We start from the raw sequence: 144,179 nt of genomic DNA, 5'->3' as shown, positions 1-144,179 counted from the left end.
CTTATAGATGCCTCGGCGGAGGAAATCCCCGGGAATCTCAAATCACGGGGCGTAATTGATGTAAGGGAGATCAGTGTACGCAAGAACAAGTGAACAGCCAGAAACGTGGTACTCACCTTAGGTACTCCTACACGCCCACATAAAATAAAGATCGATAGGGAGATATTACTTCTATTGAGTGTGGGGTTGCCACTTTTCCAGAACGTTCTTTTGCGAACACGAGCTCGCAATCGCGAGGAACTAATGCAAGGTTCAGAGTGGCTCGTTGCCAGGCATACCTGATAGAGAGATTGCGGCGGCACGCGAAACGCATCCGCCGTAACGAATCGCTCCTGCAAGAGAGATATGATTATGAAGTGTTTCCTTCTCAGTCAGCAAAATTTTGTAGAGCATAGGCACGGCCACAAAGGTCTGGAGGACAATTCTATCTCCGAAGGATGCGCCCGCACAAAACAATCCTCTTGCGGCATTGACCATCGTTGAGAGTGCAGAAGAAAACACACTAGTGACAGTCAAGTATTAGATGGGTCGTTGAGCACCCTCACCGCATCCCCATCCTTCATCCTCCTCTATCCTCCATCCGTCCGTCTTTTCTTTGTGGTTTGTTTTGTTTTGCGTTGTTGTTGTTGTTTTTTTTTTGCTATAGTCGTGACGACGCCCACTTCTGTGTAGCCTACAACGGCGAGCCTATCCTGCCATTAACCCCCCCCCCCCCACCCCCCCCACACACACTAGTGACAGATTTGAACGTTGTACCAACGACACCTGCGGCTGCCTCGAGGACTTCGCTACACAGCAGTTTTGTCCAGAGCTTGACAGCCGAAATTCACCCACAATGACCCTGTCCACCGGAGGTTATGGAGTGCTACTTCACTCTAATCGAGCTCAAGACACAGTTGAAATTTGCGAATGTGGTCTCATCCCCGGGACCAGACAAAACCACTTATGCCGCACTGCGAAACCTTGACGGCTGATCACTCCAAGCTCTCCTTCATGTTTATAATACGTTTTGGCAACACTGATCCCAACCATCTACCTGGAAGGAGGCATTAGTTTTTCCCGTCCTGAAACCAACCAAGCCCGCAAATGCGCTCTCCTCTTTTCGCCCTGTGAGCCCGATAAGCTGCGTGGGAAAACTGATTGAGAGAATGGTTCTGAATCGTCACGACTAGTGCCTCGAAAAGCAAGCTGCATTCCATTACGAACTGGCTGGCTTTCCTAGCCACCGAAGCTCTATGAATCCAGTTCTGGACCTCGTTTCTACAGTCGAACATGCCGTGCACATCGGCGGATCGTTGTATAAGTTTTCCTAGATAGCAAGCGCTTATGACACAGTCTCGCACATTTGTGTGCTGCACGCCTTGCGCTTTTTTGGAGTATCTAGACGACTCTTCAGCTGGTTCCACCATTTCCTTACGGACCGAACTGTCGCCGTCCGCACACTCCGCAGCCAAAGCCCTATGCGTCCTGTTCACCAGGGCGTACCCCAAGGAAGCATTCAGAGTCCTACACCCATTAATGTAGTAATAGCAGGAATAAAGTCGATAATTCCTCGCAAAGTAGCATTCTATGTGTATGCCGACGCCATTGCATTTTGGGCAGCAGGTAAGTCACAACCAGCCATTCAGCGCCGTTTGCAGATAGCCTTAAATAATCTATACTCCACGCGGCCTGGGATGAACCTTTCGCCCGAAAAGTGCATCCTGCTTCCTTTCATGATAAATTTCTCTCTTTAGGCTGGTGCAAAGAAGCTCGAGCCTTACGTTCCCATCGCTTCCTTGGTGTGGTGATGGACTCGGACCTGGGCTGAGCTCACCACATTAAGCACCTGAAAACAAAAGCGCAGCATTGGGTTCCTGCAATTCAACATCTTTCTGGCTTAGGATGGGGCTCTGGTGAGCGCTTCCTTCTAGCTGTTCACGTGGCTTTGGTAATGGCGACTGTGCTTTACAGCCTTCCGCTATTGCATAGGATTTTCACAACGTCAGCAAATACCATTCGGACCTTGCTTGCGCAAAGCCTTCGTCGCTACTTTGGAGTTCCAAGAATGGCTGAAACTGGTGAACTGCCGGTGGAGGTTCTCCGTGACCGTGAATCGGCTAGACACGTCGTACGTTTGCGTGGATGCTCCGCAGGAAAAGTCGATACCGTCCTGAAAGTGATTTCCATCGCGTAGCGCAGAGGATACGCCAGGCTTTCACTGGCTTCATAGGTAAGGACGTCACACCGCCGGACGCCCCCTGGTCTATGCCTGTGCCACCCACCTTCCTACGTGTTCCGGACGTCCAGGAACGAAGACATCAGGTTCCCCTCAAATAGTTCGAGGCCCTTTGTATGCTCTGGTTGACGCGAAGTCTTCTACCTCTGCCGCAGCATACACCGATGGCGCATCTCGTTATCCCATCCGAAGGCGTAGTGGAAGGGCGTCGTCTTTCGCCTCATTCACATCAAACTTCATCCACAGCTGCGGAACATGTATCCCATTCCAAATGTACTCCATACTTTAATTTCTGCAGCACATCGTTGACGTTACCCTATGGGTCGTGTTGACCGAGTCTACATTCCCGGTGCAAGCAATTGCAAATTCTGGAATCGGAGGCTCATCTGCACTGTTGGCGATGGATGTCCTAATGGCATTGAATCTTGTCTATGCAGCAGGCCACATGCTGGTTATCCAACAGGTTCCAGCCCATTGCGGTGTCGAAGGGAATAAACAGGCCGACAGCGCCACAGAAGCAGCCCTCTCGTCTCGGAGGCGGACGCGCAGTGCGCTGCTAAGAGGTGATCGTCGTTCCGTACTTCGAACGCCTCAGGACTCCTCTGACTTCCCGTCAATAGACCGATTACATTCTCCCCGCAGCCATGCTGACCAAGCTGAGCCAGGACTCGCATTCCGCATACATTGGCATATCTCACGTCAAGTCGCCGCATTAGTTCATCAAATGCGCCTCTATGTGGCTTTTACAACGCAGTGGCGTCAGCGCTTGAGACAAGTTGACTTCCCTATCGCTGTCACCGCAGTGGTGTAGTAGATCTACTGCACGATCTTCTCCACTGCCCACACTACCACCCTTCCCGATCCGTACTCTCCGGTTCCGTTAACGAGCTGGACTCTCGCCCCCATATCTCTCACAAAACTGCTTGATCGCGGGCCACTTTCAGCCGATCAACGCTCTGCCCTCAAAGCTCTCTTCACCTTTCTGGGTACCTCATTATTTAATTCCCCGCATCACCACCAGCAGTGGGGTGGAGTATGACCCCTGGCTATGAAACTTCCCATTCATCATCTCACAATAAAGTTGTTCTTGTTTGTAGTGCATATTTTGTTTATCATTAATGCTACCATTATTATGGGACAGAGGATCCTGCAATGGAATCGCAGTGGGCAATTTTTTAACTTAGGCGATTTGAGCGATTGTCTCCGCAACTACTAATAATAGAGAATAGGAATACTCTAGAGAATGTACTTGGCGTGCCGTCAATGGAATTCTCCTACACCCGTGACCGCCCGGGCACAGCCATCCGTTCGTCATGGACAGTGTTAGTGGACGAATTTCTACCTCCTAACTACAGCGGAGCTGCTCCGTTTGTTGCCAACGCTGTGCAGTCACTTGCGATAACAAACCGGGGAACGAGCCGATGGAGGGAACGATGTCCAGCGCAGGAAGAGAGGTAAGTCGTCTAATTGCGTTGAGTACGCGCGAATCTTCGAGATACGTGCATAATTGAGTAGTGCTATGGGAATCGCGATGTGAACGCCATATAAAACGAGAATAATATCTTATCTCTGAGTTTACCTGCGACACCCTCCAACCCTTTGCTTTCCACCAACACAGATGAAGGTTTTTCTCGGCTATGATGTGTTGAAGTGGCGTTTGTATTATGCTTTGCGAGGTTAAATTGTTAGACATCGTAAGTACACTGTAAAAAATTGCCGTAAATTTTATGGTCAAAATCTATTTTTTGCCGTAAAAAGAACAGGTATGCTACCGTAATTGGAAATACGGTCCAAGTAGTGTAATTAATACAGCACCAATGAAATATGCCGTTATTATGACTGTTATCACCGTAAATAAGACGGTAGTGTGCCGTAACCCTGATTACGGTCAAATGGCTGTAGATATTACGGTAGTCTGCCACACTTTCACATTGGATTCCAGTATCTGACATTGTGCTACGCTTGCTGGGAACAGTGAATTTTAATAAATGGCTGACTGCTGTACATGTATATACATGCATATGGTGGCACAGTGTTGGTATGCATTGTATTTCATTAGATGCTACCAGTTGAAGTCGGTCTGGTGAGCAACTGGAAGTGAGGTGGTGCAAGTTCGAACTGGACCAGTTTACATGTTTTGGGGAAGTTTCGGTTTCAGTGCCATGACATGTTAATATGAAGATGCAAGGCGAAGTTAAAGTACTTTTATTAGTAAAAAAAATCAGATTTCAATTTTTGGCAAACTTCATTAGCGATAACGAATGTTATTTTGGAATTCTTATATTTGTATTTTGTGCGTTCCTGCTCCTGTGATGAATGATGCGTTCACTGTGCAACGGTCGCTTGCTTAGCGGTTTGCCTGTACAGCGCTTTTTTGCTCGTTATTAGAGTGATGTGTGACAGAGGCGTTGGTTTTATAATCGAAAGGATTTGTCTGTAAGTTACGACAGTGCGACAGTACAATGAGCGCCAGCGGCCGGGCGGGCGGGTGTTATAGGATTACAGCTGGACTACAACTGTGGAGACCGGCCGCTTTATCGTGAGTACCATGCTTAAGTGCTTTTCCCTTGTGCACCATTTAGAAATATTACTTCTACTAGAACCTCATCTCTTTGTTCCGCGTCACGTTCGTGGCACCTGTAAGTGAATGCCGTTTTACGAGTAACATGTACGATGAAGGAACGAATAACCGAGAGACACGGGACACGAAGACAAGCACAAGAGTTCTCATGTACGAGTAGCTAGTTACCAGCAACTTTACCAGTTGCAAGTTACCAGTTAGTAGTTACCAGCAACTTTTTTCATTCTGACACGTACTTTCGGCTTATTGCACACGAAAAGGGAACTGATCCTGTGTACTATTTCCAGTCACCGTTACTTGAAGTTGCTGCCGGCTAAAAGAAACTGAGCAAGCTCCGTGCACATATGCCCACTGATGTAGTCTGGAGGTAAATTATCTCGCTGATGTGTTAGATTTACTTCTTTGCATACTTCAGTGCTCCAAGATACTGAATGCTAAACCGCTCTGCTGTAAATTTTGTATTCTAGGTGAAAAGATCTAAGAACATGCTTATAGGACATATCATGTGCTTCATATGCGTATGACTTGTCAATGTGGTGTTACTTGAATGATGTCGTGATTGTTGAACATGTTTAACGTGTTCTTGACCCTGCATAATTTGTTTGGTTCCAATCTGTTCCAGCAGAGATGGTCACTTCTGGGCACACCATCCTTCCTGGCCAAGTCGTGTGGAAAGGCATCCAAGACACGCTTGGCCTTGGATCACTTTCTCGTGACACTGGGTATTTCAGTTTTTATCATCAATCAGTTTTGCATCACTTTATCGTTTCAATCCTTCACTCTGCAGCAGCACATTTCAACTAGAAACTGATATTATTCCGGTTTATTTCAAATAACCGTTTGCACTGCTGTTCTTTAGTGACTGTAACACATGCTTGTTGTGTTCATAACTTAAACGTCACCAATGTCTCGAAAGGTAGAACATAAGGAGCCGGCGTCCCTTATAACTTCACATGGAATTAAGGTATTTTGTTGGGTTGGTATGGCTGCTTGTCCACCCTTGAACATTAGCATTCCTTTGCGATTGAAATTGCGCCTTCTTACCCACTTAGAATTTGCGGCAATAAGTGCATAGCATGGCGGATAATGTTCGGTGCCCCTCTCCTTATTTTTTGTCGGAAACAAAGTCGTTGAGTAAAGCTACTGCTGGCTGGCTAGTACGTGTAGCTCCCTATCTTAATATATTGAAAGCTGGGTGACTCACGCCGGATGAGACAGGGTGGTCCGGTCGACCTCTTAATTTTTTTCTTTCAAACATATTTTAAAGCCTTGTCCCTAGGAGGTATATGTCTGAAAGTAGTTGAAAATAATTGGTGGTTATTTTTTAATGCACTATCACTCAGATGTGGGCATTTCGACCATTGCGCTTTCTATGCAGTTTGACGCCACGTATCTTCATAACTATTTGACATATTTAGCTGAATTTGTTATCCGTGTATTGTCTGGGATGGGTAACACTGCATACGAAGTTCTGCAGATTCTAAGAAGCTGTATCTTTGAGGAGTAACAAATCGCAAAGTTGCCTCATTTGTAAAATATGGTACGTTTTGGAAACCTCACAACTCGTCCCCCGTTTGTGATACCGGACAATAATCCGCATCATTGTGTTCGTCTCGAAATGCCATTTCTTCGCATAACAAGTACATTGTATTGTGAATTACGGCAACGGCCCCAACAGTCTTTTTATGAAGGGTGTCTACGAAAAATGCGTAAATACGACAGCGCGTATCCCATATATTCCCACTCGTGACATCGTTCATTTTACTCACAAACGTTCTTCGAGAAGTCTCAAAACAGCATATAAAAAATTTGCTTCAGGGATGGTCGAAGTTATGTTCGTAACTCAATGTCATTCACAAAGTAGTTTCGACCATCTCTGAAGCAATTTTTTATGTGCTGTTTTGAGTCGTCATGAAGAACGTTTGCGTGTTTACGAGTGGGAATATATGGGATGTGCGATGTCGAGTATACGCATTTTCCGTAGATACCATTCACAAAAAGACCGTTGGGGGTGCAATTCGCGATACGATGTACTCGCTATGCGGAGAAAGGTCATTTCGAAACGAACAAAATGATGTAGATCATTTTCGAGCATCACAAGTGAGGGCCGAGTTGTGAGGTTCTCAAAACGTATCATATTTTACAAATGAGGCAACTTTGCGATTTTTGATCTCCTCAGAAGCAAACCTTAGGATTCTCAGAGCATAGGATGCAGTGCTACCCACCCGACACAACACTTGAAAACAAATTCAGCTGAATATGTCAAATACATATGAAGAGACGTGGCGTTGAACTACGTACGAAGTGCAATGGTCGAAATGCCCACATCTGAATGATAGTTCATTAAAAAATAACCACCAATTATTTTCAACTACTTTCAGCGCCACTATGCTTCCTACGGACGAGGCTGTAATATATGTTTGAAAGAAAAAATTGGAGAGGTTGACCAGACCACCCTGCCTGATCCTGCGTGAAATCAGCCAGCTTCTGTTTCTCCCTAGCAGTAAGAAAGTGTGGTGCCCTCTGTACGCTGGTGCGCCGCGATGCTGTGCTCTGCTCTCCATAGTATTTATTCATCCAGAATGCAAGAAGCATTACAAAGTTGTTTATTTGCTATGATTATAGTCTAAAAACTGAGTGGTACAGAAAGCCCACTTTGATCACAAAATGTTATACTGGTGCAACATAATTGCAGTATGCTGTTTTAAAATGATTAGTGGGTAGAATGGATGCGAGGCAAACGGGGAGGTAGCTCTAATCATGATTTGTGTGCGGAACAAAGAAATCAGTGTTAGATTCAACATGGAAATTGTGTGCTTTCTCTCCCCTTTTTTTTCGGTGATGCGTAGTACAGGTGCGGGACGTGCATGTGTCAGTATGAAGGACATTAGGGTGCAGCGAATTTATGTGGTACATATTTTATAACAAAACACATACATCACCCGTGGCACTAGTCATCAAAAGTAAAAATTTGTACTTGCTTCACTGATGGCATTGCTGATTCTTTCATTTAAAACATATTTTGTGATTGGAACTACCTGTTGAATTGATGGGCATGTATTTCCTCGAATAATCTCAGTGACATTTGTGATTATACGAGTGAAGCGTGCTTATTTCATAACCAAACATATTCTTCGTTTCAACAATTTTAGGCCACATCTATAATGACAAACACTGTAAGATCATTGCGTCTTCACAGAGTCACTCCACATGAAATCATCAATATCTAACAATATTTAAATCGATATATTGACTATCCCAGTATGAGTGAAGGTTTTTATGACCAGTATAAGACCTTAAGATATTTCTTCGCTTGTATTGGAAAGTATTCAGCCAGCACCATAAAGGTGTCTTTACTAGTGCCACCATACTGAATGTGTAATGTGCAGAGGTGTGTGCATGTGGACCTGCATTCGAATGGTAGTAACTGTCGTACTACATATCCTGCATATTTTCTTTCTTACAGGAGTATACTGCGCATCAGCCCTTCAGGGGCAGCAAGCTGAAGAACAGACCCAGAACCTATGAAGAAGTTCTGGGGATTGTTTCGAAAACAGCACAAGTGTAAGGGAACGTTTTACTTGGTAACCAGATACACTTAATATACTTTGCAACTCTAAGATGTTTTTTTTTTTATCGCTGCAGATTCAACAGACGTCACAGATTTTTCACCATTTCTCTGTATGTACAATAAATGCTCGGTCCTCTACTCTGTGACTTGTGTCACACACTACTGCATGACTTGCAATTCCATTAAAGGAAGACAAACACAATTACACATCCTTCGGTGCTGTTCCCAGATTTGTGGGAATTAATGCACTCCGTACTTCAAACAAAAGCCGACTCTCTCAGGTGACCGTGAAAATTACGGGAAAGAGCCGGCAACATAGCTACCATTAAAATCCCTGTAAATTTTACGGCTGCATGTTTTGTAAGACACCGCAATTTTCACGGGAAAAAAACAGCATTCTGGTTACATCAAAATTACTGTAAATTTAACGGCAGTACCTCTTCCGAAGTGGCCGAAATTTTAACGGGAAAAGTCCGGCAACATAGCTGCCATTAAAATATACGTAAATTTTACCGTAGTTTTTTTACAGTGTAGGCATGGATTTCCGAAGACAACTGTAATCCAAAGATCAATACACACAGTAAACCGTCACCTTCATATTGCTCTGCGAACCAACCGGAACCAAAAATGGCAAAAACGAAACCACCCGCCATTCCATGGTCTGGCCTGTCGAATTTCGTGATAATAAAGTGACGAACGAACGACAGCACACCAGCAACTGATGTAGTACACTGTAAACTGAAAAACTCCCTTTTGGGTGTATTTGGGGTGTAAATAGGGTGTAGACTTGTATATACTCCTTTTTTACTCCCTTATTACACCTTCTAAAAAAAGGAACACCCTTTGAAGGGTGTTAAATGGGTGTTAGAGCTTTCGAACACCTTCTGCACAGCCCGTTTACACCTTTTTGGTGTGAAAAAGGTGTACGAAGTAATAATGATACACATCCACACTATTGTTGGGCTTAATTTTTTGTTCATAACTTCGAAGCCTGTCTGAAGCCATCACAAACACTTTACTCTTTGTCAATCAAAGTAAGGGAATTAATACACTGAAGAAGAACGTATTATAGTAAATGTGATTAGCAGACTGGCAATTAATATCACTGCAAATGTCCACAATACACAAGCGAAAATTCGGCAAAATACTTGGCAAAACATGCACAAAGATATATAGATGCAATACAGAAATCAACTCCGGTACGGCACCTTGCGTGACCACCAGCGCATCAGTAATATAAATTAATGAATAAGAAACAGCCAGTAACAATCACACTAACATTCGCTTTTAACTTTGCTATCCATCAAGTTCGGATGGGGTATAGTAACGAGAAAATTGTTTGAATGAGGTCCGGGGGCATGAATATAGAAGAAATGTGCACTAACCCCTGTATATATTTATATGCATTTTTCACTGGTGCTATACAGTGCATTCCCATGGTCCAAAACAATGTCGGTATCATTGACTGAGAGCTGAGCATACTCATGAAAGAAGTGTGTAAAATGTGAAAGTCCGCGATCTTCTCATCAGCAGATATAATGTCTACAATGCAGATAAAACAGAAAATATGGTGAAGCGGTTGAAAGCGATAAAAAGTAAGGCTCAGGACTGTTGGGGAGACGACGTATGCACAATAGCCCAACAGCTGACAATGTCCATGCAATAGGTCGCATAATACTGAAGGTTGAGGAAATCTCTACAGATCCGGTAAAACACAATACAGTGCCTGGTGCCCTCAGTTCGGCGATCAAAGAGGCTATATACAGAACAGAAAGCACAATAAGTGAGCGATCAGAGGAGGGCTTGTCGGGGGTTTATCACATAACTGTTCCCTTTTCGATGCACCTTCAGCAGGTCTGACATGTAGTCGAGCGGTGAATCAGCTACGAATGTATCTGTGCTCTGATCAACGACAAAGACGTGCAAACGTTTGTCAAACTCTAATGTTACCAGCTTGCGCAAAAGCAGGAGGATACGACGGCTCACGGAGTATATGCCACAGACTTCTTGAAATTCTGGCAGCTCATCACCAATCACCTGTGATGTTACGATGCAGTCTGTGACGTATGTCCTGCCACTGAGCTCCATACTCTTCATGGAGACTATCTGGTCTTCATTGATGCCGTGGCTAGTGAGGTACAGCTGCAGCGCTTCAGGTGCATGCTCATACAGCAGTGGCTTGCAACACTTAGTTGACATGATGCCATCAGGAGCCTGCTGTGTCCACGTGTACATCTGATAGAGTTGGTGCCTGTTAGCAAGCGAAGACGACAGATTCTTGAAATTTTTAATTTTTCGTGTCACGTCCTTGAAGTATTGATGCTTTCCTTCGAATCGCATTGACCACACTCCAACAAGTGGCCCATACTTGGAGATGAAAGTAGGATAGTGGAGCAGGTAGTGCATCTTACATGGGACTCGGACTTCAGGAAAGAGCAAATTAAACTCTTGCCGAAAAAACTCAATTCGACGATGGAGGTAAGGCACGTACTCAGATGGCAAGTCTCTGCACATGATGATGTCGACAATTTCTCTGAAGATCAAGTAGAGTTTCCAGACACTGTTTTCTGAAGGTATACATTCTCCAATGTACAGGGCCACATTCCGGAAAAGACAGAATTTTTGGGATGCACTTCCTTTTAGTGTACCTTTGGTCGTCAGTGCAGCACGGTGTACAATCTCGGGTTTGTTTTTCCTGTCACACGGGTCATAAGGAAACTTCTCAATGCAGTCATTCAGAGTGTCCAGAGAGAAATATCTGTCTGACACAAGCTTAGTCAGAACATGTTTGAGAAGAAAAGGTATAACGCCTTCATGAACATCATGCATCACGTCGGGAGGCAGATGTTCAGTAGGTTCAAATCCCTCAAGTTCCATTGCACATGACGCCTTTACTCCATACAACGACAAAGCTGGCAGCCCGTTTTCAAGCATGTTCACGTGGTAGCGCTGTCCTTCCGGAGAACGCATGACGAAGTCTTGTTCTTTGTGCTTGATGGAAATTTCATGGTGCAGAGCCATGCAGAATCGACATATACGGCCATGACTGAAGTTGGTGGCAAATCCTCCAAGGCGATGACTTGACAAATTGTCCCCTGTGACACACAGCACTGACCCGGTGTACTTCACTGAATTGACAACAATGCCTTCTGTTTCCAACTGTCGTACGTCCTCAAGAAGTGGTTGTAGAATGCGGCGCAGTCCATACTGTTCCACTAATTTGCCCTTTACAATTAATGCCAGATGCATGTGTTGGAGACGAGACCGCAGCTCAGGGGGCACGTTAAGGACGGAATAATACACAACCATCAATTTGTGTTTGCCACGCTTTGCACCCAAGGGATCACATGGTTCGAACTCATCGGTATAAAGCTGTATACACAGCTTCTTTTTGTCACCTTGAAAGTATTTATGATTTTGGAATGCTGTGCCATCAAACACTGTGGTCAAGCGTCCCTCTCTTCCTTGTTGTTCACATATGTCTGGAACCTGTGGGCACTCCAGGTACATCTTCAATACTCTTAGTAGGCTGATGTAGTGGAAAGAAATAGTCTTCCCGTCTGGTTTGTTTTCCAAGCAAATTGTTGACGGCTGAACGAATGGCAGTGTACCCTTCCAGTACTGTTCCCGACCGTATTTTGTCTGCAACATGGGTAGTTGCTTCACAGTGTTTTCAAGTGTTCCTCCATCGGGCGTATCTGAAGCTTGCTGGGCCAACTCCTCTAGGTACAAAGTTATGTCATTTGCCACTTCGTTCAAGGTTGATTCAGGCAACCTCATCTCTTCTTTCCATTTTAGAAGCAGTAGCGCAAAACGCTTCGTAGAGTCTGGTGTGGTCTGAGACAATTCTTCTCTTGCCTCAGGGCTCCTTGAGGGACTGACTGCTTCTCCTTCATCTATGTTCAGCTGTGCATCCTGTGCATCAGCCATGGGCTGACCACCTTCTTCGCCACCTTCATTTTCAGTGCCTTGCTCACTGGATGCTCGTGAATCAAAGTGTCCCAGCAAATCCTCATGTTTTGCAGTGACATGTTGTCGGTATCTGAAATATGACTGATATGTCTTGACACATCCCTGCAGGCCACACACCCAGTTCTTCTCATGACTATGTGATGAGCACAGGTGCCTGAAGAGAGCCCTAAGGGCGAACACCTTCCATTGGCAGCGTGGGCAAGATATCTGGCCGGCATTTGGCATCTGTAACACGACAGCAGTGCACATTAATTACTTTTTCATATTGTTTATATTACCGTTCATATTACAAGCAAGAGCAGTATCGCAAACTTAGTAATCGCAAAATCAGTATATAAGACTGGATGCTAGAAATTTAGGCCTGTGCAATGTTCTACTGGATGCAACGTCCCGAAGGCAGTTCAGCAAATAGTATACAGGGTGTCTTTTTTTAATTATTGGAAACACTACCCTTCACGAATAGAAGAATAAAGGCAAAACGAGCGCTACTTTCCAGGTACTTGAGTAAAACAGGTGCTACATAATTAGTAACACCTGTTTCCTACTCAAGCAGTGCAAATATAGACTCCAGTTTTCTTCTATCGCCGGCCTTGTGAAGCGCTGGGTTTCCAATAAAAAAAAAGATAGAAAAGAAACACTGTATATGGGCTTGTTGGTGGGCTATTACCCAATAGGGTAGAAACAACCGTTTGGCGCATTCTGCTAACATGTGGGAGGCGTGCATAGGTGCTGTTTGAGTGGTTTATCGATAAAGTCGGCGCAAAAGGGGGTCATAATTCCTTAGCAGTCATAATAATGCAGAAGACAACGCTAATTAACGCCTTAAGACCCTTAATTAAGAGACTTCATTAAGACCCTCTACAGGGTGTGCAAGGTGTGCAGGTTAAATTTCGGGATGGGGGGTGACGTATCGCTGCAGTGTGTCGTCCCACAGCTTGATAAAGACGTTGCTTGTTGCTACTCTATGGCAGAGCGTTTAGGGATGAGGGAATACGTGCCTTGCTGTAGTGGAGGCCCGTGCTCAGCTGTATTGAGCCCACATCACATCCGCAATACAGCGAACTGCAACGAGGAAAGGGCTTTCACCTTTCACCACACACCATGTGCGACTTAGCTTTGATGGTTACACCTCGTGGGTTACACTTTGCCATTGACAAAGCCATAGTCAAAGCTGAAGCCTGCGTCAGCCATCGGCTTCCAGAAAACCGAATTTGCGAAACGGCAAACGTGATTACGAGATGAAATGAGCCCTAATGTCTTTAACATGAGCTTATATTTATTCTTGAATCGCGAACAAAACGATAAGAAGCCAAAATGCAGTAAACTACAGTAGCCAGAGTCGCGCCATCCATGCCAATCCAATCCCTCATCCGGGCACTTTACTTCGCGTTGGCGGGAGCGTACGACGCAACGACGTGCGGAAGGTGCTGTTGAGACGCCAAGTAAGTTTCTCGGCACGGTGGGGAACGCATATTTATAGTGTTGTGCACACTTCCAGCACTGACATTTCGGTACGTAATGGCCCGAGTGGCCTGCCTCGTGGAAGTCAGTGGTACGGACGTAAGACGGAAGCTTCAGTTGGACGCCGTTGGAAACTGCCACAGCACGACACTGCATGAACTGAAACTTGCGGTACAAGAATGCAGGCTCCTCAGCGACAGAATTTCAATCTCGGAAGCTGTATTCAAGGTAGTACTCTTATTTCTGCTGCCACCGTTCAATGCCCCGCTTTTGCTGTGCTATGCCTATTGTTTCGAAGTTACTGTGCGGAATAACAGCAGTTTCGGAAGGTTCCCAATGCGTTGACCAGCTCACCTAATCAGTTGGAAAGGCAGTTGGCAGGCGTGGCAGTTGCAAAGTTGGTGCATTGTACGGCGGTTTGGATCTTGAACTCGTTCCCCATGAGCGTCTGTCGATGAGGCCACGTTTGTACAGTAGTAGTCTGATAGGTTATCCCAGTGAACGCATGTACTAATATTGTGGGAACAATTTGGATCTGTACTTGCAGATGTATGATAAAGATTTCGCGTGCTTCATCACCCTTGCTGACGAGGATGAAATTCCTCATTTGGCAACTCTGCAACTGTCATCTCGCCACTCTGAGCCAACAGCAAAGGTGCCTTTCTAGAGCAAAATAAATTTGTAGCTTGTGCTTGGTCATAACTGCATGTTACTCGTTCCAGGACCCAACATTGGGTAGCAAGAGTTCACCAGTGATGGCCGATGACATGTCACCAGTACTGTTATGTGATTCACCAATGCTACTAAACGACAGTTCACTCTTTAATCTCACAGAGCCTGAACCAAGCACAAGTAATGGAGTGATGAGGACAACGTAAGTGACACAATCACGGCATGAGTGGGGCAGCACTGGACATTAGATTACCATTTTTCATACCATGGTTGACACTGCTTTGCACATCATATGTGTAAAGAGAGGCTGCAATTGGTTCTGTTTCCATGTTATTGTACCAGGGTACAGTTGCAAATTTGACCAATGTATTTCCTAGCATTTGTTGTCCGCGCACAAATGTAATGTAATATAATATGATAATTAATTTCATCACAAAAATGTGACAGGAGCAGCAACAAAAGGTCACGTCGTGTGACTTGATGAGGTCACTGTCTCACGCAGTGTCAGGGCATCTATCCAATGTTGAGGGCAACTCGTTACTGAACTCATTACTGCCATTTTAAAGGCCAGTGACTTTTCAACGAACTCGTTCCTTTTCTGGGTAAATTATAATGACTTCAAGTTACCTTATTCTCCCTTGTTCCAAATTTCAGTGAAAAAGCATGCGATGCACAGCGTTTCATTCGTGCTTTGCCTTTCTATGCTTACCGCAGACTTGTCCGGTCTCTCTTTGTGTGGAGGGCTCAGGTTCTCCAAACTATGTTTTTATTTTTCACACCAACCTTGTTTACAAGCAATCGATGTCAGCCCGTACTGCAGGATGCACGCAGTTGTTGGGGTCTTTAATGAACAGTATGTGAGTTTCTGAGGTTGGAATGCATTCTGATATCTTGGCTGTAATGTAACAAAAATGTAATGTTTTTTTCCCTCAATTTGTCGTTAGACAGTCGCGTTCTCTTGCCACATAATTTCTGCAGCGGCTTTATACCATATTGCAAAGTAGACTTTAATGTTGTTAAAAAAAACATGAGTTGAATCGAAACACGCTGTGCATGCCATGGCTGTATCCGTGATGCGATATTTACGGTTATGACATAAAATATTGAGTACGGAATAACCTGAATGTAACTCGCCACTTTTACAAAGTAACTGAAACTTCCAGTTCTTTTTCATGACCATTAACTGTATTAGTAACTTAGTTACATTTTAAGGTTGCTATCTTAACTTGTAACGAGTCCCTTTTGAGCAGTAACTTCCTGAACACTGAATCTATTCATTGTGTGTGACTCGTGGCACACTTATCTGTAATCTTCAGTCTTCATTAGAGCCGAATACTAAACCTGGGTGCTATGCTGGAGTCACCTTCACTTCACTTGCGTGGTTCTTGTGACTGGGCTGCATCAATACTGCCAGACAGGGTGTCGAACCGAAACGTTTTTCGTTCCGGTTGCATCATAAACGATCCGGTACCGGTTCTGCTCCGGAGCAAAAACATAACGGTTCATACCGGTTTTTAACCGGTTCCGCTTCTGCTGGGAATATTCATCCCCACAAAAAAAAATCAATGTTACAAAATGTAAACCCGTTTATTCCGCATACATGGTATTTAATATTAATAGACAGCTGTGAAATTGGTAGCTCCTGGTTCCGGTAGCTTAGTGTCTGTTCAAATGGGCTTTCTCCTTTCTTGAAGCGCATGCTACAAACGGACTTGTTTGTCGTGATGTCATACGTAAAGTTCTTTCTTGTTCGGTTGGAGCGATCGCGTCCCATCCGAATGTCTCTTGCTACTGTCTAGCCAGCAAGCACCACCGCACGAGTACGACGCAAATCGAGGAACACCTTCACTCACAAACGCGCTCGAAGGCTCCGTTTTATTTTCTTTGTGTCCTGTCCACAAAAGAGTTGCCATTTCGCACGGGCTTGCCCTCGCGTATACGTAAATGTATTCAACTTAGCTGCTTTCAAACAAGGGACGCGTTGCGCGACATTACCGATAAAGAAGCCGTTATGCAGACCCCCTTGGGTCGCTGTTTAGTTCAGGAGAGTTTGGGGGGATCAAATTAGAACGAACACTACGGCACATTGCTAGAGAGTCACATGTACCTCTAAGTCTGTGTGCGTGCGCGAACAATAAACCATTACAAAGGGAGCCTAAGGGTCATAGTATACCGACATACATTCCACCGTAACCGTAACCCTCGTATAGTATCCGTGACATGACTTCAGAGCACACGACGTCTGTTTCATTCACCTATCCGTAGTCCAAACCGGCGAAGTTTTTTCTTGGACTGAAACCGTTAAATATATTTTTCGGTTTCCCTCCTGAGCGAAAAAAACGTATACGGTTTTGATTCCGTTCCGGTTCGCACCAAAATAGCGTGTTTTTTTTTTTTTTCGGTTCCGGTTTTCGGTTCGCTCCGACACCTTGCTGCCAGACGAGAGAGATGATAGCTTGACAGCTGTACCTTTTAGAATTAGCATGTTTGTTTCTGTTGTTCCTTCTTCCCTATTTTGGAAGCACAATTACACAGGGTTCATGCCATGTTCAAGATTTTTCTGTGGCCATCAGTATCTTTGTAAAGGGTGCAAAGGTAACGTGACCGACCACGACGGTCCTGTGAATGTTGCGCTCACGTGCGTCTATCTTTTTGTGGAGAAATAAGGAAACAAGCCTTGTCTGCTGGCTAGCAGCTAAAAGGCGTGGAGCACATGACCTTAGTGGTGCATCAATCCCCTCCCACACTAAATCACCGTGCTCATTCCTCTTGATAAGGGGTAGTACAGATTGCCAATTTGCATTGGGTGACATCAGGGGCGCTCCCACCCATTTATTTACATGATGAATGTTCTGAATATCAGGCTTGATTGCTTATTTGCCAACAGTAAATAAAATAAGGGAATCCCTCATCTGTGCAAGTTTTGCAGGACAGCCATCGTCTCTGATATTGCACCTACACTTTCTGCAAAAAATCCTAACCAGCGTGGAAATGCCTCAAATATGGCCTGACATTGGTGTACTATTTGTGCTTCCAAACAAAGGAAAAGCTAAACAGATGTCAGTTCTGATTGCACTCTGCCTGCCAAATAAATAGGGGGCCTGTGTTTGGAGCTAGCAGATGACACACAATTGTTGTACCACCATCTCTCACCTGATGGTGTTGCTGCAGTCCGGCCATTAAAGCCACAATGGTGGAATGAAGTCGACACCAGCAGAAAACCTTAGTTAGGAATTTCGCTCTGACATGGTCTTAAGATTACTGAAAACTGTGTCGCAGGCAATACTTCACCATATTGTAATGCTTCAGTAATTTATTGCATTGATTATTCACTGAGTCATGTGCATGCAATTGCACATATGCTCTTGCAGAAGTGACTGGGAAAACCGTGATGGACAGGGTTATGTGCTTCCAGACTTCGGTGTGCTTCATGCTGCAATGGTTGCAGTATCAAGCAACCAGCCCCTGAAATCCTCTCTTGAGATCAAAATTGTGGATCTTTTGTATCAGTCAATTGTTAGGGCCACACTGTAAGTACACCTATGTGTGCAGCTTTTTGAGTTACATTCATAATGTGCCTAGTGTGAGCTTAGCACCGGGAAGATATCTGACAGTTTTGTTCCACAATTTTGCAATGCAGCTACCCTTCACGCACTTTCTATTACAAAGCAACCAACATGCTGGTGGAGAAGTATCCTCAACTTGCAGATGTCATCGGTGATGGCTGCGTAAGTGCCACTGTCAGTTCATTAGGTACTCCATTAGAAGTAGGTTTGTGGAGTTATTCTGCTCGTAGCATTCTGTTTCTAGTGTCTTGAGGGAACAGCGATAACGTGCACATTTTGATATTGCATTTAGAAGTTCACAAATAGTTCGTTTTTTTTTTTTTTACAGAACCATAGTTCATCGATTTTATCAAAAGTTTCATATACTTGAGCAGCACAGTCAAACTTGTTGAAAAGTGCTTTAAAAGTGCCTGTCATGTTCTCTACCACCCCAAGGCAAACATCATTCTATTGCCTGTGTCTGGTTGCGCAAAACCACAAAGTTACTTGATAGACAGAATGATGGTTATTGAATGAATAACTCAAAATTAATAGGAGTGATGCAGCTCACCTCTTCTGCTACGGCAATCTGCTTACGGCTTGCTTTGTAAATCCTTGAGGGAGCAACTGCCGTCGTAAGTTGTCCAGAGGAGTGACTGGGACACACGGTTTGTGGGTAAAATTTCACAGCTGTTAAAGTGCTCTGCTTGAATGGCAATTCTCCTGCCTTGAAGCACGTTAGGCTGGACTCATTATTTGAAGGCCTATACAACAGCTGTTGTGGGGCACTCAGGACTTGAAGGCATGTGATGGCTGTGAGGGTTGTTATTGCATCATGAATAGCAACCCGTCATGATGAGGTAGCTGTGAAGGCACTCCAGGGGCGGATTCAATGGTCTCTCTTGGGGGGGGGGGGGTCTTAAGGAGCTTTGCGGCACAGTATCAGCCACATGGGGAACATAGCCGTAGGGGGATCGCCCCCCCCCCCCATTAAATCCGCCCCTGAGGCACTCATGAGTTCAAATGTCGTGAGATTGCGGCCTGTTTTGCTTTCGTGTGTTAAGGGCTTACGAGGGAATCTGAGTAAGGGCATCTTAGAAATAAGGGCCAGTGAGGGCTCGAAGTCATGAGGGCATAACAATTAGGGCGGGTGAGGCCACGCCAAAATGCTCACCATGCATCAACCAGTTGTCCTATTTATGGAATTACTGCGCACAGTATTTGAACGTACATATCTTTCAACTGTGTTGTGTTCCTATACTGTACTTCTAGAGCTCTTGGATCGTGGCTCTCAGGAACAAATTTAAAAATGAATGGAGGAAGCTTCAGAATAACGAGGAGGTCCAGCAGAAGCGCTTGAAGTTCGGAAACCGTAGGTACACTGGTGGTGAGGAGCGTGCGCAATCCCCACATCTACAGAGGACCACGCGTCAGGTATAAGTAGGACCCTTCTTTTTCCACGATTCTGCAATAATTTGCAGAATTGCCTGTCTGCCACAAGAATTTCTTGGTTTGGCTTGGTTTATTGCACAATCCGAATAAAATGAAGTCGTCGACCGACAATGCGGACTTCCAGGAGCCACAAAATTGGTTCGAATTATTGGGCAGTCCGAATTACTAGCTGGAGGTCAAACCTCGCTTCCGAAAAAAGGTTTGCAAAGAATAGTTAAAGCAGTGTGAAAACACATGTATTCCCGTTTGTTTCGCAGCCCAGAAATGAGAACTAATGTTGCAGTGTAGTCACGTTGATGCCACACTGCCGAAATACGACCTTCAAAGCGCATCAATGACCGTTGTTTCTGGACTATATTCAGTACAGCTATGCACGCAATGAGCCTGGCTGATGTTGCAGATTCCGAGAAACCTCGTGTAGACAACAAAGCACATATGGGGAGATGAAGCATGAAGTCCCACGGCACGCTTTTGGGATCACGTGCAGTCCGAGTGTTTCTTGGAAGGGATCAGATTAGGGGAGCCCACGTGACCGTAACTTCCGCTCATCCTTTCAGTGGAAGTTCCGGTGACATGGGCTGTTCCTCATCCGACTGCTTCTGATGCAACCTGAAGCTGACGTAGCTTGTTGATTTGTTGATGTTCGTGCGGGAGATGTGCCATGTTTGAGGTAATTTGATGTCAGGGAGGTGGAAAGTCGTCAAAAAAAAAAAAAAGCAGCTCGCACCGAAATTTGGCTGAAACTTAAAAAAATGGGAAATTATTGTAAGTCAAAATACATTGGTTGTATTGGGCTTGTGATAAAGCCACTGTGTTTGTCCGGAATATTGGAAAGTCCGAATTATCGGTCAGCGACTATACATGGTGGGGGCCCATTAGGAAAACCTTCCAAAGTTGCGAAGTTCAATAACAGATGGACCAACTTTAACCAATTATGACATTTCTAGTCATCATAATTTTGTGCTTTTTGTTCAGATACCCAGAGCATGTAAGCATGGTGGGATGCCACCTTTACAGGGCTCTCTGCAGCTGGTCCATCATACCTTTTATGCAATGTCTCAGCTGTGTATTGTTTTAAATTTTTTTATAATCTTTCTGAATGAACTTCAATGAATTTCAACTGCTCAGTCCGTGCATGAACATCGGGGATCACAGCGACGGGCGGGCAAATGTTAAAAATTAAAATCCAGCATCAAGTTCTCCAGCTTCAGCGCGAAGGCTTTGTGCTATCCGAAAGGATCATACAATGCGGTATCGGGGGGGAAATAGAGGACTTGGATTTCACCCTACAGTTAACATAGCAGAGGCTGAAAGAGGGCAAGAGGAGGAAAAAAAGTCAGTGCCAGACGCCAAAGTCAGTGGCATTTCATGCTTGGGGTAACAGGGAGAGGAGACTTGCACGCTTGTTAGTTGTGTCCATATTGTAACATGACAAGACAACCCCCAATTACGTTAACTTTAATTTTGAAAGCAGAGCAAAACAAAAAAGGGCACTACTTTTCTGCCACCTGAGTTGCAGGCAGTTACTCATCACTGTTAGCACCTGCATGTGGCAGTACAAAAGATTGCAGTCTCCTTTTATTGTTCTGCATGCTAATGCATAACTAGACCAGGCGCAAACGACCCTGTAAAGGTGGGTTCCCGCAGTGTTTACATGATCCCGGTGAAGCCAGCTTTAGAATGATTGCGAGCATATTCAAAAAAAGACAATCAGTTCATAAAAACCGTTCCCAGGTCGCCACTACTCAATCAAGAATATGAGCTTATAGTAACAATAATGACTAAGCAGTGACAATAAGGTTCAGTTGTGCATATCATGAATAAATGATGTCAGCACATTCACTGCAGAACAGTACCACACACAGGAAAAAAGGCAGCTGCACTATTGTGTTCCAACAGCTGTCACGGCTGCTGTATAGTGGGCTTCCTGCGATGCTAGTATATGCGGCAGTGCAGTCCACTTAACAGATGGAATTCTCAGTGTCGCAATTTGACTCAAAGACTGGATTTTTTTTTCTTTTTTCAAACTGATATTTGCACATGTCTGTAATTTGTTCATTACTGGTTTGTTTGTAGAAGGCAATTTCACAATATTGCTGTTGAAACGCCCAAGAATTGCTCTTGCTACAGGAGGTCGCACAACCCGGCCCTAGTCATGAGGATGGTACGAGCCTTGACAGACACGAGGAATGGCTCAGAAACGAGGACGAAAAGAGGAGCCCAGATGAAGGGCAAATTAAAGTGAGAATGGCCATTACGCACAGATCAAGATGTGCTGATTTGGCTGTAATGCCAGTCGAGGAATCATTGCAGAAGTACCCTTATATTAGGGACGCACAGCGGGTAAGATTTCTCACGAACAGTTTAGGTGGCAGCATAACTGTTTCATATACGGCTTTCAGTTCTTCAATGACTTTCAAACCCTGACTGGGCGGCAGATATTGGATGTTGTTCGGCACGGTACGGAAGAGATTATTAGGCTTGCAGTGACAGGGGTAATACAGACAAGTAACAGCTTGCTTCAGACAATCCATCCAATTCCCCATTTGCAAGGAATTGCTCCACGACGAAAGAAGCGTAAGTGTCGTTACTGGTTAAATGCTTGAATGAATCTATTCATCTCAGTCTCAGAAATCAGTCCTCACTGGGCATGTCTGTATGTTTTGAATTACACAAATACCTTGTAAATTGCAATGTATCGTGTATTATAATGATCGTAGTTACACATCGGTGATGGTGTTGAAATATGGTGATATCTCTATTGCCAATGGCAGTGTGCTTGTAGGGCAATTGCAGTCTGTCCACCAATTTGCATGTAAATTGCTGAACGGTGCTTCCCAAACCTTCTTAAGTCAGAAATTGGATAAGTTTAAATTTATGCAAATTCTACACAAGTCACCTTTAGAGAGTATTTTAATGCTTACTGCTTTCATTGTAGCACATAGCTGTTCTAATGGTGATGCACAGTTGAGCATGGGTCTCGTTCAAGTTGTCAGACTTCAAAGATGGGCAATTTGGCGCTTTTCCGTCAGCATGTGGTGCACATCCACTTTCACAGCATTTGTCTTGCTTTTGAAAACTGTTTGGCTGAACAACTGGTAGACATAATGGGACTCCTCCTCTTACAGACCTGCTTGCGCTGACTTCCTACCGCATTATATGCCGCTTCTTGCGTGAGACCAATGCTATGGCGCAGCTTTTCGTGCACAACCAAGTGAGTTCCATTGCCTTTTTATTTTCCACTTGGTCATCATTTAGACCAAGAAGTTTTAGGGTATAATGCTATTTTTCCTGAATTGAGGCTTGCCTTCTGGGTTAAACGTGATTTTTGCCAGGGGAAGTTTTTATCTGAGCAGGACATCTCAAGGCAGCAACATATACACAAATATGCATAAATATTCATATTCATGTATTGAGTATTGTATATTCATTGTGTATTCATGTTCATATTCATGTATCACAGATATGCATAAATATTCCACAAAATATTGCAGTTCATTACTTCTAAGACTCCCAGATAAACGATACAATGAATTAATTTCTACAGTAAAGACCAATGTCACACTAAACCGAGTCTGAGGATAACTTGTCGACCTGAATTTACACGAGTGTTTGACGTGAAGTTACTGGCCTGAGCTTGACCCAGCAAGCTTAAAAAAAATTAATAAAACCTCAAAATGTCATCAACAAAAAATCATAAAATGTTTGGACTCAACTTTTTCATGTCTGTGGATGAATTTGAGGGTGGGGATAACTAATGGGTGATACTTTCATTTCAAAATTTATTCAGTCATTTGTGTTTTCATTTCCATTTTGGGAAAAATGAGAACCAGCCCAAAAGTTAGGCCATATAAATCGTCGTGTTTGTGTTTGCACTGATATGCTATTTTATTAACTGACATGAGTATAAGCATGTGAGGACAAGGTGTTGGGAAAGACCCTTTGTTTTCATTCTCAGTGGCAGTTATACAGATGATGACCATTTTAGCAGGCCAGTTGTCTAACGTGCAGTGATGGCAAATGCAATGTATCTTCCACTTCAGGCTAAAGACATGCCGGCAACCCCATGCATCCGCTACACAGGGGACACGCTAGAGGATGCCCTACATATGCACTTGTATGTGGAGAAGCAAGAGGTCCTGAGGATCATCGACTCAGAAGACGGGATGGCAGCAATATTTTCAGCATACTGGCTTTTCCATGCGAAGTATGATGAAAAAGTGTCCAACATCATGACATTCATTGAGGCACACTGGCTCAAGCTCAACACAACAAAACCCAAGGCATGCGTCATCAAACTTATCAACAAGTCAGTGACTGCTGGTTAGGCTGTGTTCTCGTTCAAGCCAGATAGTCTTTTCTTCTTTTTTTTTTTTTCTGTAAGCTTCAGCAATTGCTCATTGCCCATTTCTGACAGCAACATGGAACGTGAAACCTCAACCAATTCTAGTCTCTGTATTGCATTTTTTCCTTGCTTTTTAGGCGAGTTGCTATTTAGAGGCGAGCAGATTTTTTTATAATGTAGGAACATTGTGCAATATGTTTTTCTGTATTTCCGATAGATTTTGCACATGGCACAGCATTTTTACATTGTTTTTCAGCAGAGGCACTGCCATATTTAAAGCTACTCTTGCAGATGTGTACAAGGTCGCTCCACGCAAAAGTTTGCATGTGTTTGTGATAGTGTGAGCTGCTAACATAAAGTGTGTGCTGCCTCCTCTTCAAGGCTTATCAGGTCTCATTGTTTTGAACCTGGGTAAGCGTTATCTGCCGTGCCTTTGCTAAGGTAACCTATTTTCACAGGGACAGTGATCGTACTTCTATAGCCACCTACAAACACTTGCCTTTGCACATAACTGACAGACCTCGGGGTAGGAACCACTGTCATTCTGAGCAGAGTTTGACCACTAAATGAGTGCCCGCCTCATAAAGAACCAGAGATTGGGTGTAAAGTATCAGTTGTTCTAACAGTGTATTTCTTCATGCAGGCAAAACCTTCAAGGATGGTAGCAGTAATAACTAACAATACAGCGTAGCACTTCATTAATAGTTCTTGACCTTTTAAATACCATGGTAAAATCAAACCTTGAGCCTGAAGAAGGCACCGACGCACAAACTACCACATGATAGTTGGTCAGAGTCAGGCTGCAAAGTTCATTCAGGTCATAATATACAGAGACAGTTGCACAGTGTCACAAAAATGGTGATAGATCGTGAAGGATAGATGGTGAAAGGAAGGATAGAGGGTGATGGAAGGAGAATGGTGAAGGAACGTTACAAGTCTGGCTGTGAGCAGGTTCCTTGTAGAAGTCTGTGTCTATGTGTTGTCTTCAGAGTCAAAGTTTACATTTTGTCATGAATATTCTACTCACTGCAGTTTTATCGACATTAACAGCAGCCTCTGCCCAGTATGGCGTAGTTCCTGCGCTGAGGTCCCTTAGTTGTTTTGCTTTTACACTAGTCATTTCAGGGGCTGAACTATTTTATTAAAATGTATTAACAACGCAAAAACGGAGATTCTATCCAATAACATAGCGTATTCTACCATGTGTAGTGTTCCCATTAAGTAATGGCTGTTTCATGACGATGCGTGAAGTTTTTGCCTATGCCTCTGTTGCCATGTCTGGTGTATACCTACATGTCAGAAATTGTTTGCAGAGCTGGTGCATACAGAATCGAATAGTGCTTATGAATATATGTAGCACTTGCATTGTTCGTCATTGGGCTGTGAATAAAGTATGCACTCTCATTCTTGTTGCAGGTGCACTTTTCCAAAGCTATGGCCAGGGCCGGCATCCACTCTTGGCGCTTGCACAAACAAGCAGAGGTTTGCGCGCCTCATGCAGTGTCCAAGCAAATGGCAATTTTGTGCCTGCCCAGGTCAGCTGTCCAAGCTGTGGACGCCAGCTCTGGCTGTGACTGAATTATTGCATCCGTTGCATCTGGCAGATCTCGGAAGTTTGTAAGCATGCATTCGTGCTTGTCATTCAGCTGTGGTCACATATTTTCACACATGGACACTGCAAACACCCTTTCTGAAAGGGTGTAGAGCAAGCTGAAGGTGTAGCATTACACCTAAAAGGGAGTCAGTTAGGATACCATCCTATTACACCAATATTGGTGTGGAAATACACCAATACACAAAGGGTGTATTTTCTTCAGAGGGTGTTGCTATACACCTTAAAGGGAGTCAGTTAAGATACCATGCAATTACACCCAAAAGGGAGTTTTTCAGTTTACAGTGTAGAGTTAGATAGGAAGTGATGAATTTAGGAAAACCAGCACGTCAAGTTTAGCGGAATGAAGCACCAACGGAAAGCAACGCCGTCCATGACCAACGGATGGCAGCCCCCTTGTGTTCACGCTTTTTTGAGCGAGGACGACCCCCCTGAGAGGAGTAACCTTGCCTTCGGGTGCCTCACAGGTTTTTTAACTTTTTATTAGAAAGGTCAAGTCTGCGAACATTTGCGAGCATCAGCGAATCTGGCTTGAAATTCGATAGTTCGGCACCACGCAAACCAGCGGGTTACCGGCGACTGCGAACTTAAAGTTCCTAGATCTTAAAGTCCCTAACTTAAATCCGCAAAAGTTCGCTAGATCACTAGTTGATACAGACAAAAGCGTCGACACTTCTTTTGTTTTTAGTTGTATCCCGCATAGGGAGGAGGGGCGGAGAGCGCATTTTAAATTCCGTGAGGAGTGCTGTGACAAATGAAGGAGTTTAGCGTTTCAAATTTCGTAGAAATCGTGCGAAGAATTCCAGGATTTTTGTGGGAATAGTGTGTTATGACAACAGCCCTTCAAAGAATCGAAAGCAGTTCGTTTTTTTTTTTCATGATGTTACGAGTGTAATTAACCAAATTAGCTTGATCAGTGCATAACGCGAATCCAAACGGCTGTCATGTCCCGCATAACCCTCCTGAGTGTATCACAAGTGGTTTCCAATTTTTAGGGGATCTATACTATATTTAAGAATTAATTTACATCGTCTCGTTAGACACCCTGTAGAGTGGACTGTAGAGGGAAACCCACGTGGAAGTGACCGCTTCCCACGCACTAGACGCATTGGGGTCTCATCTGATAACCGATGGGCGCATAATATTAGCCTTCCGGTTAGATGTGTTAGAAGGCCCGAAACTTGCTGGCTTGACAAACAGACGCGCCTCCGCATGGGGATATACTGGTTTGCTGCTTACTGCAGGGCACATCGATATATTTTTCTCTAACTTGTCCAGTGGTAACTGAAACGGAATTCCGTCGTCCTCTGTCATCACAGCCAGTAGCAAAGAAGGGGGAAGTAACCGCAGGAAAGTGGGAAGTTGGAATCAACCAGGGTGGGGTATAAAACAGAAAGAAGCACACAGCGGGACCAGCGAAACCGCGTAATTTTCCTAACTAAAGCGCTCTAACTTAGACTCTATACTAGAATGATGTATTTTACATGACTTGAGCGATGCACAAGCCCAGTTTCTCGACAGAATATAAGAAAGACATTCACTGCGTGCAACAAAAAACAGCAGCATTTGTCTGATATCGCACGGATGTCAGATAGATATCAAGCGACGACGATGCCGTATTGTGAATACCAAGTTTTTTTTTATTTTTTTTTAAATATACATTCTGTCAGTTTGACTCGGCTTCGTCACTGGTCGGACATGCCGGTCAAGATTTCTTATTGATGTGGCCCCGCAGAAAGAGATGCATTGTATCTGCGGCGGCGCCGTTTATCTCGCGAATAGCAGATATCGCCTCGTCGTCTGAAAGCACTTGACCCCGGTGTTGATTGAAATCGCCAGGCGAATTTCTTCATTCTATGCTACACTCTTAGGGCTGCGTGCCCAAAACAAATCTTCCCGTAGGTTGTACCACGTGGCTGAATGAGTAACTGAACGTGATTTCGGATGATGCATCTGGTAATCCCAGGGAAAGCGCCCATGTTCAGTACACGTTCTCCACAGGAGTCACTGGGGAAGCTCAAGGTTACCATCTCCAGATACTTTGCACCAAATTGGCAACTTTTTTTACTCTTGTGGCGGGTTATTGTACATGAAGCGATAAATTCGGGTGGCTCGACTACCACGGATCTCCATTTTTATATTGGTTGGCGCCGTAGAGGAGTCTTCGCCCAGAAATGTTCGCAGAAGGTAGAGGCATTTTCATGTTAGGTGGCGCTAAATACCTGAAGTTGCGAAAGTGAGGTGCCTTTAAATGCTTCTCCTTGGAAAACGGTTAAATATATTTTAGGTACGTAAAGTCAGAGGCATATAAAGCAACGCTGTTTCGTTCTGTATGAAGAAACTCCCTCGTACCATATTATCGTACTATAAGTACTCCACATTTTCGCCAATGTTCTCCAAGAAATTCCCAGGATATAAAAGAAAGCGAAGAAAGCATTGTGAATTATGCCGAATTTAAGAAATTGCTAGCTGTATTGTAAATTGCTGTATTGCTATAGCCGAAAAAATCGATGTGGGCGATTTATTTCGATTTATGGCACCTGTAGCACCACAACGCTTAACAGATCAGTATTACATCTCATACATCGTGCCTAAGGTGTCCCATAGACTTCATGGGGGTCAATTTAAGTGCTGGTGGCAACAAATAAACGCAGTTTAGATACCTGCGGCGTAATCCACTTAGTATTGCATCTGAACTGACATCTGCAAGCTGCAGAATCTTTTCCATGGTGCTGCTCCACAATACATAAATATAATAATAATATTGAGAAGAGCTCCATAAACTTGTGCTTTCACGAAGATGATTTTGGGATTCCAGCGACATGGAACTTCTTCGGGGCCTCACACGGAAAGGGACCGTGTGACGGGACTGGAGGCGAGCGACAGCGTCTTGCGGCAAAGGCTATCCTTCCAAAGTCATTCTAACAGTAAACTTTAACTCCTCGGTACCTTCTCTTGCGAGCTGTCGAATACCTACAAAACATATTGATAATGTCGGCACCTTGTACTGATGTGTCATGGGAGCAGATCGTGTTGAAAGCACGATACGAAATCACCAAAGCTATTCCAGGCACAAATGATGTTTATTACTTCGAGCCGCTTTCCACGAGAAAAGTGAAGATCCGTGTGATGTCACTGTCTGCACCGGCCAAAGTGTACAACGTTAGGACGAAGGAACGTTAGGGCGTTTATCCCACCCGATGAAGCTCCTCAATCATTGTGATGAAATAAAGTTGTCGTTGTAATGTAGTCTCGTTTACTTTTTCTTCTTCCTAACTTCTTCGTAAAGTCTTCGAGCTTCGTAAAGTTCGTGGGACACCTGGAACACTATATATGCTACGCATTGTTGATTTGTTAAGCGTTGTGGTGCTACAGGTGCCATGAATCGTCATGTGGAACGGAAAAGTTACGACTGAAATGCTAAAAAATTGTAAAACATCATTGCTACGAAACAATAAAAAGTTCCTTTTCATATGCTCAAGTGGATACACTCATCATCATTTTAACTTTGACACAATTCTCGCATCGCATTGGCCACGTCGATTTTTTTGGCTAGCAATAGAGCTAATTTCTCAAATTCGGAATAATTCAAAATGCTTTCGTCACCACCCTTTCATAGCCTGGGAAATATTTGTTTTCACTTGTTCAACAGGTGACAAGCTCCATGTCTACCAAATTTTATGTCGCGATGTGCAGGCAGTCACTCAGAAAAAAATCCCAAGCACACCGCGAAACTGTGGAACTATGGCCTATAGTACGGTATGAAAGACAGATCAACATGGGAGTTTCTTCGTCCAGAATGAAAGAGCTGTCCTCGAAGGTCAGTCTGACGTTTACAGATCTAACGTATCTTTACCCGTTTTCTGAGGAGAAGGCTTTAAAGGCAGCTCGCTTTTACGACAACTCTAGTACCCGTATTCACCAACTTCCTTAAACCGTTGGTTTAGTGACGTCGGGTTTAAATAGATCACGTGAGACTTTCGTTCGCCAATTCTGGAGCAGCACCCCATACTCTACCACATGCTACTGTGAAGCTTATGGCACCGCCCATAGCGAGCTTCCTGCATAGCGCATGCGTATTTCACCAGGGTCTGTCAGAAGCGACGGTGACATGTAGGCCTAATCCCCGGTTCACGAAGAATTTTTCATCAAATCTTGGATAAGTTTTGATTGGCATAGTTACTAGAAGCGCCCAGGAGACGGATTTGATCATAATGGGACGAATATTTGCCTCAAATGTTCCATTTCGATCATCCACCCAAGCTACTTAAACTGGTGGTTTAAGCCCCATGCATTTGAGTGGGACGTATATTAAACTAGGGGAGGGGCTAGGCTATCGGTCTAAGTACGTTGCAACTAATATGAACATTTTTGTGTGTTCAAAAGAGAATTGTAGATTGGTTGAGGTGGGTGATCCGCACGCTCTCTCTGTCCCTTGGATTAGTATATGGATTTTGTCCAGTGGCACATGTCGATGTCACTCTCTCTGAACACACTTTGACGGTGGTTTTTACGTTTGTCATGCAAAAGTTCGTAATAGCACCTTCTAAAAACAGCTGCTGAATTTCGTGCCACCGGGCAAGCGTTACGTCGTTTGCTTTGCTAACCGTGTATTTGAAACGATTCTGCTTATTTTTTAGGGCCCTTGAGGGGCCCTTGAATCCTTCCCCGTAAAGCCGCTCATTTTCCAGAGATATATCGACGACATTTTTGTTGTGTGGCCAGGTGACAACCCTTCTTTGATGTCTTTCTTTGAACACTTCAACTCCTTGCATAGCACTACCCAATTCACCTGCAACCATTCCAATGTTTCAATCAATTTTCTTGATTTTACTCTCTCCATTCGGTCTGGAAAGCTAGTCACCGACATTTATAAGAAACCAACCGACAGACGTCAGTATCTTCATTTTAATAGTTATCACCCCTATGTCCAGAAAAGAAATATCCCTTTTGGGCTATTCACACGACTCAAGCGCATATGTTCCAATACCGACGATTTCCACAGACGCGCACACGAAATGTCCGTGGATTTCAAGAAGAGTAACTATCCTAGCAATCTAATTGAAAATGCTTTCACTAAATCATGCTCGCTGGACAGAGAGGCAGTTCTTTCCAGCCAACCTAACGAGGAACACAGAAACATTACTATCGTGACCTCCTACAACAAAGCCCTTCGTAACACGGAAACAATTTTTCAGTGCCATATTAACATTCTAGACAGTGACGAAAAACTGAAAGAAGTATTTCCTTCTGCCACCGTTGTTCCATTCCGCAGGTCAAGGAATATCCTTACTTCTTCGCGTTTGCGCTGTACTACAAGACCTGGTTCGGGTCCCTGCAATGGCATACGCTGCCAAACTACTTGTACGTGCACCTCGGTCTCCAGTACCATAAGTAACTACACCTTTCAAATGAAACAATCATTGCACTGTAGCTCCTTTAACATTTGTTATTTAATAACATGTACGAAATGCAATGTTCGGTACATTGGTGAAACCTCCAACACCATGCGTCGGAGCTCTTACGCTCATAAATCCGACATTGTCAATAATCGCCCCACCCCCGTTGCCACACATTTTAATCTTCCCGGGCACGACATGGGTACACACCTGTCTATTGCAATTCTCGAATCTGGACGATTTATGGCACCTGCAGCACCACAACGCTTAACAGATCAACAATGGGTAGTATATATAGTATTTCAGGTGTCCCACGAACTTCACGAAGCTCAATTTCAGTAACAAATTGTCGCAAATGGTCGCTGTATAAATACCAGCGCATGCTTTTCATTTCTTCAAGCCCTATTCCGCGAGAATATTGAAGGTCCGTATAACGTCACTTGCTACACCAGCCAAGGTGTACAACGTCAGGACGAAGGAACTTTAGGGAGTTTCATCGCCTTCGGATAAAACTTGTCAATAATTATAATGAAATGATGTTGTCGTTGTAATGTAGTCTAGATTTGGTTTTCTTCTTTTGTGATATAATTTTTCCAGGAGGGCATTTTTTCGTGGGCCTATATACAGAGGCACCAGATAAAAGATACGCTTTGAGTGAAGTAATTATCGGACGACGAGGGCGATAACGTGACATCAGCATTTAGGAAGAAGAAAAAGTAAACGAGACTACATTGGGCAACGACAACTTTATTGTATCACAATGATTAAGGAGCTTCATCGGGTGCGATAAACGCCCTAAGGTTCCTTCGTCCTGACGTTGTACACCTTGGGCGGTGCAGACAGTGACATCACACGGATCTTCACTTTTCTCGTGGAAAGCGGCTCGAAGTAATAAACATCATGTGTGCCTGGAATAACTTTGGTGATTTCGTATCGTGCTTTCAACGCGATCAGCTCCCATGACACATGAGCACAACGGGCTGACATTTGCAATATGTTTTATAACTATTCTTCAGCTCACAATAAAAGGGATAGCCTTTGCCGCAAGTCGCTGCCGCTCGCCTCCAATCCCGTCACACGGTCCCTTTCCGTGTGAGGTCCCGAAGAAATTGACCTCCATCAAGTCCGTGGGGCACATTAAACATGATCTATTTATTTATTTACAATACCCCAAAGGCTCTTGCGAGCATTGCATGGGGGAGTGGGGTTGTACAGATATGAGCATAACAAACATAAGAAAAAACATTAGGTATAATACATGCACTTGACAAATAATGGTGCGAGAAGAAACGAATCAATTGATTACTTGTGAATGGTTAACTGGTAGATGATATCTTCCTATGAAACGTGGTGTGATCAGTGAGCTCCGCAACATAAAAGGGAAGATCATTCAGTTAATAGCAGTCTTACAAAAAAAAAATGCAAAGATGTCAGTGGTGCAGACGAAACGAGTTACCTTGTACAAATGGGTGAAGCGGGAAAAGATGTGGAAGAACGAGTGATAGGGGAAATGCTAGGTGGAATGGTATGAGTGAACTTGTGAAACAGAGACAACCTTGGAATGTATCGACGTCTTCCTAGGCTAGGGAGTTGAAGTTGTTGTTTAATTACCGAGACTGAAAAATTACGTGAGTAATCACCAACGATGAAACGGGCTGCTCTATTCTGGATGGCTTCAAGAGTGGAGGATAAGTATTGTTGAGGAGGGTCCCACAAAGCTGAGGCATACCCCAGTTTTGAACGTACTAGTGATAAGTACCGTAATTTCACGCGTTTAGCCGCGGCTTTTGCGCGATTTTTTTTCTCACGGGCGCTCTGCGGCTTATCCACCGGTGCGGCTTATCTGATGACTTTTTTTTCCTGGTATTTTCCCCATACGCCGGTTTTAACGAAAGGGCCGACACTGTCTGTGGAACAGCACTGCCCTGCTGATGCACGAACAGTGCGTAACAGGAACGGGTCCACATTCGAGTAGATTAATTTTCCTGGTGCATTCCCCAAAGCAGCTTTAACAAAAGTGGTGACAGTGATTCACGTCTTCTGGAAGACCACTGACCCATCAATCAATGAAAAACGCCCAACAAGTGCACAATCCGATCTTGGTAGAACTCTAGAGCTGACCCCGGAGTATGGACCACAGGGTTTATGGCCTTCTCTATGGTCTCCTTTGTCGCACAAATCAGTCGTCTCGTATAGCCCGCGGCTTATCTGCGAGCGCGGCTTATCTGCCAGAAAATTTTCAAACGTTTCCTAAAAACGCGTCCTGCGGCTTATCTGCAGTGCGGCTTATACTCGTGAAATTACGGTATGCTAGTTTCCTAGCTTTCCTGGGGTGCGAATTTCAGGTTACGTCGAATATAGCCAAGAGTCCGGTTAGCATTGCCAGCAATGAATTCAATGTGCTTGTTCCAAGTTAGGTCTTGGGAGAGATGAATGCCAAGATACTTGTCAGAGCTTACTTTAGTAAGAGCAATGTCGTTTAATGAGTATGGATATGGAGAAAAACGGCCGTAATTGCGACGGGCAAAAGTAATAACATTACATGTGTTAAGGTTAAGAGGCATCTGCCAGGTTAAACACCACGAGTGAACTAGTGAGAGGTCATGCTGTAGAGCAACCTGATCAGAAAAGGAAGAAATCTTGCGGTAGATAACACGGTCATCGGCAAATAGCCGTGTGGTGGAAGAAATATTATTAGGGAGGACGTTAATATAGATAAGAAAGAGAAGGGGACCATGCACCGATCCCTGAGGGATACCAGATGTTACAGCAAAATAATCGGAACGATGATCATTGCATATTACGAAGGAAGAGCGATTCGTGAGGAAGTCTTGTACCCAATAATAGGTTTTACAGTCAATATTAGTAGCACGAAGTTTCTGTAAGAGGGAATTATGAGGCACTTTGTCGAAAGCCTTACGGAAATCTAGAAATACGGCGTCAGTTTGTGCAGAGATACGTCAGCGTTAGAAAAGAGATCGCGAAGAAAAGATGCAAGCTGAGTTTCGCAGGAACGGTCCCTACGGAAACCGCCGTTGAAGTGGATAAAAGAAGTCATTCTTCTCAAGAAATTTCGCAACATGTGAATAAATAATGTGTTCTAGTAGTTTACAGCAGATACTTGTTAGCGATATGGGTCGGTAGTTATTAGCTAATTGGGTGTCGCCGGACTTAAACACTGGGACGATCTTCCCTACTTTCCAGTCATACGGTAGCATTGAATTATGCACGTACTGTGAAAAGATGTATGCCAGAATCATACTAGGGTTTGCCTGGCCATGATTAGTACTTTGCCCGGATCTGGCCCGGAGGGTGTGGATGATTTCAGTGACTCGATTAGCTTGCAGATGCCTTGGGAAGTGATACATTCCAATGGCACGCCCCTTCTTGAGGTATGTACGTAGTATGGTCCTTATGGCTCAGAGTGAAGACACAGGAAAAATGTGCAGCAAATAGTGAAGCACACTCGTTCGAGGGTATTGGATTCTCACCAGAGTCGAACAGACGGATGGCGTTGTCCTTAACAGGAGATATCTCATTCCAGAATCTCCTTGGGTTGTGAATAAGGAGCGAAGGTAAATCCTGGAGGAAGTATTTGTTTTTGACGTTTTTAGTGCACATTTGTAAGAACGAGCGCACTCGTGATATTCGTTCCAGTGGTCAAGATGAGTTGAGGCCTTGGCCTTTTTAAATAATGGCTTCTTTTTGTTACGAATGACTTTTAGTTCTTTCCTGAACCAAGGAGCCCTTTGGTGAGTTATTATGTGTAACTTAGGAACATGCAAGTCGACAAGCCGGTTAAGGGTGTCGCGAAAAAGACACCAGTTTTCATCAACAGATGGCTTGTGAAAACACAAAACAAAGTCATGAAATGTTCGTAGACCGGCGTTAATCGCGTCAAAATTGGCGCGCTTATAGTATCGAATAGTTTTGGCGAGTATGTTATTATGGTGGATGGATGAGGCGGACGGTAACATGAAATGTACTATCTTATGGTCACTTAACCCATCAAAAAAAGAGAGGGAGGTAACGTCCTCTGGATGCGAGGCAAAAACAAGGTCAACTATGGATTCAGTTGAAACAGTACTTCTAGTTGGTACAGATACAAGTTGCTCTAAATTAAAAGTTAACGAAAGGTCGATAAAAGCTCTAGCCTCCGGAGATGAGGGGGCACTCAGGTTAGTCCAATCTATATGCGGGTAATTGAAATCACCAAGCAGAAGAACGTGACTTTTTGGATGCTTATTGTTGACGAATGCTAAAATGTCATGCAAATATTGGACAAACAAAGCAGAGCAATTGGGTGGGCGGTAACACACACCAATGACAAAGTCAGGGTAGGTATGGGACAGCGACGCCCAGCATGATTCAATTTCAGTATCAACATGAATAGAGGTAGCGAACAAGTGCTTTTTAACGTCGATCAGTACACCATCTCCTTTCTTTACTTTCCTATAACATCTAAACACATGATAGTCGCCAAAGCAATTGTTCATCTCTATATCGTGTATATCACGTGGCAACTAGGTGTCTGTTAAGATGACGATATCCGAGGAACAGTTGTACAAAACAATACATAAAGCGTCAAGTTTTGGGATAACACTCCTAATGTTAATAAAAACCACGGAAAGCGACCTACTATTAACAACAGGTGATACACTACTCACATCTTGTAGCTACGCCGGTAGTTCTTTAACATGGAATTCATCGTGATGGTTCATGATGTATGATATTTATTATTGATTTTTCAAAGCGTGGTGGTGCTACAGGTGGAACGGAAACGTGACTACTGAAATGATAACACATTTCAAAACATTGTTGCTGAAAACAAGAAAAAGTACCCTCCCCAATTTTTGTACATCCTGAAATGGACACATTCGCCATCATTCTAGCCTGACAGAATGCTCGTACCCGTTGGCCACATCGATTTTATCGGCTAGCAATACAGCAGATTTCTTAAATACGGCAAGACTCACAATGGTTTCTTCGCTTTTTTTATCCTGGGAAATATTTTTTCAGGTGTTCGTCAAGTGACCAGCTCCATGTCTGCCAAATTTCATGTCGCTATGTGCAGGCAGCGAATCAGAAGAAAATAGCAAGCATACTGTGAAAATGTGGAGTACTTATAGTACGATAATATAGTACGAGGAAGTTTCTTCATACAGAACCAAATAGCGATGCTTTACATACCTCTGACTTTACGTACCTAATATATATTTAACCGTTTTCCAAGGAGACGCATTTAAAGGCACCTCGTTTTTACGACAACTTCAGATGTTTAGTGCCACCTAACGTGAAAATGCCTCCAAATTCGGCGAATATATTTTATGGGCGATGGCTTCTCTGCGGCGCAAACCAATAAAAACAAAAACAAAACAAAAAATCGATATCCGTGGTGGTCGAGGCACCCGAATTTATCGCTTCATGTCGAATAACCCAGCCAAGGGCAAAAAAGCAGCCAATTTGGTGCAAAGTATCCAGAGATGGTAACGTTGAACTTCCACAGTGACTCCTGGAATTACGAGATGCATCACCCGAAATCACGTTTGAGCTGCGTTCCAATACACCGGTTAGTCGACTGCCTAGCGGTCTAACCGGAAGTGCCGCCATGTTAAGTCTCGTTCCAAATCTCGCCAAGTCCGCTATTCAGTCGGCTACCGCCTAGTGCGCGTCGATGCAGTCTAGTTATACGCCTGACCATCTGAGAGCCGGGATGGCTGACAGCGGGAAACGCTAGTACCTGCTGCGCTTGCGCCGTGCGCATTTCTTGCGTGAGCAATGAGATGGCGCCACAGGCGCCTCGGCTAGGCAAGTCTGCTCCAATAGTGACAAGCAAAGGGGTCTACTCAGCTGCCTAGTCAGGCGGCTTCGCGGGCGCGAGGTATTGCAACGCAGCCTTGGTTACTCATGCAACCACGTGGTACAACCTGGTCGCGTTACTACAACCTACGCGGGGATTTTTTTAGGAACGCACCACTAAGAGTGTCGCGTAGGATGAGAAATTTGCCTGGCCATGTCAACACCTGGGTTAAGTGCTTTCAGACGACGAGGCGATATCTGCTATTGGTAAGATAAACGGCACCGCCGCAGCGATAACGCATCTCTTTCTGATGGCGACGTCAGTGACAAATCGTGACCGGCATTTCCGAACGATGACGAAGCCTAGTCAAACTGAGAGGATATTAAAAAAGTAAAAAAAAAAAAAACTTGGGGTATTCTCAACATGGGCAGCGTCGTCGTTTGATATCTATCTCACATCCGTGCGATATCAGACGAATGCTGCAGTTTTTCGTTGCGCGCAGTGAATGTCTTTCTTAGATTCTGTTGAGAAACTGAGTTTGTGCATCGCTCAAGTCATGCAATATAATTCATTCTAGTATACAGTCTGAGTTAGAGCGCTTTAGTTTGGAAAATTCCGCGGTTTCGCTGGTCTCGCTGTACGCTACTTTCTGTATTATACACCACCGTGGTTGATTCCAACTTCCTAGTTTCCTGCAGTCACTTTCCCTTTCTTTGCAGCTGGCTGTGATGACAGAGCACGACGGAATTCCGTTTCAGTTACCACCGGGCAAGTGGGAGGAAAATATATCGATGTGCCCTTCCGTAAGCAGCAAACCAATATATCACCATGCGGAGGCACGTCTGTTCTTCAAGCCAACAAGTTTTGGGCGTTTTAGCACTTCTAACCGGAGGCTCATATTATGCCCCATTCGTTATCAGATGAGTCCCCAATATGTCTAGTAAGTGGGAGGCGGTCACTTCCATGTGGATTTCCCTCTACAGTCCATTCTACAGAGTGTCTAACGAGAGGATGTAAATTAATGCTTAAAAATAGTATACATCCCCTAAAAATTTGAAAGCACTTGTGATACACTCACGAGGGTTTTGCGGGACATGACAGCCGTTTACATTACACTCGTAATATCATGAAAGAAAGGAACTGATTTCGATCATTTGAAGGGCTGTTGTCATAACACACTATTTCCACAAAAATCCTGTAATTATTCGCACGATCTCTACGAAATTTGAAACGCGAAACTCCTTCATTCGCCACAGCACTCCTCACGGAATTTAAAATACTCGCTCCGCCCCTCCCTCCTGTGCGAGATACAACTAAAAACAAAAGAAGTGTCAACGCTTTTGTCTGTATCTGCTAGCGATCTAGCGTACTTTTACGGATTTAAGTTAGGGACTTTAAGATCTAGGAACTTTAAGTTCGCTGTCGAAACCCGCTGGTTCACGTGGTTCGCCGATTTATCTAATTTCAAGCCAGTTTCCTAATTTCATTGCCGCTTGCACAGGTTCGCAGACTTGACCTTTTTAGTGAAAAGTTAGAAACCTGTGATGCACCTGAAGGCAAATTTGATCCTCCCAGAGGGGTCGTACCCCCCAATAAAGCGTGATCACAAGAGAGCTACCATCCGTTGCCTTCCGTTGTCAGCTTTATTTCGCTAAACTTGACGTGCTCGTTTTCCTAAATTCATCTCGTGATATCTAAATTCGGCGCATTATGTGCGTGTCTCATACCGATTTGTTAAATAAATAAGCAGTGAACATTTTCCCACTACATCACTTGCTTGTATGCTGTCGTTCGTTCTTCACTTTATTATCGCGAAACTCGGCAGGCCAGGGCATGGAATGGCGGGTTGTTTCGTTTTTGCCATTTTCGATTCCCGTTGGTCGGCAGAGCAGCACGAAGATGACAGTTTACTGTGTGTATTCATCGTTGGATTACTCTTGTCTTCGGAAATACATGCCTACTTTGATTGCCACTCTCAGAAAAAAGCGAGTCAAAAGGGTGTCAAACGATGCTCGGACACCCTCGGGAACAAAGAAAGCGTTGCAGCGACATCCTTTCTCGGCCGTATTTAATGCGGGGTGTTTCATGCACTCCCTTTATGTAGGGGTGTTAGCCTCACACCCCAATGTTTATGGCGAGGTTCTTCCAGACTACACAACAGTACAGACTCGTACTTTTATGTATTTGTTAAGTTTACCGAGACACACCTCTAAATAATTAAAGAAGAGATGAACAGGCCTGTGTCTGGCATGGCTAAAGTAGTAGAATCACTGCAGATGACATTTGCATTTCGCAAGTCCGGCTGTACGAACAAAAGCCGTTGTTGGCAGATATCCTTGGAAAGTACCCAACATTACATAATGAGGAACAGGTAGTGCAGTTTCACAAGCTAGCTGGTGCCTACATCTTGTTTCCTTGTGCTCATAAAGATGCTTGCTTCTACAATGCAGTCTATTTTTGTATATAGTTGTAATTGACACCGGGATCACTCGTTTCACTCGAGAGAAAATGTTAGTGGAAATACTCTATAAGGAAACAGCAGGTCAACTGAAAGGGATATCTGTTCTCTAACGCTAAGTGCCTTCAAGTTACTGGAGATGCAGTTCGAGTTGAGGATAAACCGTCACCATTACGAAAGTGTTTCGCTCCTTTGTACTCTAGGAGCAGGTTGTAAAGTTCTGGGTCGCATAGTACTGCAATCTCAATGAATGCTTCTGAGGAGTGTTCTGCTTCGGTAGTTCTATGGGACTATACCTGGATTCTTGAGCAACACCGAGAGGCTCTGCGCCTGTTGTTCGTGTTTTGGGACGAGGGCAGTATTGTTTTTGTAACGCGGTGCAGTATTTGCACACAAAAAATGACAAACAAACAAACAAAAGAAGTCAAATGAAGGAACACCACTTAATGACAGGGTGAGGAAGAGTGCTTTCTGTTCTTTGCGATGTGCTTGGTAGGGCAGTCAAGGAAACACCTGCAGGAACGGTGTCAGGGGGACACCCTTAGCAGGGGAGTAGCCCAAACACCGCAAAGGGAGTCATATGTGTGACAAGCGTGAACACCTCCAAGGAAGCTTCCCATATTCCCTTTTTTCTGAGAGTGTGCAATGTCTTACGATTTATTGATTTCGGTCTTAACGAATAATACAAACGCCACTTCAACACGTCATAGGCGGTAAAAATCTCGTGTTGGTGGAAAACAAAGTGTTGGCGGTGTCGCAGGTAAACTCATAGATAAGATATTGCCACGTATCACCTTTGAAGCGTCCACACGGAAAAATAACAACGGACGGCGAGGCGTCGTGCGACGGGCTGAGATCCACGACACGCTGCGGTGATTAGCGAGCGATGCTTCTAGAAGTATCTGTTCCTTCGCTCGCATCAATCTCTGGGACGGGCCGACGACCTTGGAGAAGCTTCTGTATTTCCTCCTCTCCACCGACGCGTGCTTTCTACAATGTTCACCTGTGTGTAATAAAGCTAGTGAGCTCTCAGTCGGAGCATTATTCACCTTAGTTCTGTTTAAGAGCTATCACTCTGGTGTTAACCAACTGAGCAGCTGAATAATGTGTTCGCCGATTATTCGCCTATTATTCGCCGTCTCGCTCATCTCTTTTCATCCGTGACATTATCATTCACGTTTGATATGACGTTTACCTTGCGATTCCAATGGCACTACTGTATTTTATTTATTTGTTTGTTCAGAGGGCTCTACAGCGCCGTGAGGCATTACAGCAGAGGAGTTGAGGTAGTACAATAGTGATACTACTTGCATCATCCTCAGCAGATCAAACACACAATATTGCACACACAAAAAAAAACAAGAAAAATAAAGAGTAACAACAAAAACTAAGAATCAGTGCATAAGACACCTAATCTTAACCATAAATAATGAGTTATTGGCAGCATTAAGAGCTTCTTGGGGCAGAGAATTCCACTCTGGGATGGTGGAACAGAAGAAGGATTGCCTTAAAACGCTCGTTGAAAAACGGAGTGGTTCAATCTTTTTAGAGTGGTCCATCCTGGACGATGCATCGATGCATACACAGGTGGCAGAAGAAATTCATCCTTATTTAGACCAGTGTTTTCGCTATGAATATCGTACAGCAATTTCAACCGATTATATCGCCTTCTATTTTTTAAGTTGTCCCATCCTAAGTCAGCAATAAGTTCATGAGAGCGGATAAGAAAAGAATAATTACCCGACACGAACCTCGCTGCCATATTCTGTACTCCCTGAATCCTTTTCTGTAAATATTCCTGCTGAGGATCCCGCACCACCGAAGCATATTCCAATATGGGGAGAACATATGATTTGAAAACAGTTTTCTTTAAATTACGCGGCGCCTGCGTAAAGTTGCGTCTAAGGAAAAACAAAGTACGACTTGCCCTGGACACAACCTGATTAATGTGACCCTCCCAGTGTAAGTTAGACTGGAATAAAACACCCAAGTATTTGTATTCATTTGTCAGCGCGAGAGGAACAGATCCTATTATATACGGATGTGTTCTTATGCGACTAGTGCGGTTAAAATGGATAACTTTACATTTACTAGTATTTAGGGTCATGCCCCATGTAGCACACCAGGCAGCAATAGCGTCAAGGTCTCTGAAGTATGAGAACGTCGTTCGGTCCTGATACCTTGTGATACACAACGCAGTCATCTGCGAATAATCAGATGTTCGACTGAGTATTCGTTGTAATGTCGTTAACGTATATTAAAAAGAGCAAGGGCCCTAAAACGGACTCTTGAGGGACACCCGATGTCACGAAGGATCGACACGAATTAGCACCATTAACTACAACACGTTGTGTCCTATTTGTCATGTAATCTAATAACCACCTGAAGACAATTAGATCTATTCTTAGCATTTGCAGCTTGTAACATAGCAAACTATGGGGCACGGAATCAAACGCCTTCCGAAAATCAAGAAAAACACAATCAGTTTGGATACTCTCATCCCACGCCAAGGCTGTATCATGGTGAAAGGAAATCAACTGAGTAACGCATGAGTAGCCTGGCCGAAAACCGTGCTGAAAAGGTGACAGGAAGTTATTATTAGTTAAATGTTTAACAACGTTGGAGTAAACATTGTGCTCAAGGATCTTTGAAACGATACATAGGAGAGACACGGGTCTATAATTTTCGGACGCAACGTCGATCACCCGACTTAAATATTGGAGCCACGTTCGCGTGTTTCCACTCATCAGGAAGCGATGATGTCTTTAACGATAGGTCAAATACCTGGAACAAATATTCGGAGACAGAAGAACTACAGCGTAGAGGAATAATAGCAGGTATCATGTCAGGGCCAGAACACTTTCTTACAGCCAGATTATTGCATAATTTCATAATGCCGTTAAGTGAAAGAACGAGCGGGGCCATGGGCCATATTCTGTACGTATCCCGAGGATTAGTACTTACTGAACGCAATTACACGACTTACCTTGCTTCCTACGCTGGACATCGTTCTCCCGGTCTACTCGTTCCCCCGTTTGCTATCCCACGTGACAGCACAGTGTTGATAACAAACGGAGCAGCTCCGCTGTAGTTAGGGGGCAGAAATTCGTCCACTAACACTGTCCCTGACAAACGGTTGGCTGCGCCCGGGCAGTCACGCTCGGGGATAGGAGGATTCCATTGACGGCGCTCCCATTACATTCTCTAGAGTCTTCCTATATTAACTATATGTCTCCTCCGGCGGCTTCTCGCAGTCGTGCCAGTAGGTGACTCGCATTATACATTTTCTTTCCTTGTGAGATTTCCCATCCACTTTGCAAGTGTAAGAAGAATTCCATGGCATAGTGAAAAATATAGAATGAAAATAGAGAACGTCATAATATAAACATAACTCGTATACTTCGCGACTCCTCGAGTCGTAAAGCATATGCTTCAGCTTCCGATCAGTAGATCTGCGCAGTCCAAGTCGAACTTCTGCGAACTTTTGCGAACTCAATGTTCGAAATTTCTGACATCACTAGTATGAACACCTGCGCAGCCACCTGAGGCGCACTTATTATGACACATTGCTTGACAAGGCCAGAAAAGCCTATGCTGACACATACTGCCTCCTGTGTTAGTTGTCTGTGCCGCCCTCCCATTTCCTCTAGGTCAAGGTGAACCCAGAAGTCCCTCAAATTACAGCGGCCGCGCCTCGACGAGCACCGCATTTTGGGTTGCGTTTTTTTTAGAGACTCGATGAATCTCTCGGAGCCTTCACCGGAATAGTCCGTTTAGATGCAAGCTTCTGAATTCTTGACTCATCATTGCGTGGCAAAAATGCAAGATGTCGTAATGTGTGGCAAAAACTTTTGTAAGCGCGTCCCAACTTCCCAAGCAGCTTCAAACTTTTACGTAGCGTAGCTTTTTTTAAAGTGAAATGCATTTTACCTCATCTTCGATTTACAAATCTTATACTCCTCATGTGTACGGCTTGTGTGACCTTCAGTGTGCGCTACGTCTTCCGTGCCACTTCTGTCATGTAAGGCCCTCTCTGAGCCTTTGGCGTATGACCAAATAAAAAGTCATATCCACGTTGGTAACCATGTATGTCTTGAATTAGAGCTGCAAAGCAAAAGGAAATATCTAGGACTGAGAATGACTGAATAGAGGTACTCGAGTAAACACACGTTTAAAAGGCATATGTACAGATAACAGGAATTTGTCCAGCAATTCCCCTCGAGTTTGGGTCTTTGGAGTGCTCCAAACCGGATTATGGGCACTAAATTACACCGCAATGATAGAAGGAGTTGGAACCTGGATGCTGACGCCTTACATATCCTTTTGTGCAACAGTTGCTGATTGTGACAAATAAACTGAGCGATTGTGATAAGTCTGTCACAATACATTCGCAGACCCACAGCCTCGGTGTCTGTAACTGGCTGTACTGCTTTGGCTGGAAGGGGTCCTCGCGTATTTCGAAAAACCTTGTCTGCGCAGTAGATTTGGTGTGTGTGTAACTTGCAACTTGCTTTTCGAGCCACTAGTGGAGACGATGCAGAACCATTCTCTCAATCAGTTTTTCCACACTGCTTGTCGGGCTCGCAGGGTGAAAAGAGGAGAGAACATTTGGGCGCTTGTCTGGTTTCAGGAGGGAAACAACTTATGCCTCCTTCCAGGTAGATGGCGGGGATCCCTGTCGCCAAGGTATATTATAAACATGAAGGAGAGCTTGGCGTGGTCCTGCGTCAAGCTTTCGCAGTGCGGCATAAGTGACTTTGTCTGGTCCCAGGGATGAGCCCACATTCGCAAATTTCAACGCTGTCTTGAACTCGATTGGAGTGAAGTAGCACTCCCTCCATAACCTCCGGTGGACGGGGCCATTGTGGGTGAATTTGTTTCGTGAAGCTCTGGACAAAACTGCTGTGTAGCATAGTCGTTGAAACAGCCCCCGGTGTCGTTGTTACGACGGAGACCTTTGTGGCCGTGTCGATGCTCTACAAGACTTTGCTGACTGAGAAGTAAACACTTCATAATCATATCTCGCTTGGAGGAGCGAATCGTCACCGGGGATACGTTTGACGAGCCGCCGCAATCTCTTTATCAGGTATGTCTGGCAACGAGCCACTCTGAACCATGCATTAGTTCCTTGGGATTACGAGCTCGTGTTCGCCAAAGAACGTTCTGGACTAGTGTCATCCCTGCACTCTATAGAAGCAATATCTTCCTATCGATCTTTATTTTATGTGGGTGCGTAGGAGTGCCGAAGGTGAGTACCACTTTTTTGGCTGTTCACTTGTTCTTGCGTACACTGATCCCCCTTATATATATTACGCCCCGTGTTTTGAGACCTCTGCCGAGACATCTATAAGTCCAGCGAGAGTGGTGACATCGTGATTGATGTCCAAGGTTTTGCGTTTGCATATCTGTCGACTTCGAGGTGTGATCGCTATTCGCCTCAGAAGCACATTTAGTCATCAGGTCTCCCGAGCGAAGGTTCCTCACATTAAGATAAAGCAAGGGGGTGAAGTTGGTCGAGGAAGCGTTGCCACCTGGGAGCCGCCATCCGCTACGCTTGACTTGCTTCCTTCCGAAAAAATCGCCGCTTGTTATCTTAATTTCGGCATGCTATGTGCATATGATGCACATTTGTTATGCAATAAAAGCAATGAACATTTTCCACTTGCTTGTGGGATGCCGTCATTATGTCAGTTTATTGTAACAGAAACTCGACAAGCCGTAGCAGGGAATGGCAGGTAGCTTCGATTTTGTACACTTACGGTTACCGTTGACAGAATAGCACGGGACCAGCTGCATGGCCGAGCGGGTTAAGACACCCCGCTGGTTGGTGGTAGCCAAGGTCGTGAAGAAGACTGGGAGAAGGGGGTTCGAATCCTATACCACCGGCTGTGCTGTCTCAGGTTTTCCCTGGTTTTTCCGAAGTTTTTCCAGACGAATGTCTGCGCAGTTCCCCTTGAAGTCTGCACAGGACACATACTAACATCCTGTTCCAACACGCTACTGCTGCCCTCTCTCCATGAGTCCACCTCTGTACCCCTCCCATAGCCACAGTTGCTTCGCGGTGCTAATGCAAAAAAAAATGAAATAATCGTATGTCGATGGCGGTTAACTTTGTGTAGCCATTTGCGGATTGCTGTTGTCCTCCGAAATGAGCGCTATATTTCTTACAATTTCTTTTTTTCCCTACTGGAGCATATGAACGTCACTTGGACACGTCATAGGCGGTACACATGTACATACGTGTCGCTGGAATTCAAAGATTCGGCGGAGCTGTAGGCGACCTCACTGACAAGATACGAGTTCCAACAATTTCTCTATGACACCGGTAGCACTGCTCAATTCTACACACACCCAGAAGGTCTACACGTACGTAACGTAATCTGCAGGGCTTGCCTCGCTGGCAACCGCTTCCTCCATCGGCTCGTTCGGGCATTCTGTTTTGCACGTGAGTTCCCAGGGTTGTTCTTGCAAACGGGACAGCTGCGCCGTAGATAGACTACCGAGATTCGTCCACTAACACTGTTCATGACCAACGGATGGCTGCATCGTCAAGGTCACAGCATGGGGTTAGGACGATCACATTGCCGGTGCTTGAAGTCCGTTCTCTAGAGTCACCCATGTGGTCTCGACAAGTGAAAGTGACGATACTGCTTTTTTGATGAATAGTGGTGAGATATTTCCGCCTGGTGAAGTTTCTTTTTCGGAGCTCTGGACCACATGCTTCGGGGAAACTGGTCTGTATTTTGCGTTGTTGTCTCGCGCTGTCCTGGAAGAGATGGTGTAGAAGGACGAATACAACGCATGCATCACAACGCCCACTTGCATACTTCAGTTGAGTGGTGACATTGATAGAAAGTCACCAGCAGTGGGATACGAACCCACACAATGTGATTGCCGGTCAGAGGAGCCACAAAGTACATTACGCTAGGTGCCCTCTCGTCGACATACCAAGCCACGCCAGGAAACACGGGGACACACACTCCCCCGCAACAGATTGTCTCTTACATTGTTGGCAGTTACTCCCACATCCCGCAATGCAGCGGGCGGCATTTTTTTCAATGTTCCTTCCTCCGAGTTTGTCTCATTCTCTACAACGTTACACGAGAAAGATGCCACCAGACACGATTGTGTTCGTCTGTGTGAATGTGGGAGCGACTGACAACAATGCGAGGGAATGTGTTGAGGGTGAGTATCTGACTCTGTGTTTGCTAGTGTGGCTTGGTACACTGAAGGGAGGGTAGCTTGCATGCGGTAATTGGTAGCATGGCTGATGGGCAATAAGAATGTGGGTTACAATCCCACTGTTGGTGCCTTTTCTCGAAGTGCTATAAACTAATTAATGTAATTACCTTTGCCCATTGCCACATTTGGCATACCATGCGGTGCGCAATCAAGGGAGCAGCAGATCCTAGGGGGCTCCAATAAATGTGACATCAGTTTCTCTAACAAGGATTATACTTGAGGTCTTGCAATGCTGTACTCCACGATTCTTAAGCACGGATATTTAGGCACGAAAAAAAGTTTGGGCGCCTATCACAGGCGGCAAAATATCTCGATTAAGGCACTCAAAGGAGTGTTGTAGGTAACATAAAGCAATCCGTTCGTTGAGTGTATGTTCTGCATTGCTGAAAATACGGAAGCCAAAATGTGTTCAGTTCGCAAAAAATGAGGCAGAATTAAATGGGTGTATGTTATTTCCCTGAGAATAGTACAGCTGGAAGTAGAGTTAACTGGAACGCCGCTTCGACCAGCGAAGCAAGGGGGGAGCCACCCTGGCGGCGTCTAGGAGAGATAAAGGGCGAGGAGGTTTTGACATTTCCATTCTAGTCGGAGGGGTGTTCGCTCTGGTGTGCCGAAGAGTGCGCAATCAGGCTTGCGTTATCAACGCTGCGCTGGTTTGTCCTGGGCGACCGTGTCTAAGGGACTGCGAAGAATCGACGATATCCCGATGGCGCGCGGTAGGTTAGCACGTGCGAACCAGTCGTCTCTCACCTCTCCTGAACTTCCAAAATTAAAATTAAGGTGAAATGATCCAAATGAGGAAAATTTTCAGAAAAAAGATTGATGTGGGAAAAAAATCAAAATGCGATTTACGAAAGGTGGGAGAGGCAAATTTGGGGAACGTGCAGACGAGGTAGGGGCGAACCTCTGTTGACGAAAATTGAAGTGAGGACAAAGGTCGTGGTGGATTTGGCTAGCTGTGATCATCATTCACTACACCAATAATTGAAAACTTTCACGGTGACTCCCTGCACTGTGTGCCAGCATGCACACAAATATTTGTGTGTACTAATTGGCTGTTCTTCCGAGAAACTCCCAAGAAACACGAGATGCTACACCATGAGAGCATTGTTTTATTATTATTTAAAAACTCATTACGATGGTTTCGCGAGTACCATCGTTAATTATTTGAAGCCTCTTCGCATCCTCTATTCCGAGCACACCAAATTTTCCGATACAGAGAAGTTGTTATTCATTTCATTCGATCACACAATGAGCATTTCGGATGACGCGTGCCTATGCGCCAACCTGTTTCCAGGCGCGTGCCATGACATCGACTCTCCGCATTATCTCAGACCCAAAACACAAACAGGCGCAGCGTTGATAACGCCAGCTTGATTGGGCACTGTTCGGCACACCTCAGCGAACACCCCTCCGACTGGAATGGAAATGTCGAAACGCCCTCTCCCTTCATTTCTGCTAAAGGCCGCCAGGGTGGCTCCCCTCTTGCTCCGGCGGTCGAAGCGGCGTTCCAGTTAACTCTGCTCCGAGCTGTACATGAACTGCAGTAGTTATCCCGACACAGTCACAAATGTTGCTGCCAGCGCTAATAGAAGCAGAGCAAACATCCGTTACTACATATTTGTTGAAGGGACTCTTACGGAAGAATAGTTATCTCGCAACCTAGCTGGTTCCAACATATAGCAAAACATACGCTGAAAGTTGACTGGTAGGAAGAACACTTCATTTCAATCGAGTGTATTAATGGAAGGAAGGCTAGAAATGGGAGTCAAAGTTGGCTGCTCCAAATTCTGTAGCGGTAGGGGAAATGGGAGCACATTGAAACACGGGGTATACCGAAACCGTCAACTTTTCTTGTCCCCTTCTGGCACACGTAGCTCGAACTTTCGACGGTAGCGCCGTTCCGCTCTTCTGCTCCATTCAAAACAGCGTCACGGTGCCGCGTAGAACAGATCGTCTTTGAGACAACAAGAAGTAGTTCCTGCCATCAGAAGCAAATTTTCTCTAACTACATTTATTGTATGTGTGCTCGGCATTGTATGTGCTGCTTGCACAAGACGCACGAAAGCTAGGACGTGCTCGTAAGTTTTCCTTTCGCATTCTCAACATTCGAAAGTGTAGTAACTTATGGCGTCTCCCTCGGTAGCAAATTGGCGTTCCCTGGTGCCATGCCTCTGTGTGGCAAATTGCAACAAGTGCATCATCTTGGAAACGTAAAGGTAGCATGTACACCGCAGAGAGTAGCAAGTCACGGCAAACATTGAGCAGACCAAAGCCTAGGACGTCCAGGAACAAACGGCGCCCAATGCTGTTGTCGATGACTTGATAGAATATCCCTGCCTGGTGTGACATCAGAAATACGAACCGAACCGGGAGCTCACTTGCTTCGTCGTAGTTAGGTCGTTACGAGCTAACGAGTGGCAGGAAATTATATAAAAAAAAAAGATGGGCACGAGAGACACTGCGCGTCAAGTGTACGACGCCCTTCACGTATCGCGCGAAAAGCGCCGTGCACGTGTTTTAGTATGTGCTTTTCTCGACGAGTAGCACGTTAGCCAGTAACGCGTGCTGTGCAAGCGAAAAAACCTCCTGGAGTGGGTTCAGTGCAAGGCTTGCAAAGGTTGGTCACCTTGGGATTGTAGTAACGAAGATCTATAACAATACATCTAAGAGCTATATATTTCCAATGACAAGCTTCCGGTCACCGTCGTTAGGTTGACCGACTTCCACGGCGAGGGTGGTAGGTGACGCAGGTTGGAATCCCCACGTCGGCTATGCTGTTCGGGGCCTCGTGCTTGTGATGGCGATTGTGGATGTGGTGTTAACAGAGTGAGCTGGTGAACTGTTGAACTGATATTTTCGTGATCGAAGAATCGACACCAACAGTTCAGCCCGGTGATTCGTTCACTGTGATCGAATCATTCGCGACTGACGCATCACTAACGAGTGCATCAACTTGGAAACGTAAAGGTAGGATGTACATCGCAAAGAGAAGCAAGACACAGCAAACATTGAGCAGACCAAAGCCTAGGACGTCCAGGAACAAACGGCGCCCAATGCTGTTGTCGATGACGTGATAGAATATCCCTGCCTGGTGTGACATCAGAAATACGAACCGAACCGGGTGCTTACTTGCTTCGTCGTAGTTAGGTCGTTACGAGCTAACGAGTGGCAGGAAATTTTATTTTAAAAAAAGATGGGCACGAGAGACATTGCGCGTCAAGTGTACGACGCCCTTCACGTATCGCGCGAAAAGCGCCGTTCACGTGTTTTATTATGTGCCTTTCTCGACGACTAGCACGTTAGCCAGTAACGCGTGCTGTGCAAGCGAAAAAACCTCCTGGAGTGGGTTCAGTGCAAGGCTTGCAAAGGTTGGTCACCTTGGGATTGTAGTAACGAAGATCTATAACAATACATCTAAGAGCTTTATATTTCCAATGACAAGCTTCCGGTCACCGTCGTTAGGTTGACCGACTTCCACGGCGAGGGTGGTAGGTGACGCAGGTTGGAATCCCCACGTCGGCTGTGCTGTCCGGGGCCTCGTGCTTGTGATGGCGATTGTGGATGTGGTGTTAACAGAGTGAGCTGGTGAACTGTTGAACTGATATTTTCGTGATCGAAGAATCGACACCAACAGTTCAGCCCGGTGATTCGTTCACTGTGATCGAATCATTCGTGACTGACGCATCACTAACAAGTGCATCAACTTGGAAACGTAAAGGTAGTATGTACATCGCAAAGAGAAGCAAGACACAGCAAACATTGAGCAGACCAAAGCCTAGGACGTTCAGGAATAAACGGCGCCCAATACTGTTGTCGATGACTTGATAGAATATTACTGCCTGGTGTAGCTTGAGAAATACGGACCGAACCGGGGGCGTAATCGCTTCGTCATCGTTACAGTCGTTACGAGCTAACGAGTGGCAAGAAAAAAAGAGAGATGGGCATGTGACACATTGCGCGTCAAGTATGCCACGCCCTTCACGTATCGCGCGAGAAGCGCGGTGCACCTGTTTTGTCACGTGCCCTTCTTCTCGACGAGTAGCACATTAGCCAGTAACGCCTGCAAGCGATTAAACCACTAGGAGTGTGTTCAGTGCAAGACTTGCAAAAATTGGCCACCTTGGGAATGTAGTAACGAAGATCTACTATACGTTTGCAATGACAAGCTCCCGTGACACCGTGGTTAGGTTGACCGCCTTCCACGGCCAGGCTGGGAGGTGACGCAGGTTCGAATCCCCAATTCGTAATATTACTAGAACGGAAATATGTGAGGTTGCATTTTAGTGAAGTAGGGACATTGACAGGTATATCCTGCTGTATTGAGCACAGGAGAGCCATTTGTACAACACACGGCATCCAAAAGCAACACACTATGTCGACCAAATGATATTTTTGTGCAAAACACTTTAAAATAAAAGCAAAATCAAAATTGTATAACAGTGCTACCCAAAGCGTTACAGAACGAAGAAGTGACCGATCACAGTAACCAGCGCACAGTGGTTCATGTCAATAAGTTGAGTGTGTAATCAAAATTACCTGCGAATACAGCAGGAAAACACAACACATTTTAATCTACTCACTACCCTTTGTGTCGAAAATTGGCGCACGCATAGTGTGACCTCCTCAGAGGCACAGTGAGTTCTCTAAACGATCTTTGTCCTCATAGCTGTCTCCCCCCTCCCTTGTGTACTCTAAACCCAGATGCTTGCTAAGTTGAAACATTACTGCCATTTCGAACTGCTATAGCTGGCCACTGAATACGTGGTACGAGCCTCAGTAAACACGTGTCTCTTTCTTTTTGTTATATCTTCCTGATTCGCTACTCTGGTCCATCTTGGGTCAGATATAAGCACACAAGAAGCAAAAGGGGTCTAGCTGAAGAAATCGGCATGCTCTACACTGCTAATGCTTGGCTACGCAGTATCAGCAAAGTTCAGTACTGTCCTTGATGTTGAACGTTGTCACGTTCTAACATTAGGTGGCTTCAACACCCCTGGCATTGTGTGGCTGTGATTCGGCTTTCCTTTTGCTCTAACTCGTTTATGTAGGAAGGAAAATGAACTTTTCAACTTTGTAAACTTCGAGTGCTTCACACAATACAATAAATCCATACAATCACCTCGAAAATCCGTCCATGTGAAGCGAGCACGATCTTGGCTATCCTCGCAGATTCGCGACATGCTGGTCCGAACGATATAGGAAGGGAGTTGCCTCAGGACAGAAGCCGCCGATATTTCGAACAGAGACTGTTCTTCTTCTGGGCACCGTCCTCATCACTGGCATGGTATTTAAAGGGTTAGGTGTGACATGTTTGAGGGTTCGTGCGAATTGTGGGTCAACGGCACGGAGGGAAGAAAGGTTCCGTACGGTGTTCGACGGCCGGAGTGAATGGTTGCTTTGTTAGAGTGTGGAGGGGATTATGTGAACGTAGTGATCTAAGCTACACACCGGTTACAGAAAAATGGAAGGTTCACGAACACGTGGACGAAACGGGACAACAGGCAAGAATTGGCAAGCATAGCGAAAGATAAGGATGTTAGTGGTTACGTGGGGAAAATGCTCGTTCTGGAATTTTCCCCACGTAACCACTAACCTCCTTATCTTTCGCTATGCTTGCCAATTCTTGCCTGTTGTCCCGTTTTGTCCACGTGTTTGTGAACCTTCCATTTTTCTGTAAACGGTATATATCCCACGAAAATGCTCTGTGTAGCATCCCTTCAGGGACCTCGGATGTTAGTGGCATCAAGATCACAATCAAAGACCTAGCAAGCTATATTTTATCCTACATTAAACCCAGTGCATGGGGAATTCATTGATATCATTCGATTTGTATTTGTACCCTGTATTTTTGTATGTTCTCTTTCTAGTATTTTTCGTACTTTATGCATGACCACTGCTGGTACGGTTCAGTTTAGTTACGACAAACAAACCGGAACACTAATTGATGGGTGGAGGCATTGAAATGCACAACTACTTTACTTTTCCTATATATGTCCTCCGGCTGACTGCCGCAGGACGTGCGCGAATACTATCACTGGAAGATCCTGTAGTGCTACTGAACACTAACGAGACCAGGCGACAACATGGCGGTGGAATTGCCAGGTCAGAGCGAGAGCTCGAGCTTACCGAGGCAAGGCTATTTATTATTCGCGCCTTGATGTGATGGCGCTGGCAATGCCGCCACAGGGCCTCCCCCCTAGCCAAGCGCTGGAAGCTGGCGAATAGAAACGAGCTTGGGAGCCCAAGTGACTTGTCGGGGCGGTCTGAGTCGGGGAGACGGTGGGGGAAGAGCAGCCCGAGTAGTGAGCGGACAGCTTGCCGTGGGGGGTGAGTCGTGGGATAGCTCCACGGAGAAGGAGGGCGGCAACGGTGATACAGCGTCGACTTATGCCGGCTTAAGCCGTTCTAAGGCAACAGTGTCCTCGTGGCCGTTCAGCTGAATGGTGTAGAAGTTGGGTGAACGGCACAGCACGAGGTGAGGGCATGTGTAGGGCGGTTGCAAGGGCTTCCGTACAGCGTCACAGCGCACAAAAACGGGTGTGCAGGAGGCAAGGTCAGAATGCTGGAAGGCCGAGAGCACACGCGAGGGCCGAGATGTTGCGGGACGAAGGGCGGCCATAGTACGGCGGAGCTGCGAAACGTAGTCAGCTGGTGAGAGAGCAGTGCTGCAGGGCAACGGGCAAATGAGATCTCCGGGGAGGCGTAGGGACGTGCCGTACACCATCTCGGCGACGGCGCAGCCCATGTCAGCTTTGAAGGTGGAACGGATCTCCAGGAGCGCGAGCGGTATGACTTCTGGCCAGGGTGTCTCAGGAGCAGCCCGGAGGGCAACCTTGAGCTGTCGGTAGAAGCGCTCAACGAGGCCGGTTGACGCCGGGTGGTAGGCAGTAGTTCAAATCCGCTTGCAGCCCAGTGTGTTGGCGAGTGTAGAGAAGAGCGCGGACTCGAAGTGGCGACCTCGGTCTGACGTGATGATAGAGGGTACACCGAAGCGCGACACCCAGGTGTTCAAGAGGGCGGCTGCAACTGTGGATGCAGAGGCGTCGGGTACCGGCACAGCCTCAGGCCAACGGGTGAAGCGGCCAATGATGGTGAAGATGTAACGATAGCCCGATGATATTGGGAGTGGTCCCACTAAGTCGATGTGGATATGAGCGAAGCGACTGTCTTGCGCGGGGAACTGAGAAGGATGAAGGCGGGTGTGCCTGTGAACCTTGGTCCGCTGACACGGAATGCAGCCTTGAACCCAGCGCTTGATGTCCTTGTTCATGAAGGGCCAGACGTAGCGCCGAGAAATGAGTTCTTGAGTTGCACGTATGCCAGGATGGGATAATGAATGATAGCTCGAGAAGAGTTCTCGTCGAAGTGCCGCCGGAAGAAATGGGCGGAGTCGACCTTGTGATGTGTCGCACGCGACAGGATGTACAGCGCCTGGCAGGTCGACATCCTGTATGGTTAAGGAAGACGACGGGTCACTTCTGAAAGATGCGAGTTCTTGATCGGATGATTGGGCCTGGGCCAGTGCGTCGAGGAGTGAAGACTGACAGGTTGTCCCAATGAAGTTGACGCGTCTGAGAGCGTCCGCCACCACATTATCTGCACCACTGATGTGCTGAACGTCTGTGGAGAACTCCGAGATGAATGCGAGGTGGCGGGTCTCACGAGGGGTGTAGCTTGTGCTCTATGAAGAAAATGCGTAGACGAGGGGCTTATGATCGATGAATACAGTGAATTGTCGGCCCTCCAAGAAATGGCGAAAGTGCTTGACGGTGAGATATATGGCCAGGAGCTCGCGACCAAAGGCACTGTAGCAAGTCTCCTGGGGCTTCATCTTGCGTGAAGAGAATGCTAGAGGGCGCCAAGCACCAGAGATACCAGAGGCGCCGACAGCTGTGCTGGATGCGTCGACCATGATGGACGTTGGAGCGTCGTGTTGAGGATGGAATAGAAGGGACGACGAAGCGATTTCCTGTTTGATTGCCTGGAAGGCAGCTGCCACTTCAGGGGTCCAAACCAGCACAGAGTGTTTCGAGCGCTTGGTGGCGAGCAGAGCTTCGAGGGGACTCAGTTTGGCTGTGCATGATGGCACAAAGCGTCTATACAAATTAACCAGCCCCAGGAATTGTCGTAGTTTGGTCACGGAAGCGGGCTACGGGAAGTATTGAATGGCAGCGACTCGGGATGGTAAAGGCATGATGCCCTGGCTGTTGACATGGTGGCCAAGGTAGTCGAGTTCTCCGACTTCGAATTCGCTCTTAGCGGCGTTGATAATGATGCCTCTCTGTTGCAAGCGGGTAAAGAGCGCCCGAAGATGTTGTTCGTGCTCTGTTGGGGAGCGGCTTGCGACGAGGAGGTCATCCATGTACGCGTAGACAAATGATAATCCGCGAATGATGTTGTCGATGAACCTCTGAAATGTCTGGGCAGCGTTCCGCAAGCCAAAGGGCATTCGAAGGAACTCAAACAGGCGAAATGTGATCGTGATGGCGGTTTTTGGTATGTCCTCCTCTGCCATAGGAATCTGATGATAAACGCGGACGAGATCTATTTTTGAGAACGTGTTGGCGCCTTCGAGATGAGCTGAGAAGTCCAAGATGTGCGGGATGGGATAACGGTCGGGGATGGTGGCTTTGTTCAATGCGCGATAGGCGCCGCACGGGCGCCAGTCCCCGGTGTTCTTTGGCACCATGTGCAGCGGCGAGGCCCACGTACTGGATTGTGGCCTGATGATACCAAGTTCAAGCATGTGGTCAAATTCTGTCTTTGCCACGCGGAACTTTTCGGGTGCGAGGCGCCGCTGGCGGAAGTGAACTGGTGGGACACGGGTGAAGACGTGGTGAACAACGTCGTGTTGTACGGGTTTCGTCCAGTCGGGTGGTTGAGTCAACGCAGGGAAATCCTTAAGGATAGATGCGAAGGCGACGTCCGGCGCAGTGCAACATAGTACGCGGGTTGGTGGTGCAGGGAGGTTAAGGCCGCAGACTGACAGGGACGTTGAGCGATCAATGAGGCGCCTGCCGTTGACGTCGACGAGCAGCTTGAAATTGTTGAGAAAGTCTGCTCCAAGGATTGTTTGGGTGATGTCGGCGACAAGAAAAAGCCATCTAAAATCTCTTCGGAGCCCGATGTTGAGGGTTAGAGACCGTTGGCCGTAAACGGGTATGGTAGAGGCGTTGGCGGCTCTTAGGCTGAAGCATTGCTGTCGGGGTCGGTGTGAAAATATGTCGGCGGGTATGACGCTTACTTCCGCGCCCGTATCAACGAGGAAGTGCATCCCGGTGGTACGGTCAATGATATGGAAAAGGCGGCTGCTGGTGGGCTCCGGCGCGCTTGTCGTGGAAAGGGTTTTTGCCTGTCGCGTCCAGGAGCAGGGTAGGAGGCACCGTTGTGCATCGGCGCCGAAACGGTGGTGGTAGCGACAAAGTCTGCTGGAGGTTCGGGAGCAGGAACGCGTTCTGCGTACCGATGGGGAATCTGTGCGATGGTCAGCGCGGCAGGAAGTGGATGATCTTGGTCGGCATAAAAGGTTTGCGACCAGCTGGGTAAGGTGGCGAACCTGCTGAGACAAGGCGTGGGAATCGGGCGGGTCAGGAACGGTGCTACCCGAAGAGGCGGCGGAGCTTTCGAAGCTAGCCTGGGGAACAGGCGGAGCGGGCAGTTCCGAGAAGCCGGAGGAATTGACGACTGCCATGTCCAGGTCCGTCAGGTATGGTCCAAGGTATTGTTCGGGTCACCACTGTAGTGCTACTGAACACTAACGAGACCAGGCGACAACATGGCGGTGGGATTGCCAGGTCAGAGCGAGAGCTCTAGCTGACCGAGGCAAGGCTATTTATTATTCGCGCCTTGATGTGATATCGCTGGCAATGCCGCCACAATCCCATGATGACACTCTTTGGATCTCGTCCGGACATCCTATCACGGACGAGGACGCGATGACATCTTGAGGACGTCCTGAAGATCGCGAGTGTTCTTGGGGACAGTTACACATTGTCACGGATGAAAACAGACGAGGGAGACGGCGAGTAATTGGCGAATGCTTTATTCTAGCTGCTTAGCTGGCTAACACAAGATAGGTAGCTTTTACACAGAACTAAGGTAAAGAATGCTCCGGCTGGGAACTCACAAGCTTTTTTACACAGCGGGGATCATTGTAGAAAGCGCGGGTCGATGAAGAAGAGGAACTATAGGAGCTTCTCCAAGGTCGTCGATCCGTACATGAGATTTATGCGAGCGAAGGAACAAATGCTTCTGGAAGCATCGCTCGCTAATCAGCGCGGCGTGTCGTGGATCTAAGCCCGTCGCTCGACGCCTCCCCGCCCGCTGCCGCTGCTCCGTGTGGTCGCTTCAAAGATGATACGTGGCAATATTCACCGCAATGATCCGAGAGAGGGCGGTTCATACCTGCCACGTATCACCGCTGATTTCTCAGGATGCCGCATTCCGTGCTATACAGGGTGTCCCAGCTAAATGCGATCATATTAGAAGAAAAAAAATATCTATCACTTTTTCCGAGATGAAATCTATTGCAATATAGCATATGCTGAATGGCACTCCCTACGAGGGCATTTGCAGACTCCTAAGGCAGTGTCTTAATTAATTCTCAATAATTACCTTTTTAATTATAAGAGGTACAGAGTTGTTCGAATGAGGACGTCTGATCTTGTCGGTCACCTGCTACCAAAGCCGTTTTCAGAACAGAAATCCGTTCAATAGATCGCCCGCAAAAAATTCGTGAAGAAACACCACTTTGTCTTTATTTTGTTCATTGCCCATCTTCGAAGACGCGTCTTTGCTTCATCCCCAGTGTGAGAGAGTGAAATAGCACAGTAAGTCCTCATGCGTCGAAGATGAGCTTTAACTTGCAGAAACAACAAAAAAAAATGTATCTATTGACTCTATCGTGACTGCCCTTATCTTGCACTCTAAGAAAAAAAAAAAGGTAGAATTTCCTGCCCACTGTTGCAGCAGGACAGTAGTCCATTTTGTGCCAATCCACTCGCGACTTCTCTCCCGCGGGTATAAGCGGCGGCGTCCCCTTCCCTTGCTCCTCTCTCTCACGTTTGCTCCAAGAAAAAAATGTAGTATTTCCTACCCAAGCTGGTAGAATGATAGATTCTACTCTGCAGCTATACCCAAAAGGTAAAACTAGTTGGAGTAGAAATGTGGTTCCAATTACCGAAATGGGTAGAAAACCATACTTTTTTTTCTTAGAGTGTGGGTTACATTTCCTGTCTTCTTTTAATCTTCTTCCAGGACGCAAGAGGCAATAGTGTGCTCTTTCATACTTTCGTATTCGGGGTGAAGGTAACACGCGTCTCTGGAGATGCGCAATGAACAAAAAAAAAAAAAAAAAAGGTGTTCCTTTACGAATTTTCTGCGATCGATCTATCGAACATATCAGGTGACCGAAGAGATCAGATGTTCTCATTGCAACAACTTCGTAGCTTTTATTATTAAAAAGTTCGAAAACTAATCACCGCTAATTAATTGACAAGGAGCGATGAAAAAATATTTTTTGGATAGACCACACAACTGCCAAGCATGTACAGTTTGTTCCATTTGTGTAGAGCACTCTGTTTTTTGTTTCGCCCCTGACCCCTTTTCGGTGGGACACCCTGTATACCTACAAATGCTAGATATCTACAAAACGCGAACTGAATGCGGGCACCCTTCTATGGTACCAGGTGTACGGTGTCCTTTGTCAATAAGTAATAGCAAATGAGTTAGCTGTCGAGTGTTGTTGACCGGATATCGGAAGAATAAGGTGTTCGACCTCTCCTATCGTTTCTGCATCAAAGATACAGAACAGAAATTTGCAATCTGCCTTGTGGGTGTGATTTCGACAAGACACTGACGTTGTCCGACAGATTTACTTATAAAATAAACGTCCGGATTAAACTGCTATAAACACCTTGAGGCACCCAATAGACATGCCAGCTACAAGCGACACTGCCGCAAAGGTGTCGCCGGTTTGATCGCCCACACGCGTATTTTAAAACCACCAATCATCGCTCAGAAACCAAATTTATGTTCATGGGAACCGACCATGAAAGGACTAGTCACCGCATGTATTCGTGACATAAAATTTCTAAAAATTTGTCTTTGTATGGGAGTCATCTGTCACACGTCAGCGACCTACATTAACCCCAAGCGGCCCGTCCAGTCCCGGCGCTGGAAGCGGGGAAAGAAATGCTACACCGTACCTTGCGGGATTTCGACCACGATGATGCGTACGACATGGACAAAACCAACCTTTTCTATAAGTTGGGCCCTTCTTCTACGCCTTCTATGTAAACAGTACCATAGGGAAGAAAAAGTTCAAGGAACGAGTCACCGTCGCGTTACCTGATGCATCAGGCAGCGACACACGGAAGACAGTCGTCATTGAAAAGTGGAAAGTGAAGGAGACCTGGCTGCTTCAGCAAGACCTTTGATCCTGCTCAATACTGTGACTATTACAACAACATAACATAACGTGTTATGTTGCGTTGTATGTTGTTGAACAACAAAAAACAATGCAAACAACGACAAAAAAGCGTGGATGAGGACAGCTGTCCTAACGAAAATGATTTTCTAGTTTGTATACAGGTCTTAACCAGGATGTATCCAGCCTATTCAGTCCCAATTTAGCAGATAGAGACCGGGTTAAAACTGTATGCAGGAATGATTGAGCGCACTGTATACATTTTCTAAACAGGAATTCCTAACCACTTTGTAACCAGTCCTTATCAATTTCTGTATCAAGGACACTATATACAGCTGTTATACGTAAATTTCTGTTCCTTTTTATAACTAGTCCGAATTCAGTCTGTATTCAGCAGCAGCATTTTAATGACGTTCTGAATCCCATCATACGCATGCAAAACAGAAGAAAGGAATTTTGGGCAAGAATTTTTTTTTTAATGGCCCATGTCTTTGAGCATTCTTTCACGCGCCGTACGTTGACAGAGATTTCAAAATCGTTCAGCATTTTCCAAAACATCCTAGAACCGCCACAAGCTCAAGAGATAGTACGATTCTGCCGTCGTCATATCTCGTCCTCCGAGCCATTGAGCGGATACTTCGGCTACATGTTCATTTCAACACGGGCTCCCCCGCGCAGGCGCATCCTTGCTCGTTCACCATGACACTAGCCAGCGCAGTCTGTTGCGCATGCGCGGTTTTGTTGGCTTCGCTTTGGCTGCTGTTACGGACGTTTCTCGTCGCCGCATGTAGTGCGCATAATTTCGTGCGTTCCACTAAGTCTGCAGCGTATTAGAGGCGTTGTGTTATTGTTCCCACTTGATGTTGTCGTTCTAGCAACCCGTCTGACATTGCAACTGTCCGTAAGTTGAACCATTTCTTATAACCGCCAGTCAGACCAGTCAGTCTTGTTTGAAATGTCAGAATGAAGACGCGGATCTGAAGACAAATATCTCTTCACCTTCAGGATTTTTGCCGTTTCAGGTGTGTAATTCATATAACTGTGAAGTAATATGTTTGGCTGCACCATGCATCCTCATTTTCTGCTTTACTTTATTTGCAGGCGATCTGGACAACGATAGGGTGATAGGACGCAGAATGAAACCGTTGGTGACTATAGCTTTCTGCAAATGGTATGTCATATGTCTCTACATGTGTTTCCTGCCATCGTGTTTTGATATTTGTTGCAGGTTGCGGCTATATGACGCAGCGGCCTCCGGCAAGAGAGACGCGAGCATCGTGTTCAATGTGGTGGAGGCTCTATCTTGTCATGACAAGGTTTATAAGTGCCTTTGCGGAAGGAGGACAAGTTGGACCGGAAAAGATGACCTAGGTGTGCTCTTTTCCGTTGTTGTTCACCGTTCCATCATCACCAATATTGTCACCCCATGATTTGAACCCTCAGGTGTGTTGGTGATAAACTGATATGCTTTGAAAAGTGCGTGCTCGTGAGTGGTGAATAAAGTGATTTGTTGCTGCTATCTGCTGTTTTGTGTGGTTTCTTGTGGGTACTCATGTACAGCAGACACGAGGGGATTTCTTTCTCTGTGTACAGTTCATATATAATTTATTCGTACAATATGTATACATTTTACTGTATACAGCCAGTTTAGAAGTTGGTGCTAACATACGTTCTGTTCCTAAACAATATGCTTGCAAGTTTGGGTACATTTGGGCTACCTAATTCGTAACGACTCCCGCGCCCATATCTTGGACGAGCCATAAAAAAAAACTGGATAGAAGCTGTATCTATGAGTTATCTACCTTTAGTGGCGTAGCCAGACTTCCAAGGTGGAGGGGGGGGGGGGGGGGGGTGTCGATATGAAAACTCGGCCTCGCCCCCCGCTGACCCTGGGAGCAACGGTACACACATACTTGTGCATACCACAAAATGCGGATGAAAAAAAAAATGATTTGGACGTTCAATATACAATTACATGTAGCCTGTCATGACCAATGAGGCGTTGTCACGAGATTGGAAGTAGTTTGAGAAGCTCATACTTTGAAAATCATTCAAGAGAGCTGCTTAGATAGACGCCATGACCTGCAAGAACTTTCGCGATCGCCACACTGGTCCCCCCCCCCCCCGCATATATTCACTCGGATTTGCACGATCTGTGTGGGTGGGTCCGTGGCAGGTAGGGGGAGCTCGAGCCCCCCTAGCCCCCTGTTGCTACGCCATTGTCTACCTTTAACCCACCCAACCCAAGATTTTGTACCCAGTCCGTGTACAGTGTAGCATTTATTTTATTTTATTTTTTTTTCATAAGGGAGCTGTGTTTCAAAAAATAGTCAAGAAGCTGGAGAGTGACCATCGCCTAAAGCCACCGACGTCGTGTTTTGGTTCTGGTTAACGCAACCTCTCACAACACTACTGGACTTGAGCTTACAAACTTGAAGTTGTGCTTCCTACCAAAGAACACTAACAGTCGTCTTCAAACAGTAGACACGTGCATCATGCGGTCCTTGAAGTCGTCATAGCGCAGGGGTTAGATTAAATCCCTGCGCAATGAGAGATTGCCCTTTTCATTGAGCGTGCCGAACAAGGAGGGGAGATGACAGTGAATGTGCTCGAAGCGGTACGCATGGTGCATTGCGCACGGAAAAACGTTTCAGAAGACACTACATTTGAATTACATATGTACAGAAATTTGGAACAGCTGTCATTGAAGAGCTCTGTGTGCCATCGTAAATAAACATTGGTATAGAGGGTCATTAATGGCATCTCCATTCCGCTGTTTCATTTATCTGGATGCCGGATCAACGGGGCTCGATTGTACCATCCGAAGGCGTAGTGCAAGGACGACGCCCTTCACATCCAACCTCATCAACAGCTGCGCAACTCTATGCCATCCTTTTCATTCGACAGCACAGAATAGCAAGCTGGCATAAGCCTGACTGACATTTCCTTTTTTTTTCACTCTATTCAATACCCCCCCCCCCCCCCCCCCAGCCCATGCAATTCAGTCACCGGAAGAGCTACACATTGACAGCTTTTCTAAGCTGACGTTTTGAGCGAATTTCTTTCGTCGATTAATTGTAAGGTAGTAGATAATAAAATGAATTCAAATACTGCGACCGCAGTATGTGTGTCTTCAATATGAGACAGAGCCAAACAGCCCTTTACGCCCTTTATTCGCCCTTTATGAAGGGCTTAGTATGACAATTCGCTGTATGACCAAAGTCCGTGGGATGTCATATTAACGAGGGTTGACTGTAGTTGATCTTTGCATTGTCGGAGACAGACGGTATATAGTTCCGGCAACATTTTACTCGCGTTAGTACTACAACAATACTCTTACGATAGTTTACGGTAGTGGACTATTGATAATATTATTGCTAGTGTTTCGGGAATAATTGAACTTTGTTACGAACTCCCTCCGCCAATAAACTTCCATTGGTGCGGGACTACGCGAACCACGAACGTGAGATTTTTGCGACGGCACATTTGACACGTTTCGAGTGCTCGCAAAAAGAAGAATAATAAGAAAAAAAAAGAAGACAGTGTCACTCGTACGAACGCTCACTGGTATGTACTGCACCTTCAACCGTGCATCAGCACCACAGGGGTTGCATCCAATGTGCTGCTCCGTAGACAAAAGCGTGCGGGGCGAACGCAATGCATCTTGAACAGGTCCTAGTCGCACGTGGCAGCAAATGTCAACGCACTCGTGACCTTGGTCGACGGCCAGACCGTTTGTAAACAATGCGCGGTTGTTGTGTATGCGCAACGTCTTGGATATCTTTCGATCACGGTAACTATTTTTATCCTTTAATCTCACAGTAAAACGCCAAGTTTTGTAAATAAGGCCTTGTATTATTGACGACTTTCAAAGATATGATGACGACCCCGCGTTATGACTCAGTGAGCCGATGCCATGTACTTATAAACGAAGGAGAAATGGGCTACCGTGTTGCCGAAGAAGCATGCCATTGTTTACACTGGCAAAATACGTTCATGTCTTCGCGTTATGAAGACGGAAATATGTCGGCAAGCAGCGAAACGTACACAAAGTCACATGACCTTAAGAAGTCGTTTTCTATGACATGCGACCAGTGGCGTAGCCAGACCTCCAAGGTAGAGGGTGGCATACTTGCTGTGCACACTGCAAAATGCGGATGCAAAAAAAAAAAAAAAATGGAACGAAAATATTTGATTTGGACTTTCACAATACGATTACATGTATAGGCTGTCATGACCAGGGTTGGCTACCGGAAACGAAAACGAGAAGCGGTAATTACCGAAATTCAACAGGAAACGAAAATGGAAACGGAAACAAAATTGTTTTAGTTTCTACTACCAGAAACCGAAACGGAAACGAAATTCAAAAGTGGTAACGTTAACGGAAACCAAATTCGCAGGACGTTTCCCTCGGTGTTTTCGCGTTAATATGAAAAGTATATATCTGCACTATGCTTCCAGTCATCATTCATTCATTCATTCATTCATTCGTATATTTTCGGGACTTTCTTTCGTGTTGACCCCACTGCGCAGCAAGATGGACGCGAAAGTTTTGGATGACGTGTTATTTTTGCGCACGAGCGGATACTTTTGAAGCTTAAAGGCATGTATTTCCGCAACCTAGAGAGGCATCTACTTGCGGTGTATAAGATTCGTGACGAACTTTGCATTATAGTCTGTAGTGTTTGGTGTGGCTGTCCTTTTGCATCCATTATGTAACTTGAATATTTGACATGAAAAAGCCAAAACCAGACAGTACGAGTTCCGGATGAGAAACAGAAACCAGTACCGAAATTACCTCGGAAACGGAAACGAAATTCTTAAAAGGAAACAGCAACTGCTACCGAAAATCGTCCAGAAACGGGAACGAAAAGCCGAGTTTTTCAGTTACCGGAACATGCCCCTCCCCCGTATATTATGTTCTCCTCGGATTTGCACGATTTGCTTGGGTCGGTCCATGGGAAGTAGGGGGCGCTCGAGCCCCCTACTTCTACGTTTTTCTTCGGCATATGCAATACTTCCTTTAAGCATCAATGCGCTTCACTGGAGGTTATTGCAGGAGTGCAAAAAAAAAAAAAGAGATGCAGCTGGCACTTCAGATGTTTCAATTGCTAGTGAATCAGGTGGGTTGCATCACTTGTGTTGCACTCTTGATATTTGTATACCCATGCTGTTTCTCGGTAGCTAGAGCAACCATACTTTTGCTCGCAGATCCTGAGGATGCCACAGATCCCTCACACATTCTACGATCATCAACTCCCGTTGTGGAGGATGTAGTCCCTATCAGTGAATGCTTCATTAAAGAAGTGCTGGAAAGGTAAATTACCTGTCTGTTTTTTTCCTATAAATAGTGTTGTATTTCATGACACCTAACAAAGGGAAGCATTGTTCTGTTACTGTTGTTGCAAGTGTATGCTGGTGGTAAGGTGTTCCATGCTGAGTATCCTCCATCTTTGTTCACATATATTTGGCAGAGAATCCTTATGCCTTATGCTTTGTAACGTATTAAGCTTGACTTAGCATGCTTTGAGAGGCTGGTTGACCAAACATCAGCACAGATATCTTGAACCCGTCATGTGCATTCTCCTTGTCAAGGCCACTGCCTCACCAGTAATGCTTTTTATTGTCAAGAACTCCGTTGGTGGATTTGTGTTGCTGAGCTATTGCATTCAGCTTGAATATATATTTGTTGACTATGCAACGGTTTTCTATTGGCAGTGCTGAACACCCATCACAAGTCATGGAAGAAAGGGAGTCGCTCTGGGATGATGAACCCTCATCTTCTGATGAAAATTCAGAGGGTGATGAATGGTAAGCTATATTTCAGCTAATCATTGCACTGCTTTCATACTGTTTACGAAAAGTGGCCCGAGTGCCGTTCACGCATGGTGACACACACAAAAAAGGTCAAAATTGCAAAGTCATTCCGGTCTTACAAGTAAATTCCAGATTGAGCACAAAAACTGTTCAGGCAACTGTAAGAGGCAGAGGAAAAATTTGTGTACTATAAATGGCATTACGGACAGTATAATAATTTATTGCTGAACATACTGATAGAGACCCCAATGTGAAATAAATCATGCTGACAAGCACAATATTACACTGTTCAGCACTGTATTGAAGAAAAAGAACTAAATATGGCACTTATGGAGGAACTGGGGTGTTATTTCCAACACTTTTCAATGAAGATACCTCACACTTTTGATGGGTGCCCTATTAGAAAAATCCATAACTTTCCATACAGAATATGTATGGATTGGTATGGATTCTTACAACTTTGAACGGAAAGGATATGGAAAGCTACAGAATGGTATGACTTTGTTTGGAATTGGTATGGAGCGCGCACAGACTTCAAACACGGGACCTACGGACCTCTATGGTGTGCTTACCGAATCCATGCATCTTGTAGGGAGTTCTATGGTGGGCGTACGGAAGCCATACAGCGTGTTAACCTCCATAGCGGTCCGTGCAGCAAGTGTACAGACTTCTATGGTAGGCGTACGGATTCCATACAGCGTGTGTGACGATGACCTTTCAGGGTCCATAGAGCATGCGTACCGACCTCAATGGTGGTTGTGCGCGATTTCATACATCGATATGTGGACCTACGTTCCTTGCAGTCACAGGAAAAAAAGAGCCCGATTTAAGTTAACTGTATATATATAACTGTAACTGTATATATATATATATATATATATATATATATATATATATATATATATATATACAGATATAAAAATGAGCAAATGCTCCATGGCTGCACGTGAGGCATATGTTCACTGATCGAGCGTGCTAGAATCCCGGCTGTGGACGGCCGTTTCGAGCTTCTTGGCTCTCATCGGCACAGCTTTGTATCTGTACTGTGGGGGGCGCTAATAACCCGGCAACTTCCGCGCGATAGCGCAGATAGCGCAAGAGATAAAAGAGCGAGCGCTCGGGAAAAGAGGATATTCGTGCGGCAGGCACGCTGGCAGACGGTCACAGAAGCGAGGAGCGACGAAGCGGGCAGACGGCCAGCAGCTGTGATGTAAGGCAATAAACCTTGTTTCTTTTGTTCAACTGCTGTGTCAGTGTTCTTCGGGGTTACGGCGGGGTCGAATACGGAACCACCCCGGGTTTGTGGGCCGAGGTTCCCACAAAATTGGCGCCCAACGTTGGTGTTTTCGACCCGTCGTACCGTTTTCCCCGGAGGGCACGGCATAGTTGCAGTTAGTGTGCATTTTTGTTTTTTGTTTTTTCGTTCTGCCGCCGTCTGCGTTGCAACGCAGGTTCTTCGACCGGAGATGCCTCCCAGGAAGAAGCACGAACCAGACAGTGACGAGGACGAGCCTGCGCCAGTGGCTGAGGACTTGCTTCGACAGATGGCATCCCTCTGTACGTTACTGACGCAGCAGCTTGGTAGCAGCACGCCCGCCGCCCAGCCGTCCCCGGACACGCAGCTGCGCCTGAACTTGCCGGTACCAACATTTTCGGGCTACAGCGACTCCAAGTCGGCTGAAGATTTCCTCGCCGACTTGAGTGCTTACCAAACTGCCGTTGGAGCCACCGACGACGTCATTCTGCGTCGAGTACTTCCCGCAGCGCTGGTAAGCTCAGCTGCTTTGTGGCGTAGGTCCCAGCCCCCATTTCTCTTGATGAGCATATTCAAGCAGCAGTTTCTGGACGAGTTCCTCCCCCCAGACTACGCGATGCTTATGCGCGAAGAGCTTGCAGCCCGAACGCCGCATAGTGATGAGAGCCTTTTGGAATACATCCGGGCGATTCAGGAACTGTATCGGAGAGCGGACCCTCTCGTAGATGAAAAAGAGAAGGTGGCACGCGTTATCCGACAGTGCCACCCTCGGTTCAAGCCATATTTACGGGGTCGAAGTTTTACTTCCCTGTCGGAGTTAGCTACAGAAGCGCGCAGCATTCAGGCCGACTTGCTAGCTGAGCTGCGTTACCGCCCACCTCCTAGACCGGAGGAGACTCTTGAGCCTAGTTGTGCATGGGGCGGTTCGGTACAGGCAACGGAGCTGCATCCCCGTTGGCCTGCAGGACCGAATAGCGGAGCGTCGGCAGGTCCTTCACACCGCTCACTCGATCCTTTTGCGCACGAGCAAAGGAACCGAGCGAGGCTTGTTGAGGAGACTTCGAGGAGCGCAGGACAGACCGGTAGCGAACGTCGCCGAACGTCAGGATACCGGCGTAACGACAGGATTGAGGGATCAACCCCACCGCGCTCTAATGGACTAAACGTTGGGAGACCGCGTTGTTACGGTTGCGGGCAACACGGACACATCCGTCGGGACTGCCCACATCGTACTTTGGCCACCTCCGAAAGAACCCCCCAGGGAAACTCGGAACGCCGACGGCGGTAACCGCAGATTACGAATTCCCGTCGTCGGCCGGAGCGAACATTGATAAGAGGCAAGTTACTTCTAACCGTGCTATCTTTTCTGATAATACAGTGGCCTTGGTCCCGCTTGCGTGCCGATTGCAAGATGACATCTGCAACATTGGACCTTTCATCGTGGTGCGCGTTCTGGGCAAAGACGTTGCAGGTTTGGTGGACACCGGCTGTTTCCCTGATCGGCGACACCATCCACGACTGGTACCGGGAGCGCAACATCTCGGTACGGACGACCAGGACTCTCATAAGGCTCGCCTCTGGTGCGGTTGTACCTGCCGGTGGCGCGGTGCGCCTTACCTTGACCGTCGATGGACATCGGGTCAGACAACGCTTTGTTTACCTTCCTGGGCTGGCAGGAGCAATGATCCTGGGACGCGACTTCATTATCCGGATGGGACTTGTCCTGGACTTGCGTCGCGGAGGTTACCAGCATGCATGCAGCAGTGCCTTCTACCCATTCCTGGAGTGGACAACTCCTGGAGCGGACCAACGCCGGACTGGCGAGAGAGCCCAGGACGACTGCTCAAAGCGAAACCGGGAACCGACTGGCAACAGCGATGAACCTAAGCAGCAAGCCGCTGGAGTACTTCGCGGCGCTGGACCATCACTGCCCGTTGGAGAGCATCACGGAACGGGATACCAAACGCCTGTAGTTGCAACTGCTGCCTTGCATGAGGGTCTGCAAGGGTTTTCGGGAACCTCAGAGCAACGAGAAATGCTGGAGCAAGCATTGCTACCCTTTTCCCGGACGTTTACGGAAAAACCAGGTTTGACCGAAGTCTTGGAACACGGCATAGACACCGGCGACGCAAGGCCTTGGAGATGCAACCCGCGGCCGCTTAGCGTCCACAAGCGCAAGTTGCTCGATGCTGCGCTGAACGAAATGATCGAGACGGGTGCTGTGAGACCCTCGCGCAGCCCGTGGGCCTTTCCGGTGGTACTCGCTCCGAAGAAAGATGGAACCGCAAGGTTGTGCGTGGACTACCGCCGGTTGAACGAGGTGACGGTGAGAGATTCGTATCCATTTCCCTCTATAGACTCGATCATGTACACGTTGGGATCAGCCCGTGTGTTTACAATCTTGGACTGCAGTCGAGGATTCCTGCAGATACCGATAGCACCTAATGATGTCGAAAAGACAGCCTTTACCTGTCATAGGGGACTGTTTGAGTTCGTCCGGCTTCCCTTCGGACTGTCCAATTCCCCGGCTAGTTTTCAGCTTATGATGGACGAGGTGCTCGGCGATGCGAAGTACAACTTCGCTATGGCTTATATGGATGACGTAGTAATTTTTTTCACGTTCATTCCAGGAACACCTTTCACACCTGAAAGTCGTGTTGGGACGTATGCAAGCTGCTGGGTTGACTGTCAATCCTCGAAAAATGCAGTTGGCGACTAACCGCATCGACCTGCTAGGGTTTACAGTGGAGTCCGGCACGGTCAGGCCGAACGAGGACAAGCTGAAGGCTATCCTAGACTACCCTCGCCCGCAGGACGTAAAGAGCTTGCAGCGCTTCCTTGGTATGATTGGATTTTATAGACAATTCATACCGCGGTGTTCGGACATGACGCAGCCACTAACCTGGCTACTGCGGAAAGGTGCGCGCTGGTCATGGGGAGAAGCACAGGAGAATGCATTCTCCGCCCTGACGGAAGCGATAGCGCAGGTCACCTGTCTGTATCTCCCAGATCTTAATCGCCCATTTGTAATGCAGACAGACGCGAGCGATTATGGACTGGGCGCAGTGCTGTTACAACAGCACGAAGGTGAACTTCGGCCGGTGGCATTTGCAAGCCGCACGCTGACATCACCTGAACGAAATTACACCGTGACAGAGAAAGAGTGCCCTAGCTATCATGTTCGCACTGAATAAGTTTGACATGTACCTGGATGGTGCGAAATTTGCAATCCAGACTGACCATCAGGCACTCGCCTGGCTGAGTAGATTGAAAAATCCCGCCGGAAGACTTGCACGTTGGAGTCTGACGTTGCAACGGTACGACTTCTCGATCGAATATCGGAGGGGGACCTCTAACAAAGTGGCAGATGCGCTGTCTCGAGCACCTCTGCCCCTGGAGGACGTCGTTACCACGCAGGAGCTCGTAGCCGCGGTTGGACAAGCCGGAACGGACGGAGAGCAGGCGTGGGGACACATCGTGAGCCGGAAGGACATCGTGGAAGCCCAGAGGACGGACGGACTCTGTCAGCTTGTAGTAAGGTGGCTGGAGACAACGGGCCCAGCGGACGCCGGAGACGCTGAAGAGAGGTTCGACTCCTATCAGCTGAGCGAGGATGGTCTTCTGGTGAGGTATATCCCCCAGGCGGACGACGAGGAGATCGGCGGCAACCCTTTCAGGATCGTAGTACCACGAAAGCTACGTAAGTTATTCCTCAGATATTTCCATGACTCTGCTTTGGCAGGTCACGGTAGCGGCAGCAAGACTTATTCTAAGTTATGTCGTATCGCGACGTGGCCAGGCATGATACAGGATGTTTTGCGGTTTACTCGCAGCTGTCCAGTGTGTCAGAAGTCGAAACCTAGGGGCGGACAGCCGCCAGGATTGCTGCAACCGAATGTCAGTCAAGGGCCTTGGCAGATAGTCGCATCTGACGTAATGGGCCCATACCCCAGAAGTCCCCGTGGTAACCAATACCTGTTAGTCATTACAGATCACTTCACGAAGTGGGTTGAGCTCTATCCCCTGCGGAAATTGGTGTCAGCTCGGATCTGGGGTCGACTGCTGGATGTCTTTTCGCGGTTTGGATTCCCGGACCAGCTTATCACGGATAACGCCTCGTACTTTACAAGTAAGGTGTTCGTCGACACATGCTCGGCATTGAGTATCCGACACAAGAAGACGTCCCCCTATCACCCCCAGGCAAACATAACTGAGCGGGTCAATAGGAATATCAAAATGATGATGGTAACACTTACCAGCAGGCATAAGGATTGGGACGCGCGTCTAACGGAGATTGGCTTCGCCACTCGTACGACGGAAAATAGGTCTACTGGGTTCACCCCTGCCTATTTGAGTTTTGGACGGGAAATAGTATTCCCACTCGAAAACACGCTACGAACACTGAGGGAACAACCCCGTCCCCCGTATGCACGATATGCGGAAGACATTCGCAACCGTCTCTCAACTGCAGTTCGTTGTGCACGTGAGAATCTGGAGGTCGCACGACTGGAGCAAGCATCCCAGTACAACAAGGGTCGACGCCAGGTAACATACCGCGTAGGAGACTTAGTCCTGAGGCGGACGCATCCACTTAGCGACGCGGCGAAGGGCTTCGCAGCTTCTCTCGTGGACCGATGGGACGGGCCTTACCGGGTAAGTGCGCAACTTACACCCGTAACTTATAGACTTGAACGTTGCAGTACAAGCGAGGAGTCCGGCCCAGTTCACATCACATACCTCAAGGAGTTCATCGATCGCATCTTGGAGCAAGAGGAAGGGCAAGAGGACTCGGGCACAAGTTCGTCGCAATCCCAACCCTTCCGCGGCCCCATCGACACGGAGTCGCAGCCCGCTGAAGATGGGACAGTTCGGGGCGGGTTACCGGGGTCTCCTCGTTATAACCTCCGCCCTCGTAGACCTCCAAGGTGATGTTTTTTCATTTTTTTCCCTGCAGATGCCACGACCACCTGCAGCGAGAAGCCGTTCTCGACCCCAACAACGGCACCGACCTCAGCGATTCCCTGGGAACTCTCCTGCTCGGAGGCCTTCCCCGTCACCCAGATCCCCAAACAGATCAAACAGACACCCCACCGAGCCTCCAGCGGTGTACACGGAACAAGAAAGAAGCGCCCTCTGCCCCTTCTGCGGTGTTCCACTAATCCACCCTCCGACCCATAATGCGGGAGCCCTTTACCTGCATCGTATCCAACAAGCCGCACAGCCGAGGGCAGCAGCTAACAACGTGGCCTCCGCTCCTACACGTCGGGACATAGTCGCTGCAGTGAACCTACTTCGGCAGCTGGCCCCCCAAGTTCTCGCTCGGCCATCCTTCTCACCGGACCCTGAGGATATAATCCTCGACCTCCCCGAACTTCCGGACATTTGCCTCAAGGGGGGAGAGTGTGGGGGGCGCTGATAAACCGGCAACTTCCGCGCGATAGCGCAGATAGCGCAAGAGATAAAAGAGCGAGCGCTCGGGAAAAGAGGATATTCGTGCGGCAGGCAGGCTGGCAGACGGTCACAGAAGCGAGGAGCGACGAAGCGGGCAGACGGCCAGCAGCTGTGATGTAAGGCAATAAACCTTGTTTCTTTTGTTCAACTGCTGTGTCAGTGTTCTTCGGGGTTACGGCGGGGTCGAATACGGAACCACCCCGGGTTTGTGGGCCGAGGTTCCCACAGTACTTACTGGCTTTGCACAGCGGCCTCCAGAGGTGTTGCTAACACCCTGGAACATTGATGTCTTGCAGAGACACAGTGTTTGTGCCGACCCAAGAGCGTGTCACATCCCTACGCTGTGCCGATGAGAGCCGAGAAGCTCGAAACGGCCGTCCACAGCTGGGATTGTGGCACGCTCGATCAGTAAACATATATATATGTAGTTATGTAAAACAAACACAGTTATAAAAAAGCAAAGGGAAATTACCATGCCTGGGTCGACATATGGGAAGTGTCGACGTTTCGGAGCTTCCCTCCGAAACGTCGACACTTCCCCATTTTCCTAAATAATGTTTTAATTATGTAAAATAAACCTTTGTTTGTATTCTATTAACACATCAAATCCGTCGCTGTGTCCCCTTTCCTTTCGCTCATATTCCACGTCGCGGCTGTTTGATTTTTCATCTTCTGCAGTTTATATATATGTATTGTATATATATATATAATATAATATAATATAAACGTCGCCCACCTACGCATTGCTGATGAAGGCCCAATAAGCCCGAAACAGCTGTCCAATGCTGGTGTGGCGACGTTTGCGACTTATAAACATATGTTCAACGTGCAGCCAAAGAGTCTACGCTATTTTTTTTTCACTTATATATATATATATATATATATATGTGTAAAACAAACACAGTTATAAAAAAAACTGCGTAACTGCATGGACAGGCGATTTCAGACAACCGTCTCGCAAGCAGTACGTGATGCACACACTAGCTGTGCGAAATTGCTGCGTGGCTAGCATGACACAGATAGACTAAGATTTTTTATTTGAATTGTTCAAACAAGCATGTGATGCACACACAGGTCAAAAGTTATGAGATACAGGTTCAATACCACAAGCAATAGTCGGGAACCTGCAACATAGAACTCATCTAATAAGATAACAATGAACAACAACAGAACCAAATAAATATACAGATACGATCAATTCATATGTACACATGTGCTCTACTATATAGGCAACAAAACAAGTAATCAATCCTGTACCATACACATTGTTTGGTCAATACAAAATATAGTAGTTAAATGTAACGTCGTTGTTTAATCTGTTGCACCACTGAAATATTGGATTCTTAAATGATAAGTTAGTAACAACCGTTGAGCTGATCACTAGGAAAGGACGTTCACGAACAAGACCAGGAAACGGCGGAATATCCAGTCGATGGAAAAATGCGCTCAATTGCCAGATTCGCACACACCTTTTCTGTAATTTGAAGAAGCATTCAAGGTACGAGGCTCAGGTATTACCGTATTACCTAGGCAGTAGCACAGTAAATTATGTGTGATTGAACCCGCAAAATAAACAATATGAAAATCAGAAAAACCACAACATATATAAAGGAAACTATTGTCGTGCAACAGTATGGCATGAGCATGACTGCACCACCTTCTTTCCACTATATCTATCTGTGGCTTCCATGCTTGGCTTCCATGTTAGACAGTCAATATAGCTTTCGGTGTACACTCAGGCTGAAAGCAATACTGATGCAAAAGCAGTAACTTATTGGACTAGTCACGTTCAATGGTGTTGGGTAGCAGACACAAGTATGAGAGATCCTCGGTTGCAAAATCCATAAAAAGACAAGGACCTAAAATATCTGTTGGCTGAATCACTGTGACAGCTCGGATTTGCGACTCAAAACAGCTCTTTATGTGCGCTGGAAATGTCACAGGTGTGGTACTGCTCTCAATGATCTTGATACACACAAGATAGCAGTTTTGGGTGCCTTGAACTGAGACCAGAAGTATCCGCTGAATTTTTAGATACTCCCCACTTTTCGAAACAATCACACTGCTGTCACTTTTCGTAGCCCTAGCGTAGGTACTGCTGTGATATCATTTGCTCTCATGAACAAAACGGTAGTATTCAAGGGCAGCCGACACACGCACATTTGTTATGTTCTGTAGAGCCTCCAGTTCATTATGACTGAACTGCACAACATGTTTTGGAGTGCCAAGCATGCATGACTCACCAACATATTCAAAGTTCTTCAACGGCTCATTGCCGAGCATGCACAGGCACATTTTCTTAATGGTTGCTGAGATTGGCAAAATTGTCAGGAGCACATCTAACTGTTGCGACATCAGCACTCGCTCAATGATCTGGTGTGGCATGCCTTTTGCTGCTGTTATGTTCTTTAGCAAGACTCCATTGCCGCCTTCGAATACGAATGCAGAATGTGCCCACAATGGACCGAGGAACTCGACTCCCTTTGACAGATGCAGCAACTGATGAACGTTGTAAGTCATGCTACTATCACCATACAGTCTTCTTGTGCGAGAGACGAACATTCTCAGCAAGTCATCTGAAAAGAAGAACACAATATTCTAGTGCATTCGACTAAGCAACGACCTGCTAATGCTACGCTCAGGAAGCCCCTCAAACAGGAAATTTTATGTTTCACCGTCCAATAAACAAGTCAATGCAACACATCTTAATCAATTTTTTTTCTTGATTTGGCGGCTATGGTTATGCATTTGTAGAGAGCGAGTCAGTTGAACAAATGGGAATAAAGCATAGACCATTAAATATCCAAGGAACACATGAATCCGGAATCTGTCCAATGAACTACTACCACATCCCAGATCCCACAGACTGAGTGACAGTAGTTTACTTTTCTGCTTTGAGCGGCCAACCATCCTCAGCTTAGCAGTATCTATAGAATAAAAAAATGTATCACCGAATTTCTAGCAGTCATATATTCATTCTAGCTATTATCAGCATTCAATATAGTATGGGTAGGGCATACTCACATTTGGGTACTGGCTAGGGGAAATAGTGCTCACTAACTACAATGTTTAGTAATTACAATAACAAAGCATGCCATTAAGCGCAGTAAATTTAAAAACATTGAGCAGAACCGACACGGAGCTTGTTGTGTAAAGTTGTCATCATTGCCACTGTCTTCCATTGCATTGTCATTGCAGTGCCATTGCACTGGTGTCAGAACTGCACTGCTGATTTAGTTCCATTTTCTGATTATTTAATTTCACAGGCATCGCTTCTCATTTGTTCCCAAGCCTCATGCATAATTAATACTGTGAATCACCTGAACCTTGTGATCTACAGATAGATGATACTGTATGCTGCGACTACTGAAAAGTAGGTGAAGTACGTACCAGCATTCCGGAGGAACCTAGGTGAAATTTCTGTCCGAAGCAGATGGTGTGTAGCTTCTACTAGCAGACTGAGGTGTTTCCAGTACTGCGTGGGAAGGATGCCCGCAGTGCATGGGAGGCAGTAGAATAACAGCCAGTGGCGCCACTCACTAGCTTTCCAATGTGGCCGTTCTGCAAGTGACCGAGGCAGTCGCGTAAAGCAGTGTGGGGGTCGGATGGCCAGGAGTCGTTTATCTACAGTGGTTTTGTTGGCTGGAATGCAAGGAAGCATCAGATGATGACGATGAGTGTCAGTGTAGTACTCTAAGACTTTCACACACAAGCACACGCAAGACTCTTGGCACCTTTTAAAATGAAATTAACTGATATTCAGTGCTACTGCTGGTAATGACAGGAGTTTTTCTGGTGCATAAGCATCAACAGGCTAGATTCTCAGTGCTTCCAATGTAACATAAAAAACGGTTAGGAGCAACTAAGATTTATTTGAACAAGAACTTTCGTGCAAGAGACTGCACTTCTTCAGGTTACACAACTAAGTGCAACACAAGTATATATAACCCAAGAGAACAGATACAATAAAACAGGTTTCCAGAACCAAGTAAACAGAAAAACAACCAGACAGTAATGCAATGCATCATATACAATCATATACAATGCATATTACCATCTGGTTGTTTTTTCGGTTTACTTGGTTCTGGAAACCTGTTTTATTGTATCTGTTCTCTTGGGCTATATATACTTGTGTCGCACTTAGTTGTGTAACCTGAAGAAGTGCAGTCTCTTGCACGAAAGTTCTTGTTCAAATAAATCTTAGTTGCTCTTAACCATTTTTCATGTTACGTGTGTGATTCCCTCTTCGAAGACTCCTTGACAGTGTTTCTCTTTTTTTTTCCTTTCCGACGTATGCTTCCAATGTGCTAGCAAACATGAATGGTGCAAAATAATGATTACTAAGCAAACTCGTAATGCTCACCTGAGGTGAGCACAGCGAGAAAGTGTTCTGTCACCTGTCTCGTGACTCCCAGTAGGACGCAGTGCATATAATCAACTGCCTCACCCGCACAAGGTTGAAGCTTTGAAGGTTCATTAGAGGAGATGGACCCTTTACTCCGTTAATAGGGCACTGTATGTTAAGGGCCATTTCCATGTCCCTGACAACACTATCGTGGGTACGTTCACCTTCGGGCTTGTCGACGAGGAACCTCATGCTCCCTAAAAAGTAATCAGACAGCATGTTGTGGTATAACATATAAACATGCACCAAAATATTTGTGAATGAGGCTATAGCAGATTCATAACACAAACTTACCATCTATGTATGTTCCAGGGACGTAGCACCACGTGCACGGAAAGTACCCGTTGAATGAAACATGATTTTGCACCATGGCGCGGGCTGGAGTATCCACACAACAGCACAGTGGAAGCACTTTCGATGTGATTATTTCAGAATTATGTTTCCATACGACTGTCTTTTTTTGGTTCAGTTCTTGTACAAACTTGTCAAGGAACATGGTCATGTCAGGATGCTTTTTTCAAAAAAAAAGGCCGATCAGCATGCAGTTCTTAAAACGCACTTCTGGAGGTAGTTCATTTAATATGTACTGTATCGGCCAGACAGATGTTTTTGATGACGACCACACAGGAGCTCCATCAGTATTAAATGTGATGGTCAGATCCATGGAAGACAGGGTCCCGTTGGCCTGTAATCTTTTACGAAGGGCCGCGTCAGTGATATCAGTCACAGCATCTGTATGTGTGGAAGAGTTCATCTCTATTAGGTTGTCATAGAGAGCATCACAATTTTTCTTGATCACGTGCTGCATTTGTTCAGAAAAGTTGAGTATGCTGAAGAAGCTGCCAGAACTTTTGAGATTGTCCTGCTCATACCTTTTCTGGCAAATTGTGCATGTTAGCGTTGCACCTTCATTTTCCTCCAAAGGCATGCTACAGTCTTCGCAGTAGTAGTGGTGAGTTACGCATGTTCCTGCCTTCGGTTTCCAAAGTTTTCTTAACATGTATGTGCTGCGGGGTAGTACTTCACTCCCAAACAACGTGTTTATAAGTCTAAGCAAGTCGTTGAGGGCACTCCACGTCAGAGAATGTCCAGTCGCAAAAGATGTAACTAGAGCAATGGCTTCAACTTTTTTTATGTTTGAGTTTGGAATTGTCTCGTCGCCAAACTCATTGATACAGTTCGCCACAAGTTCCGCATGCTCCAACAATGGCACGTCGTCTTCGTCGCTCTCTTGGTGTTCATCGCTTTCATGTTCTTCCTCCATCCTGTTGTGTTGGTATCCACCACTTTCATGTTCTCCCTCCATGCTGTTCTGTTGGTATCCACCACTTTCATGTTCTTCCTCCATGCCGTTCTCTTGATATCCACCGCTTTGATGTTCTCCCTCCATGCTGTTCTCTTGCTGTGAGACTGAACCAGGAATGGTGTTATCAAAATGTGCGTCAGTTCCCGACGCACTCGTTTCGTCAACGGAGACACTGTTGCCCAGCTGTACGGCATGGTGCTGTGCTTGCTTCCTTCTGTAGTATAGAGTTGAGCGCGGAACCTGGAACGGCTCCCCTTTGTTTAAGTATTGATTTCTGCGTTTTACAACTCGTGAAGGCCCGCAGGGGCTACAGTTGTTCACCACTTCTCTTCCGTCTGCTACATTCTCAGCAGATTCCGGTGAAGAATCCATCATAACTCAGAACACGTGATGCATCTACATGTAGTCGCGTATTGATTGCCACCTGCTCTGCTAGTCTTGATATTTTCGTGTCCCCAGTGAGATTCGAACCAGTGAGATTTCGAACCAGTGACGCAAGCAAAGTAGCTGACAGGTTACACTACCATTACTTCTTCGTAGTTGAGGTACTTGCTCCAATGACTTGCTTGCTGCTTTGCTTTTACAGAAATCGCTTGGTAGTAGCCGAAACGTGACGGCTGAACGAATAACTATTATTTGTATCCGTTTCCACGTACTGTACATTATAACAATATATCTAAACGTATAGTTTTACACGTTTTACATTTTTCATGCGTTTATATGCGTACAAAATGCTTTACGTTTTTTATATATACGTTGTATATATATTACGTATACGGCCCGTCCGCTAGGGGGCTGCGCGTTGCCGTGTTTTCTTCACCCACATGGATCACATGTGCTGGCTGTCACTTCTAGTTTGAAACACGTGGTTCTTGTCCTCTGGCTGCAGCAACGATATTCAACATTTTCCTGTTCTACGAGCTATTTCCCGTATGAAATGTACGCCTATGTTACGTATCACGACACAGTTGAGGCAATAGTTCCAGTTTCAAGAATTAGGAACTTCAACCCCAAAAATGTGAATGACTACAATCCTTCGGCTGTTGTTTACGCATACTGGCAAAACAAAGATGGATCAGTCGAAGATTATTGTCCTGCTTCGGTAACGATGCGGAAAGGTACGTTTCACGATTCTTCGAACATTGCGAAACCATGTGTTGTTCGTTGTTCCTAATATATCGCGGTACGTCTTCCTGACTACATGAAATCTGACGCGCATTTTTCCCAGTTCCACGATAGTGCATCTTTTTACCGGTGCCTACCCTCTGTTGCAGAAAGTATACAGGAAATGGCCAAAACATTGAGTGCAATGCACAAGGCTGTTCCAGAGATATTTGACCATGAAGAAACAGAAGCCAGATATACGGTGAGCAATTTGTTTTCAAAATAGGTACGGCAGTGGGATGTACCTCAAAATGAAGTGATAGAAATCCCAGTTGCAAAGTGAACTACTGTAAATAAATGCTATATTTGACGAGAAAACGAACGATCGCTCGCGGGAAATTGTCCTCTAACCTCTACATAAAAATGCAAACACCAAACTTGAACCAGCTACAGGGTGTGGCAAGATTTTCCGACACATTTCGAAAAAGCATTCAAAGTCGTATGCATGTCTAATAATGACCAAATGTGCTAGACTACCGTAGTTTTCTCACAAGTATTCAAAAAGCACAGCCTTTAATTTCTATACTACAACAACATGTTATTAGATATGACCTCATGCATTTTTAATGTTGCTGTCGCTAGGCTTACCACTGAAGCAGTTTTCTCAATTCCGTCCCGTGCCGTGATGCTGTGCCTGATACGAAGTTGCGAATGTCGCCATGTGACATGAAAGATATTGTCTGTAAGCTGTCATGACAAAAAAGAAAAACACGATACTTCATCACGCCTCTCTTCAATTTCTTTATTTCCTTGTCGAATTTCATTTGGGTTTTACTGTCGCAGTAGCTACTAAGGCCATAATGCGCCAAGTTCCTCGTAGCAGACGACAGGCTTGTTTCTAGAACGTGAATTTCGAGGTCGAGGATTTAGCAACCAGGAATATTGAGGCCCTCCCTGCCAGTGTTATTTTATTATCTTTTTGATTTGTTTATGCTCCCATCATGATGCAATCGTTTCTGCGTTGTGCAGACAAGACCACATTCACAAAAACAAAGGGCAGCCAACATCAGGACAGCAAAGAACGCAGGGCTAAAAAGGATACTCAACACCCACAAGAACAACAATGGAGTTTTGCCTGAGTCACAAAATTCACAACTTGAAGCCATGAGAGAGAAGAATAAAAATCTGAAGATCCAGCTGGCAAAAGTGCAGGAGGAGCTGGAGAAAGAGAGAGAACTCTGCCGTGGTCTCCAAGAGGTCCTATTGAAGAAGTTTGGTAATTACCTACAAAAGACAATATTTTGGCATAACATGTGCTACCATGACTGAAGTGACTGTGCATAAAAAAATGAAGTGATGTTCCTCATAGTGTTTGGTGTAATATCTTTCAGATATTGTGCCTTTGGCACCTTCATGTCCAAGATGTGCCCAGCAGGGGACACCACCAGGTTCATCCACCTTCCTTAATCTAAGAGCTGCGCTACAGATCATGGGGGATGACCAGGAAGCGGGTCACGCAGAGAGCACTGTGAGAGGTACAGAAGAGCATATATATTTCTTATGGTTTAGAAGTGTAAAACATAGATAAAGCCAGGGTGACGTACATGGAGAGGCACTCGCTTCCAACTGAGCGGCTCGGCAAAACCAGGGAACATATTTATAGATGTGAAGAAGTGGGGAAACCCAAGATTGGTTCATAATAAATCAAATTCCCTTCCGGTGATTAGCACAGATACTTCGCTCATGCAGCTACAGTAAACCCTCATTATGTCGAAGTCGACAGGACTGAAAAAAATAAAAAAGACGTGCGGCCGAAGAAATTCTTTGTGCATCCTACAAGGAAAAGAGGTTGCAAAAGTGATTGTGTTTCGAGAAGAAAAGAAATGGGAAATGCGGTCTTCATGAATGTTCTGGGTGGCAACCAGCAGCCTATTGTCGGGCATGTGCTGCGTAATATGCCAAGTTGCTCTCTCCACTCTTCAAATAATCCTGTTGTAAATACATATACAGTGCATCCCCGTTAATGTGACCCTCGGTACTCACTTTATGACTGTTTTTCTTCGGCACCTTTCTGTCGCCACTAAGTCCGCCTTGTTAGTATGATAGCCTCTTATCTGACTATGACAAACACCTGTAGCTCTGTGAAGATGTATATTTCTTGATGTCGCACGGTAACGATATTGTGAGTAATGATATGGTGCTAACACGGAACTATCAACAATATTGTACAGAGGAGTCCACCATTCCTGACATGCCAGTGCAGGCAGTGGACAGTGCAGAAAGGTTTGCAGGGCAGGGTGATGCCACAGCAACTTACAACCCAACAAGCTGTCAGCAGGTAATACCATTTCTTATGTCAATCCTTCGGCATTACAGTGGAGACCACTTATAACATATGTCGGAACTTTGGAAACTGTGTTGTAAATGCATAAGCATGCTCATACAGACTGTCAAAACAGTGACCCTGCCACCTCTTACATGCATGGACCCTGTGTCTAGCGATGTGCCGTGTGTAATATGCTGAGTAAGCCGATGATTTACACCGGATTCAACCCGATTCAACGAGAATTGGGTTGAATCAGATGCAGTTCAACTTGATTGCACCCGAATTATTGAAGCAAAATATAACCCGATATTTACCCCCGATTTTTCTGAAAAATAAAACCCGAAAAAATCAGGCTCTAATTATAAGCAGTCCCGCACTGTATGTGGTTACGTTATAAGTGGTCTCCACTATAATACCGCGGGCTAACTTTTCAGACCACTGGATTTTGAAAGATTATTGCACAGCGTGTTGGAATAAATAGTTTGTGTAAGCATCTGCTGCATGCATTGAACGTAACAATTAGGCATTTTTTAGTATCCATGCTATCCTGCACCTCCCGGATATGTTGCAAGTGCCACTTCGCAAATGCAACGGAGCAGCAACAGTGGTGGCTCTGAATTTTCCGCTGTAATAGCAAGTAGCAAGGTGAGTGATGCCCTATGGAAGTCATGTGTAAAGCATGGTGCAATTTAGATAAACAGTAGTCATGAATCAGCAGAACCCCGGTTCCTAGATGTTTCGTGTCATTCATTAATGGCTAGTGTAAATTTACAGGGACAAGAACTGCCTCAACCCAACGCCACAAATGAGACTGTGTTGCCCCCTGCGATGGCTACTGTTAGCAATAAGGTGAACACATCTGTGTCCATATTTTCGGAATTATGTTACTGACATGGTAGAACAACATTAGTTGCTTCTCTAACAGTGTATGACATAGGCAGACAGGTTTGAATGCACTGTAGGGTTCCGGGAGGCACAACGTCCCCCACTCCCCCTTCATGCACAATGGTCGGGCAGGGTGTCGCGAATTCTGTGTTGTGACGTTGTGATGCAAAGCTTTAAAGGATTTTCATGATCACTCACATGAAACATGCGACTCTTAGGATGTCCTTCAAAACTTTCATCTTGAGTGTCAGCTGGGTAGACTTTCCGGAGAGTGCCTGCCTGCCCCCAGGGATAGTTCCAGGGGGGTCAGGCCCCCAAGCCCTCCCGCAATTGGCGCCTGTGTGCTGGGAGACCTTCTGTATGATTTTGCTCGCGCCTATAAATGCATATGCTTATTAATGTCATTGGTACTACCTATTTTTGTGTAGGTTTTTATAAAAGTTTGCTTCCACATCTGTTGCATGCATGAACTTTAACAACGTCCACATTTTCAGGTAGCAGAGTCACACCCTGCACCTCCAGTCCACAATGCATCTGCCAGCATTCAGATGATTCACGGAAATGTTGGTTTGCAATTTGCTGCAGCAGCAGCTTCTGTTGGTGGCCAGGTGAGCAGAACAAAATTGAAAAACCACAAAAATTGAAAGTTCTATATGATTGTTTTCTTAACTTATAAGGTTTCTGTTCTTTGTTCTATCGACAGGTGTTAATTTACAGGGACAAGAACTGTCTGAAGCCAACTGCACAAATGAGGCTCTCCTTCCCCCCGTGATGGCTTCCGTTGGCAATAAGGTGAACACATATCTGTCATCGGTTCTCACTGATCCGTCATCATCGGTTTGTAGGCATGCGTATAGAGATATAACTTCAGGGGACTACGGTATGCAAAAGGAATGCCACTTTGCTCTCTGTGAGGAAGTGAATACGACGCCTGATAGATGATTCTTTCAGTTGTCAGCACTGAGTACAACAAAGCAGAAGCCGACTAGGATATGTCTTCCTATTTCATTTCTCTTAAGAAAAGAGATAGTTTAAGCAGACAACAAATGTATAGTGCATATGGGAAGAAGAAAATCTCTCTAATCTCTTACCCTCCTCCCAACATCTCATTCCCCTTTTTTACTTGACCATGTACAGTTGTGCGTGTTTGCATTTTTGCCTGATGAAGCGTGATCCACCATGCGAAAGCTCATAAAAAATTTGAGCGAGCTTCATTGCCGTTTTTCAATTTCCTACATATACCGCGTACACTGTAAGAAAATATTCCGTTTCAAAACGGGAACGAATGCTGCTATCCGTTGATGCCAGCCAAGTGCCCGTAGTCTTCCGTTACGGCTCTGATGGTAGGCGGCGAATGTACAGGAATGCATCCGTAACTGAGAAAAACGGTGTTGAGTCTGTTGTGAACTGCCAACGGCTACCACTCAGTAAATAGTACATCATCACCGAAGTGCCGTTTGGGCAAGGTACTGCTATATATCAGTAAGTATAGGAAACTGTACTCGTGATGTGCCTCTTCATTACAGCAGCAATTCACTAATTATAATGACGGGGCGCTGTCCAGTAATGAAACGATGATTCCGCTTTAAAACAGGGATAAATGCTGTCGGCCATGATGCAAGCTGGTTTCCTGTTGTTTTCCTTTACAGTCCTTATGATCAATGTGAGATGTCCAGAGATTTTGTTTCATTGTTAATTGTTCAATTCTCATGTTTTGTGTGTCCAGAGAGGATAGCTTTTCAATAATAACCCTTTATTTTGGAAATTACTGGAAAGACTACAAATAACTTGTGCATGACTTTGGTGGCGGAACATTTGACCGTTATGTATCACATGAGCTGAAAAGAAAAGAAAGTATTACTGAGCCTACTTAGTCATAATACTTCCACGACAAATTAAATTATTTGATGAATAAAGAAATGTAATATGCTCGTAGGAAGCATTTACAACTTACATGTTCCCACTTCTTGCTATGTTCATCTGCTGCCCTCACTGCCTCACGCATTTATGTATGTAGCCCTCTTGATTTTTTTATGCCTGCTGGCTCCCTTCGTTCTCAATGATACCAACCAGGTGCCTAAAATCACAACCAGTTAATAAAATTTTCTTATGAGTATTAAAAATAATTGCATGAAATATTCTTAGTTTCACATGGTGTAATGATCAGGACAAACACTCCATTTCTCTACTAACTATTCCAAAGAAGTTTATGAAGAACACTACACGTCCACCACTGCAAGTGGCACAACAAATTTCTGAGCACATAGATAGGATTTTTTTTTTCATCTGTGAAACATGCTTATCAGCATAGTTCAGCATGGCAGAGACATCACCATATGTGAAGCATATGAATGTCTCTGAAAGGTTAGCAGTTGATATGGCCTCTGCTATACGTATGTGTTACATCGCCTGCTGTATTTACTGCAGTATGTATCGTACCAGCCGAGTAAATATGTAGTATAATATAAGGAGGGTTCTTGCGAGACAGGCCCGCAGATACTACTACTACATGACGTGAGTTTCAAAATGCTATATTTTACCTGTATGTGATATGCTCTCCTACAACATTTCAATGCATGTCACAACATTTTTTTTTTATATCTGCTGTACTCTATCCAGGTAAGCCATGCAAACAGCAAATATACCTGTGAATAAATATCAGGAGTGCCTCCCACCTTCAATGGATATGCAGGGCCATGACGCTGCCATGTGTGCCACTTCCTGTCGTTGAGAGGGAAGCAGAACATTGTCTGCTTCCAATGCATCAAGTACTGTCTTGCTGAGGCTCTCCCAAGGGTAATGAATTCGTGAGAGCAGAGACATTTGTGGGATTGGTGAAGGTGCACTCACACGTGTTGACTGATCTAAACAGGAAAGCAAAACAAAAAATGGCACTTAAAGCCCCAAGCAAGAGGGCAAAGTGGCATCTGGAGATGTATGCACTATACCTTGTTTCCACAGTCCATTTTTAACAATGAAAATGTCATCGAGGCATTTCTCAGCACCAGCAACCATACAGCGAAGTGATAACTCATCCACTAAATACACCTAGAAACAAATAACTGGTGTTACAAATATTTTTAGAACAACAATGCAATTGAAGCTCATACGAGCATTATAAACGTTATAACAAAAGTGGCATACCTGTATGTCGCCTTCCTGACAAATTCGATGACCCACAGCAACTCTGATTAGCTCCTCAAGACATGTTACTGACACCAAGATTTTCGTTTTGTGATCTCTACTCCTGATCTTCAGAAACGCCTAGTAAAAAAAAAAAAAAGAGAAAAAGCAGCAGCATTGAGCAAGCTTTGAAAACCACACACATATGTAGCAATCACTGTAGCACGCATAGGGAAATATATGTACCTCTCATATGGAACTTTCTGTGTCAGAAAACTAGAAGTTAGTAAGCGAAACCAGAAGTATTGTATATATTTGGCAAAAATTTGGTTAAACAGACTATATATACCTCCATAATCATGGTTGAGCAGTGATATTCTGGGGGAGACAACAATAGAGTTTATTACTTCATAAGCTGAATATGGATGACTGTCCATTAATTCTGAGGGTCGCACACAACAATATTCACTTGTACCTGAGATTCAAGATGGTATAGCATGAGGTCTAGTAGGAAGGTTGATGGCGTTATGCGAAAAAGAAAAATTGGCATCACCTCCGGGCCAGTTTCCACAAAGATGTGTACCAGTTTCCCACAGCACAGGTTGTACTCGTCTCTGGAGACCACAAGGTAGTGTCCTGTTGTATGTTGAGTCCAATGGATAGTGACTGTCGAAGCACACAAGAAGGGACCGTCAACTCACAGTGCACGATGCATCTGTAATGAGGTGATGTTTTCAGCGTGAAATATGTGCTGCCTCACTGTCCACACTGCTGGCTGCAAGAAGTCAGAGAGCAAAACTTTTGAGACAATACTTTTTGTGTTGAATGTGTTGGCATTTCGTCAGGATGACACCTGGAGGAATTGGTTCTATAGTTCTTAGAAGCAGCATTAGGTCCCTCTATGGTGCAAGGAACACCACTTGAAAATCTTCATGTGATAGCAGATGGTCGAAAAGAGCTCGACGAGATGAAAATTTCTGCAGGAACAAAGTGCACCCGTATACCACCTACCAAGAGAGTGCAAAAAAGGGATCCATTTATGTACAGCCTTCAGCTGTGCGAGCAGGAAACTGTTACTGGTGAAAATTTTGACGCCGCTTTGACTAGTAAAGGTACATTTGTCTGGAAAGACTGTGAAATGTGACCTCTTTGATCAATTGTAAACTGTAGAGGATTGCAATTTTGCAGACAGGAGGCCTTCTTATAGTGCAAATGCAACAGATTTCAATGGAAAGTATAACAGGCCATATCAGAATGATATCCACTTTGGAGATTGGGACACCTTCAGGTGAACCTTCCACAACAGAGGAATTCTGTTTACTCCAGCTCCAAGGGGGAAAATAGAGTCACAACATTTATCAATTTTTAGTGCGAGATCACAGCAAAACACAAATTATTTCAGTAGCCTCCCCCTGAATAACTAAAGCTTAGGCAACTCTTTACGTTTCTACTCATGATCCACACACAGCGACACACACAGACACTGCTCTCCTGCTGTTGCACACCGTTGCTGAAACGCGTCTGCAACGAAACAATTTTTTCAACCATGCATACAAGTGGTGCTTATTTGACTTGGTATAGTAGTGGAACAACGAAACAGAGTTTCAACTCACCTTTGCTTTGCGGGGGTACAGTCGGCCAAAGACCAAACACTAGATGCACTTCTAAACACTTAAAACTTCACGGAGCGTCTCATGCGTCTACGAGGAAAGAATTTCGCGGGCTTCCAGTTAGCGGCTCAGGTGACAATGCTGTATTGCTCCGCGCTGCGCACTCGCTGACGGCGAGACGCCGGCGTCCTTGAGCCTGCCACATTCATCCGAGCAAAAAGTTACGCCCGAATATCGCGATATCAGTGTTGGATCGTTTAAAAACTGTAAATATGTGCTTCGCTGAAGACATGTATCGTCTTCCATATTTCTGCTAGTATAATCGTGACGTGGTCTGAACAAAATATTTCATTTTCAGCTATATTGCTCTACTCATTCCTGGAAAAGACGACGGGATAGCAACGGTTCATGTGCCGCTACGGAATTGGAGCAGCAATGAAAAAGAGAAGCTCTGGTTCCGTCTGAGGGGGTCGAGCTACACCTCTGGCTGGTTTTGGCTGGAATTGCCCTGTTATGTTTGTCTGAAAATTCATCCAGCCTTTGTCGTTGTTGCTTCTCAATACTTTTTCACAATTGCTCGTTTACGAGGCCCCAAGAGGATATCTGCTCCATTTATCTCAGTTCATGAAATATATCTCATAATCTAAAACAAAGCAGCTTTACGTTCAACCAGCCATCCATTTTGACCGACCACCATTTAGTGAGATTTTACTGTGTATGTCCATTTCAATGCCTTATATATTTTGTTGAAAAATTTTCAGGTTCACCTTGGCAGTGGAATATTCATTGCAGATGAGAAGATGACCTGGATGATGCAAACAAAGTCAGATTCCAAATTTTTAAGAGAGGTGGTGCGGACGATATGGTCGCCCGAGGAGCTTCGTGGTCGGAGCATCACGGGCAAGCCCTGTCAGAGGCTATTGAAGAATGGGACAACGGCCAAACGGGCACTTACCCCTCGCAAGCTTATGGCTGTCACAAGTACGTATATAGTATTGGTGGACACCCACTACAGTACGTATGAAACACCTAGTGTTGATTGCTTTTCTTCACAAGCGATCATACAGGTGGTAGTAGTCTCGATCTCCTTCTTCCTTTTGCCATTATTGAAAGTGTTCTTTTTAATTTCCTTCTAGATGCATTTCAAGCATTCGTTAACAAGAATGCTTGTCCCAAGAATGCTTGTCCTCACTGTGCAACAGCGGATAGGAATGAAAAACCGTCTACTTGCAGACTTTCTGAAAACAATGTGATGTGTTGTAGATAATATTGTATGAGAATGTATTAAACTTATGTGCGACTGGGAGGTGGTGGGTTCGAATCCTACCTCCGGCTGTGCTGTCTGAGGTTTTCCCTGGGTTTTCCGAAGACTTTCCAGACGAATGTCGGCACAGTTCCCCCTGAAGTCGGCCCAGGACGCATACTAACCCCCTGTCCCCCACTCCTTCCTGCTATCCTCTCTCCGTCTGTCTACATCTGTACGTCGCTCATAGCCACAGTTGCTTCGCGGCGCTAACACCCAATTAAAAAAAAAAAAAAAATTAAACTTATGTGCAATTTCCAACATTTTGCTTTAGTGGATGGCTACTTCCCTCATCAAACGCTGCCTGCAAACTGCGTACAAGCTCACATCCAGAATCTATACAGCCTGTACGGAGACCATACAGCCTGTACGGAGACCATACAACCTGTATGGAAACCGTACAGCCTGTACGGAGACCGTACAGCCTGTACGGAGACCGTACAGCCTGTACGGAGACCATACAAGCTCCGTACAGCCTGTACGTTCCATACAGCCTATGGATTTGTATGGTCTAAGCTGTCCAATAACTCTGTAAAGCCAACATACGGAGAAAAATATGATATGGATTTTTCTGATAGGGTGGTGTGTCAGAATAGCCACTAATGCAGTAATACGCATTTATGGGCACAATCACACCAGTTCAGCTGGTTTCCCATTACGTAATTGAGGCTCATGTGTTCAGAAGGCTCAAATGGAGTAGTGGCTCTAGTTATGGAACAGACATCATTGCCCATGAAGTGTTCATCAAAGCCGTGTTTCCCATTTTCTTTCCCAGTGTTCTAATTAATTGCGTGCAGTGAGATGAGCATGATGTTCCACTACATCTTCAGATGTACATGTACCATGTGCTCATATTTTTCTTTGTGAACAGTGTGGACCCCAATGATGAATCGTATCGTCCTGAACTGTGCAGCGAAGGCGATTTGTGAGTTATTTCTGAACTTCTAGTTGTTGTACATGTGCAATATCGCAATTCTTTTAAGAGGCTGAACTTTAACATATAGCAAATTTTCAGCGATGTCAGTATACTGGAGGAGCCGCAAGTGGGCACTGCACAAGAGCCCAAGTATATTGTTTTCGAATCATGCCTCAAGCAGCTTCTCCAGCGGTGCCCGCAGTGTCTGGCCCCAGACTGCAATGTGCAACTCTTCTGCGTTGGGACAATGGTAAAGGCCACCATCATCTGTCCCAAATCGCACATAACAAAATGGTCTAGCCAGCCAACACACCACGGGAAGCCACTGGGGAACATCTTACTGAGCAGCGCCATACTGTTTTCTGGAAGCAGCCCAACGCAGACGCTGCGGCTACTCAGCTTCCTTGGTGTCCACACAGTAAAGGCCACGCAGTACTTCAAGTTCCAGAGGCTCTACATGTTTCCTGCTGTCACTGAGGTGCGTAATTCTTGTACAGTGTGGTACAGGAATCGATGGTGACACCATTGCTTATTCTTCATAGGTGTGGAACAATGAGCGACAACTGCTGTTGCAGCAGCTGAAGGACAAAGAACTGTGCCTTGCTGGAGATGGCCGTGCGGACTCACCAGGCCACTCAGCAGATTTCGGCACATATTCTCTGATGGAGACCGGAATAAACCGCATCATCCATATGGAGCTGGTGAAGGTAATTCTAAACTTTTTCACACAATGTGATCCTCCTAAAGCAATTGATTTTTAGCCAAAATAGCATAATAAATAGATAAACCAAAATAACATAACGTAGGAAACAAATTTGCTATGCATGACAAAGTGGAACCTCGTTAATATATACCCGCTTAAATGGCGGTTCTGCTTTAGAAGTGCTAGTTCAGATTCCCCAAAAGCAGAAAGTACACAATTAAAAATGTCCTTCACTACGTACTGCAGGCAGTCAGTTCTGAATAATATAATTATGTATCCCAATGATCTGAAAAGGGGAACATAACCTTTCCTTGTACTTACGCAAAGTTGTATAAAAATGTTTCCACTCAGTGGGGTGAGAGAGGGATATCGTACTGGACTATGTTTGGCCTACAGTGTATTGTGCCATGAAGACTGTTTTGAAGTGTGTATGTGGTGCAAGATAGTGTTTCCAGATTCTTGGCACTATTGACTAGTCACCACAATATAGCAGATTATATTTATTGCAGCATATACTTGTGGCATGGCAAAATATCTAGAGATACCGCCTGACATAGATACTAACTCAATGACTCCCAATTGGTAGCTCCCAATCTCATACAAATCTTTTTTAGTTCTTTCCCAGTTTATGTCTTCGCTTGATAATTGTGATCACTGTTTAACCCCGCGGTTGTCCAGACCCTACTTTCCCCACATAAATTGCAGCACAGTGGGTACACGTATAGATTTGTGTATATTTGTGTTATACCCCTAGTGAAAATGTACCTGAGAGGCCTCTCAGGATTTTTTAAGAGGTCTGAGAGGACCTTTTAAGAAATTCTGAGAGGTCTGAGAGGACCTCTCAAGCAGTCCCAAGAGGTCTGAGAGGACCTTTTAAGAAATCTCTCAGACAGGACCTCTCAGACAGCTTTGCGACAGTGCGTCGTGCAACACCTCCCAGAGCAAGTTGCTACGTGTTTTCCGCGCCGCAGAACATGGTACCTCGTCCGCTTTGGAAAATACATCGCAAGATTTCACGTGTTTGTGCATTATTCCTTCAAGGAACACGTGCCGTGATAACCTTGTATTGCCTTCCCCCCTTGAAGCTATTGTTCTCGCAATCCGTGCATTATTGCACTGCACGTAAGTGGAAGCGTTTCGGCCAGTCGCCAGCGGTTGAATCAGTCTGTTTTGAAACGTTGAAGTGTGAGGACGTCGGCCGCGGATCTCAAGTAATTTGCGTTTTGTCTTCGGGATTGTAACTGTTTTTGAGGTATGTAGACGATGTCTCAAATATGCTTTTGTTATTGACAGCCATTCCTCTTCACTTTAGGCTTTTACTACTGTTCGCAGACACGCATTATGAGCGCCGATAGGAAGATTACCAACCACGTAACGTTACCAACGGCGCTGGGTGCCAAACGGTGTGTTATATATTTCGATGCCTACACACTGACTTACACTGACATTTTGAAGTTGTATTTCTTACAGATGAATCTCGTACGAAGTGACAGGTGGTGTCTACACAAGGTGGTGAGAACCCAATCTCTCCAGTTAGTTGGTGGCTTACGCAAGCAAGGGAAACTAGACGGTGCATCGCAAGTCCCGAAGTATACGTAAAACAGATGAACTTGATCACCGAGAAGCAGAGTTCCTCAAGAATATTTTTCATCGCCGCTGTACGGACATTGTGAATATGTGTCCCATGAGTTCACGCTTTGTGGAATACGACAGTATGTGTTGATGATGACTCGTAAGCTTTCGTAGACATGTAAGTGCTAAATCTAGTTTCTGTTGGTGCAATTTACCGTTTCGTGTAGTTTCTTGCGAGCGATCCTTCAACAAATATTAGATATTCACAATTCTGTAAGACATTTGAAATAACTGTTACATAATCAGATAGCAGTGTGCATGCCTTGAGTGTATCTGTACAATCGAAGGAACTCAATATATGTGGAGTTTTGTGACATGTACTTGTCTGTTTCTATGCCGGGTGTATCATAGCACTGTATGATTATACCACTCCGACGACAGGTGCAGCGTAGACGGCGAAATTGAACATTGATGTTCCAATGTCAGATCTGGGCATTAGCTTCTGAGAGGTCCTCTCAACCTGAGAGGTCAGCCTGAGAGGTCCACAGGCCTGAGAGGACCTCTCAGCCTGAGAGGTCCTCTCAGTCCCATAACATATTAGACCTGAGAGGCCTCTCAGATACATTTTCACTAGGGACAAATAAAAAGGTGCATGAAACTTATATTAATTACCAATAGCAACTGTAACTCCAAGTTTCATTTTCTTTTGACAGTGCTCCAGTGGCAATTTTTTACAGTTGTAATAACCTGTAGTCTTGCTTTTGTTGTTTCAGTCTACTGAAGTGTCCTCTAGCAACAAAATGGAGAAGGAGGGACTGGAGCGGGCACTAAATGCACTTGCAGATGAAGGTATGAAGGTGAAGACCTTGATCACCGACAGGCATACGGAAATCAAGGCCTTCATGAAGTCGTCACACCCAGACGTGCAGCACCGCTTCGATGTGTGGCATGTAGCAAAAGGTGCCACTATTATGCTACTTTTCATTGGTGTATCACATTTTGTACCATCCACTGGGAGTTATTCCATGTTTCTTTATGTACATCCAGGTATCCGAAAAAAGATCATTGCTGCATCCCACTCAAAGCAGCACCAGGTTCTTCAAAAGTGGTCACCAACCATAATCAATCACCTGTACTGGTGTGCGCGAACGAGTGATGATGATGGCGAGCTAGTTCTGGCAAAGTGGCAGACTATCCTCCGCCATGTCATTGATATTCATGAACACCCAGGCAGCCTACATGAAAGGTGCGCACACGGGGACATTGGTGAAAGGCTTTGGCTGCACGAAGTTACGAGGTGAAGCTTCTTGTTGGATACGATGTACAACGGAACTCAATTTTCTCATTCGATACAACAGGAACAGAGACTTTCAAAAGGTTGGAGAAAGTTATTGCATCTCCCTACCTTCTCAAAGACGTCCCAAAGCTTTCGCCACATAAGCAAACATTTGGACTGGAGGCCTTCCACTCGGTCATCATCCACTTTGCGCCAAAGGCATCAAAGTTCTCGATTGATGGCATGTGTACTCGGTAAGCATAATTAACTTTCGTTCTTGTGGTGATAGTTCTGCGCTCCTTAAACTGGTAAAAGATGACTTCACAAATGAAGGCAATTAAGAATTGCTACCCTCTGGAGTGACTGCTCTTGTACAATATTGCATACAATATTTGCGCACTAAAACATTTTCCTGACTTTCATTGATTATTGGGGTAATGTCTGTGGTGGTATACCGACCCACTATGGTGGTACAAAATTCGAGAAATGCACGGCAGCAAAGTAGTGATTTTTAGGTATGTAAGTTCATAAAGTTTTATCCTTTCTGTGTAATGCATTCCTGCCTTTTTAAATCGTGTCATATAAAGGTTGAGACAGCAGAAAAAAAAAAGAAGAAAAAAAAAGACCAGCTTTTTCTGGCATGACAAAATTAATAGACGAATACAGCATGAGAGAACTGATGTATTATCAGCTGGGGCAGATGAAGGTTGTAGTGCAGATGCGCTTCCTTTATGAAATTTGCACAAAATTAAGAATCTGCCTGCATTCAACAATTTCTTCCTAGTTGTGATCATCATTTATTGTCAACAAAGACAAAGACAGACACACATCGGACCACACCGAGTGAAGTGGGGTTACATCCTACCTATGAAGACGGGCTTATTGTCTGTGAAATTATCGAAAGTTACATCTTAATATTGCTTTTTGTCATAGGAAATGAAAAAGAATACATGTTTTTTACATTGTGCCTGTTCCTGGACTGTAATGCTGTTGCTGTTGCCAAGATCATTTATGTTTGCGAAATGTGCTATAGGTACAAGTCTGGTACCTTACACATTTCAGCAGGGAATGGTAACACTCATGTGTCACACCTTTTAGTTTCGCTAGCCTAAAAAGCTACCAGTTTTCTATGTATGTAAGCAGAATTGCTGGCAAGGTTCATAGAACAAGGAATTGCATGTGCAGCAGTGAGAGGAGTATTAAAATAGTGCAAATTTCTCAATGAATCATAACTTGAAAACTAGCTTTATCTCAAGGGTGTAGCTTATATGATGAGTAAGTCATTGACGGAAGAATTTATTTTTATAATCATAACATTGAAGCCAAGTGGAAGAACAAGGTGCATCAACAAGGAACAAGTACAGGGGCATTAGCTAAGCAGGATGCCCGTTAGTAGCTGGGACTGCAGCGGAACCTCTAAATTGAAAAAGAAGAAAATATTATATCATAAGGCGCACAATATCAGGAGGTATACAGACCAATAAACCCTCGATAAGATGGTGATGGAAATGTGCACCATATTTTGGAAACACAGCATCCAGGAATCTTTTTGCGCCTTCCTCGTCCAAGGCGACCCCACATCCAAAATGTAAAGTTGGAATATGCTGTGAAGCGTAGCTTACTATAAGCAGTAATGTTGCTTGTATAAAATATAGGTTTGTGCTCTGTTTTGCGAGCGGTACCAGTACCTGTTATTATCAGTGCAGCACTCCATGTACGATGGTGTGTAATAAGTGATATACCTCATGTGAACCTCCAGCAGTTCTGGATGCAGACATAACGGATGGAAAAGAGGGTGCAACGTTAAGCAACTTACACCAGCGTCGCCGCACGCATTTCGCATTTTCTCTATCTCACTGCAGCACATATACTCATCTAGGTTCGCGGGGTTGCAGCAGCCGCAGTGCCACCTGTAAACGTGCCGTGAATGCTTTGCAGATAAAAGCATAACAAATTATACCTGACAGCACTTGAACATACCTGAAAGCGGTGCGCAGTTCATCCTCTGAAGGAGGAGGGTCAGTATCTGGTGAGGCAGTTAGGTGCTGCTAGTTCGCGATCGGTCTGGGGCCCATGTGGAATGGACCATCTTCGGGATCGTCGTCTAAGAACCACGCACTTTCAAAATCGTCCTCGACAGTTTCTTCACTTGATGAACCATCCGTATATTGTTCTGGCGTAACAGCTCCTTCCATATCGCGCCTCGCATCGCTACTTTCGAAACGTCGCATTGCGCTGACTTACGCAATCAGTGTGCGGTATGGGAATTTTGCGATTTTCGCGATGATTACGTTATTGGCGTACAGTTTTATTTATACATGGTCGCAAATTTCATGTGTTTGGTGGTGCCTGTACACGAAACGATGCCAGTGTAAATATTTCCACCGGCGCCCCATTGCAATAATGTATTTTAATTCTTTGCTAACGGGTCGCGAACTGCCTCATGACAGCGGACTGCCTCCAATAACTAAGTTTTTGGGTAGGGCAACAATACAGAGTTTTAGTATATCGTACGCTATCGTCTTTAGGCACGTAAAGAACAGTGTTGGTGGTTCTGCGGACGTATACACGCAAGACACAAGCAGTGCTTTGCGCATTGCGCAAATCCACCACGCAATCGCATACGTACGCAAACGCGGCCGTACATACTAAAACTCACTATTAATAATTGCACGTGCTAAACATATTTTGCGCATTAGGGGTGCGCCACCGCGCATTGTTCGAGATGTCTGATACACTGAGCTAGGCATATGCTTGCTAAACTCGATTTTGGTAAATTTCTTCTCCCTTTTTCCCTACCTATATTTTGTATTCTTTTCGTTGTGCTTGTGATGAAGTTCTGGTTGACACTTGCCAGTGCATTACACACATTAGGATAGGAAAAACAAGATATGATGCACAAAAATTAACTTGTATTGGTTAGTTGTGCAACGTCCTGGGATGACAGAATTTCTCTCAAAGTAATAGCAACGTGTTCTCTTTTTGTTTCACTTTTCTTTGCTCTAGTACAAAGTTGGCAGCTCTCCACTTCAATCACAACGCGGACAGGGAGATTGCTGAGTACATCCTAAAGTTTTCCAAAGCGCGGAAAACTTGGGCAGTTGCTGGGGTCAGAACCAAGCCCACTTTTGGTAAGTACAATATTATGCATAAGATTGTAGTGGATGAACCTGTTTAATAATGTCACAGAAAGAAAGATAGTACTGGTAACAGGGAATTGTTTCTATGTATTCAATTCTCCAATTCCAATTTGTAACTTCAGAGTATGTCACAAAGCTCATCGACTGCGTGCTGGACCTCTGCGAACAATGGCCAAGCTAAGCCTCTGCTGCTGCTGCTTCAGCTCCTACGAGCTACGAAACTCTGTGCAGCAGGGCAGGTCCGAGGCCTCCGCTTCAGGAAGCCTTGGACGCCCACAAGGAAAGGTTCTCCCACTGACAGCACATAGCCTTAACATAACCTACAAGTAGCGTCTGCATACTTCACAAGGTTACTGACGTACCTCTGTTGTGTCAAAAGGAATACTTTTTGCGGTGGAAAGTGAGTACAAAGCAGTACGTGTGCAATAAGTTTCGTCAAGCTGAACTATGTACAATTTTTTATTTAAGATGAGTGTCAGACAATGGTACTTCACAGGACACTTGTTAATCTCACATTCTTGCTCTGCGATCATTTTGCTTGGGAATCAGTGTACTTTTCGTACAAACAAGCTGATCACATGTATCGTATACTTGATAATGTAACTGCCAGTCCCTCACCCGGTAATCCTCTGGACTTGCAAATGCCTTCCTGTCTTTTCTAATTACATATTGAAGTTCGATGTACATTTTAAGGAAGACCTGTAATTCTTTTTGTCACAACTATGCTCACACACAATAGCCCTAGCTGCACGGACTCACTTGTGCTATGTTGAGCTGCAGTGTCGCCAAACCGGCAGCAATGGGTCAAAGTAGGGGGGCATAGACACTCTCCCCCTCGCTCAAGCGCTCAGGAAATGTGATCACGACTGGCAGGTAATGCCAGTTTTGCCTGGTAAATGTGCACGGATTGGCAAATTATTTTTATGTGCCACCTCCGATAACCCCTCTCCCCCATAGAGGTCCACCTCCCCGAAAAAAAATTCCAGCTATACTTCTACCTACCTCCTTAATCACATGAGCTCCTAAATGTAATTTACCAATGACTCCTCTTTTACTGAGTAATGGTGCAGCCTGTTTTGTGCATCAGGATTTTGTCCACACTGAAGAAGGCCTCCATATATGCGCAAATTGAATTTGTTATGCCTATGACACGTGCCAAAGACAGATTTTTCTTGTTTTTACATTTTTAGGGTCTATTGATATACAATTGCCTGTGTTCGATGCTGGAGAGAGTGAACTTTCGTGAGTAGTTAAAAGTGCTGTGTGATTTGTGAAGGGTGTAGTTCCTGGCTGTGCCTTCACAGTTCTACATAAGACCATATCATTGTGATCAATATTGTGAAGGGGCTTATTATTTCATTCCCCACATCACCACCTGCAATGGGGTAGAGTAATGGCCCTGGTGATAGAACTCCGCATTCATCATTCATCGTCTCGAAATAAAGTTGTTGTTGTTCCAAAGGAGAACATGATAAAGGTTACTTTCAAGAACCGGATGAAAGCCAAACTGGAAGAAGCCCAATGTGATTTCTATGTTGTGTGTTATGATTGCTTCCCAAGGAACGGTAATTCAGAATTGCGGGACAGTAGTTACACCAAAAATCTTCCACCCATAGCTATCTTGTATACGTGTGTCTTCATCCCGTCGCTCATTGTGTCACCTGTAGTGTTGTAACACGTATATGGCAAAAATAAATTATGATAGTTGTATTTTTTGCATATATTTGGTACAGTGCATTGTTCTTGGCTACTATATGTCTTCTGTAGAAAATATAAATAAACAAATTCACCACTCAGCAACACTCTTGTCAACTGTGCAGAACTACTTTGATTTTCATCAAAAGCCATGGGTAAGAGCTTGCCAAACCGATGCTGAAGGTTCTTACAGGTTATAGAAGTCTAATACATTACATCAGTATGTGATAGGTTTACATACGTGTTATCGTTGTTTGGCTTACCTCCTGCTCCATGGAAACATAAATGATGCTTGTCAAAACCAAGGGGTACAATAAGTGACCAGCGTAACTAACGACAACAGCTGACTCTCACCAAAATTCATGGTATTATGCTTTTCAATAAATGTTTATACACCGCATTGCTCCTTTCATGCAAAGGCCATTTTCTCCTTCATCCGCTGTAACTTGAAACTATTAGGTCTTCAGCATGACCAGTTATACTGAGCATGCCATTATTTACATAGAGTGGTGTGGTTTTATTTTTGCTTCTCTGGACAACCAAGGTCTGACTTCCCTATTTTGGTAAGGTTGCCTTTGTGGCACCGGGAGAATATTTGTACTCTGCAACAAAGCATATCATACAAGGCAGAGAACATGGAACAGGGAAGTGTTGCCACTCTGAACATTTGTAGTACAGCACACTGTGCATTTCCTTATACTGGATGTAAAGTGTGTCACTGCCCTTGATTACATCCGTGGCTCAGCAAACAGAATACTAATATCTTGTCTGAAGACTGACGCAAGAGCAGTATTCAACGTCGTGGAACCCTATCTATTTGCGAAACCATTGTGAATGAATTTATGTGTGGGTTGAGCCGTACGTACATCTCAGTAATCAAGCAAAACTTGATAAGGGCTCCCCATGAACATGGCACAACGCGCTAGTAGATTGTACACACCTTTTGTATAACTTTCACTTCCATATAACAGACACTGCAGTTCGAATGGTCACAATACACCCATACGTCGTTCATTGCCGTCCTGCAAGGATTCCGCAGAACGTATATATTTTTCATGGAATTTTGGTCTGGCAATTGCACAATTTGCACAATTACAATCTTCTTTCTTTGAAGAACAGTCCTCTACATGTAACATGCTCAAACGAACACCACTGCTCACGCAGTTTCTCAATCGCTCCCGTACTTGCACCAATTTGTAAAAGTAACAAGCCGGTTGAGGTGCGAACTTCTCGAGCGCATAATCACAATTTGGCGTCGAAAACGTTGTTGAGACGAACTGGCAGTTGTAGTAACACCGATTCCATCGTTCCACAGCTCTGTTGTGGTCGGCTCGCCGACAGCCATAACTGGATTTTCTCGCACACGCTGGAAGCCGGAGAAAGCCTCAGCTTTCGTCCAATCAGAAGCAGGACACTTCATCTACGTAGATGGAGCAGGTTTATCCCATCTACGTCACAAAAGTGGCTGCGCCCATGGCTTGTTTCGATTTCTTTGATTAATTAATTTGCGTAGCAGGAAGACAAAATTGAGAAACGAAGGTCCATTTCGGGGATAGTTTGATGTGCTCTCTCAGAATATCACAACCGTTTCAACACATCGGGAAATCGGCGTTGCTGACCTTTGCTGACCTTTAAGGTCTAATGACCTGTGTTTGGTGGTGCTGCCTGGTCCAAACGTGTTATCGGTATTGTACAGCGATTGTCTTACTGTCTTGCGCCAACTCCTGTTACTCTCTGGCGACGTGAAGCGGAATCCAGGTCCTCGTAGCGATGAACAGATGAACATGATCAGGGCAAGCTGAATTACTCAACGAAATACGGACTATCAAATCTAAACTAGACGCCACTGACAAATAAAGTCACCGAGCTATTCACTAAAGTCGCAGCAATCGAGGGTGAGCTTTCGTCATTCCGCGATGTCCCCAAGAGGGTACAGGACCTGACGGATACAACTACCTCGTTATCTAGCGGTGTCTGCATCATAAAGGATCAGATAGACAAGCTTGAGAATAGAATGCGGATGAACAATCTAGTGTTTCATGGCTTGGACGATAGCTCTTCCGAGACGTGGGCCCAGTCCGAAGCTCTGGTAACTGACCTGTGCAAAAATAATCTAGGCATGGAGATTCCGCCCCACGCAATCGAGCGCGCCCACCGCATTGGACGCTATCAACCTAACAGACACAGACCAATTATTGTCAAGTTCGCGTCTTACAAAACGAAAGAGCCTGTTTTGAGTGCTGGCCGATTTTTCAAAGACACCGATATTTCTGTCACGGGCGACTACTCATTAACAGTTCGCACGGCTTGCAAGCATCTCTTGGCCTTCGCCAAATCGCAATCTGCGCCTTTCAAGCTCCGCTTCGACAAGTTGTTATTGAATGGCAAATTGTATACATTTAACCACGGAACCTCAAGCATTGTTGAAACAGGCGCATAGCAGCAAGAGCCTGTCGAAAGGCGCATTGTATCGAGTGCATCACTTCCTGCTTCTACCAACTCCGCGCCCCGCTCTTTCTCTCGGTCATTTTTACCAATATTAGAAGCCTCCTACCAAAGCAGGATGAACTTAACAGCCTTATGTCCTCCTGCGATTGTGATATAATTGCCTTAACCGAAACGTGGCTTTCCGCTAACATATCTGACACGGAGCTCCTGCCGTACGTCACCAAGTACAAAATTCATCGCTGTGACAGAGAGGGCCGACGCGGGGGTGGCGTGCTCCTTGGTGTTCGAGACTGCTTTTCGTCGTCTGTCATACGTGTGCAATCAAGCTTAGAGATTGTATGGTTAAAAATTGACTGTTGTAATAGTCATGCCATCATCGGTGTATGCTATCGCTCACCAAGTTTTCATGTTGGTTTCAGTAGTCAGAAAAGCTAGCATATCTAGCAGTGCCTATCTAGCAAAACAATTGCTAGATACGCTAGCTAGCGTATTTGGCATCAACAAACAAGACCGCCCCCGTCCCCGCCCCATCCCGCTCTTGCGAATGTTAATTAGGGCTAAACCACGTGAGCGCCAGCCCACAGATACCGACCTCACTGTATCATCTGGGGAATTAACCACGTGGGCGCCAGCCCACTTTCACGACTCCATCTGGTAAGCCATCCCTGCAACATGCCTTTCTTAATATTATAATTAGGTGCACGGCCTACTGTGTTGGAGTAAACCACGTCAGAGTGATACCGACCTCACTGTGTCATCTGAGGAATTAACCACGTGGGCACCAGCCCCCATATCGTAAGCCAGCCTCCAGCAAGTCCCTCGCACGCGCAACACGCGCTTCTTATTATAATTAGGTTGCATGCCTACTGTAGATTAGAAGGAACTACATAAAAAGCACAGTTGCAAGATCGTATTTTAATTATGACTGAACTACCCCCCAGTCCCACTACAGCAGCACCCCATCATCTCCAGCCCACCAAGGTTGAACCAGCCCACGAAGCTGTCGTTGTACTTCTTAATAAGTTTACCTCCACCCTCTGGCAGATTTTAAACCTGACCAGTTGTGGCTGACCACGTGGGGGCACCAACCCCTTTGCTTGCCTGTAGGATGCACTCACAGAATGTCATCTTAATTGTGTAGTTCCATCAGAATGATATACCTCTTGTTTTAAACAAACTACGTTAACAATGAATAATTAGCTTAGTTATGAAATCAGAAATGTGCCATAACCGTTCATCCATCTAAGGATCTTAGTAAAAAAGAAATAATAATAAGATTACGAACATTAATTCTTTATGGATAGTTGCACAATTCTTACTCGATCCTGCAAAAGCGTATACGAAGAGGGGAGTCAAGTCCTGTAGATCCCATAAACAAATACAGAGGAAGCGTGGACCTCCACGCGAAAGCTTGTACAAATTAAACTTAAACAAAAATCTTCAGTGTCGGCTTCTGTATTTTGTATATTGGATCCCTGCAAGGATAAAACGATAGCTCGATTCATACATGGCACAACATTGTTCAAATATTTTTTTTTTTCTTATTACGTTTTAAAGTCGACAAGTAGGACACCTCGCTATCGTCTGCCTAATGGAAATGGTTGATGAGCCAATCGACTCCTTCCGAAGTGCGAGGAGACAGTATATACTTAAACTTCAGAGCGCTAAGAGCGTAACCGAAAAAAAAAACAGCTAGAGCCTACATCTCTGACCTTCGACAACCGATCGAAAAAAGAAAAATGCACCGGCCCCCGCCACAACATCGTTGCGAATTGCAAGGATATGGCATAGCTAGTATTGAGAAGTGATTATGGACAGGGCGCTAAGGGCGTGTAACCGACAAAAGGCTTACCGCTTCGAAAATCGACATCCGACGCATCATGGGGGAACATCATGATATTCATTGTAGAGATTTCATTAAACATGCTTGGACTTGCAGTCGACCAGGCTACCTCTCGCCATTAATCCGTTTTTGTGTACGACACGGATTAACTCTCGAGAAATGATAAGATCACTTTTTCCGTATTCCATTAAGATGTTGTTGTGTTAGCGACGCTTTGCATATTAGACGACGGGATGGCTGAAGGTCACGCTGTTTCCACTCAGACTGTGATATCTCTTCTGCTGATTTGCATGAGCACGCGAGCAAGTCGAATAAACGCTCGAAGATACACGATGTTATTGCAATAGCAAGCATTTGCATATAAGACAACTCGTTGGATAAAGGTCGTACCTTTTTACTCTAGCCGGTGTCGCCTTTGCAACTCGAAGACAGGAAAAATAATTACTATGCGATACATGTTGCGCCGCAGGAAAAAGAGGAAGAAAAAAGACGCAGTATACTAATGACAGCTACCTCCATGCTGACTGCTTTGATTTCTGAACAGAGCGAGCCAGCCCGGGTAAAGCCGTAATTACCTCTCAAGGATAAACGATAATATCACTTTCCTCATCACGTCTTTGGGGCGAGACGGTCGACGTTGCAGTCTCATAGGCAAACGAAGGGACTTCTATATAAGACGGTTCGTCCGCAACGCTTTCTGGACTGAGCTGGAATGCCAAGTGAATGCCACTTGATTGTTTTCAGGTGGATTCACTTGACATTCCAGCTCAGGTTTTTCCGTGCGTGTGTTTGACTGGAAAAGCAGACTAAGGTGAGTACATGCTTTTTTCTTTTCTCTTGTTATAAGTTCTTCCCCTGTGAGCGTGCAAGGTCACAGCCATTTATGGAATGCATGTACGTGAAAGAAAAAAAGAAAAGAGGTTCATTCCTTCCCACTGCCGACATGCAAATCTTTGTGATTTTAAAGTGCACCTTCTTAGATCGTCGCAGTAGATGAAATGAAAAATAAACGATTGCAAACAGTACAACATTATTTTTTTATTTAGGACATTGCATTGCGTCGTATGTTTTGGAGGACATTGCTAATTTACAAGTCGGCTTCACCTAACTTCTACGTGCGTTGCGGGAAGTCAACGTTAGGAAATGCTCAGTCTTGCTGGATTGCTTGTTTCTTTGCATTTCAATTCAGCGGAACGGTGTTTTTTTTTTAATTGTTTGACTTTGGTTCTTCATAAAACATATTTTCCAGTTCATCGTCTTTGTTGTAACTACTTCAACGAGGTTGAAGGGCCATCTCACATTTTGGGCTTGTAAGATCGACTTCTTCTAAGCATTTTTTAGCTTCTCTCTTTCATTTCATGTTCGGGTAACAACAGAACACTTCACCTGCACGTCAATGGCAAACAGGTCAGAAAGAAAGGAATGTGTCTACCTTCATTTGTGAGATGTAGCTAGTCTTCACCCAACTCCTACGTGCATTGGGGGAAAGCCTACTTTAGGAAATGTTCAGTCTTGCTACTGCATGTTTCTTTGCATTTAAACTTAGCGAAACGGTGTTTTTTTTTTAATCGTTTGATTTTGGTTTGACATAAAACGTATTTTCCAGTTCATCCTCCTTCTTTTGCTGTAACTACTCCGAGGAGGTTGAAGGGAAGAGTTTGAGATCTTCCTTGACAACAAAGCAAAAATGTGTGCTATACAATGGAGAAGAGGTGGAAAACTTTTTTTTTCAAGTTAATCCACTCGGGATTCCAGATGAAGATTTTTTTCTCCGTGAGAGTGTTTGACTGGAAAGACAGACTGTGGTAAGTACATGGATTTGCCCTCCTATTTTGCAATACATATATATATATATAATGCTTTTCTATGAACGTGCAAGTCATTTATGGAAATGCAAATATGAGGAACGACAAGGTTTCATGCCTCCCGCTTTCAGTGGCGACATGCAGGTCTTTGTGATTTAAGGAATGCTTTCCTAGTCCATCACAGGAAGTGAAAACGTTTGCAAACAGTTACATTTTTTTTTATTTAGATACAAGGACAGTGAGATCACAGCCCTTTTAGATAGTGAGATTTCATAGCCAGAGTGATGTCGACCAATTGTTCTGCCAAGAGAGTAAATGTTGCCTGGGCAGCGGCGAAGTTTTAACTCACGTTCTAAGCACAAACAGCATACATCTGAGCATTCGTTATCGTAATAGGTCCTTGTAAGATTGGCTGTCTCTAAGCATTTTTGCAGCTGGCGTGTTTCGTTTCGTGTTAGGGTAACACCAGAACGCTTCGGTTTACCGTTTTCACTCCAAATGCGTACCACAAGCAAGTCAGAAGGGCACGAATGTACATAAACATATTTTTCCAGTTCAGCTTCTTTGCTGCAATTGCCCTGATGAAGCTGAAGGGAAGAGGATGGAAGCTTCGTTAGCTCGATGATCACCACAACAAGCAAAAACGTGTGCCACACAACGGAGAAGAGAACACACAAACATCTATCCATGTCTGTTCACTCACAATGAAATGAGAGGGCTTAGTACAAATGTACATTTTTATTTCCCTGATACACGAGCGGTGATTATTTTTTTATGCTCCATTGTGCACCAGTCGATGTTTCAAGAGGTCAAGTGTTAGCTTGCTGATGTAGCCTGTTAAGTAGTGCCAACCTTCAGACTCGGCTTGTTCCATGAAACATAGACTCTCGGCAGCAAGATGCATACCGTCAACCTCGTCAGCATATGTCAAAATTTCGTCCACGTGACGTGACCATTCAGCAAGTAAGGCGAAAGGTGATTCCGAGGCAAACGTACAGGCGGTGTGAACTCTGACATACATTGTTTTTGCAGTTTTCCAAGTAACCCTGTCAGGAGGTTGATCTGGCAGCGCTTGAAACAACACCATATCCGTCACAATTTTAAAAGCTTCCACGAGTGAAGTTTTGCCTACTTGTGTTAACCCACATTCCAATATCTCCTTGTAGGAGACGTGTTTGAGACGACACACAGGCTGCATCCGAAATTCGTGTGTGTAACCTCTTCTCCATCTGCCACACACATCTCTACCTAGCACAGGCTGCTCTTCATCTGCGTCTGATGATGACGACCATGTGCCATCAAGCCGAGGATCAACCTCAGGCCATGTTGTGTCATCGGCAGCTGACTTGTCTTGACTGGTCATTACAAACCAAGGTAATTTTCTGCGATCCACTTCTTGTCCAGACTGCCAGTGAACTGAACCAAGTACTGAAGCTTCCCATTTCTAACTCGTCGTTTTATGATCTTCTCTACTTTTGGAACCTCTCTCACTCGTATAATTTCACTCTCATAAAACCCACCAATGATGTCTTCATTTTTAAGACCACGTAATAGGTACGTGTTAGGATACCCTAACTTGATCGCTCTCACCACGAAGAGTTCTGACGTAAATGACCCTAAATAACGTTTTATTAGCTGATGTCTGTATTTTGCAATTCTCACTACGTCTCCAACACTGTAGCGCGGCTTTTTTGGTGGTCCAACCGGGCTGGGGTACAGTCTTTCTCGGAAAATGTGCTCGTTTTCTTTCTTTACGTCCACTGGTCTGGCAGAAAGCGATCTGTGTACGCGATTGTTGTAAGCTTTCACTACTTTAGGTAAAATGTTCACATATCGCTTGTGACCCTGGAATGTGAAGATACGGTACAGTGTGGTCACAATTGTTCGCTGAGATCGCTCGCAGATAGGGGCCTTCATAGGTGAATTTGATGGATGAGCCGGATCCCCCTTGCTTTCAGAAACTGTTGTACCACCTTGTTTGTAAATTCTGTTCCACGATCTGTGTGCAAAAGCTTGGGTGTCCCAATTCTTTTAAAGGCAAGTTTAAAAGCTCGAATAACCTCGGGAGATCGTTTATTACGAATAGGTACAATGGCAAGAAGCCGAGAGAAAGCATCTATTATTATTATTATTTATTAATCCATCAAGGGGCCATTAGGCCATTACATGAGGGAGTGAGCACATATGTAACACACTGGCACTGTACATCAAACAACAAACATACACTGAAAAAAAACAAGAAGAGAAAAAAAAACAGCAGACAGAAAAAGATTATAACAGCATGAAAAGCAAAGAATATATCTAGATTAGAGAGTGATGATGTGCGTGTACATGAAGCGACAATGATCAAGTGAACTCGGCGATTAATGCGCTGGTAAATTGGATATGGTCCGTGAGTTCTGCAATATGCCGTGGGAGTTTATTCCAATCTGATGATGTTCGTTGAAAGAAGGATGCCTCGAATGATGTTGTACGTGACCGAGTTAGTAGTACCTTATGTTGATGGTCGACGCGGCAGGAAAGATAAGAAGGGGAGTGGATGTAACTACTGCGGAGCGCGGGAGAGTGATAGAACTTGTGAAATAATGACAGCCGTTGAATCATGCGACGTGTTTTAAGGTCGGTGAGCTCAGCTCGGACCTTGAGTGAGGTTACGCTTGTGTAAGGTGAATATTGCTTGAAGAAGAACCGGGCAGCCCGATTCTGCAAGGCTTCGATATTATTCGAAAGATAAGTTTGGTGGGGATCCCATATGGCACTGGCATATTCGATCTTCGGGCGGACAAACGTGAGGTAGGCCACCCGTTTGAGGTGTGGAGGTGCATGAGTAATGTGTCGCCGAAGGTACCCAAGACTACGATTTGCATTAGAAAGAATGTTCGAGATGTGCGTGTTCCATGTTAGATCAGACGAGAAATGTACTCCAAGGTATTTGTAGTTAGTAACGGTTTCTACAGGTGATCCACTTATGATATATGTAGTGGGACATGATCGTTGTTTTCGTGAAAACGTCACATGTTTACAGTTTGTGGGGTTAAGTGACATCTGCCAGGTTTCGCACCATTCGCCTATTTTATACAAGTCACTCTGTAAGGCTATATGGTCAGCTGTGGAATGGACTGTGCGATAGACGACGCAGTCATCTGCAAATAGGCGAATGTGTGATGAAACTGACTGTGGGAGATCATTGATATATATTAAAAACAACAAAGGTGCTAATACCGTACCCTGTGGGACACCAGAGGTGACATGCGCATATGAAGAGTAGTGGTTGTTAGCGTATACAGTCTGTGACCGATCTGTTAAGAAGTTCTTAATCCATTGAAATATAAGTGGGTGGAAGTGGAGCGCTGATAATTTTCTAAACAGAAATGAGTGTGATATCCTATCAAAGGCTTTTGATAGGTCAAGGAAGATAGCATCGCATTCAGTGTTGTTATCTAAAGCGAGGCTGATGTGATGCGTGAACGATGCAAGTTGGGTTTCGCAGGAAAAACCCTTTCGGAATCCGTGCTGATTGTGGAAGAAGAACTGGTTATTTTCCAAGAACTGGATCACGTGTTTGTAGACGACATGCTCTATGAGTTTCGACGGGACGCTTGTTAGTGAAACTGGTCTGTAGTTCGATGGAGTGTGTGGGTCGCCTGCCTTAAAGATGGGAATGATTTTGCCTGTCTTCCAGTCACGAGGAATTTCACCTGTCTCTAACGACTGCTGAAAGATAAATGACAGGAAGAGTGAGGATACGTCTCTGGTCTGTTTTAAGACTTTGATATTTATACTATCAAGACCGCATGATGAGGTATTCTTAAGAGAGTCGATGAGTTTAGCGATACCATGCGGGCTGACGGATATACTCTCCATGGTGGGATATGGGGGCGTAGAGAGTTCTGTGGGCGCAGTCCTAGTGCAGTCACGCGTGAAGACGGAAGAGAAGAAGTTGTTAAATGCATCCGCAGAGTCGCCTTCTGGCACTGGGTGTCCCTCAGAGTCAACCAATTGGAGTTGTGAATTAGAACGTGGGTTTATGATTTTCCAGAACTTTCTAGGGTTATTTGACATAATCTTGGGGAGTTCAATATTGTAGAACTTTTCCCTTGCATTGCGTAAGGAATGTCTGTATTTCTGAGCGATCAGCCTGTAGTTGTTCCACAGGACGGGATTACCCAGGATGCGAGCTTGACGAAAAAGGCGTTGTTTTTTCTTTCGCAGCAAGTGTAATGTGTGAGTGAACCAAGGAGCATCGGCTCGATTACGTATAGTCATGGTAGGTATATGGGTTTCCACTAAAGACAGCAACTTTGTTTTGAAGGCAAACCAGTTATCTTCTACCGTGCGACTCACACATTCCACCGAGAATCTATCATAAAAGTGGCGTAGTTCGTTCCGCATCGCATCAAAGTCACCTCTGGAATATAGGAGAATGCGTTTAACAGAGGTTGACCTATTGGTTCTCGGTATGGTCATCCTAGCGGTGATGATGCAGTGATCGCTAAGGCCATCGTCTATCGACAGGTTATTAAGAATTTCGGGTTGTGACGTCAGCAGAAGGTCTAGAGTGTGAGGCGCAAAAGGCGGATTCCTTGTTGCGGAAAGGATCATCTGTGTTAAGTTCAGGGTAAGGCAGAGTTCGACGAAATTCTTATCATCGATGCTAGTACCGTGTGGTTCACTTGACGTCCAGTCAATGTTCGGATCTATACAAAAGAGCAAATAGCGAAAACCATCATTCTTGTTCTTTAGACTTTGCAAATCCTTTAGGTCAGCCTGGAATAGTTCACGAAGTCCAAGTGCAATGGTTTTTCGAAACTTCGTGGGTCGCTTGTATTCCTTATGCAAACTGTACACATCACTTGTCTCCAGAAATTTAGTGACTTTGTCCTTCTTTTCGCCAATGGCTCGAGCAAGTCTCTGCACTCCACCAAAGCTGCCGACATGTTGCGGGTCATAGTAGGCTGCCATTAGTACTTCTTCCTACTGCAAACTCTAAGAGCATCGAGTGATAGATAAGCGTTGATTGTAGCTGAAACGTCTCCTCTCATCCAGGGAGGTTGCCTGTTGTGAAGTTCGTACTTCAAAAGCTCAACAATAGATGAGTGTGGCACCACCTTTCCGTGACAGATAACTCTTCCGTACTCGTCGTAAGCCAGAACCGTTGTCATCAGCTGAAGCATAGCTAATACCTTTTTATGATGTCTTGGAGGGAAGTGTGACAGTATTTTTTCTTCTTCGAAGTAGCCTCTCTCCTCGGAGTTCAGTACGGTGTCCATGTGAGCTGTCGTGCGCGCTTCGCGGCTCGTGTGAGCGGTGGTGACGCACGTCGAGGTGTGGAAGCTTCACTTACGGAATGAGGTGAAGGAGTGGCCAGAGTTTTCTCTGGTGTATGTTTTTGAAGACGAGATGGGTGCACAATAAGTGCTGGTAAGTTTAGCTTGACCAATAGCGGCAAAATCCGATCAAAATAGGGTGGTCTTTGAATATTTCTTGCTTTCGTCATGAGATAGTATACGAGGTCAATTATATTAGTATTGTCTACTCGTTCACCGTCGACAATTATCTGAAATGTTTTCCTATCCCATGAGATCGTTGGTTCCAGAAGACGTAATAGGTTTTCTGATCTGATTTTATAGCCACTGCTCATGAAATCAACGACAGTATTACTTTTTTCCTCGGTCTGTGTTTCCTCTTCTCTCGCTGTTGTTGAACCCAGTGTAGATGTGCTCTCACTCACAGTGGGATGTAGCAAGGAGTGAAGATATTGGATTATCTCTTTTGCTTTGATATCGTCTGGTTCATCTTTCTTCAATATCTGTGGGATGGGGGTTTCCCGGTAAGGCACAAGCTCGTATTTCTGCATCGACTACACTCTGATTGCTTTTGCTATCGCCCTTCCACCTAAAGTCGAGAGCAGACCCAGCAAAGGTGGCAAAAGGAACTGTAGAAAACCACCAGATTGTTGCAATACCTTTCGAACTTTCTTCACTCCTGTAGTGTCTCGTTTTGCCAAAAAGCGGATAGGTGTTGCACAAGGTTGCAACTGATTTCTCACTCTTGGAGCTACCTTAATGTTTCCTTTACAAAGATTCATACAAATCTCTCGAATAGCAGTTAGTTGCTCTCTCGTAGCATGTTCCAGGAGAAAATGACGTTGCTCCGGCAACTTTGCATCAGCAAGCAACTGAAGAAAATGAATATTCTTCTTGACACGTTTCATGTTTTATGTACTATTTGTCGCTGGTCGTCTGGAAATATATTAGTCCACAGCCTAAATTGGTCTGAACAGTTTTGGGATAGGTCAATTACAAGGTATGAATATGGTTTCTTGCAAGCATCTTTATATATACTTGGCAGTAGTTCACTTTTCTTTCGACCAAACAGTTGTCGTGAAAGTATTTGCATTTGGTCCGCAGTGCGGGCGGAACGACATAAAATTAATGCACTGCTGTTAAACTGAATGCATCTATACAGAGGATCATTAATAAATAAATATTGTGTTATGAAAATAGCTGAACAGTTGAGGTGGTGACAGCCAGCTACATAAAAATTGCAGATTTCTTTGAGCCTTTGTTTGTCGGCTAAGCAATCATAAAATATAATTAAAGAATTTCTTACAGTATCAAGATTAGTAGGAATATCCTGACTGAAGGTTACCTCTGGAAAAGTATCGAAGATTGGTTGTTTGTACAAGTATATGTACAATATATGATCAAATGGTTTGTCGAAGACAGCAGCTCTATGTTTAATTAGACGTGTAACAAGTGTCGTCTTTCCACTCTGGCTTTGACCTGATATGGTCATTGAGACCGGAGTGGTAAACCTATAAGGTCCAACCTCAGCCATCTTTTGCAAACGAATGAAGCAGACATACAGACAGAATACAGAATACAGACATTCAAGGTTGTAGACATTCAAGGTTGCGCACAGCCGTGTTAGTTATCAGACCAGGAGCATTCCATAATGGAAGGTTACAACAAAAAGCAAAGACAAGTCTGTGCTCTAAGCTTGTCCAAAGGCGAAGTACACACGTTCAAGGTTGTAGACATTCAAGGTTGCGCACGCAGGTATGTTAGTTACCAGACCAATGAAGTTAGATAGGACACACTGAAACATGTCTTCACGTATAACGTTGGAAGGATGTAGACGTTCAAGGCTGTGCACACATGTTAGAGAGCTGCATGCAATCGCTATATAAGAGCGGACATAGAGAGTGGTTCTTCATTCAGAACGTCAGACTGAGGAGGTGTGTTACATATTCCTGTGGAAGATGTAAGAGTCTCTTTCAGTTCATTCTATACAGCAAGAGGAGAAAGCAAATTGTCATCATAACAGCGAAGCCTCCATAACACAAGTAAGCTATGTCATCCGTCATGGAAAAGTTGGATAAACTGAAAAAATGTGGTGACGGTGAAATTCAGAAAATGAGCAACATACCCAAAAACGAAAAGTTCGAAGTGCTGGACATTCAGAAAATTGACACTATGTATGGCGAGGCAGTATACGTGGAGCTCCGCATGGAAAACGACAAGCCAGTGAAAGTGTATCTACCTGGACGCTTCAAAAAATTGTCGGAGGAAGAGCTAGAGGAAATGCGACTGCTTCCAAATCTCAAAATGGAGAAGAAAGAACAGTTTACCAAAGATGGTAAAAAAGTCATTTCGCCAGATATTATCTTCACCAATTCGAAGAGAAAGTGATGAGATATGGTGACGTGTCACTTATGCTCCCAGCACGAACGGCAGTATTATGCAACAGCATTAGGTCTTCAGATTCACTTGGCAAATGTTCACAATCTTCAAGCCCCCTGCATTCCTTTTTGTGAGACTTTGTGCACACTGCGAAACTATACTAATCGGTTCGAGCTACATTTACACGACAGGGACGTTAGCGGACATGATGTTACAACCTTTTTTCACGAGTACAGACAGTACATTGCTGATGTCTTACGACACTTTGGTTTCCCACTGCGCTATTTTGTATTGCTTAAAGTGGAACTTGGTCGTCACACGCCAGACGATGAGTTACAGCTCGAAATTAGTTTCGTGCCTTCCAAAGTAGTGACAGTATGGTCAGAGGCAGATGTAGAACCTTCTATCACTCAAGTGACTGCTGAAATAGCACAAAATTTGGAAAACCTCGAAGTAGAAGGTTCAGGTTTTTTTCTCTTTCGCATTCATGCCTGTATCATGAACATTGGACGTTTGATGCCTCAACTGATTGGATGTGCCCAGTTTGAGTTACCGCAAGAATTGAAGCATAAGTTTCGTTCTCTGTTGTGTGTGGACTTTGGTTTGCATGAAGATGAGCAGAACATGTGTTTTGCCTTCTCTGTAATAGCTGCACTGCATCCTGCTACTGGTTATCGCAGGCGTAGGGCATCTTCATACAGACCATATATTGCTGAGTACGTTTTTCCGAAAACATTCCCGGTAGCTTTCCCAAAAGAGGTTGAAGCATTCGAAAAAAATAATGGTATCAGTATCAATGTGTACGCCTACGAAAGGGAAGACAAATCTCTGTACCCCATCAAGGTTGTCGATGACGAGCGTGAGAAACATGTGGATCTGTTGCTAATCGACTCTCATTTTCTGCTTATCACAAATTTTAATGGATTATTTCAACCTAGCGGACGGTTTCATTGCAAGAGGTGTATGATGGGCTTCTCATCAAACAGAATCCTCAGTGATCATTTAAAGATGTGTTTGCATCAGAAGGTTGCTAAGACAATTTACCCTAAGAAGGGAGAGACGGTAGCATTTGCCGGGGAACATCTCATGTCGGAAGTCCCTTTCTACTGTGTATATGATTTTGAAAGTGTTTTGTCACCTTGTTTGGAGGAAACAAACGTGTATGAGGATCACTGTCCATCCTCATTTTGCCTTTTGGTTATACGTGCATCCGACTCACACGTGTTGCAAAAGCATCTTTTCCGTGGTCCTAATTGTGTCACAGTATTTATGGAGCTGCTGCGGAAATTGCATGACGAAATTTTAGGATGGATACATGCTTTTGCACCTCTAGAAATGACCGAAGAGAATGAGCGTCAACATACAGCAGCCACTCATTGTAATATCTGCAAAGAATCCTTTGCTAAAAGACAAAAAGTTCGAGACCATGACCATGTAAGCGGAGAATTTCGACAAACACTATGTCAGACGTGTAACCTGAAACTGAGAGTGCCACCCAAGATTCCAATCATTGCACATAATGCTAACTATGACATGAGTTTTCTCCTGTCTCATTTACATCTGCTTAAGAAGTCAGACATCAACGTGATTGCCACCAGCTGTCAAAAATTTAAAGCAATTGACATCGGCTCTTATCGATTCTTGGAGTGTTTGAGTTTTCTGAACGCAAGCCTTGAAACACTGGTGAAAAATCTACGTGATAAAGGTGAATCCAACTCTCAATGCCTTCGCCAGTTTTTTCCAAATGAAGAACACTTTCAGCTGGTTGTTCATAAGGGGGTCTTCTGTTATAACTTTGTCACCAGTTTTGAAGCCTATGATGAGCCTTCGCTACCACCTCGAGATAAGTTCTTTAACATTTTGAATGGAACCGAAGTAAGTGAACAAGACTACAACCACGCGCAGAATGTGTATGAAAAATTTCGGCTCAAGAGTCTTGGAGAGTATTCGGACTTATACCTTCTGACAGACACACTGCTTTTAGCAGATGTGTTTCAGAACTTTCGAAAGTGGACACTCGATGTGCACAAGATTGAACCGTTTCATTTTGTATCCCTTCTAGGATTAAGCATGTCTTGTGCACTAAAAATGAGTCAGGTAGAACTAGAACTAATTAACGACCCCAACGCGTACCTGCTCATCGAGAATGGCTTACGAGGAGGTGTCACACAGTGCTCCCTGAGAAAAGCAACTGCGAATATGCCAGGAACAGAACAGTTTGATCCAGAAAAAGAAAAAAAAAAATTAACTACATTGATGTAAATGGCCTGTATGGAGCAGTCATGAGAGAACCATTGCCTTACGGAGGATTTGAGTGGCTCACTGAGGAGGAAATTGTTAACTTGGATATAGCTCAGATACGAGATGATACCCCTGTGGGTTACTTTCTTGAGGTAGACCTAGTGTATGACCGAGCAACTCATGAACGCCACAGAGATCTTCCCGTTGCCCCTGAAAAAATGTCCGTTCGTTATGAGCTATTGTCAGACTATCAGAAGGCGCTCATGAAGAAGTTCAATCTTCCACAGAAAGCTACCGAAGCAAAACTGTTGCTAACATTATTTGATAAAGCGAGGTACTTTCTCCACTATCGCAATTTGCAACTGTATCTGCAATTGGGGTTGCGTCTCACTAAAGTTCACAGGGTTCTCAAGTTCAATCAAAAGCCCTTTCTGCGATCCTATGTCGACTTCAATCACGAACTTCGGAAGCGAGCTACAAACGCATTTGAGAAACAGCAATCAAAGCTAATGATTAATAGTGTATATGGCACGACATGTATGCAAGTCAGGAAATTCGTAAATTGTCGCCTCACAGTAACAGATGAGCAAGTGTTGAAGCTTCTACGTAAACGAAACTTGAAACAGTTCCACCCTCTGAGCTCTCACGTCATCTTGTTCCAATTTAGTCAGTCTGTTCTTCGCATGAAGCAACCGCTGTACCTGGGCTTCACAATATTGGAATTGTCTAAGCTGAAGATGTTTGATTTTTATCATAACCATCTTCTCCGTGTAGCCCCTGATACACGACTGCTATACATGGTCACTGATTCTTACATTGTGATGCTGAGTGACGATAAAGTACTCCACGAACTAGCTGACGAGCATCTAGACAACTCTGGATATGACCCTGATCACCCACTCTATTCGACAAAAAACAGGATGGTACTAGGAAAGTTTAAAAATGAGCTTCCTCGTGATCACATTCTTGGCTTCTGTTGTCTGAAGCCAAAGCTGTATGCCCTCGATCTGTGCAGCAAAAAGCAGTACAATCACGCTAAGGGTGTTAAACAATGTGAAGCACAAAAACTCCACTTCTCTATGTACACGAATGCTCTCGAGCAGGGCACAATGCATAAAGTTAAACAGAACCTCATTGTGCACAAGGACAATGTCAACAAAAGTGTGTCAGTGACAAAAATAGCCCTCAATCCACTGGATACGAAACGCTTCATTTGTGATGATGGAATTGACATGCTACCTTTTGGCTATGGTTGAATTTTTTTAATGTGTACGGATTGGTCTCTCTAATGAAGCGATGGTGTTGGGGTGTGCACCGTCACGAGGTTTCATTACAGAGTTGGCATACGGGAGTAGGAGGGAACTCATCTGTTATCACCCCTGCAACAGATGTTGCCCTTCTTCTTCCTGGTCCCACAGAAAAAAATTTTAATAAAGATGTTACGTCCATATAGCTATGGTTTGTCATATATTAGAACGATATCATGTTAGAACCATGAACTAAAGCTATTGCATTATTCCACATCTATGGTTGTCAGTGTGGGATTACTTACAACTGTGAGTTAGGAGCTAGAGGATATTTGTTAGCCACGAGTGATGACTAAGCTGAGACCTGGTCTGATGAATATCATGTCTTCCTGAAGTAATGTGTAGCTCTTGATGTGAGTGAAAGAGACAGTTTGCTTTCCCATATTGCTGCATGCATTTGCGATGGAAATAACAACTGACTTTGTCTGCAAGTCACTGTTTGTAAATGGATCGTCTCAGACGAATTTGATTATATGTGTGTGAAATAACCTGTTTTCTAAGAATTTGATTATAAGAGTATGTGATAACCAGTTTCTAATAGCATGTATGTAATCTATAACAACGTCTTTGTTTGCAAGTCAGTGTTTGCAAATAGCCTGTCTCAGATGAGAGTCACTGTTTGTAAATGATCCGTGTCAGAAAATTTTTGATTATACAGTCAAACTCCTTTACAACGAAACTCAGGGGACAGCAAAAAAAATTCGCAGTAAAGGTATTTTCGTTAAAAAGGATGTCCATTATTGGACCTATAGGGCTCCAGCAGGACCGCAAAAAAATTTGCTGTAGTGGTATTTTCGTTAAAAAGGTGTTCGCTATAAAGGAGTTTGACTGTATGTGTATGAAATAACCAGTTTCTAATAGCATGTATGTAATCATCAACAATGTCTTTGTTTGCAAGTCACTGTTTGTAAATAGCCTATCTCAGATGAGATTTTTTTTATTACCAATGATTCATTATATAGTGTGCAAATTAAGTTGACAAATAAAGCTCTTTTCAGGCAAACTGAAATTTTATTGAATGCTCATAGTACACTACAGCATGACATATCCTCTGTTTTTCTTGGGAAATTTTTTCGAACAAGTGTTTCTATCAATCTGTCATTGTGTCTGAAGTTGGTTGGTGAAAACTTCTGAGTGCACTCTTGAAGAGAGAAACCACAGGCTAGAAGACTACCTACATACAAGCAGTACAGTCCACATGTAGCAGATCCATATCCCTGAAGTCGTTTTGCATTGTAGTGAAAGGAAGATGTTGGGTGAATAAACTGGTAGATTTCTTTGCAAACTGGTCGTATGCCGTAGCTGTCGAAATAAGAAATGCTGTTGTTCTTAGAGATGTAACATAAGGTCCAGTGTTCTCCAGGAGAGGATCTAGGAGCTGTGTTTACAACATACAGCCCTGGTTCAGCTTTTTGACTTGCAATTTCATTGCATGCAAATGTTCCACGAAACAGTGGCCTTGTGCAGTGATTTCGAGCAAAGGCTGCATAAAATTCCCATTCCTCCATTTTTTTTCTATACGAATTTGACTCGTCTGTCTTTGTTGATTTCTAGCACACGAGGTGTTTCTGAAACAAAGAGAACTGTAACAGCCTCTGTAAGATTTCCACCAAATGTTAGGGTGAGACAAACATTGGCTTGTACCACTGGACTCAGCGACTGCACTTCAACATCTGGAGTGAGATGGTAGTAGAGCATAAACGTTTCTTTCTCATATGCAGCCGGAGCTAGAGGTATGTCTTTCCGCTTCAGCTTGTGAAGCAAATTCATATATCCTTTAGAGTAGATCGATCGTTGAAAGTCAAAGTCATCTGTGTACTGTTGTCCACCAACATCAAGCACAGCTCTCTTAAGCTTGAAATTTTCAAGTTTAAATGGATTCCTTTGTCTGTTACCCTGGTAGGCTTCACTTCTAACCATCAATACTGTCAGCTTTGAGGGAACTCGTTCACTGTAAAGGTCATCGAAAATCACTTGAGATTGATTTGGAGCAATTGTCCTGTACTTAATCTCTAATCCTCGAAGGAGGTATGATGCTGGAGTTGTCTGAAGTCTTCGTTCGATGCCGACGAGTACACTTGGAGAAACCTGCACACGTCGCAGGTACAACACAATTCGTGAAAACTCTATAGTGTGTTTTTCAGTCTCGCTGGCAGGTGCAAGAAGTCGAAAATCATCTGTGTTCTGACGAAGGACAACTCTTATGTCGACTCCATTGAGAAGAAACTTTTCCTGTTGACATATATCACTGAAGATAGCGGAATAAAGATCGCAGAGTGTCGAACCTTTGGTCCGTTTGTAGCGTGCAAAAATTCCTTTTGCCTCAACAGGAGCGGCAAAATTTTCAGATTCTCCCACTGGATCTGGTTCGTAGAGCATTGCAGAGAGGGTGTGAGTTTGAGTAACATTATTAGCATTTGTTATTATGTCCAAGTATGAACGATATGCATAATTTTCGAAGTTAGAAACCAGTGTCGAATTAAGGTAGACGTGGACATGATGAAAGAGCGAGGATGCAAATGCTTGCACAGGTATCACACTATCTGGTGTCACTGTACTGCCAACTGTACTTGATGCTGTATCTCCATTTTTCCGTACAATTTTGCATTGAATGTGTAGAAGACTAGACTGCAAGTCAAAGAATCCACCTCCGAGACCTGGAACATTATATTCGATTACACCACTTGCTGTAGGGGCAGAAACTGGAAAAAACTCCACATATTCTGACTTCTCCAAGGAAAAGTTTGTTGGAGGAAGAGAAAACAGTTCCAATTGGTTTGTGGTGCAGAGGCAGGAATTCTTATGTACTATTGCGATGCTAGACATTTTCTGTAGTAAAAAAATCGACCTTTCTTCGCTTCTTCAGGGATTTTACTGACCGACCCACCCTCTTACGTTTGCTTTTATTGTTGACAGATTGTTTTCTTTTCCTTCCTTTTCCTCTGAGCCTCTGAAGCAACTCGTCACGTGTTGAATGGATTGTACGACCAACTCCTTTCCTTAGAGCTTCTCTAAACGTTGATCCCTGCTTAACTTCTTCTGCTATGTGTCGTCCAGTGTCGAGGAGCTTTCGACTCACGTAGGGAGCTACCTTCTTCGTTAGTATAGGTATAAACTGCTGCACTAAATCAGAGAAATAACCAGATCCGACTTGATAAAGAGGAGCTGAATAATGTGGCAGTGGTTGATCACGTTTGCCCGTACCATAATGTGCTATGCAACAGGGTGCCTGTGTTATATACATTTTCGAAAATGCAGTGTCACTCCAACACGTCCTGAGCCGGCAATGAATGGAATGAAATCACCTATCTCGTTTGCCAGTTCGATTTGAATGGTGGTCAGTTCTTTTGCTATCACATATTTATAGTAAAGATTAGTGAAAGAATATGAAATCACTTCATTCCGACTCTGCACTCTGAAAGGGAGTAAACGGAGAAGAGGTGCCGTGATATCACCGACAGCTTCATTCTCGATGATGTCACTGTAAATAAAGATATAATTTTGTGCTGGAAAAAGACAGACATCCCGCTGGGCTACAGCAAAACTTGAGAAGGTTGTCCTTTTTCCGAATCCAAGCATCAGAGCCAAATATGGATGAAATGTGACATAACCCTCGCTACGACCTTCCAGCTGACAAACTCCATTGTATGGATTATAAAACAAAACACGTGCACTTTCTGGTAGCCCTAGCTTTGTTCGGTATGCATGATTTATTGCATCAACTAGGTCCTTTCCCGACTCGTAATACCCTTCTGGAATTTCATATTTTGTTGTACGTGAGCGGTACGTGATTAAAGTAATTTTTTCTTCTGTATCCTCTTGATACTTCAATACTTTTACTGGTTGACCTTCATCCACTTCCGAACATCCAATAATCTTTTCAGGAAAACCAAGCTTGGCAGAGAGAGCTAGGCTCAACTCAAGTCCGGTATTGAGTGGCAGTTGTAGCTCATAATGTCCAGTGACACGTAGAATCCTTGCTTGGCTTTTTAAATGTTTCGTTAGGAATTGTCGAATTGGTAAGATAATGTTTTCTCCTGCGCGAAACTTAATTTGCTCTGTTGTGAGTGTAGGAGCAAAGAGACTAGTTTCAGATATAGCGTTAACAGTGTCCGTGACGTTCTTAATTGCAAACGGGACATTCACCTCTGTCAGGGCAACTTCCCACTTCCCATCTAAGTGCACGGGATGAGCAAGTTTAACTCTGAACTTACTCATCGTGTTATTAGGAAATACATCGGTGGAAGCGTTTGAGAGTAAATTGATGTAGAACTGGTCTGCCATTTTTTATTGTTCTGACTAATCTCCGTTTGCATGCACCGTTTTTATAAGACTGAGGCGCGTGCCCAGTCTTATAGTAGGTATAGTAGGTATACATAGTAGGTGTGCATGCAACCTAATTATAATAAGAAGCGCGTGTTGCGCGTGCGAGGGACTTGCTGGAGGCTGGCTTACGATATGGGGGCTGGTGCCCACGTGGTTAATTCCTCAGATGACACAGTGAGGTCGGTATCACTCTGACGTGGTTTACTCCAACACAGTAGGGCGTGCACCTAATTATAATATTAAGAAAGGCATGTTGCAGGGATGGCTTACCAGATGGAGTCGTGAAAGTGGGCTGGTGCCCACGTGGTTAATTCCTCAGATGATACAGTGAGGTCGGTATCTGTGGGCTGGCGCTCACGTGGTTTAGCCCTAATTAACATTCGCAAGAGCAGGATGGGGCGGGGACGGGGGCGGTCTTGTTTGTTGATGCTAAATACGCTAGCTAGCGTATCTAGCAATTGTTTTGCTAGATAGGCACTGCTAGATACGCTAGCTTTTCTGACTACTGGTTTCATCGATCAATTGCGCTGCGACATGTCTGTCGTTACTTCTCGCTTTCCTAGCAATACTATCATCCTGATGGGCGACTTTAATATGCCTGGTATAAACTTTTCTTTCCCGTGTGTAACACCTGGCTCTGCTTCCGTCGATAAGGATTTTCTCGAACTGTGTCACGACTTCAACCTTACGCAAGTGGTACCTTTTCCTACAAGAGTTTCAACCAGCTGTTCAAGCACACTCCACCTAGTTTTGTCCACACGTCCTGACATTATAGAAGCTATCTCTGATATCGGGAAACTTAGCGACCACAATGTGGTACACTATCAACTACATGTATCCGTGCCTAGGCGCCATCGTTCCAAGAAAGTTATTCGTCTCTACAACAGAGCAGATTTCGAAGCTATCAACAAAGAGCTTCAGTCTGACTTCTCCACATTCTGCCGGGACAGCGCCAATAGGTCGGTCGAGGTCAACTGGCTTTTCTTTAAAAATAAACTCTGCAACCTTGCAGAAATTCATATTCCCAAGATCACTATTCCATGCTCGCAGACCGCTCCATGGTTTAATCGCTCGCTCAAGCCTCTGGCTAGTAAAAAGGAGAAAATGTTTCGCCGTGCCAAAGGCTCAGACTCCCAGCATGCCTGGGAAAGATATCGTTCGGCCCTTTCGCTGTATAGGAAGTCTCTCAGAACGGCCAAACTTAAATTCTTTCAATCCGACCTTGGGTCAGTTCCGAGCTCAAACCCCCGGAAGTTTTGGAATTTAATTAACCCGCGCCCGGTCCCAGACATCCAGCTTGTAGACGGCGAGGGCACACTACTGGATGCGTCTAGGTCTGCTGAAATCCTCAGCCGCACCTTTGCCAGTAACTTCACTGTCGAAGCCACCATCTCTGACCAGCTGCGCAGTCCATGGCATACTCCTCCGCCAATGGCACCTTTCGTAATCACGGCTCATGGTATAACGAAGTTAACTGATTCGTTAAAAATGTCATCATCTGCTGGGATTGATAACATTAATGCTAAGGTCTTGAAAGGCACCAGGACAACCTCTGCAGTCTCTCTCTCAGTCATCTTTAAAGGGACGGTCTCGTACTCCCTGCCCCTTTCATAAAGTGTACCATTCGATTGCCCTTTGTTGAAAATGGAATACTGCTAATTTACCCGACAAAACACGCCACAGTTATTAAATAACCGAATTAAATTGATAAAGATTGCAGAGCACGCCGCGATCTGTGTTGGCAACAATAAGAACGGCCACGTCGCCCTGCGGGTAAGTCCGTGATAGGATACAGAAATCGTCTGCTTTTGCGCCTGCTAGTGCATCGGTGTGAGCAGACGACTTTCAGAAGTTACTGGGCACCGCGGCAACTATCGTACATTTTCTTTCAGTTCTCAGGTGAAAAACGCGCATTCACAGTAGTGGCAAGCATGGTGGTTCAGAAAAACTATGTTAATCCTCAGAAACAAGTTAAAAGTCTCAGAACAACCCCATCCACAATCACAAATCTGAAGTCGCTGGCCATCGGCGCGCGCGGTCGCATTACAGCTCCGACCAAAAATATATTACGCGCGCTTCTATTACACTCCCCGTTGTACACTGATCATGCTCCGAAATGAAGTGTCGCTGACGACGTACATGGAGAAGGAGAACGTGTTTATTTAAAAACTGCATTAAATACTCGGGGAAAGAAAACACGTGACTTAGCTTCCACGTATCCGATTGTGCGCCACATTATGGGAGACCCCACAGTCAATGCTCGGACTACATTCTTCGCTCGCGGAGGTATATGCCTGAGTGTCCCCATTTCGAGACCAAAGGGGATTACTCAAACCAAGGTGCTTCTGCAAGTTACAATTACCATGACAACGACGACGCACCCGCGGGCCGACGTCATAGGTGACGTATGCATGAGAGAGGCGCAGCTTTCGTCGTCTGCTCTTACGGCACGTTTCGACAAATTCCTCGAAAACGACTTGGTTATTCCGAATGAAACTTTGATGGTTGTACGTGTACAGTACTTGTGAAACTAGTTTTCGCTAAGTTTCGGAATCGCCCCGGCTGTACGAGACCATCCCTTTAATCAGTCACTAAGCGAATGCCAAGTCCCCTCTGACTGGCGTATAGGTAAAGTGATCCCTATCCATAAAAAGGGTGATCGATGTTCCCCTGCCAATTACCGCCCCATTTCACTAACTAGTGTTCCCTCAAAGCTTCTCGAGCACATGATTCACTCTAATATCATCAGCCACCTAGTTAATCATAATCTTCTTTTCCATCGGCAACACGGCTTTGGAAAGGGTTACTCATGCGAAACCCAGCTAGCTCAGTTCGTTCATGACCTCCACGATAACCTCGACAGTCGCTATCAAACCGATACCATCTTCTTAGATTTTTCAAAGGCCTTCGACCGTGTTCCCCACAACCGTCTGTTACTAAAACTCCGTCGTTTTAACATTGACGACCTCACCCTATCGTGGATCCGCCAATTCCTTGCTTTACGTTCTCAGTTTGTCCAGGTCAATGACTGTTGTTCCGCACTTACCCCCGTAGTCTCTGGCATCCCGCAAGGTTCCGTCCTCGGACCTCTCGTATTTATGATATACATCAACGACCTCCCTGACCGCCTTTCCTCCCACATAAGACTGTTCGCCGACGACTGCGTCTTGTACAGAAAAATCACAACCGCGGCAGACACAATAACACTCCAAGATGATCTCAGCCTGGTGGACCAGTGGTGCAAGGAATGGCTCATGCCTCTTAACAACGACAAGTGTTGTCACATCACGTTTTGTCGTCGCATTCCTAAGTTTTCATGTTCGTACAGCATCAATAATACTAGCATCCCGTCAAGCTCTTCATACAAATATATTGGTGTCGTACTTCAATCTAATCTTTCTTGGAACACGCACGTCTCCACCATTGCCGCAAAGGCGAACCGTACGCTTGGCTATCTACGACGGAATCTTCGCCTTGCCTCCCCCCAAGTAAAACGCCTTTCCTATCTTACCCTCGTTCGACCACAGTTAGGATATGCTGCTGCTATCTGGGACCCCTCTGTCGCGTACTTATCTAATGAATTGGAAAAGGTACAAAACCGTGCCGCTCGGTTTATCACTAACAATTACTCCACTACCGCTAGCATTTCCCAGCTAAAGCTTCGTCTTGACCTACCACCTTTATCAACCCGTCGATACATTTCGAGGCTTTGCCTTTTCCACAAGCTCTATCATTCTCTCAGACATTCTTTCGTTTCCCTACATCACACCAGCTCACTCCATCTCTCCACGCATTGACCACCATCTCAAGGTATCACGTTTCCGCTGCAGAACGACGGCGTTTTCTAACTCATTCTTTCCCAAGACATGCGTTGATTGGAATAACCTCCCCACCGATGTCATCTCTCATCTTCCACCCTATCGCTTCCGCAGTTCATTGTCCACATTTGTTTCGTTATAATGTTCATTCTTTACGTCACATATCGATTACTGCATTAATTCGCACATTTTTCGTTCGTTTATTCTGTTATGTTTGTTCGCTTGTTCAGTTATATTCTGACATGTTGCAGTCTATGTACTTTTTATTGCCTGTTTTCTATTGTATTTATATGCTTTCTTCGTTGCCACCTCTGCCACTCTCCCATGTAGTGCCCTCTGGGCCCTTGGGATTAATAAATGAAATGAAATATCAATTCAGGGGAAAACATAAAAAAGGAAAATATGCACAGTGATTGTTTAGTTATATTCTATTTAATATTACATAGGCTACACCATTCTATCCAGCTACCTATCAGATGAGTTCATGTGCAGCACGAACTAACTTTGAAACAATTTTTTTTCATTGTTACGTTAAGCCAGTGTGTGTAAGTTTTCCTCAGCATGAAATAACGTTTTTATGTGGTTTCTGTTACGGCTCAGTTCTTCTAACCTCTGGTGAAAGGTGTTTCCAAACTGAAACAGCATTGCTCCTATCTGACAGCTCCAGGATTGCGGGAGCATCGAACATGCTTCAGGCAGTACAAGGGAAAGTGATGGGTATGCTTCACATGCTGTATACGGCACTTTATTCATATTAACCTAGGTTCGAAGGTGTTCAGGAAAGCCAAGGCATCAGAGAGAACATGTTCATGGTGGCAGAATCTTCTCTTCTCCAGCTCCTAGGTCACATGCACAGGCGGGCACAGCAGACTTTGGTCTAGCCAGCAGGTCATAGGAAAGAAGCCTCTAGGGAACATTTGAATGAGTGCTGCCATTTTGTTTGCTGGCTTGAGTCAGGCAAAGGTACTGCGGATGCTCCAGTTCCTTCGACTTGCATCAATCAAACGCACGCGGTATTTCAAAATGCAGCGTTGCTACCTGTTTCCAGCCATACAAACAGTAAGTTGAGTACCTTTGCATGAATAACCCACTGCAAAAATTGTTGGCCCCAAAAGTCCAGAATGCATGATCTGGAACCACCCATGAACCAATGACCAACTGCTGCTGTGAATGACCACAAATTGATAAACATTCCTGACTTGTGTTGGAACCGCAGTGCACGGTATGCTGCAGTCTTGACTGATTTGCAAGGATAAATTGTACAGCGACGTGTTAAGAAAAAGGCCACCACATACATATAAGTAACAGAGCCATGTTTCAGGTATGGGAAAATGAGCAGGCCACGGTGCTTGGAGAGCTGAAGGATAAGCAGTTGGTGTTGCTGGAGACGCAAGATGCGATTCTCCCGGTCACTGTGCTTTAATTGGAACTTAAACACTAATGGAGGCCCCACCAACAAGATAGTTCACTTTGAGCTTGTCACGGTAATTGTGCTGGCTAGTTTCAATCATTTCCCACAGATGCAACAACTTGTCAATTTGCTTTCAGCTTTCAGTCAACTGTGGTGGGCAGTAGCAACAACATGGAAAAGAAGGGCCTTGAGGAAGCTCTAGCTTACTTGATCAGCAAGGGGTTGGAGATCGACATGCTAATCACCGATACGCATACGGGTGTAAAAGCCTTTTTAAAACACAAGTATGTACAAATTAAGCACATATTTGACGCCTGGCATTTAGCGAAAGGTAAATATGAACATCAGCATGTGTTCCGTTGTGCAGAAGCAATGTAACGCATTGTTTTGAATGTGTACTTCCGTTTAGCCCTAGGCTGTCTCGTCTGAAAGTACAGCCTGAGAGGATAAAATCTGCTAACATTTTATTATGCATTCTGCTTAGCGATTAAGAAGAAAATTTGTGAGGCTGCGAAACAGAAGCGTTGCAAGGAGCTTGGCCTGTGGTGCCAGTCTGTGGTACGCCACCTCTATTGGTGCGCTACAACCAGTGACGAAAATGGTGACGTTATCCTCGCAAAGTGGACATCCCTCATGAGGCATGTGGCCAACATCCACGTCCACCCAAACCCTCTTCACCCAGCCTGCTTTCACGGCGATCTTGGTGAGAGACTTTGGCTGCAAGAAGGTAAGCCCAGAGACATAACATCGTGCATGCGGCCATCTACTCTGTTCATGTATGCAGTAGACTCGTTAATTCAAACTCGAAGCGTCCAGCACGTTTCGCTTGAATTATCAGAACGTAACCAAAAACTTAAAATATACTTATATACAGGGTGTGTTCAGAAAAACGTGACCCGCATTTAGGCACGTAGCTTGTTGCCTACCGAACTAACGAACTTCCGGTGGCGCACGATGGTGCATTTATGCGTGCGAAATCTGCAGAAAAATTGTGGAAGCCATACTCAGCTTATAAAATAAACAGAACGACGAAAACGTCGGCTTCCGTGCATCAGAATAGGGCAACATAGTGGACAACAGGGTGTATGTGAAAGGGCAACATGGTGCACGTAGGAGAGTTGTGTTCAAGTATCGCTAGGGGAGCTATCAGTGCATAAATCGAAACGATGTCCCACATGGATGCTCATCGCCAGTACCCCTAGCGGTGCCTGCACATAACTCTCCTGAGACCGAAATGCACTACCATGCACTGTCATGACCGCCCTATTCTAATGCATGGAAGCGCATGTTTTCGCGCTCTGTTTATTTTTTTACTCTGAGTATGGCTTCCAGGATTTTTTTGTAGCTTTCGCACGCATAAATACGCCGTCGTGCGCCACTGGAAGTTCCTCGGCTAAGTAGACAACGAGTTACATGTAAAAAATGCGGGTCACGTTTTTCTGCACACACCCTGTACTATATTGTCCTTGTGCCACCAGTAGGTGGTTATGCAAAGCACACAAAGAATTTTGCTTTAAAATGTGATTTTTTTTTCATTTTTGGTATTTTGTCGAGTCTATGAGCACCCCCATACTTTGGGCTCAACAGTTCTTAAAAAAGTTTGCAGGCCAGTCTACAAGGACACTTCCCCATTGATTCAGCGCCGCTGCTCTGCCAAGCGGAGCTTGCGTCAGTAGCGAAAAAACATGAATTAACCGAAACTAGACCGTTGTAATTTAAATCATTTCCATTTCCATAGTAACATTTCCATAGGCATGTTCCTTCAAATTTGAGTTCAATGCTAGTCACAGGCAAGACAAATGTACCAGATCTACCTGAGCCTTTGTTGTCTCGGGAAAGTTGAGGAAGATGATTAACCCTTTGTTGTTGTCCCATTGTATTAAGAATTACCAGTGAATAGCTGCTGCTGCAGGTCGTCCAGTATAACCCTGGAGGTTCTACTTCGTAGGTTCTGAAAATTTCTGCAAGTTGCGGGAGATGATTATGGCGAAATCATTGACAGCTGACCTTCCACAAGTGTCACCACGGGAACAAACATATGGTCTGGAGGCTTTCCATAGCCTCCTCATTCATTTTGCCCCCAAATCCACGGCATTCTCCTATGATGGCATGATGGCAAGGTAGGTGTCTGATAACATACTGCTGTAGTGGTGAATAGACAGTGAATGTGTGCGATAACATATTGAGCTGCATGATGGAATAGTTGCTGAATTTACCGTTGTTGGTTGCCAGGATACGCATCGCGGCTTTCCATTATAATTTCAATGATGAGCGTATTGTTTTGAAGAATGACGATGGCTCGGACAGGTGCACCTTGAAACCATCTAAGCAAGCAAAGCGGAGGGGGGGGGGTTCCACTGAAGGAGTGCGGCTCATACGGTTTGTGCAACTATCATGTTGCATTTTTATATTTGGCTCATTGTAACAACACGGACATTACAGGCTACATTATAGGCTGTTCACCGAGCTCTTCAAATGTTTGGAGCAGTGGCCTTCCTACAAAGAAGCTACGTTGGCCAATACAACCACAACCAAGCCGTCATTGTGCGGCACATACGGCATTAAGCCAACTCTGCAGGATGCTACAGCTGTGCATCATTCCCGCTTCAGAAACAGCAGCATTGCAAGCACACAGTAAGTCGCAGAGATTAGCATAGCCAGAAGGCAGTGTCAAGGGAGGTCCCCTGAAATATTTCCCTAGAAAAGAACTTGTCAACAAATTTTCTCCATGTTGTCATTTATTTCTTCCCCAGGTGACCAGTCCCTTGCTGGAGTACAGGCAAAATATCTCCAAATCAGACTGTCTGCACGTGGAGGGTAGACGGTGCATATTTTACGAGCCTAAACGTCCACTCTCCAGTTATTACCTTTTCAAACATTGCTCTCAGCGAAAAAGCCTTACCCCAGAGAAGATGCAGATCATGCTCTTTCTTTCATAGAGTGTACAGCTTTAAGCGGAGCTAGTAATATCAGTCGGGGTGACCAGGTCTCGTTCTTGAGCAAGATTACAGCCACGTTAGCTGCCTTTGGTGAACAATCATTGATTTGGACAAAACTGTTGGTTGAGACCGCATCAATGGTACCAGAGCTCGAGGTAACTTGTTACTGTAACTAAGTTCCATTTTTTGGTAACTCGGTAACTTAATTCAGTGCTTTTGTGCCAGGATAACTTTCAGAGGAACTCATTTCTTTTTCGGGTAACTTTACCAAAGTATCTTAAGCTATGTTCCAAGTTACTTTTAATTCACTTTTCACTCATGTCCATATATTTTCCATGGCATTTTATGCCATAATATGTGATATTCAATCAAGTTCTTTTTGACGGGTAACTTCTCCATCTATGAATTCCATAAATTCTCTTCATTCCATAAATATTCACGAAATGGAGCTTGGGTGGCTAAAATCTTCCTCAATAATGATTCACTCACATTGTGCTGGTATGGTTAGCTCTTCTTGAAGCTGTGCATGTTATGAATCACTGGAAGGGGTACAACAAAAATTTCGTTGTTGACGTGGGACTACTTTGTACACATCTTTGGAAGGTAACTTACCAACCAGAAATAAATGTATTGCACCAAGCCTAGTATGCTCGCAGAAGCCTAACACGTAACACACAATACTACAAAGTAGCACTTCACATTGCGCATGCACGGGCAGAGCCAAATCAGTCCAACAGGCTAATTCCATCCGAAATGCGTGTACGTAGCAGACAGGAATGCCTATCTTATTCGCCTAAGCGCACATCCGGGTATTCTTCGTCGCTGTCCAGCACCCAGTCCTCTGCCGTGCACTAAAACCACAAATTCCCGGTACGCTGTGTAGCGCAGGGCCCTGCAAAAGGTTGCAAAAAATACATTGAGCTCCGACAGAGCAATGCTGTGAGCACAGTGAAGTCCTGGTAACCAAAGAATGTTCCTTTAAATTTTATTGTTGCTGCCTGTGTGTGCCGGATTCCATGATCACCAGTGACCCATTTGCCACGATAGCCAAAAGCGGGAAGCAATGGTGGTCCGACATGCACAGGGTGTGCTCAGAAAGGCAAAAGTAACACACATATATTCAGGTTGTAAAGTAATACACATATTCAGATTGTGAGCTCGGAATCTTCGCTTCAGTTGCCGTTCGAGGGCTAGTATAGACCTATCGGAGCTGTGTCCCATTAAAAGTACATATTGTAAATCTGCAAACTTCAGCCCGCAGGTGCTGTTGTGGACAGGACATCAATGGTAGCGGAAGAGGGGGTAAGGACAGCTAAACTTGTTCCCACAGGAGATACAGCCTGACTAACAGGGGTGTAGTCGCTATACTGTGTTTAAAGGTACAGAACCCCCAATCATATGTCTCAAGATTCAGCTCCACTCACAACAAGATTACAAATTCATTTTGACTTTAGAAAAATAAAATATCAGGGCACTATAAATGTGAAGTTGACGAAACCAGTATATATAATAAACAGGACTGTAAGCTACACCTTGGACTTAAAATGCAAGAAGATACAAAAACAATTTAAAAATAAAGCTTCATGTCTGAAACCAAATGAAGTTTGAATAAGTTACAGAAAAATCCAAAACAAGAATCTTGCATTCACAAGTATTTGACATAAACTAGGCAGGCACAACTGTTCACTTTGAACAGTTGAACTGTTCACGATACCAGTGTAAGGGGATTGAGGAGGATGGGGGGCGCCGACCACAGTCCTGAGCCCGCGCGCTCAGCACGTTCCGCCGCCCCTGCAGGACATGATCAACGTGCAAAGTCACTTCAGGACGTGGACATTACCAGGTCAAAGGTAAGGCTAAATACCTGTTGGTGTCGCCACTAGAGCAGCGTTCCATGTAAAACGGACGCTCGTTCCGTAGGAACCGGCTGCGCACCTGAAGCTGCCTCCTGTGCAAGCACATGAGTTGGAAGAGGTCGTGCACCGTTATGCAGTCCACGCACTCGTCATCACATACTGTCCCCGCGTCGAGCTCTCTGCAGCAAACGAATTCGTTGGTTTCCTGCGGGTGGCACCGACCGCACGTGCACCTGCAACATGTTTCATGTTACGCGTGCACCCGTGGCAAATATATAAGAACGTGCGACACGCTATTTGAAACTCACCATTCGTTACTTTGAGTTCGACATTCTTCAGTGTATGGGTCCGAGGTCTCGGTTTCAAGGGACGCGCGCACTGGTACAGGGTCCGTCGAAAACGGCGAGTCGTTGTGGTTTATGGTGACCGTCAAGTCATTCTCCTCATCAGAATACACGCCTGAATCGGGCTCAAGTCCCGTGAAGCTGTATTGTGATGCGGAGTCGGTTTCCATGATTGCACGTTAAGCGTAACTTGCTTCCTTGCGTCTTCAATGCAATACAACACATGGGAATCACGGCAGACGAATCTCGCGACTGACGTCACGGCGAAGCGCTCGTCGATTCCGATGCCACCGCCTGCTCTCATAGTTTCGGTTTCGCTCTATCGTTTTTGCTGTTCATAAATTATGCGCGCACGTTTATTGGAAACGGAGGCTGCTGTCAGCATCTGTGGGTGGTCTCTGCTGAAACCAACCTTCACTTAATTTTGGGCACAACCGTTGCCGATCCTCCCTTTAAGGCGGCGAATGATAGACGGCACTTCGTCGTCTACAGTCGAGGGATGGCGCAGCGAGCGAAACGGTTCGCGCAGTCACCGCTTCACAACATTTTGGCGCTTGCTTGTAAATGCAGTACCGCTGATGTAACGTCTTCTTTCTGTGTTATTTTTGTTTTCTCTTGGCGCGCGACGGGTTAAGCGAAATCTTGTGCCAACATATGACCGCTCGTGCTCACCCATGCCAAGTCCAATACTGTAAACACGCATATCGCGCTCAGCCAAACGGAACAATGAGGGTTGTGCAGTGATGTCACGTTTAGTCATGTGACTCGGGAAAACATATTGCCGCACCGGCGTTACAGTAGGAGGGCATGTCGTGAGTTGTTGCGGTATGCGTGATATTGGAAAAACACATGCTGTTACCTCATTCGGCCCGCAGTAAGACGCATGTGACGCATCCACATGTTTTCCCGAGTCACGCGGCTCAAAGGCGCTCAAAGGCTGCGCGTGACGTCATGTGCACGAGCCTCATTAGTGGCGCGGCTTTTGAATGCGCACAGGCTGTCCAGCTGTCTCCTGAACTTCTTCGTTGAGCTGTTGCTGTTCCCTGCTGTGTTGTTGTCGGGCGAAGGGTTAGTCACTAGTCGTTTCGTGTGATTTCTGCAATGCTTGCGCATATAATAGACGAAATCTCTCGTAACACAAAAACCTAGGTTGGACACGACGCGGTTGAGACAGGTTGGTGTCGACATGTTATAGCCTACCGACATTACGCGGAAATTGCGAAACGAAACCGCAACCTGTTTTCTTTATTTCCTGTCACCCTGGGCTTAGAAATTTCAGAGCACGTTGTGGTGGTGCAAAACGGTTCATTTACTTGCACAGTCAACGGAAATGCAATAAAACTGCAAAGAGGCTGCATGGCGTTTCCCATATCCTTGGACATCAGTGGAGGAGGACGAGAAAGGCAAAAGAGAAGAAGAAAAGGGAAGAAAAGCAGGGTAGAGGAGAAAAATGTGTGTGCGTGGACCATACAGCTGCTTGGAACGTAAAGTGCGAATGGAGGTTTCCAGTTTAGTCGAGTACATAATTCGGGTCTGTTGGCTCATCCTGGTCGTCACTAACCACGGCCCCAGACTTCGCCCAAGTACAGATCAGCATTCCGTGAACTGGGTCTCTGATGTCCCAATCGTCTGGGAGTGACCTTCACCTCGTGGATCTCGGAGTGAGAGCATTTCATAACAAATTGCCATTGTGAGTGTTATCTTGCCTATCCGCGCAGGAACTTCCAGAAATCCGCTCTAGCTTTCTTTCTCGTCCTCGTCGAGGCTGCCGACATCACATGACCTTGTCTCGATTGGCAAAAGGCACACGGCACACTGATTACAATTCTTCTGGCTTAGCGTGCTTCCTTCTACAATCGGGAACTCTAATTCGCATGCTTCGAGGATAGCGAGGGTCAACAGGCTCTGGAAGGAGGTAGTCGTTATAAATTCGCGCAAGGTACACCACCCTTTCCCCTTCCGAAAGGCGTCGTGCAGTACCTACAACGAACAGGCAGTACTGCCGGTTGGTTATACGTGGAGTTGGCCGTGGATCTGGTACCAGTAGACATGTGCGCACTTCCACAGACCGCACTTCCTCAGTTCCGGTACGTGACTCTGTCCTGTACGCTTGCTACCGTCCGCCAGTTGGTCCTGATATTTCGCGAATGTTCCGGTCACCATACACGACATGTTTAGTGCGGCACATAACTGAGCATCGATTCAATATGTCGTTCCACTAGAGAGGACTCCCAAAACTACAGCGGTGTTCACGTCCATATGGTCTTGTCCGATGCTTGGTGGAACCTCAGTGTCAGCCACACCCTTTAGTGTGCACATTTTGCACTGCAGTGTTGGTTCACTGCGCAGTCCTTTTCTGCGTTCAGAAACGACTTCCATGTCCGCAAGTGCGCAACTGACTGGGTGATAGATTCCGAGCGCCTTGAAGCTACTGAACAGATGCATTAGTGAAGACAGGCGTAACTAAAGCCCACAATATTGACATGTAACTAAAGGCCAAAACATTGACATGTAACTAAAGCCCACAATACTGACATGTAACTAAATCCCACAATATCGACATGTAACTAAAACCCAAAATATTGACATGTAACTGAAGGCCAAAACGTTGACATGTAACTAAAGCCCAAAACATTGACATGTAACTAAAGCTCACAATACTGACCTGTAACTAAATCTCACCATCTTGACATGTAGCTGAAACTCAAAATATTGACATGTAGCTAAAGCCCAAAACATTTAGTCGTCTGAAATACGCACTTCGCTGCTGTCAAAGCGACGTCAAATTGCACAAATAATTGCACATGTGTTTTCATGTATCCATAATGCAGCAAAGGTCCCCTAGAAAAACTAATGGTTTCATAGCGCACACGAGGCGGAGGCATCCAGGTGTTATAATCTTTGCTTCATCGTGCGAATAACTACACATGTATAACTTTCTGAGGTACCACTAAGGTTTTACTGGCATCATATGCTCAGGTTCATCAGTGTCCGCCCTGACGCCCTCATTGTGTAACAGTGTGAGGAAGACGGCACGGTGGGTTTGCCGTGCCGCCAGTTTTTGACGCTTCTGCCATCCCAGTGCTCGCTCATGACGTCGTAACGACAATATTTCTAACCATTTATTTATCGTACTTCGACCTGGGTCCCAAGTGCACCGATTCTATTTCAGCTTCCATTCTGATTCAACTTCGATCCTGAATAACTTTTCTCAGCCGAAGCATATATGCACCAGTACCCATCAAATTGTTCGTCGCACCTTATTGTGCAGTAAACGATATGGACGTGTCTGAAATCTGTCCCAACCAGCTCCATCCGCCGCCCGAAATTTCAAATGCTTAGACTCTAGGGGACCGCACTTGATCCGCGCTCCTAACCACGTCGTGGGACGAGGGGATACCCAGTGCGGTTCAAATAACTATTGTAAAGTTGTCACATGAAACAACAGACCGCCCTTCCCGTTGACATCCTACTGGATGAGTGCTAAAAGCGCTGCCAGGTTTCCGGCATCCAGTGTAAAAGAAAAGATTTCACTGTATAACCTAACCACTATTTTTTTACAAGCATGATCCTTCCACATTTCTGTGGCTGCGACTGGGAATTCCAAGACAAATAAGTTTAATCTACTGTTCCCCCGAGAAAATGAGCATCGTTGAACAAACAATAAACAAAATTTGGGGCTGGGCTACGCTGCCCGTGCTCGTGCTCCCGCGTCATGGTCAACGTCGGCCTCGTCGTCTTCCGGCCACGTGCAGCGGAATATCATTTCCAGCGGTCAAATTATTGTTGCTTGTGACCACACACTCGATGAGAGATGGCAGCACTGCGCTGCCCATTCTGAAGCGGCGTACTCCACGGATGACCATACCTGACAAAAACTCGTGTGCCGAGTCAACGGCTTAACACAGATGCTTTTTTTTGTTGGTATTGGTTCTTGATATGTTTTTCTAAAGCGTGATCGAGCCAGATTTTCCATTTCGGGCGGCTCTACTTTGTAAGCGAGCGGAACCTCGAAATATATCTTTTCTCAAACCTTTCGACGACGATATAAAAAATCCTGCGTCTAAAACGCAAAATCTGCTTCGATCATGCACTACATCTACGCATCCTCTTCCATTTAAAAGCAGTTGCACGGAGATCAACCAAATTTTCGCGGCGCTAGGGGAGGCAAAAAATGTATGGGGATTCCCATAGAGCGTCGGTGGTGATGCACTGCCTTAAGGCATTTTTCATCCTAGTAATCTGGTGTTGACATTAGAACATTCTCACTTTTTTGTGTGCGAAAACTTGCAACAATATGTAATCTGGATGTCTGAAAGGAACAACAATATAGCGGACGGAAGAAGTGATTTCATGGTCGACATCCAATCTCATTCATGACAATCATTTCAATATGGTGAGCATAAAGGATGTGTAATCACAAAAGGCCCTTGAATCTCAATGGTCTCGCGACGTAAACGCCCAGTTATTATTATTAAAAGGCCTCTGGCCAAGTGTTCCAGGTTACGAATACATTTACGAAGAGTGCGCTTTTAGCAATATACAAGCTTTAGTCAGATGACTGATATATCGACGACAAGAAGACACGAAGGTTGCGAGAAATCTTTCACACTGACATAGAATTTAGTCAATAACCAACGATATCGTTAAGAAGAAGCTTGATAAGAAGGACAGTTTTCATCAATATGAAAGAGGCTACAAAGCCTATGCATTCTTTTGCATTCGGGATCATTACATGTGCACAGATTAAACGCAATTTTGACTCACATTCTTGGATTTTGTTGAATATTTCCACGAGGAGGACACAATAGCATACACACAGAGACAAGTTCACTGTCCCCCAGTCCCTACAGAACCGGTTTTCCCCGTCTTTTCATTTGTCCCTTTCCATTCTTTTCTGGAAACTAGCGGGAGACGTCCCCCACCGCAACCTAGGGTTTCCTCAAAGCCGAAATTGATGTTGCATCCCGATCGAAAAATACGACAGAGATGTCTGTCGTGACAACAGGATTTTTTGTCGTACGACAGGCACTTCTGTCGTCACTACAGAAATTTCTGTCGTCATGACAGAACTTCTGTCGTAACTACAAAACAAGTCTGTAGTTACGACAGGAGCGCCTGTCGTAACGACAAACACTTTTGTCGTGTGACGTACACGTTTGTCGTCACGACAGACTGCTCTGTCGTTACGACAGGCGGTCTTGTTGTAAGTACAAAAGAGTCTGTAGTAACGACAGAAATGGATGCTGTACAACAAGCAGCTTTGTAGTACAGCAGACATATTTCCCGCCACCGCAGATGGTCGATCTCGCTGTGGCGACAGGTACTTGTCGTGCGATAAACAGCATGGGAATGTGGCACGTAATAAAAAACGAGAAAAGGAAAAAAAAAACACGAAGTGACAGCTGTTGTGTTGTTATTATTGCTGTTATTATATTATTATTGATGTTGTTATAATTGCTTTTATTATTGGTAGCTTGGTGTGTCGTCACATTTGTTTGCTTGTGCCCGGCTCTGGGTGCCGGTAACAGCAGAGTTGCCGACAATGGTTTAAGGGCGCGGACTCACTGGCATCCTCTCTCACAAAATGACGTTCACACGGTTCACTACATCTATGCTTGACGGCACTACACACACACACACACACACACACACACACAAGGACAAAGACAGCAAATACCGGCACTAAAAACAGCTTCCCCGATACGACGATACACTTGAAATCGGATTTCGTGCGCGTTACTCTTCGCCTTGTTGTAAGACAGTCAACAGAGATAAAAGACAACGACACATGAGCAAGAAACGTTCCTTTAGTGAACAGTTACCTTTTAAGTACAACGAAACATGGAAAACTTGACGCGTGGTTTTCCTGAAAATAACTCGATTTACGTAAGAAATTTTCCAAAATGCTATTAGTTATGTGCTAGGAAAGTTTGTAGGAATTTAGTTCTTATTAGTTTAATGTACTGGTCCTTTTTAAACCCCATGCGCACATTAATTCGTAATGGATATTTCCTCTCCGTGTGGCTTCCTATGACGACTAACATAACGCGCCACCTGTACGCGTAGTAGGACTGATCCTGATTCTGTTTCTGGCAGTTTCTGAACATGACGGCGCCATTATTATTTGTGTCGCTCGGTGCGGTTCCCTTCGTTGGCAAGTTTGCAGTTATGTTCCTATTTATTCAATGTGAGAACGAATCGGAAAAGCATGTCGTCGAGCACAATACAATTGTGACCTTCCACGCAATAGAATACTACGACAAACGAAAGTTTTTCGGGGCATTTTGGAATGCGACGAGACGACACATGTTACACGACAGGTAAGGTGGTTTCGACAGATCATTTTCAATAAGTTTTCTTACTTCTTTGTCGTAAAAAATTCCAGAAAAAAGGCAGGATGAATGAGCGGCGCTGAAGCAGATGTAAAGTGGATCACGAGCCACTTGCAGAAGAAAAAAAGATAAGTACCGGCACTTCTATTGCACCACGAAATGAATTATTCTGGTGTTCTAGTGACTGATTAGAAGTGAATAGGGGTCACAGATTTCGCTCGTCGCACGGTGTACACCAGTATTCGGTGATCGAAACATGTCGTCTTTGCGGCTTTTAGGCAAGGCAGGAGAAACAAGCACTGCACGAAGGCATGCAGAAGAAGACACTGTTTCTGCCCCTGGATTCCGCGAAAATCAGTGAACAAAGACCACGAGAGTTCGAAATAAAAAGAAGACATGGGTCGTTTACAGACAGAAGTGCAACGCTGGCGCAAATTAATCATATGCTGCAAAAGGCCATCGCTTCAAAAGTTTTTCAAAGTGGTAAGCAGAACTTTGCGTATGTACGCTAGCAGCGCCAACTTGTTTATTTTCAAGTTTATTTATGAATGTACATGTGGTTTTTATTCACAAGTGATTTTTATGATGCAGTTTTGATGTCTTCCTGCATGTTGCACTTACTGGTGGGTAAATACTTTTGGGCAAATTTTGTGAATATATACATATGATTAGCATTCTTTGTCTGTCAGAAAACATTGAGATAACTTTCAAAGCTAAGTGTACATGCACTAGAGCTACATACATGCACTACGTCACACTGTTGCTCCGCTCTAACGGGTGCTGTTGACCAGATATGACTGTGTTTTTGTGACTGGGACCTTTTTTTTTTCTCGTTTTCTTACTAGCAATAAATACTGAAGCCACGAATGAGAAAGATGCTGGATTACTTGTGCAAGTGTGTTGAAGTGTAATTTCTGCTAAATTTGACAGGAGAATAATTTGTCGCAACTTTTAGTAATAAATGTCACGGGTAAGAATTACATGGTTACAAACATCTGATAGTCAAAAAAGCTTGTGCAGTAGGCTGCATATCCCACTTTTTAAAAGTATAGTAAATGCTTGTGAGCTCCTTATGTTTTGAACAGTAACAATTCAGAGCGCATGTGTTCAGGGTTTCAGCAGTATGAAATCGACAAAAAAAGTTTCTAACAAGTAGTTCGCCCGGGGCTAAAGCGTCATGTACTGTAACTACAAGTCAAATTATGCTTTCTATTAACTAAAAACTACTTTGACAGATTCCGATAAGACCTGATTGAGCACCTCTCCACTCCCAGTCCCTCTAGCAGCCATGGCAAAAGCTGTACCAGATGATTGTAATGTCCTCACATTTTTATAATTTTGTTTATTATCAAGGTCTAGCTTTTTTCCTGGTTTGCATGCATAAAATGGCATATGAAAGATATACGAATATGACACTTAACAAATGCTGTCATATTATGACACTGATATAGTCTCTTTTTTTTCTCTTTCGTACAGGCTACAAGAGGCCCCGTACATCCTGCTACAGTGAACAGTGCATGTATCAGTTTTGTAAGCGAAGAGATAATAAATAGATGTACTCTTGCTCATACACAGGTTCTCCCTCATCTTGCACGTTTGCATGCAATTATACATAGTCGACACTTGTTACTGAGAGAGCAGCATTATGCCACCTGCAGATGCTGGATGTGAATGACTCAGCAACACGATTCATACGACACGACAAAGTACACCAGACGACAGAATGACGCACGAGAGGCATCTACAACACACGACAGAACGACACACCACAGATATCTACGACGAACCTGCACACGACAGGAATCTACGACAGACGACAAGGTCCCAATGTACGACAGCCTTGTTGTTTGTCGTATTTTTCTGTCGTTTTTTTCAACTGGGATGGCAATATCAGTGGACTGAAGGATGATATCAACGCATAAGTAACGTCATAGATTTTTCAACAATAGAATGGGTAAAAGCAAACGACATGGTTTAATTGAACGTAGAATCCCCTAGTGAAGAAGTTGTAACACAAAGTAAACGTCATCGCTTTCCTTTGCTTTTTTTCTCTGTAGCAATCATTATCACTACAAATTGTATATATACTGATACCGTTTTTTTTAACGTCATGGATAAACAACCGCTTTACATGTATCGAATCATTATTCTCCCTTAATCAGGAGCATAAATTTGAAGAAATAATTAAATTAAATTGAAAGAATGAGCATGGCCTCATTTATCAACGTATAATGTAAGGATCACTGTCCCAAATTTACATCACACGATGCAAATGCAACGAAAGCAGGCAAAATGAGAGCAACGAACATGACCATTTAGTGAAGGGAAGCTCTTTTTTGTATACTTAGACAGCCATAAACATCCTATGTCAGGGACTGATTTTCTGGCGGTGAAATGACAAACCATATGCATATCTAAGCAACAAACATGTATTTTTCATTGACCTACAAGAACGAGCTGGACTGTAAATATTCCTACAAAGCCCACGTGTTCTCTCAGGTGTTCCTCACTGCGTGCAAGCAACCTTTTCTCAGTTGTGAGAGGGCACAGACAAAACCTTTCTAGCTGGCTACAACACAATTGACCATAAGCTCCCCATCCCGTCAACAATAGAACGTGGAGATGTACGGTCTTTTACGACTTCAAACGCCCCAAGGATGGAAGTAATTGATGTCGGGGAGTATCGGTACACAGAATGACGATTAAATTCTCTCTACACACAAATCAAACTCATGCTTTTCTTCTGTACACATTACCATCATGTTTCAAACTTAACAAAATAACTCAATCGAAAATATTTTTTAGTGTCAAAACAGACCAACCAATACTATATGAGCACGAACTGTTTACATCAGCATATGGACTCAACAGGACAAGGAGGGGGGACGAGCGAAAGCTTTGTGAAGGTTCTAAAGCAACTGTGAAATTAAAAAATTCCACAGCCGAAAAAAAAACGAGTATAGATTATTTTCTCTATACATAGCAAGTCGATGAATGTTCAACTGGAATCTCGAAAATCACTCCACTTCTTTGCCAATCAACCAAGCGAATTTGATTACATTACAAGGAGAAAACATAATTATTAATCATATTTTCCAAATCGTACAGAGATTCATAGAGATGCTCCCTAAACGCCACAGTCGAGGCCTGTGTTGGAATTAGCGTGCAGACGAAATAGTGTTCTCACATATATTTCTTGTAAACTGCTCTAACTTTGCCCATCATCCAAATGAATTTGATTTCGTTAGAAGGAGACGATGTAGTAATTTTAGACAAACACACAGAAAATGCCTGCTTTCGTTGCATTTGCATCGTGTGGTGTAAATTTGGGACAGTGATCCTTACATTATATGTTGATAAATGAGGTCATGCTCATTCTTTCAATTATGCATTGAACTATTTTGGCAGTTGTCTTGAAATAGTCTTCGAAGCCATGAAACTTCTAAAAAAAATAAAGGTAAGCTTATAGATGTATTTTCATATGTTCTTTCATTTTCAAATTTATGCTCCTGATTAAGGGTGAGAATAATGATTCGATACATGTGAAGCGGTTGTTTATCCATGACGTTAAAAAAACGGTATCAGTATATTCATTTGTAGTGATAATGAATGCTACAGAGAAAAAAAGCAAAGAAAAGCGATGATGTTTACTTTGTGTTACAACTTCTTCACTTGGGGATTCTACGTTCAATTAAACCATGTCGTTTGCTTTCACCCATTGTATTGTTGAAAAATCTATGACGTTACTTGTGCATTGATATCATCCTTCAGCCCACTGATATTGCTATAAGCACCCCCAACCGCAACCATAGGTTCCCATAGGTTGCGGTGGGGGACCTCTCCCGCAGGTTTCCAGAAAAGAATGGAAAGGGACAAATGGAAAGACGGGGAAAACCGGTTCTGTAGGGACTGGGGGACAGTGAACTTGTCTCTGTGTGTATGCTATTGTGTCCTTCTCATGGAAATATTCAACAAAATCCAAGAATGTGAGTCAAAATTGCGTTTAATCTGTGCACATGTAATGATCCGGAATGCAAAATAATGTAGGCTTTGTAGCCTCTTTCATATTGATAAAAACTGTCCTGCTACAGAAATTCGTCTGGCGGTGTGTTCGCCCAAGGTCAGGTCGCAATGACAGCATGCATAAAAGTTAACTCTTCTTTAATTAAAAGTTGTGTTAATAATATCCCTCTGACAGTTTTTAGCATTGACTATTGATTGCTATGACTGCTCGGCATGATTCTATCCCTTTAACGATTATTCGATGTTCCCCTGTTAGCATGTTATTTCTAACATTGACTATTGATAATTGTTGCTACGATTCTGTGTGTTTGATTCTACTCCTCCAGACTTTCTCCATATATCTACGTGTTCCTGTGTTTTGCTCTTCACTTGACAGATTTGTATTTGGTAGCTTTCCATTAATATAGGTTGAGAATTATTGTTCCTTCTAGCAATGACAAACGATAATGGTTGCTACGATTCTGCGTGTCTGATTATAATCTTCCATCTGTCTATATGTTCCTGTGTTTTTTTCTGCACTTGATAGATTCGTATTTGGTAGCCTTCGATTAATATAAGCAGATAGTTATTATTTCATTACACGTATTTGTGATGGTGATCTGATGAACAAACAAACAAAAAGGGAGTGTGAGTTACAACAAAATTCGAATTGGCCACTTTGAAGATGCTTACATATAGAGTATTTGTGATCATTGTATATTGTTCAATTTGGATAATAAAAAATATCGCCTTAATATGACAGCAAGATCAGTCGTTGCATTTATGGAGTTAGTTGTGGTTTGATATCATCCTTCACTCTAATAATGATGGCACCTAATATGTATTTTGACTTTGGGAGGGAATCGTCGTAGGGATTGAGGGAGATCTCCCGCGCGTTTCGAGGAAAGAGCCCTTATAAAAATGATTTTCTAGTTTCTATACAGGACCTGTAGCGAATCTATCTATCGTGTCTAGTGTCAATCTTGTGCATAGGAAATAGACAAAAGCTGTATAGGGTTTTTAACTGTTAAACTCTATACACATTCTATACAGGATTCAGACTCTAGAATGTATATATTTTCTATACAGTCTCTTCGGAGCTAATACTAGCTGCCCCAAAAGATCTTAGTGACAGACATGTGTTACTTGATTTTTGCTGTACATTTGAAGAACAACTAGTACACGTGATTTGTGCATGTATGGACGTAGATACAAATGCTCATAGCAATATTGTGACTTATCACTTCAGGCAACGTGAACATTTACCGTTTAGTGCTTTTTAATGTTGCACTTGACGAACTGCTGCTTCTACACTGTCAGAGGGAAAGGTATAAAAAGCGTATGTATAAAAAAGGTAAACCAGGGCGGAAGTACCATTTTTGTACCTATTTCAACTGTCTATACCATCGTTTAAACCAAGTGTAACTCACTGATAGCAGTGGCTAATCGTATAGTACGGGGCTGGCATTAATTTGGCGTGGAGATTGTGCTGGGTTAGTTCGAGTAATTTGAGTAATAAACGCAGTCCTTAATGCAGTAATATATTAACCAGTTGGAGGAAATATTTTTAATGACTCTTATTCGCTACCGAAATAACAATCTATGCGTGCTCTCCCAACCTGTGTGGTTGCATCTAGAGCTAGGACGGCTCCACATGTGGCCTAGGCTTCTGGTTGGATGGGGTAACTTCGCCAATAATCCTGGCGGTTACCGTGGTTCAGAGAGCTTCCCAATGAAGACTTCTGAGGGATGCTCGCATGTTTTCTGTGGTGGGTAGTCCTCTACGACTACCCAGAGCAAGAGGGTTAGCACGCCCTCCCTCTCCTGTGCGACCATCATCTGTCTCCTCCCTCTTTCACCCTCCCCGTTCTCCCTCCCCTGGGTGCACCGAGCCGCCACTTCAGAGCAGGCTGACCGCACCTTCCCCCTACATCACCCGCCCCCTTCTGGTTGCGTGTTCTACCAGTATCTGTTCCCCTGCAAACACGTCATAGGCGTGTGCGTCTGTAAGTGTTTCCCTGTTGTTTCTGTTTATTTTACGTATTTATTCGGTTTCTTTTTGTTTTCTTTTTTTCTTTTTGCGTTTTGGAGTGGGATGGCATGCAGTGGGGAGGGATGTAGCGGTAAAATAAATGGAAATTTTCTGGTTTTTGAAATACAAAAGAAGATTATCGAGCTACTGCCATCGCCTAGGCGGATGATCTTGTTTACAAACTCTATACAATCATTTTCATAAGGGAGTGAAAGAGGGATGTGTGAAAGGAGAGGTGAAACCGGTTCTAGCGGACTGGGGTCACGAAATAAGTTTATCTGAGCTTGTGTGTGTGCATGAGTGTGTCACTGTGTTCTTCTAATGGAAATGTTCGGCAAAATGCGTGAATGTGTGTCGGAATTGTATTTAATGTGTGTACATGTAATGATTCTGAATGCACAAGAAAGTGAGGTCTGCATCATCTTTCACATCAATGCAAATTGTACTTCATATATAATTCATGTTCCTCGGCATTCTTCCTAGCTCAGGTCGTGTTGATAGCAGGCTTCGAAGTTACAGGTTCTTTAATTAAAAGTTTTGCTAATGATGTCCCTCTGACAGTGTTAACTATTGTTTGTTTAATTAGTGCTGCCCTGGATGGTGCGGCGTGCCCCGCTGTTGTGCCCTTCAATCGAAAATACTTGTATTTAGTAGCACTGAAATGATTTGAGCATGGAATAATTAATTATTTACATGTATGATTTTTATGTTGATTTACAACGTGAAGATGGAGGTCACATAGAAGAAGCTCAGACTTGTTATGGTACAATAATTATTATTATATGTACTCAGAATCTCTTCCTTAATTAAAAGTTGTGTTCCTGAAGGTTTTTTAATAAATATTATCTGCTCTGCGGAGGTGATTGTCTGCGCGCTCGAGTTATCGAATCTATCCATTTGATATTAAATTGGTTTAACTGCAGATATTACAATATCATAAAATTTGTAGTGTGTGTGTGTGTGTAGGATGTGAATGATGCCTGCAGAAATTGCTCGTTTCAATTTTACACCTCCCTATGCTGATTGCTATACTTTAGATTGATAAAATATTTTCACTTGCACAAATGTGTATGTCTGTTGTTTGGATCTCTGGGCGCGAGAAGGAACGTACGCTGTGTTAAGGGGAAAACATGGGTAGATGAAACACTCTTCCATGGAGTGGACCTCCTGACTCAGGATGTATTGTATGTGGAGCTGGGCCGGAGAGGGAATAAGATGGGCGGGCAATAGCATTATGGTTGGTGGTTATGTACTTTGCATGTTTATGCATGCTCGAATGTGAGAAAGAAATCACTCTGTAGCGGCGCGCAGCTGCGAAACGCGTAGGGCGGTCTTTGCGCGAGCTCCTTCTTGGCGCAAAGTAACTTGCTCCAAATACCTTCCTATCTGGAGCGGGGGGGGGGGGGGGGGTACCGATGGTCATAACTATCTCCCTATTTCAGGGGATGCACGGAATATCTTTCACCTTCTACTACTAGAACATATGACCACAAAACTTCTCCCGCTCCTAAAGTACAGCTGAGCGAAACACTTTTGTCACGGTGACGGACCTGTGCCTCAACAGTCCGCGCTTCAAGGGACCTAGGTTTACAAAACAGACGATTCTTCAACCAAATATTATATATATATATATATATATATGATAGTATTAAATAATAATTTAATAAATATCGTACGTATCATATTTTTGCTAATGTATGTATTTTACTTGACTCGTCCCTTCCATTGCCATTAGAGTAACCAGCGACATTTTCGCAAGAACAAAACGAACGATATCCGAGTGACGCTGACGCGCATTACTTGCACGACGCGTGATCTCGCAGCTTTTTGCTGCAGGTGCGGGTGTACCAGTTGAGTCCATGTTATAATGGGGTTGCCAGACACGTTCGCTCTTTCGAACAACGTGTATCCTTTTCGGGAAGGCGTTGGATATAACGATACTGAGTAACGCATTTCCCACGTCTCGTCATAGCTGCCTGCACAAGCGTAGCAAACGAATTACAGACAAAAAGCTGTTCATCACTGCGGGTTGTCCGAAGGCCTGCAACGAAGAGAAACGTAATTCTTCAGTCTTCAGACTCCACCAGACACCCTGTGGCCTTGAGCGTGCGACACTCAGGCGGCATCGCCCTCACAGCTGACTATGGCAATGATGAGCATTGTTAGGTGTTGCACAACACCACTGACTTAGCAGGGGCCAGCCGCGCAGCCCGCATAGTTGCTCGATCCACAAGAGAATGCGCCTGGGAGAGGAGGAATGCGGGAAAGAAACTCGTTACTCATAGAGCGGAGCGACTTCGTGCGCAAAAAATTCTGGCATGCTAGTTTCTTAGCGTGAAAAACCATCCCCTGCAAAAACACACAAAAAAATATACAGGGTGTCCCAGCTAAATGTGACCATATTTTTTAAAAGTATATCACTTTTCCCGATATCAAATCAGTTGCAATATATCATATGGTGAAGGGCAGTCCCTAGTAGCACTTTAGCAGACTCCTTAGGCAGTGTCTTAAATAACTTTCAATAATTAGCTTCTTAATTATAAAAGCTACGGAGTTCTTCGAATGAGAACATCTGATCTCTTCGGTCACCAGATACTAAAGCCGTTTTCAGAACAAAAATTCCTTCGACGGTCGCAAAAAAAAATCCTGAAGGAACACCATTTATTTCTTTATTTTATTCATTGCACATCTACAGGGTGTCCCAGAAAACGTGTCATGAATATAGTCCAATGGGATGATGATGGGACCCGAATGGGACCCGAAACGTTAACTGTATTTTGTTATGTTTGTTGAAAGCCGGTGCGGTTCAAACTAGTAAAAACGTGTCATTTAATTATGATAAAAAACCACACCACCTAGAATCATGCGGTCAACGGCATTTGTTCTTACACTAGTTTTTGTCACCTCCTGATGTAAAGGTCGTGTAACGCAAGTTTAATTACGTAAATTTTTGCGAACTGAAGTCGGAAATTCGCAAAGTAAAAGTCACTTTTCTCCACAATGTGAAGAGCGTGTCTAATTTATTCGAATTAACGACATTGACAGCCCTACTGGAAAATCCGATAAAAGTTTCCACTATATCTGATATACAGCACATCAGATGCAAGGATGATGTCACCTGCTCCCAGTGTAACAAGTATGA

At 44.7% G+C, this 144,179-nt stretch overlaps 7 protein-coding genes and 3 long non-coding RNA genes across 12 annotated transcripts; 8 read left to right on the top strand and 2 right to left on the bottom strand.

Annotated features, from left to right (window-relative positions):
• Positions 1-10,161: 10,161 nt before the first annotated feature.
• LOC135393345 (uncharacterized) lies at positions 10,162-12,567 on the bottom strand. Its single transcript, XM_064623817.1, has one exon. It carries the CDS (start codon positions 12,565-12,567, stop codon positions 10,162-10,164), a length of 2,406 nt encoding a protein of 801 aa, XP_064479887.1.
• Positions 12,568-44,188: 31,621 nt separating this feature from the next.
• Positions 44,189-71,429, top strand: LOC135378936 (uncharacterized). The gene is made up of 4 exons (XR_010418645.1): positions 44,189-44,334; positions 63,970-64,075; positions 64,477-64,569; positions 70,785-71,429. It is a non-coding gene; the product is annotated as an uncharacterized LOC135378936 (long non-coding RNA).
• LOC135378935 (uncharacterized) lies at positions 64,576-71,429 on the top strand. The gene is made up of 3 exons (XM_064612119.1): positions 64,576-66,344; positions 67,209-68,156; positions 68,461-71,429. The coding sequence occupies exons 1-3, from the start codon at positions 66,042-66,044 to the stop codon at positions 69,022-69,024; spliced, it is 1,815 nt and encodes a 604-aa protein (XP_064468189.1). The 5' UTR covers positions 64,576-66,041; the 3' UTR covers positions 69,025-71,429.
• Positions 69,032-71,429, top strand: LOC135379159 (uncharacterized). The gene is made up of 2 exons (XM_064612405.1): positions 69,032-69,530; positions 69,813-71,429. Exons 1-2 carry the CDS (start codon positions 69,032-69,034, stop codon positions 70,757-70,759), a joined length of 1,446 nt encoding a protein of 481 aa, XP_064468475.1. The 3' UTR covers positions 70,760-71,429.
• Positions 71,430-78,142: 6,713 nt separating this feature from the next.
• Positions 78,143-84,036, top strand: LOC135375145 (uncharacterized). The gene is made up of 9 exons (XM_064607872.1): positions 78,143-78,358; positions 79,126-79,372; positions 79,488-79,631; positions 80,328-80,434; positions 80,957-81,067; positions 81,197-81,271; positions 81,802-81,915; positions 82,011-82,099; positions 84,000-84,036. The coding sequence occupies exons 1-8, from the start codon at positions 78,194-78,196 to the stop codon at positions 82,077-82,079; spliced, it is 1,032 nt and encodes a 343-aa protein (XP_064463942.1). The 5' UTR covers positions 78,143-78,193; the 3' UTR covers positions 82,080-82,099; positions 84,000-84,036.
• Positions 84,037-87,945: 3,909 nt separating this feature from the next.
• LOC135375135 (uncharacterized) lies at positions 87,946-96,610 on the top strand. Its single transcript, XM_064607861.1, has 8 exons — positions 87,946-88,268; positions 88,359-88,737; positions 88,802-88,966; positions 91,308-91,494; positions 91,582-91,831; positions 91,893-92,064; positions 94,817-94,941; positions 95,073-96,610. The coding sequence occupies exons 1-6, from the start codon at positions 88,174-88,176 to the stop codon at positions 91,972-91,974; spliced, it is 1,158 nt and encodes a 385-aa protein (XP_064463931.1). The 5' UTR covers positions 87,946-88,173; the 3' UTR covers positions 91,975-92,064; positions 94,817-94,941; positions 95,073-96,610.
• A 5,609-nt stretch (positions 96,611-102,219) lies between these two features.
• LOC135378934 (uncharacterized) lies at positions 102,220-110,361 on the top strand. Of its 2 annotated transcripts, none has more exons than XR_010418644.1 (3): positions 102,220-102,741; positions 103,908-104,115; positions 110,025-110,361. It is a non-coding gene; the product is annotated as an uncharacterized LOC135378934 (long non-coding RNA). The 2 variants fall into 2 exon arrangements; XR_010418643.1 differs by lacking the exon at positions 102,220-102,741 and adding an exon at positions 103,672-103,716 and having other exon boundaries at positions 103,774-104,115.
• A 12,939-nt stretch (positions 110,362-123,300) lies between these two features.
• Positions 123,301-126,846, top strand: LOC135375129 (uncharacterized). The gene is made up of 7 exons (XM_064607848.1): positions 123,301-123,602; positions 123,667-123,813; positions 124,014-124,256; positions 125,478-125,649; positions 125,762-125,908; positions 125,972-126,163; positions 126,283-126,846. Exons 3-7 carry the CDS (start codon positions 124,163-124,165, stop codon positions 126,284-126,286), a joined length of 609 nt encoding a protein of 202 aa, XP_064463918.1. The 5' UTR covers positions 123,301-123,602; positions 123,667-123,813; positions 124,014-124,162; the 3' UTR covers positions 126,287-126,846.
• A 402-nt stretch (positions 126,847-127,248) lies between these two features.
• On the bottom strand, positions 127,249-128,838 carry LOC135393336 (uncharacterized). The gene is made up of 3 exons (XM_064623808.1): positions 128,633-128,838; positions 128,333-128,557; positions 127,249-127,360 (listed from the first exon to the last, which is right to left on the bottom strand). The coding sequence occupies exons 1-3, from the start codon at positions 128,836-128,838 to the stop codon at positions 127,249-127,251; spliced, it is 543 nt and encodes a 180-aa protein (XP_064479878.1).
• Positions 128,839-134,798: 5,960 nt separating this feature from the next.
• On the top strand, positions 134,799-136,567 carry LOC135375122 (uncharacterized). 2 transcript variants are annotated; one of them, XR_010417165.1, is made up of 3 exons: positions 134,799-134,991; positions 135,057-135,486; positions 136,480-136,567. It is a non-coding gene; the product is annotated as an uncharacterized LOC135375122 (long non-coding RNA). The 2 variants fall into 2 exon arrangements; XR_010417166.1 differs by lacking the exon at positions 136,480-136,567 and adding an exon at positions 136,239-136,380.
• Positions 136,568-144,179: the final 7,612 nt, after the last annotated feature.

This window comes from Ornithodoros turicata, chromosome 1, assembly GCF_037126465.1.
Source record: "Ornithodoros turicata isolate Travis chromosome 1, ASM3712646v1, whole genome shotgun sequence".
Classification (NCBI taxonomy): Eukaryota; Metazoa; Arthropoda; class Arachnida; order Ixodida; family Argasidae; genus Ornithodoros; species Ornithodoros turicata.
The sequence above is the reverse complement of the archived record's forward strand: the minus strand, read 5'-3'. Positions and strand labels throughout refer to the sequence as shown.

Bases quoted from the DNA above. Each gene is read 5' to 3' on its own strand.
- LOC135378935 (XM_064612119.1), top strand. From the start codon at position 66,042: ATGCCTCCCAGGAAGAAGCACGAACCAGACAGTGACGAGGACGAGCCT. The intron at 66,345-67,208 runs GTAAGCTCAGCT...CTGATAATACAG, and splicing joins GAGTACTTCCCGCAGCGCTG to TGGCCTTGGTCCCGCTTGCG. The intron at 68,157-68,460 runs GTGAGAGATTCG...CGTTCATTCCAG, and splicing joins GCCGGTTGAACGAGGTGACG to GAACACCTTTCACACCTGAA.
- LOC135375145 (XM_064607872.1), top strand. From the start codon at position 78,194: ATGAAATCTGACGCGCATTTTTCCCAGTTCCACGATAGTGCATCTTTT. The intron at 80,435-80,956 runs GTAATACCATTT...GGCATTTTTTAG, and splicing joins ACCCAACAAGCTGTCAGCAG to TATCCATGCTATCCTGCACC. The intron at 81,916-82,010 runs GTGAGCAGAACA...TTCTATCGACAG, and splicing joins CAGCTTCTGTTGGTGGCCAG to GTGTTAATTTACAGGGACAA.
- LOC135375129 (XM_064607848.1), top strand. From the start codon at position 124,163: ATGAGGCATGTGGCCAACATCCACGTCCACCCAAACCCTCTTCACCCA. The intron at 125,650-125,761 runs GTAGGTGTCTGA...GTTGGTTGCCAG, and splicing joins TATGATGGCATGATGGCAAG to GATACGCATCGCGGCTTTCC. The intron at 125,909-125,971 runs GTTTGTGCAACT...CGGACATTACAG, and splicing joins GAAGGAGTGCGGCTCATACG to GCTACATTATAGGCTGTTCA.
- LOC135379159 (XM_064612405.1), top strand. From the start codon at position 69,032: ATGTACCTGGATGGTGCGAAATTTGCAATCCAGACTGACCATCAGGCA. The intron at 69,531-69,812 runs GTAAGTTATTCC...AATACCTGTTAG, and splicing joins CGTAGTACCACGAAAGCTAC to TCATTACAGATCACTTCACG.
- LOC135393345 (XM_064623817.1), bottom strand. From the start codon at position 12,567: ATGCCAAATGCCGGCCAGATATCTTGCCCACGCTGCCAATGGAAGGTG.
- LOC135393336 (XM_064623808.1), bottom strand. From the start codon at position 128,838: ATGGAAACCGACTCCGCATCACAATACAGCTTCACGGGACTTGAGCCC. The intron at 128,558-128,632 runs GTGAGTTTCAAA...AACATGTTGCAG, and splicing joins CGAACTCAAAGTAACGAATG to GTGCACGTGCGGTCGGTGCC. The intron at 127,361-128,332 runs GTATTTAGCCTT...AACCTTTTGCAG, and splicing joins TCTAGTGGCGACACCAACAG to GGCCCTGCGCTACACAGCGT.
- LOC135375135 (XM_064607861.1), top strand. From the start codon at position 88,174: ATGTACATGTACCATGTGCTCATATTTTTCTTTGTGAACAGTGTGGAC. The intron at 88,967-91,307 runs GTAATTCTAAAC...TTGTTGTTTCAG, and splicing joins TCCATATGGAGCTGGTGAAG to TCTACTGAAGTGTCCTCTAG. The intron at 91,495-91,581 runs GTGCCACTATTA...ATGTACATCCAG, and splicing joins TGTGTGGCATGTAGCAAAAG to GTATCCGAAAAAAGATCATT.